The sequence below is a fragment of the Hyperoodon ampullatus genome (assembly GCF_949752795.1).
Source record: "Hyperoodon ampullatus genome assembly, chromosome: 10".
Taxonomy (NCBI): domain Eukaryota; kingdom Metazoa; phylum Chordata; class Mammalia; order Artiodactyla; family Ziphiidae; genus Hyperoodon; species Hyperoodon ampullatus.
In genome coordinates this window covers 14,540,327-14,684,505 of record NC_136923.1, presented here as the reverse complement: position 1 = coordinate 14,684,505, position 144,179 = coordinate 14,540,327, and positions in this window count along the sequence as shown.

Sequence of the window (144,179 nt, the reverse complement as noted above, 5' to 3'; positions counted from 1 at the left end):
GACATCTTAGTCATTTCCATAACAACAAATTACAGAAACAAGACAAGCGGTCAAACAAGTAAAATGGTTTGAATTTAGAAACTGTTCTGGATTACTATAAAGAATGACATGGAATTTTATTCTGCTTGTAGAGAGAAAAACTGTGGATCTTTTTGCTATTGATAATCTGTTGAAGGAAAAATCACTACAACTTCTAAATGTACTTTCACCATGCTTTTTTAAAAAAATGTTTCATTGTTCCTTATATCATGATACATTTTTAAATTCCTTTCCCACCTGTCCCTTCTTCCTGCCATTCCATCCCCTCGTGGTTCGTGCTAAATTTGTTAGTTGTGATGTGAATGTTAAAATATCCCGTCAATATCACTAAGAGAAAAAGGTGCCAAAACTTCATCCTAGCAGTCATCCCCATAAAAAACACACTAAACTGAAAAAAACAAAAACAAAAACAGTTTTATTGTGCAAAAGCTCTACTGAGATAACTGGCTATTTGCACTTTAAAAAAAAAATTCAATATAACCAATGCATTAGGGAAAGTAAACATTAGATTGAATTTATTGAAGAACAGTCAATTTATTCACAATGGCTGACCCTGCTTGAGTGTGTAAGCAGCCTCAACAATTTACCCATATTGGGAAGAGCCTGTGTTCTGGTGTGTAATAGACTACAATTCAAATTCCTGTCTGAAAATTACACACTGACTATACTGACTATAAGCAAGATACTTCACCTCTTTGAGCTTTAATTACTTCATTGATAAGACAGAAATAATATCTACTTCCAAAGGTCACAGTAGTATGGTATTAAACCAGAAATTTGAAAAGCCCTTATTTGTAGTATTTGTCCATTTTCGTGGTATCATACTTTCACCGTGGCCAATCAGGTGATCACTGCAATATCAGTGAATGTGGACTTGGGGAGACATGAGTGGAATCAGTTCTCAAGAGCCAGTATGAACCAGTTCCAACACATAAGCCTCTTAGAACTCATAAAACGAGATAGTAAATATTAAACAACTGGCACAGTAATAGGCACTCAATAAATAGTTCTTATTAAGATAATTTTTATGCAAATGAACAAGGATAAGTAGTCTATCTAGGCATCTCTGATCAAAAAATCAGAATGGAGGATCTTGACAATAACTTGAGATCTATATCATATCTACATATGAAATAGTACTGATGTTGGGTAACTTTGTCACCGGAAACCCAAAGCTAGATTCCTTCCTCCTTTGGACATAGCAGAGCAGATAGGTGGATCTCAGATTCTCTCAGCTGATGTTTCCAAAGTAATGGTCCTGGACTATCAAGACCTATTGAGTTGAATAATTGCAAGTCGTGGAGCCAGAGCCATCAGATTATTGAAGATATTATTCAGTGGTTGATAGCTCACTTAGTTATATCACAGTTAGTGTGGCAGGCAATTCTTGCATATAGAATCAGCATGGTGTCAAATTATATTGGCTAACCCAGGTTTACACACAGTTTATCATAAACCAGAGCCTTATTATGGGAACAAATTAATGTCCAAACAGCTGTATATAGCTAGAGTGTTTTTTCTCCCCTTTACAGTGTACTTGATTAATCATTTATTATATTATGCCAGCGGAGGTAAAGTAAAATTTATGTGTCCCACAAGTATTGTTTTCTGTAGCAAATAAAGCAGATTGAACTATGCATCAAAAAAAATCAAGGTTTATAACCTCTTGGAATATATGCAACTTTCTCTGCATGAAAAATGGAATGTTATAAATCATAGATAACCACATTGTGCAATAAAATATGCGACACTCACTTATATTGGATGGAATTCTGTCCTATTTATTTGCTTGATTGTATTTTGGCAACTGTAATCTTTGTAGCATAGCTGGTAAGGCCTTCCATGAAGGACTCAGCTCCAAAAGTATATCAAGGATTTATTTTAGTCACCTCTAATTCTCTTCTACTTGGGGCAGAGGATTCATAAATATGGACTGTCCATATTTTGAATTGCTTAGTGATTTAAGCTGAGAAAAGGAAAAGCCAGCTCATATGCCATTAAATTCCATAAAATCTATTAAATCAGACCAAGGAGGATAACATTCAGAAAAGAGTTGATGGTAGCACTGATTTTTTTGCTTTTGATTTCAATTGAGGAGAAAAATATGAATGCAAGAGCTAGTTTTGCTGAAAAAGTTCTCCGTGTTCCATAAACAAATGGAAGAAAACATTCATTGTAAGGAAAGAACATACTTTAATCTTTTAATCCTGTTCTTGATTTTAATAGGCCTGACCAGAGTGCTTAGATAATAGGTACTCATTAGCAGATATTTGGGAAATATATCCTACACAAAAAGCCCAAACCTCTGCTAAGTAGAGGCAGGGTAAGATGGTAGATAAGACATAATCCCAGGACTCATGGAGTTGTAAAACTGGGTAAGGAAATAGGGGAGTGTATCTGAAACAAGGCAGAAGATAAGCTTTGCAAGAGGCCTACAAGTAGCCCTATATAATCAGTAGATGTAACTGTCAGATTGTGCTTGTGGTATCTTGTTAGGCTTTTGAAAGAGTTGACTGTTGCTGGGCCACAAAAAATGACATAGAATTTTAACAAATGACAATAGAGTAGGAGATCATTAAAGTTCGAGATTTTAGCAAAAGAAAACTCCTAAATGGGAGACATGAAGGGAATTTTAAGTTTTAAGTGGCAATTTTAATGATTTTCTTCCTTTGGCCCTCTCTTATTTCAGCACTTTTATCTGTGACTTAACTCTCTATAGAGGGGGAGCTTGTCACATCTGCACATGATATACAACACAGCAGAATACCAAACACCTGATTAGTAGAGCAGGATCTGAAAAGGTCTTTGCAGATTACAATAATGGCCTCAATATTTGAAAATGAAATGCAACAGGGCAAGTGCAGGGTTCTGCACCTTGACTTAAAAATTCTTTTGCAGGGGTTCTGAACGAGAGTGTGGTTTGCTGAGACCCACGACTGTCTCTGGTGGCTCAGCTTCAGCATTTTTCTTAACTAGTTTCTGTGTCCACTACCTTCCTTGCAGCTGCTTCCAAATTAGAGGCCTGCTTTATTTTCCTTTAATAGCTGCCTCTGTCCTGTACTGCATTCCTTGGGGTTCTCACCATATCCCAGCCTTGTTTAAGTCATGGTCTTTCCTGTTGCTTCTTCAATGATACTGTACTGAAAGTGGTCACTATGGACCTTTGTGTTTTTTTAAAAAATATAACACATGTGCTTTATGAAGGAAATTGTTGCAGAATAAGAAGTTGCCCAATGAGGGTGAACTCCAGAGTAGATCAGACCCAAAGGCTGGTTCAAGGTCTTGAATGACAGGTTAATGAATCAATAAATGATTAACTAAAACTAGGAAACCAGCCACACATGGTATGAATGGTATAGCTAAAAAAGGAACTTGCCTAACGGTCCCCTACCCATCTTGGGCTTTCAGAACTCTTTCTTGACCCTAGCTCGCTAATGAGTAGGTCAAGAGATTCAGCTGCCATAAAGAGTGTAAGCAGGTTCATTGTTCACTTGAGTGAAACGCTGGAATACAGTGTCTGTAGGAAGTAATGAGGGCCTCCTTGCCCAATTACCATTATTCTCCCCATATGAAAAAGCTTTCTTCCTCCTTGCCTGGAGCCTGTACTTCTGATAGCGTTTCCAACAGTGTCAAACAGCAAGGCATAACTCCATTACTCCTGAAACTATTCTTATATATTTATCCCTGCTGATGTTTGTGATCTGGAAGAGGTAATGTGAATACAGATGAGGCTATATGACATGAACATAGATTTTCCTTGTTTTGTATTGTTTGACCAAATTAAATTCTATGTGAAATAGCAAAACTCCATTATAAAGTGCTGTACTTGACCACAGATTTGGTTTGGTGATCATGTAGGTCGGATCATGTTGCTCATAAATACATATAAAGTGCTAATTATCTCATGCCTTCCTAAATCCCTGGCTGGTTAGGATAATCTAGTGAGAAAAGATACACAAAAATTTTGTAAAGTATAAAGTTCTTCACCAGTATTAGGCTCAATAGAGCAAAAGTTTTCCTAGGTTTTGAAGGTTCAATGGCAAGTCTATTATTTGTTTTAATAAGATACATTCAGTGTGAAAATTCCAAATGAAGAGAAATATGAAATTTATGTCATCTGTATCTGTATGATTTCAGAGTTTGTCCATGTAAATAAAAGTTTATGACTTGCCCAGGTTCGCACAAGTGATTATGCAAAGAACTGGGTTCTGACTCTTCTTTCTACTAAAACATTTATCTTTTTGTCCTACCATAAAAATCTTACCAGATTAATAGTACAAAACACTATTTTCCATGCTTCATTTGTGTTCAAATTCCATTGTGCCAGGTACCAAAACACATTAATGAGGTCATCTAGAAAATGGCCATTGTTTAAGGCTGCAAAATTTCACAACTTATCTTAAATATTTGATAATGATGTAATCTTGCAATTAACATTTACCCTTCTGCCTGTAGTTAATAGTATTTCATTTTCCTTTTAAGTATTCTACAGAACTTTATAGACTTTTATAAAATTTCCTTTTTGTAGAGTGCAGTAGCCTTAAGGAAAAATATTACTCAGTGAAGTTAAGTTGTCTATATTTTACTTGATATTACCAAGACACCAACCTCACACTCAATCATATGATCTTGTCATTTTTAATATTATTCAGAGAAAAATTTGGTTGTTTATGTTTTTGCAAGTGTGTTTTTTAAAATAAAAATAGCAAAATTCCATTGTGAACTATATATCAATTGGTTATTTTCTTAATTTCTACTGACTCCTTGTACAATGCTTTTGTATCACTTCCAAACTTTTGTTCTTAAGATAAGAATGATTGCTTTCACTTTAAAGTTAAGTAAATCAGCAGGAAGGATGAAAACTTTTGTTTGTTAAACTATGAAATCTGTAATACTATCAAATAATCTAATTAGGCTGAAAAATCATCATGCATAAATATATGGTAATGATTTTATAATAGAGTGGCATTTCACAATGCTAATGAAAAATATATGTTGGGATGATGAAAATATGTAAATAGAAATAATGTGTTTATATATAATATATATATAAATAAATATAAAATAATGAAATTATATAAAATATTTATGTATAGAATATTATTCATGTGTACAATATCATATATCAATGTTATAATGTTATTTAGAGCTATAAATTTCCCTCTGAACAATGATTTTCTGCATCCCTCAATTTTAATGTTACATATTATGTGTAATTTACCTTAAACTATTTTCCAGTTTCTTTTGTGATTTATTCTGTGATCTACAGGATTCAGAATTAAGCTGTTTAATTTCCAAAAATTGGGGATTTCTAGTTATTTTTCATATTAATTTCTAATTTAATTCCACCAAGATTAGTATTGACAGGTAGCTAGTGACAGAATTTCTCAATTTCTGTCTTATTTATTCCATGTTCATTTTGCTGGTTAATTATTTTAAATTTTTCATTGGCTCTTATCATCTTTTTCTTTCAGCATTACAAGTATACCATTACATTGTCTTCTGCCTTCCACAATTTCTTTTGAAAAGTCAGCTGTTAGTCTTATTGTTGAAACTTTGAAGGTAGTGCTTCTTTTTTTCCTGTCAGCTTTTAACTTCTCCTTTTCATTGACTTTATTGTTATGTGTAGTTTTCTAATATTTATTGGGCTTCTCATTCAGTAGGTTTCTTGGATCTGTGGTCTGGGTTGGTATATGTCACCAGATTTGAAAAATTCTATATGTTACCCCTGTAAATATCTCTTCTGCTCTAGTCTCTCTCCTTTACATCTGGACTCCAAATATACATATTACACTTTTTTTTTTTGTCCTCTTCTGGTCTCTTTTGTTTCTTTCCCTTCTAATTTTTCTCCATATACTATAATTTGGAGAATTTCTACTGACATGTCTAAGGTCACTAATTTATTTTTCTCTTATTTCAAGTTCAATTAATGAGCTCTTACTTTCAGATATTAATTTTTCAACTTCTAGAATTATATTTTGATTATTTTTATAGATTACAGTTTTTAAATTCCTCATACTTTTATTTTGTCCATCTTTTCTATTCTTTTATTTCCCATATTCATCAAAATTATTGTCAATCTCTTGGCTCCTAACTCCAATCACAGTTTCATTTGTGAGTATATTTCCATGGCTTGTGTTATTTCTTGATTATGAGTCACATTTACCTCACTCTTTTTTTTTTTTTTGGCTGCATTGGGTCTTCGTTGCTGCATGTGGGCTTTTCTCTAGTTGTGGCGAGCAGGGATTACTCTTCGTTGCAGTGTGCGGGCTTCTCATTGCAGTGGCTTCTCTTGTTGCAGACCATGGGCTTTAGGTGCACGGGCTTCAGTAGTTGTGGCTCGCGGGCTCTAGAGTGCAGGCTCAGTAGTTGTGGCACATGGGCTTAGTTGCTCCGCGGCATGTGGGATCTTCCTGGACCAGGGCTCGAACCCGTGTCCCCTGCATTGGCAGGTGGATTCTCAACCACTGTACCACAAGGGAAGCCCTACCTCACTCTTTTTATGCCTAGAATTTTTTTAAATTTTATGCCATATGCTATGTATAAATGAATCACAGAAGCTTCAGATGTTACCTTCCACCAGCTAATATTCTCCCTTTCCTCCCTTAATCAGTTAAGAGAGGTGATGTGTCAATATATCTTAGTCAAAGATTGAGTTGGGTCAGAGCTGGGTTGCAATTAGTAAGTCTTAGTCCACCACTAGTTTGTCTCTGTTCCTCAGGTATGGAAGTGCTTTTGATTGAGAATCTGGCTTGTCTCTGTCCCTTAAACTCTAAAAGATAAGGATGCCTTTACAGATGGGAGCTCAACTCTTTATCTCTGCCCAAGTAGCCTCAGGATAGTTGAACACTCATTTGTGGAAAATATCTGCTGTCTATAGGAACCATGTCTCCTAAGTACCATGATACAGCAGTAGATTTTACTCTGCTTTGCTCTTTGTAGCCTCAGCCTACCAGAATTCAACAAATGTCTTGTTTGGGGCTCCTCTGGTTTTGAATTCATCAAGCCAGTCTCTTTGTTGGTTTCTCTTTTGCATGGTAGGTGCCGTCTTTATGGACTATAACTTATCCTTAGTCCAACTCAGAATCACTAAATGCCCACAAGTAAAAGTATCTGGTGATTCTCAATTTATACATTAATTTCTTCTCTCATTGAATGTTTTGGTAATCAGAATATTAAGGTATCCTCCAAGATTATCTACCCCTAGGATAATTGCTCTGCATAGTCCTGAATATGATGAAATTTACTATTAGGACTAGATTATGTTATATGGCATAATTAGATCCAGGTAGACCTAATCTAATCATAAGGGCCCTTTAAAATCACAGAGTTGTTTCTGGCTTGTTGCAGAAGAGGAAATCATAGGTAAGCACTCTATCTGACTTGAAGAGGACAGATATCCATGTTGTGAAGTGCCAATAGAGAGGGGTTCCCTGTGGGGCTGAAGGTGGTCCCTAGCCAAGAGCTACAGCAAAACTAGGACCTCATTTCTACAACCACCATAAAATAAAATAAATCCTCCCAACAAACAGTGAGGTTGGGAACGTATTCTGTGCCTCAGATAAGAACTACATCCCCAGGTGACAGGTTGACTTCCGTCTTGTAAGACCCCAAAGAGCCTTGTCGTGCTGGGCACAGATTTCTGAACTAAAGAACTATGAGCTAAAAATGGTGCTGTTTTAAACCACTAAATTTAAGATAGTAATTTGTTACACAGCTATAGTAAAGTAATAAGGAAATTTAATATATTTAGTCCTCCTTATTTATTCAGTTCCTTAATACCTTTAAGAATATATACTTTTTCAATTTAATCTGATTTTTTCTATTTATTACAGCAGTAAAATTGCCCTGCTTCTACTTAATACATTTTATTCAGTACATTTTATTCTCACTGCTTCTGTGTAAAGCATATAAATAAGAAGTTGAAGACAATCACTCCCTCATACACAACCCACCGAATATCCTATCTCTAAACTAAATTACAGAAAGTGGAGAACTGTACTAAATGCTTAGCATATATCTTAAAGTTTTTTTCATACTTTTATAAATGTAGATTTGTAGATAGATGAATGATGGAAAATTTCATTGTTAGAAAAGTTAATAGAAAGTGAAAAAATTGGAAAATGACCATATAGGCTTAAATCATAATTTAATAGCATAGATACAAACCAAATGATGAAATAATATCTTAAGTTGGCCATGCCAAAGTAATTGTATGTGCTATATGGGAATTTCAAGTCTTGAATAGAAATATTTGTTCATTCAATAAGTAAACATAAAACTATGGCATATAAATATTTTTGGAATAAATGTTTAAGAGAAACAAAATGAGGTTTCTAAGGTTCCCTGGAGATGATATAAATGGCTGTACTATCACAAAATTGAGCCATATTGATTTTTATCAGTAACACTACATTGTTGTAAAATAGATACCAAGTAGTAGTAAAAGTCATTGCCACAATATATTGCTCTGTCAAGAAAATTTTGACTGCTTACATGAAAATGACACAAAATCCTTAACAAATTGATTTCTTGAAGTTGTACTTCAATGAATAGGTCTCATGACTATATGAAAAAATAACCATTCCTATTATATTTTATTCACTGCCCACATGAAGTTTGGCAGAATTTGCTTTGTTGTTGACATATTTAAAATGACACACTTAACCTATGTGTTCAGTAATTTAAAATGGGAAAGGGGGCAGGTATTAGCATTTATTAAGGGAAATTCTTTTGTGTAATCAACTCTTAAACTTACTTAGCCCAGAAAAATAGTCCATCAGTCAGCAATATCTGTCACATTCTTACTATGTGACAAGCAGTTATTAGTGCTGGGATTCAGAAATTGAAAGACATTCACACAGTCCTTGGCCTTGAGAAGGTTTCAGTATGTGGTTGTTAATAGGCAACAAATTATCACAAACAGAATTTATAGCTAAAGGAAATGTAAAGGAGAAGTAGGTGTGTAATGAGAACCTATAACAAAGTAACATAACTGAGTCTGAGAGTTCAAGAAAGGGTTTCCTGAAGAAGTGAAGTATAATTGGGAATTTAAAGGAAAAGATGGTATCATCAAGGCAAAGCATGGTGGTAGGATCGTGCCATACAGAGGAAGCAGCATGCTCAAGTCTTGGTGGTCTTGATGATGAGAGTGAGGGTGACATCTTCAAAGAACGGTGAGAAAACCAGCACTGAGAGTAATTGGGGTCCAGGTTTTGCAGTCTTGTAACCCTGTTAAGTACCATATTGTGTGCTCCCCAAGTCCAGTGCTACTAAAAGTGTGATCTGAACAGTACTGGTCTCTGAAAAGTTAATAACCAATTCACAATGAAATAAATACAGTCATGAGGAGGAAGAGTTTAGAAACATTTATAGCAACTCAGCACATTAATTTTTTGCCCATTGAATTTAATGACAACTAATTGAAATTTGTATTTTTAATATCTTTCTTTTTATTTATATTATTTTTTTAATAATTAATTTCTTTGCTATGTATAAAATTATCAGTTCACAATGGATGAAAAAAGTTGTGTTTTTTTTTTTACGGCATATTTTTTATTGTGATTTAAATATACATAACAAAGTGTACCTTTTTTCTTTTAATGTTTCTTTAGTCTCTTTTATTTTTTTTAACATCTTTATTGGAGTATAATTGCTTTACAATGGTGTGTTAGTTTCTGCTGTATAACAAAGTGAATCAGCTATACGTATACATATATCCCCATATCCCCTCCCTCTTGTGTCTCCCTCCCATCCCTCTAGGTGGTCTCAAAGCACTGAGCTGATCTCCCTGTGCTATGCAGCTGCTTCCCACTAGCTATCTGTTTTACAGTTGGTAGTGTACCTATGTCCATGCCAAAGTTTTAATGGTCCTTTATGACAAGCCATTTGAGAAGTGTTGCCTTAAAATAATTCTAATTTTCAGTGATATTGATACTATAATTAACCTGATCAAATGAACTGTAAGTTGATAATGGCGAGTAGGAAAAGAAAATGCTAATATATAGGTGCTTTACAACTTATGAGACACTTTCCAGTTTATAAAATACAAATACATTTTTTAATACACACACAAACCTTGTAAGATTGGCAGGGTTCATATTTGATCTAAGGCCACACATCTAGTAAATGACAGACACTGCCATCTTGGTTTTGTTGATGACTAACCTTCAGGATTTATGTAGCTGTATAGTCTGCTCACAATCACATGGTTCTTATTCATTTTTATCCATCTAAGCTCTTCAAGAGCTGCTAACAAGCTGAAAAATTAAGTGAACGTATATCTTTTTGCTTTCAAGTTGTTCATTATCCAAGTACTAAAGATCTCAAATGTGTTGCAGGGGCCTCACACCAGCAAAGAAAGAGAGAGAGAACTAAACAATCAGCACCCAGATAACTGAAAATTGACAGTACAAATTTGTCTTCTACTCCCTCTGGAGCAAAAAAAAAATATGTCCTTGATCAGCAACAAGGAGATCTAACCATTAGCTTTTTAATACAGTACACCAATTATATTTTATGTCTCCAAGGATGTGAAATTGGGGGACTTTCATTCGTCATCTGTGCAGAAGATCCTGATGTAAATCCTTCACACATTGCCTGATTAAGAACTACAGAAATACATTTTGTTTAGGGAATCCTTACAACACTTGAACTTCATCCCACAGTCAATACTATATCCCCCTGGCATCTTGTTAAAAAGAATGAAAGAAAACAAGCCAATTTACTAACAGAGAAAAATGATTAGCCACGAGTATGAAAAATACATGTAGGATAGGATACTCTGGAGATTTCATTCCAATTCACCAGTGTTTAGGATGAAAACCAAGTAATCCAAACATAATTAATTTCTCCAGTTAGAAGTGCCTACTTTTGAAAGAAATACACCACACCTAGATTATAGTATACTTACTTAAAAAAATCACTCTATATAGAGTCTGATAGAGGTGGATCTACCAGATTCTACAACCTTGGGAAAATTGCTATTTTTCTCTAATCCTTCATTTTATGTTCATAAAATAGAACCATCTACCTCATGGTATAAATGAGAGCATGCTTATAAGACACTTTATCTTACTAACACCGTAAGAGTTATAGTAGTATTAGCACAGTTTCTGTGGTTATTATTATCTCTTACTTCAGTAATTTATCAATTCTAAGACACATTTTTTTTTTACCTTTTTTGTATTTCTGAAATCAGGATATATCTTACAGTCATAGTTTAATTGGCATCTTTTTCTTTTCTTAGTGCTACAAAAATGATGCATTATAACACAAGGTATTATAATTGTTATTATTGTTATTATTATTATTTGGAAACCACATTAATCCTTTTAGGTCATGAAAGTGTTAACTAGAACCTTTAATCAGTATATTACTAAATAGCACCTTAGTTGCTTAAAATTTCAAAGCAATCTGTTTTTGAATTTTATCACTCACGTTTCATGCACTAAATTTTACTACGTATTGAGAAGACTAAGGTCCATCTTCTTACCATGAATTAAGTAAAGTTTGAAAAGTATTTAATGAGTCTTATTGTTAGATGCTATGAGGAATACAAAATACAAAATGTAGGTACATGTGTACATATGACGTACAAGCTAAACTAGTTTTATAATCGCATTAGGCACTAAATCAAGATTTGTGAAAAATATCCAAAGGGAGAAAGTAAAATTACCTACATGGGTGAGTGACTTTGAAAAAGTTTAAACAGAGACTGTGTATGTTCATTAGAACCATGTAATTTTAAAGCTGGAAGGGATACTAGAAACCAGCCATTGCATGAAGGCAATGGGCAAGGCATCTGGTATATTCACTATCCTTCAAGAGGATGCCTCTGAGGCCAGGAGAACTAGGTGAGATTCAGTATGCCATCTGCCTTAGATTTGACAGACCCAGAGAGCAAGCCCCTATCTTCTGACTCTGGATCCAGAGCAGAGCACATATGCTCAAATTCTCTCTCTCTCTCTCTCTCTCTCTCTCACACACACACACACACACACACACACACAAATGCACACGCACCTCTACCTACACAAGACAGGAAGGAGATATACCCAAATGTTGCCGATGGTTGCCAGAGGACATTAATGCTGCGTGTGGGTATGCTAGATGCCATGCTGGAGGAATAGAGGCAAAGCTAGTCTCTGTGTAGCTGTGTCTAATTAAAATTAAAGGGGGCTCAATTACTACAAGGAAGAATAAAAAGAGAATGAAAAGGCAGAGGAATGTTAGGAATTAGCCACAGGGCCTCTGGGGTTCACGCTCAAAGACGAGAAAGAGAATGTCATTATGTCAAAGCATGTGAAAATTGCTGATTTTTGTATGTAAACAGTGGCTGAGTATTGATGAATTTGTATGGTGGATCCTAGTACATTATTGCAGAAAGAAAAGAGTCAAGAAAAAAAATGGATTCATTAGCGCCTGGTCGCTCATCTGACCTCATTTTTTTTTTTTTTTTGTATTTGTATGGGGCCCCTATAAACAGGGTAGTTAGAGAGAGAATCTTAAGGAGGTGTCTTCATGAATGACTGTGTGACTCACAGAGGCCAGGAGATCCCACATAGTCAGCTCCTGGTGACAACATAGACTACAGAGTAAGGGAGAGGAGTGGTCTTCCTAAATCCGCATGGAGCCAACATGAGGCAGGAACTCTTGGCACAGACACAGATATTCTCACGTTGGGCTGTATCAGTAGTGGCAGCAGCAAAGGGGTTTTGAACAGTAAGACTGGGAAGCTGAAACAACAGAGGAGTCAAAGCAAATGCTAGTCGTTCCAAAAATAATGGGGACTCTGCAACAGGTGGAGTGTCCTTGAAGATTATGAGGGAGCAGGGGACATTGCATTTGGATTATCAGTGTCATTGTCAACATATCCTCATCTACATATTGGAATATGCTCAAATTCTCTCTCTCTCTCTCACACACATACACACACACGCACACGCACACGCACCCCTATCTACACAAGACAGGAAGGAGATATACCCAAATGTTGCCAATGGTTATTTTTGAATTGTAGGATTATAGGATTCCATCCTCTTGCTTGTCAGTGTTTTCTATATTTTATATAGTGACTCTATGGTACTTTTAATCTTAAACTATACATATTAACATTTTAATAGAGTTGTACCCACCATTACGGGATTTTTTTAAATTCTATTTTTAAAATTAAAAAGGCTATAATGTAAAGACTATACTAACATCTGAATTTTTGTTCAGATTTGAATGCCACTATATCCTGAGAGCACTGAACACAGGGTATTATACCTGCCTAATACATTTACAATTTTATTGCTGATATACATTCTCTATGCTAATCTGCAGGAGGCATTATTACCACTGTATTTTGTAAATAATGCTCTTATTTGTAGCATTGTTGAGCTGAAATATAAGAACTTGAAAAATATTTTAGTTTTTAAGTTTTTCTTCTTTTAATGCTGCATTTGGTGCTTTATAAAGATCTCAACTGCGTTTTATTTTAGCATTCATTACACATAAATATGGAAAGTGCAAGAAATCTAATTAGATGTGCTATGTTATATTTACAGAGTGCTTGCAGCTATAGTATGCATGATATAACAACACGTTGGTCAGGTAAATCATGAAAGTTTATGCAGTCGTTCAACAAATATATACAGTGAGCACCTTCTAAGAGCAAGCAATAATGACCTTCATTGATAAAGAAGATTTATATTTAAATGGAATTCTAGCTGTCTAAAACAATGAGAAGCAGCATAGAATGCTAGTTAAGAGCACAGAACAGAAGAGTAAGTCTACCTAGCTTCCAAATATTAGCTACATCACTTACAGGCGATGTGTGAACATGAGCATAGTACTTAATCTCTATATGTCTCAGGTTGTGTATATGTAAAATGAGGATAATAATATTTACATGATTGGGTTGTAATGATCAAATGAGGTAAACTGTGTATCTTGCATATAGTAAAAGCTATGTTATTATCTTTTTTTTCCCCTGATGGACTTAAGTTTTTGTTGAATTTCTATACAGACCTCCCTATTATCCAGAAGAAATAATGATGAAGGGAGAAATGTAATTAGAGAGTCATGGCATTTCAGAGCTAGAAGAGAACTTATTAATTACGTACCTAAATCCCACCAAAGTACAACTGAGAACACAAGGGCACAGAGCTACAAAATCAAATAATTAGGAAGTTTCCAAGCATGATAAAATCCCAGTTTTATAACTCCCTGATCAATATATCAATAAATGCCAACTGTAAGTCCATTCATTCATTCTGCAAACATTTATTAAACAGCACTTCCTCTATGCCAAGCACTATGGTAAATGCACATGACACTGGGACAAATCATATAGGTTACTTACCTTCTAAATAGCTACAGTCTAGTAGGGGAGAACATGTAAAAGCAATTGAGTTTCATCTCTGCTCTGATAAAATATGTGTTGGTACCAGTGGTAGTAGAATGGAGATATTGAAAAATTCTATCTAGGAGTTCTAGAAATGCTTTATACAAAATGAAAACTTGATTATGAATGTTGAATAAGGATTCAGAAAGCAGGTCTATGTGTCTAACGCATCAGGTGTGGAGTTGAAAGGATTCACTAAAAGATAAATGTAAAAGATAGTGAGTGACTGGATCATAAAACACCTTGTATTCCATGATGTATAGTTTTGATTTTTTTTCTAGAATAATAATTAGGGAATAAATTAAGTGGAAAATAAATGAATATTTAAAGATATAGTTGAAGTAATGTCATATAAAGAGGAAAGAACTGTAGTTTAGATTAAAAAGACTCACTGTAGGGCTTCTTTGATGGTGCAGTGGTTAAGAATCCACCTGCCAATACGGGGGACGTGGGTTCGAGCCCTGGTCCCGTAAATCCCACATGCCGCGGAGCAACAAAGCCCATGCACCACAACTACTGAAGCCCGTGCACCTAGAGCCCATGCTCCGCAACAAGAGAAGCCACCTCAATGAGAAGCCCTTCACACAACGAAGAGCAGCCCCCACTCGCCGCAACTAGAGAAAACCCGCGCACAGCAACAAAAACCCAAAGCAGCCAAAAATAAATAAAATAAAATAAATAAATTTAAAAAAAATTTTAAGAAAAAGGACTCACTGTGTAGGAGGCAAAATGAATAGATAGAGATAAAAATTGTAAACAACCTTAATGAAATTATCTCATTTCAAGGATTTAAAAAGTACCGTAAAGGCATCAGGGCAGAAAACAAATGTAAGGTTACTAACAACAACAGCAAAAAGTATAGGTTATCATGATTCTACAGCTCTGCAACAGTAATACTACAAAACAAAGAGGCTAGGTGTTCAGGGTGAAGGCTGAAAGCTTGTATCAACAAAGGCTGTACTCAAACATATTATTATTATAGTCTGAAGGCAGAACAAGACAAAACAAAAAATCTTGGATATATAAAAATGCAGGAAATAAACTAGGAAGAGCTCCTGATAAAAATTACCCAGGGGCAAATTTCAAGTAATCCAAAAATGAATCAAAATAAAGAACACACAGAGAAGCAACTTAAATATAAAATTAACTGTAATGACTTGTATAATTATGGATATAAATTAGAACTCATCTTAATGAAAAAAGAAAAACACACTACATTTAAGTATAAGATAATCAGATAAATATATAAACTAAACCGTGAATATCACACCAAAAAACTGGTAGTTCAACAAAAGTAGAGTGAAGACTGAGAGGGAAGAGGGCATTCATCCTGACACTGATAGGGATATATAATAGTAATAATTAGTAAAATTTAAAACAGGCTTTATACTGTTAAAGGATAACACAACCATCACTGAGGAGCTAAAAAAAAAATTCTGAAGATGAGTTTATTGCTTATTACAGTATAGAATAATGTTGATAATCAGGCACAGTCTCTCCAGGCAGAGCAGACTACTAATCATACATGAGAATTTTAAAAATCATAGAGTTCAGAGACTGGTTGAATCTCAGAGGTGCACATGGGGTGACATCATCGGTAAAAGCATAGTTACTTGGATGAAACTGTTTTTGATTGCGTGGCACTTAGTGGCATATATATTAGAGTGAATGTGTTTCTGATTGACTGACTTTTGGAAGGAAGGGGCTGTCACAGATACATTGGCTTTTAATATATTATTGATCAATTGAACAGCTTTAAAATGATTATTATGCTACTTGGACCATGACTACCAAACAGTCCATCTTTTCCTTTTTTATTCTGTGTCTATCAAGTTATCAAAGGGAAAAAATTAGATTGAAAAATATAAACATTATCAAAAAAGTGTATAAAACAGAAAACATAAGTTAAAGTAACAGATCAAATATTTTTGTTACTTTCACTGGTAATGAAATGAATATTCTTATTGAAAGAAAATTTTTCTCATCAGTAGGGGAATGCCAGTTCTGAAAATGGCAGAAAAGGTTGTGTTACATTAATCCTGTGACCACTGTGTATAAATTCTGCACAAAATATTAAAATAAATACCTAAAGCTACCAATAAACAAACAGCCAGAAACTGTAGAGGACATAATTCTTGAGAGAAAAAATGCCATGTTTAAATAGCTTTTCCTTAAAAGCATTTGCTAGTGTTCTACCACAGCGTGAGATTACAGTTCGAACAGAAATGGGCTGAAGAGAAAAAAGTTAGAGCTTAGTGCTATCAGAGTAGCTGGGAATTGGAGGAAACTCCTGGAAAGGAAGAAGCCATAGAGGGGAAATTCTAAACTCTGCATGTAACTGCTTCAGATTCTTGGACAATATTTTAAAATATATATGCAGAGGGAGGATTCAAGAAGCCTAGAAGAAAGCAGTATGCAAGAGGCAGAGATTTCAGCAGTTGCCTGCATCTAGGAAGACAGAGTTTACAAATCAAGTTCCAACAAGTTTGTTGAATAGCTTTTTGAATGCTGTGGGCTTTCCCTTAACACCTCAGTAGAACCATATCTTACACGTTAGCTCAGGACTCAGAACTACATACCTTATGAGTAAAATTAAAACCAAAATTTACCCATTATAACTAAGCCTAAAACCAAGTCTCTCTAGGATCAAAGTGATCTACCAGTAATTTAACTGCCTGCAAGTATAAAACCCTATATTCTTTAGAGGCAGATAATATTCAGAGGCTCTACAGTATATCATTCATATTGCCAATGATATGCAGTGATAAAGAAATTACTACACATACAAAGCATAAGAAAAATGTGGCAAATAATTTGGATAAGAAAGCAGTCCATAGAAGATCAACACATGTCCCAGATGTATAATTTAGTAGCTATTACAAATAACTTTAAAAATCTGTAAGAGGACAGAGCTAATAAAATGATGAGAAACACCATTAGAGAAATGACAGTATCAAAAAGCCAAATGAATCTTCTAGAATTTGAAAAAAAATTTGGATTGACCTAACAAAAAGCTGGTCACATCAGAAGAAAATATCATTGAATCTGAAGAGAAGTTATTATAAATTAAATGCAGAAAATAAAGACTGAAAGAAAATAAAATTTCAGTGACATTTAGGACAGTATCAAACAATCTAATTGATGTGTAATTCGAATCACAGAAGGATAGAAAAAATGGGGCAGAAAAAAATATTTGAAGATACAATGGAGGAACATTTTTCAAATTCACTGAAAAATATAAATTTACAGATTTAGTAACTTCAGTAAACCAAGCAGTTGAAATACATATGAAAGCACATCAGAAGTAAAAATGCCAGAAAAAAAGAGAAAATGTTAAAGTCAGCCAGCATAAAAGAAACATATTTCTTTTGTTCATATTGGAACAGGGATAAGAATAATGGTTGACTTCATCAGAAACAAAAGAGTCCAGGAAATAGTACAATAACATCTTTAAAAAGTGCTGACAGAAACAATATCTGTCAACCTAAAATTCTGTATGCAGTAAAAATAACCTTCAAGAAAAGGTGAACTTAATATATTGTAAGATAAATGAAAGCTGGAAGAATTTTCACCAGCATAAAATAAATCTACAAAAAGAAATGCTAAATAAAATTTTTCAACCGGAAAACCTAATGATACCAGATGGAAATTTATAGCTGTAGGAAGGAATGAATAGCATCAGAAAGAAACATTATACAAATTAAAATGACTAGTTACGGGGCTTCCCTGGTGGTGCAGTGGTTGAGAGTCCGCCTGCCGATGCAGGGGACACGGGTTCGTGCCCCGGTCCGGGAAGATCCCACATGCCGCGGAGTGGTTGGGCCCGTGAGCCATGGCCGCTGAGCCTGCGCGTCCAGAGCCTGTGCTCCGCAACGGGAGAGGCCACAACAGTGAGAGGCCCGCGTACCACCAAAACAAACAAAAAAATGACTAGTTACTTCTTTTCTTATACTGAAAAAATATATATATTCTGGGATTTTGTAACACATAAAAGTAATATATATATATATATGATAACAATAGCACAGAGGAAGAAGGGAGAATAAATGAATAATAATCCAATTATATGGAAAGTAGTACAGTCTTAATTCATGGTAGTCTATGATAAATAAAGACGTATCCCCCAAAATAGAAAGAATAGTTGAAAAGTCATTTGAAGAATTAAAATATAATCATAAAAAACACTCAGTTCATCCAAAGAAGGCAAGAAATGAGGAACAAAGGGGACAAAGAGGAAAACTTACTATTTTTTATAATTGCATTTACTATAAATGGACAAAACATTTTTATCAAAGGCAGTGATTGTCAGACTAAGTAGAAATATCAGGAAACATCTCTAAGCTACTTACAAGATATGCAATTTAAATACATAGACACAAAAATGTTGGAAGTATATGAAAAAGTATATACCAAGAAAACATTAAGAAAGCTGGTGTGGTTTTAGTTGTAGCAGATGAAGGAAACTTCAGGACAAGGAATACTGTGAGATAAAGAGAACCTTTTCATAATGATAAAAAGCATCAGTTCAACACGAAGGCATAACAATTCTAAACGTGTGCAATTCAGAAGAAAAACTCTTAAATGTATTAGGCAAACTGATAGAACTAGGGGAGACATAAACAAATTTAAAATTAAATGTGGAAGTTTTCATACTTCTCTCTTCATTTTTTATAAAAGAAGTAGACAAAAAAGAAAATTTGAAAACCTAGAGAACATGTAAATAACATTCCTAACAAAATAATCTAAGAAATATTTATGTAAGTCATAGACAGGACATGATATTTGAAGGTCTTGAGTGTGAGACTTTACAAGGTGTGTGAGGAAGAAAAGGTACTCAAAAGTACAGGAAGTGGGATTGGAAAGGTACAGAAGAATGAATGAGATGGCATGTTCTAGGAACAGCCCCAAATGCTCAGATAACAAAATTAGACATGAATCTGGAAAAGTAGGTAAAGATCCCCATAGAATTTGGCATTAGAGAGCCATGAGCAATTTTTAAGGAAGAGTGGGTCATCATCAGACCTCTTTTAGGAAAGTGTGGAGTAATTACTGGAGGAAGGAGAGATGCAACCAAACAAGCAAATCTTCACAGTACACATTCTTCTTTTTAGCATCTTTATTGGAGTATAAATGTTTACAATGTTGTGTTAGTTGCTGCTGTATAACAAAGTTAATCAGCTATATATATACATATATCCCCATATCCCCTCCCTCTTGCGTCTCCCTCCCACCATCCCTATCCCACGCCTCTGGGTGGTCGCAAAGCACTGAGCTGATCTCCCTGTGTTATGTGGCTGCTTCCCACTAGCTAGCTGTTTTACATTTGGTAGTGTATATATGTCCATGCCGCTCTCTCACTTTGTCCCAGTTTACCCTACCCCCTCCCTGTGTCCTCAAGTGCATTCTCTACATCTGTGTCTTTATTCCTGTCCTGCCCACAGGTTCTTCAGAACCATTTTGTTTTTTTAGATTCCATATATATGTGTTACCATATGGTATTTGTTTTTCTCCTTCTGACTTACTTCACTTTGTGTGACAGACTCTATGTCCATCCACCTTACTACAAATAACTCAATTTCGTTTCTTTTTATGGCTGAGTAATATTTCATTGTATATATGTGCCACATCTTTATCCATTCATCTGTCGATGGACACTTAGGTTGCTTCCATGTCCTGGCTATTGTAAATAGTGCTGCAATGAACACTGTGGTACATGACTCTTTTTGAATTATGGTTTTCTCAGGGTATTTGCCCAGTAGTGGGATTGCTAGGTCATATGGTAGTTCTACACATTCTTTTAAACTGAATATGGAACATTTATCTAGATAGACCATAGGGCCACAAAATAAGTCTCTATAAATTTGAAAGAGTGAAAATTATACAGAATATTTTCTCTGATGATAACATAAATCAATTAAAAATCAATGACATATATACAGTTGACCCTTGAACAACATGGATTTGAACTGCACTGATCCACTTACATGCAGATTCTTTTCAATAAATACGTACTACAGTACTACATGATCTGAGTTTGGTTGAATCTACAGATGCAGAACTGAGGATATGGAAGGCCAACTATAAAGGAGGAGGGTTTGCACTCCTAACCCTTGCATTGTTCAAGAGTAAACTCTCTCTATATAAATATATATCTCAAAATTTTTTAAAATTAAGCAACACATTTTATGTGTTGATTAGGTCAAAGAAAATATTACAAGGAATTAGAAGAAGCTGCATTTTTTTCAAAAAAGGCATATGGATTAACCAGTAAGGTACTCAACATCACTGTCATCAAGGTAAGGCAAACTAAAACCACAATGAGATACTATTCCTTAGCCACTACAGTTGCAAAATTTTAAAAGATTGACCACAAATTTTGTAAAGGACGTAGAGCAGTGGTTTTCAAATTTTGTAGTCTCAGAATTACTTTACCCTCTTAAAAATTATTGAAAACCCCAAAGAGCTTTCCATAATGTGGATTTTCATATCATATTTACCACATTAGAAAATAAAACAAATTTTTAAAAACACATAATTTATTAATGAATTTAAAATTACGATAATTTACCCAGTAAATGTTAAAATAAACAACAAATTTTCTTGAAAAATTACTATGTTTTCCAAAATAAAAATAATATTTGGTGACAAGTATAGCATATTTTTATGGTTTTGTAAATCTTTTTAATGTTTGGCTTAATGGACGCTGCAGTCTTATATTTGTTGATTTGTTCATTCTATTGTGACAAGTTGTATTTGCCGAGGTAGCTGAAGAAAATCCAGCTTCAAACAGAAATGTAACTGTAAAAGGAAGGAGTATTTTTTAAAGAATTTTCAGCTAATGTGTATATTCTTTTATAATATACCAAACCTCAAAATGCGGTAGTGCCTTAAATGTTAGTTACAATATGGAATACAAAACCGTCTGGTAGCGGGCTGAATGATGGCCTCCCTAAAAATATTCCCATGTCCTAATCCCTGGAACCTCTGAATATTACTTTCTACGACAAAAGATGTGATTGAGTTAAGGATTTTGAGAGGAGGAGCCTATCCTGGATTATCTATGTGAGGCACTAACTCGATGGCTTAAAATAGCATCAAGTTATTCTCCCCTTAAGTCTTGAAATGGAACTCCGCCTTGCCAACACCTTGGGCTTAGATTTATGGCTTCTAAAAATCTGGGAGAATAACTTTATGCTATTTTAAGCCATCAAGTTTTGGGTAATTCTTTACAGCAGTTTTAGAAACTAAAACGTGTATCAGTAAGCTTTTTGCATTCTGTTACATTAAAATCAAATGATCTATCAAACTTTAGATAGATCTTTCACTCAAGCATGATTTTATAACATTGTACATTGTTTATTTGCAAAATATTGGTTTTACTAAGTTATTGAGATCTTCTAAATGTTGAAATATTTCATTATGCAGTATCACATTCATTTATATCACCACCAAATTTATCAACTACATCTTTAAATATTGGCAAGCCAGTGCATATAAGTTTTTTTACATTCTAATTTTTGCTTAAAAGCTCAACTTTCATCACTGGTAACACGTACAGTCAGTTGTTTTCCTTGGAGTGACAGACACAATTAGTTAATTTTTGAAAAATGTTTGACAAATATCCACTCTGAATAATCATAGACTGTCAGTCATTTTTTAAGTAAAAATGGTGTTCCATGAAAAAGACAGCCAGTTTCCCTCACAATTAAGGTGCTGTTTGTCAAGATAGCCATTATACTTCAGAATACAATAGTAGAGATTTATGTGTACTTCCTATTTGTTGCAAAGAATATTAAAATTAAGTGTATTTATATATATGGAATCTAAAAAAAAATGGCTTTGATGAACCTAGGGGCAGGACAGGAATAAAGATGCAGACATAGAGAGTGGACTTGAGGACACGGGGAGGGGGAAGGGTAAGCTGGGACAAAGTGAGAGAGTAGCATTGATATATATACACTACCAAATGTAAAATAGATAGCTAGTGGGAAGCAGCTGCAAGGCACAGGGAGATCAGCTCGGTGGTTTGTGACCACCTAGAGGGGTGGGATAGGGAGGGTGGGAGGGGGACGCAAGAGGGAGGGGATATGGGGATATATCTATACATTTAGCTGATTCACTTTGTTATACAGCAGAAACTAACACAACTCCAAAGCAACTATACTCCAATAAAGATGTTTAAAAAAAAACCCTGTGGGGCCTCCCTGGTGGCGCAGTGGTTGAGAGTCCGCCTGCCGATGCAGGGGATACGGGTTCGTGCCCCGGTCTGGGAGGATCCCATATGCCGCGGAGCGGCTGGGCCCGTGAGCCATGGCTGCTGAGCCTGCGCATCCGGAGCCTGTGCTCCGCAACGGGAGAGGCCACAACAGTGAGAGGCCCGCATACCACAAAAAAAAAAAAAAAAAAAAAAAAAAAAAAAAAAACCCTGTGTACTAAAGGGTGAAAATTTAGTAAAATTAGCGATTTTTACTGCTTCACCAAGGACATCCTTCTGTAGTACCGACATCTTTTCTTTCTTTCTTTGTCTTCCTTTCTTTCTTTCTTTCTTTCTTTCTTTCTTTCTTTCTTTCTTTCTTTCTTTCTTTCTTATCTCTTTCTCGTAACTCTAAGTGCATGGCAGTGAAGAAAACAATGTCTATCTGTACAGTTGGGTGCTACTGCTCTAATTACGCTATAATAAACATCAGATTTATTTTTACCTCCCCCCTTGCCCCCATTGCTTTTCTTCCAAAAGTGCAGGTATCAACATGGTAGAAACAACAAATACCATCTTAGTCTTATTAGGAAAATAGTTTGAATTTTTCAAACCTCCTGGAAAGGTCTCAGGAACTCCAGGTGTCTACACACTCTGTTTCAGCTACTGCTGTTGTAGAGCAACTTGTTCCATTGCAGGTGGGGTTAAAAATGATATAATCACTTTGGAAACTTATGTGGCAATTTCATACATAAGCTTTAAATATGTATACTCATATCAAAAGACTCATCTAAGAATTTTCATAGTAGCTTCTTATTCATAATAAGTGAATGGTGGCAGTAACCTAAATGACAATGGAAATAACCTAAATGACAGTGGAAACAACCTAAATAACACTGGAAATAACCTAAGTATTCTCCATCAAAAGGAGAATAGTATAGTATAAAAATTACAGTATATCTGTATAATGAAATGCTTCTCAGAAATGAGTAAAAGGAATTACTGATTCAAGCAACAAAATAGATGAATCTTGAAAACACCATTTGGAGTAAAATAAGCCAGACTACATATCAGTATGTTAGGTATGGTCACATTTATAGAAAGGTTGATGACAGGAAAAACTAATCTGTGATTGTAAAAATCAGAAGAGTGGTTCTTCTGGGAACAGAGTTTACTAGAGAAGGACGTGAAGGGGCTGTTTCTGCAGTAATGAAAATATTCTCTTTCTTGAATGATGTATTCGTTACACACCAAAGTTGCCAAATTATATATTTAAGAAGTGTGTTTCACTACATGTAAATTATACTTCAATGAAAGCACTTAACTTAATCTTGGATAGAGTCTAAAATAAGTAAGTAGACATAATATACATATACATAAATAAACTATATACTTTCACCAAGGTGAGGGGTGAAAAAAAGTACACCTGAAAAACTAAAAGGAAATAGACGGGCAAATATATATAATACAAATGCAATAAAAGTAAGGCAAAGATTCCAATAACAAGATGAAAGTGGAGTTAAAGGTGAGCTTTTAAGCAGATAAAGGTTAAAAGCATACAATCCATGGTGAGCGTCCAACTGTGATGAGACTTCAAAAAGTGATAACCTATTATCTAAATATATAAAATAAGTACTTAAACATAGGAGAAATAGAAACAGTCATAGAATTTTTTAATATAATCTATCAGCCTTTGACAGAGGAAATAATCCAAAAAAGAAAAGAATTACTATATTATATATGTAATTTTTATAGTTCACGTTTGTATGCTAAAAACACATGCCCCAGTGTACAGAAAGTAGAAGTAGTAGTAAACTTCTAAGCATTTAACCTAGAATTTAAATACTTAAAACATATGCTAAGAAATATATAGAGAAATAGCCAGAGACACAAATTTAATTGAAAAATTTTAACATAGTCTTTGATAGAGCAAGTAAACAAAAAGAAAGGCCTGAGTAATATATTAACAGGATGTGTTTTATGTATAACTGTATTTCAAATCCTAAATCCTATGTAAGTACTGCTTCTTCTTTTCAAGAGCCAATGGAACGTTTAAAATGATTGCTTATATATCAAGCCATAAAGAAAACACCAATAAATCCCTAAAAGTAGATATAAATCCAGCCACAATCACTGAAATGTACAACTATACAACTACAAACTAATAACAAAAGTTATATCTTAACTTGATTTATTTTAAGATATACACCTTCAAAGCAATTTTCAAAATAAAGAACATGCCCTTCCTCCAGTATATTGTAGTTACTGCAGAACACAAAATATGAATTTTGAAAATATACCTAAGAAACAAAAGGACTCAATTCAAGATAGGAAAATAGGCATTCATCCCTGGGATTAAAATTATATCCCTTATTTTCTTAGTTGACTCTTTGCTCAAAAGTTTATTCTACCATTAATTAAAACTTATTTTTTACAGATAAAAATAATGGGGAAACTTAGCTAAAATGATTAGACTATCTGATTCTGATGAATCTTCTACCCACTTTTGCCTGACTTTGAAGCCACAGGAAATAATTAATACTCAATTTTAAAAATTCTAAGAGAGGAAGTCAGTTTATTGCCAGGACCTAAAAGTTTGGTTTAGATCCAAATTCTAGTTCCAAAAGTTTGATAGGTCTAGGACAGGGGGTAAAATTATAATCATTTATGACCCAGCAATTCTATGATGTTCTGAGAGTAATAACAAGACTCTTGTGACTTTTGATAATGAACGTAAAATGGTAAGAACAGTACCTGATACAGAGCAGGAGCCCAGTAAGTATTTGGGGGAACTCCCTGAGTCCAGTGGTTAGGACTCCATGCTTTCACTTTCGAGGGCCCAGGTTCGATCCCTGGTTGGGGAACTAAGATCCCACAAGCTGCCCAGTGTGGCCCAAATAAATAAATAAATAAAAATAAAAATAAATACATAAATATTTGGGAACGAACAAAAAAGACTCTTCGGGCTTCCCTGGTGGCGCAGTGGTTGAGAGTCCGCCTGCCGATGCAGGGGATACGGGTTCGTGCCCCGGTCTGGGAAGATCCCACATGCCGCGGAGCGGCTGGGCCCGTGAGCCATGGCCGCTGAGCCTGCGCGTCCGGAGCCTGTGCTCTGCAACGGGAGTGGCCACAACAGTGAGAGGCCCGCGTACCGCAAAAAAAAAAAAAAAAAAAAAAAAAAAAAGACTCTTGTGCCTTCCTTTCCTACCTGTCCTTCTTAGTTAAAAAAAGAAATCTAGGGCTTCCCTGGTGGCGCAGTGGTTGAGAGTCCGCCTGTCGATGCAGAGGACAGGGGTTCGTGCCCCGGTCTGGGAATATCCCACATGCCGCGGAGCGGCTGGGCCCATGAGCCATGGCCGCTGAGCCTGTGCGTCTGGAGCCTGTGCTCCTCAACGGGAGAGGCCACAACAGTGAGAGGCCCACATACCGCAAAAAAAAAAAAAAAAAAAAAAAAGAAATCTATACCAACAGACATATAGGACTTGGTTATCTCTCTAATGTACAGACAATGATCTGGAGCATCTCCAAGCATTCAGTGACTAAACACCCAAAAAATAAATAAATAAATAAATAACTGTGCAAGAAGGGGAAAACTGTAAAGGCAAGTTGAATACTGGAAGTGGAATCTTGTGAGCACGTCCTGCAGGAAGAGTTAGAAAGTTCTCCCCATATAAAACATACCTCAGGTAGCCAGCATGAGGTAAAGATACAGACCTCAACTCAGTCTAACACAGAAGCATTAGAATGATTAGGAGCACTGCACTAAGACAAGTCTTCTATTAGCAAATGGCAGACTAGCTTGCCCTCTCATCCTTTTTGGATGAGTCAGCAGCTTCATAGGTGAGAATGAAAACAAAATACTGCAGTGTATGACAAGAAAAGAAGCATTATCTGAAAACTCACAGAAAGGAAAACCCCTGATATTGACTTACTAAGAAGTGTTAGATGAAGCTGGCATCTTCTTTTGGATGCAGGTAGAAAAAGACTCTAAAGTAGGAGCAAGATTTCCAGAAAATAGGTTGAGCTGAAATATAAAATGATAACAGAGAGGTTTTGGGAAAGGATCTATGCAGTAGTAGAATCCTGAATTTTAACAGTGTGGAAATAAAATCAGTGATTTGGAGAACCATCTTGAAAAGAGCCACTAGAAGGCAGAAAGTTAGGGCAAAAATATTTTACAATATATTCATTAAAAATGAAAGAGAAATATACAAAGTATGTGGGATGGATAATGACAATAAAAATATAAGAAAAATACTTGTTCCCATGGTGGAAAAGAAGAACGAAAACATTTGGAAAAGAGACATTAAAAAATGATATCATTAAAAAACCTCCATGTGCTGAGGAAAAGCCCTAATCACAGATTAAGATCAATCTATTTATGAAGAGAATCTCTCCTAAGTAAACAACAGAAAAAAATTGTATTTGGATTATTTTTGTTATGTTTTTGAATTTTAACTTTGAAAAAAATTTAAAACTTAAGAGTCACAAGAATAATTCAATTAATACCCATATATTCTTCAGAAATTGGTACCTTTCACTGCATTTGCTATATGCTTCTCTCTCTCTCTCTCAAAACAAGGTAATTAATTTTCTTACATAACCAAAGTGAAACAAATGATCACATTCAGAAAATTTGACATTAACAATACTAATAATAAAGTCCTTATTCAATTTCACTAATTGTCCTTAATAGGATTTTCACCCATTTATGAACTAATCTAGGATGATGCATGACATTCAGGTCTCATGGTTGTTTAGTCTTTAATCTGGAATAATTTATCATTCTTTTCTTTTTTTTTAATTTCATGACACTGACATTTGAAGAGTACAGGTCAGTTGTTTTATAGAATGTTCCTCAATTGGGTTTGTCTCATGTAAGACCATGTGAGTAATGCTGTGTCCTTTTCAGTGAATCACATGAAGAAGTGAATGTTATCAGTTTGTCCCATTACTAGTGATGTTTACTTTGATCTCTTGGTTAAAGGTAGAGTCTGCCAGATTCCTTCACTTTAAACTTACCATTGTTCATTCATAATTCATAAGTAACCTCGGCATAGATATATGAGACCGTGTGAATATCCTCTCTTATTTAAATTTCACCCACAGATATTAGCACCTACTATGGCTTGCCTACAATAATTATCCCTAAGATAGCTGCAGAATAATGGGTCTCAATTTTATCATCACTTCTTCTTTTATTGGTTGCCATTCTACTATTAGAACCATGTTACTACCCCCATGTACTTTATTTATCAGTAGTTTCACGGATCATTTTTACTTAAATGATTATAATCCATTACTCATTAATTGTAAGGTTCACATTGTCCCCAGTTAGGCCAGTGGGAGCCCATTCAAGCTAACTCTGTGTTGTTTGACTATTTATCTACTTATACTTTATAAATTTTATGCATGTTTTCATTTCAAAGTTGTGAGTTTTTTTTTAATGAGGAGAAATATTTAGTTTTGAGGAAATCTAACTTTATCTTTTTTCTTTTGTGGTTTTGATTCTTGTGTCCTAAGAAATCTTTGCTTACACCCAACTCACAAAGATTTTCTCCTGTATTTTTCTCTTAAAGCTCTATAGTTTTTCTATTTATATTTAATTCTATAATAGATCTCAAATTAATATTTGTGTTTAGTGTAGGGTAGGTATCTAGGTATATTGTTTTCTCTAGGGATATCCAGTTTTTCCAACACCATTTGTTGACTGTTTTATCTCCCATTGGATGGTTTTCATGTCTTTGTCTAAAAAAATAAAATAGACATATAAGTACATATCAAATTCTTAGCTCTCTATCCTATTAATTTAACACATTTATTGATCTTTGTGCCAGTAAAATAATTATTTGATCACCATATGTTAATCTTGAAATTATGTAGCATAATCTTCCAACTTCATCTTTCTCAAGTTTGCTCTGGATATTCTAGGTCCTTAACATTTCCATATGAACTTCAAAACCAGGTTTGCTGGAATTATGATAGGGAGTACATAAAACATAGAGATCAATTTGTGGTAAGATTGATATCAACAACATTTGATATTGTCTTCTGAAACAATACCATGGTTATACTTCTGCATTTTTTTTAGTCTTGTTAATTCCTTTCAGTAGATGACTAAACTGAGCACTATGCAATTTTTTCTTAAACTCATTCCCCTAAGGGAAGCAACTAAAATGTCAGTTCCTTCATCCTTAGCTGAGTTTCTGGCAGTGTGGTCCACACAGGCACGTTTCAGAGGTCAGCCTAGGATGTCAGTAGAGTTAAATCACAGACTTGGGGCTTCCCTTTCTGAATATCTCCTTTGCAGGAAGGACTACCGTTTGACTTTTGAGGGGAAGTGGTTCCTCAAACTCTAACCCCCCACTGCATCTTGCCAAAAACACTGAGTTTTCTTTTGGAGTTTTAATTGCCTGTGTGACACTGATTATGACTTACCCTCAGACTAAAAACCGTAGCCACCAGAAATTCACCTCGTGCTCTTTCCTCTTTCCAAGTGTCAGTTCCCCTCTAGAATATCATCACTTTTGCTCACTCCCCAGTGTCTTCTCATAGTTGTTTGTATTTTATCTGGAGTTCACACTTAGTGTCTGCAAGATCATTAGTCCTACACAAGCTTACTTGGCCTTGCTGCTTGAATTCATTTTTGAATTATGACCCTATAAACACACAGGGAGGAAATGTAAGAGGTTATCTAACTACAAATGAAAACAAAAACAAAACAAAACAAACAAACAAACAAAAAATGAAAACAAAGTCCAGTGTCCTCAGGCTTCTCTTCTACAAAACAGAAATGTCAGAAAAGAATGGACTTTCTAAAGAATTTTCAGAGAATAACACATAAACCTAAAAAATGCGCATCCAATCATGATGTCTTTCCTCGATGGCAGAAACATTGTGTTCTTGGATATGCATGGACTTTGAAATATTTCTACCACTCACACATTTAGGAAAAAATCACTAGCATCTTCCAATCAAAGTGTGGGACAAGGATCAGCAGCATCAGCAGCACTTGCAACGTTGTTAGAATGCAGAATCTCAGGCCCCATCTGATTCCTACCGAATCAGAATTTCACTTTTCAAAACCATCTCCAAATACTTCAGGCACACTTTAAATTTGATACGTGCCACTCTAGCCATATGAGATTTTAAATTCTAGGAGGTGAATATCATTTTTAAAATATTAACCATTTATTTGCACAATTTAGAAGTCAACTCAAAATCATCTGAAATGGAAAAACTATGTACCACGATACTCCTTGATACAATGTTTGTCATAATAATCAAGAAAAATGAATCAAGCATTAGCAGAAATGATGTGCAGTCATCAAAATTTTACTTATGAAGGTTGTGATGATACAGTAAAACATAGGTTTTGTTACATTGAACTGTAAAGCAGGAAACAGAAGAGTGTAGGCAATAACATCTCAACCCCGGAAACAGTAATCACAGAAAAAATATTGGTTGACAATCGGTAATGATACTTCCCCCTCGTTTCTTCATATATTTTTGTACTTTTCAAATATTAATGCATTTTGAAATAAGAGAATATATTTTGAATAAGTGAGGAAATATCATTGGAGAATTGCTGATGATAGATAGTGTGAAGATATTTTATTAAGCCATTTACTTCATGCAGATTGTATCATTCTGCCTTAGATGCTATTTTCTTCCTTTCTAGCCCAAGGACAGTACATAAGTGACTCAGTTTTACACAAAATAATCAGTGAGAGCTAGTGACTAAAAGCATTCTTTGCATTTCTTGATAGTTTTGTGATAAACAGTAAATTCTGCAACCATTCTGTGTGGCATTTCTCATGTTTAGGTAATAATAAAGTTTGATATGTACAGCATAAGCACATTATAAAAGTTAATGAGCCAGGGACCCATGAAACCCTTAGAGCTCAAAAATGGAAAAGAACTGTATGAACAAGTATCAAAACAGAAGTCCTAGTGTTGTACAAATTTTCCTGTTTAAAATTATTTCTAAAATCTCTCCAAAACAAGAATAAGTTTGTGCTGTCCCAAAGGGAGCACCAATAGCATGTTCCTTATCCCTGGGAGTTTAAAATCTTAAGTATATATTAAGGATTATACTTATAATGGTTTATGCCCAATTTTCTAATCCTATTTTCTAAATTTACCCATTGTTTCTCATTTTTATTATGTTCATAATTACAGTCCAAGGCTTTTTCCTCTGTCTTCTACTCTCTTCTCCTTCAAAATCATGGACATCAGTTACAGCCTACTTCATTGTCAATTAAAATTATTGCTTGCCGCTCTTCAAGTACAAAAGACCTAATTGTTATCAGTTTGCAGTTCCAATTACCTGGCCATATCTTTGCCTTAAGGTACCTCATATCACTGGCAGCTATGAAGTTAGCAGGAAGGAGGGATTCTACAGGATATTTCTTAATATATAATAAAGAAATACTGCTACTAGATAATACTATTGCAATAGTCCCAGATGTTCAACAGTTCAAGTCTTTACATGTTTTCACAGCACCACCAAAACCATGCAGCTTTTTATCCTGAGAAGCTTTCTGGTGTGTCCTATGGATTTTAACTGTAGAGCTGCCAAACCCATTTCAAAGGGAAGCCATATTGCTTAGTGTTTAAGAGAAACAGTTTTGGAATCAGACAAACCTGGGTTACATTTGGCACTTCCATATACTTACTAGCTGTAAGAAAACAAACTATCTATGCCTCAGGTTCTTAATTATTTCTGTTTTCAAGAAATGCCAAGTTCTTTCATGCCCAGGGAATTGCAGTCATTTTCTCCAGGAGCATTCCCCTCTCATTACACAGATCTCAGCTCAAGTGTTCTCTACTCAGATTTTTCCCAATAACTCTCTCAAATGTAACTTTTCTACTCCTCCAACTCCACCCTCATCATGCTCTATTCCACTGCCCTCTTTATTTTTTTTAGAGATGTCTGAATATCTTTAGTAAGAGTGATGAACCATCTCTATCTAAAAGTATATTTTCTAGTATTTATTTATTTATTTATTTATTTGGTTGCACTGGGTCTTAGCTGCGGCAAGCAAGCTCCTTAGTTGCAGCATGTGGGCTTCTCAGTTGTGGCATGTGAACTCTTAGATGCTGCATGCATGTGGGATCTAGTCCCCTGACCAGGGGTCAAACTCAGGCCCCCTGCATGGGGAGCACAGAGTCTTATCCACTGCACAACCAGGGAAATCCCTCGAAGTATATTATGAATTTATTTATCTTTTTTTTTTTCTGTCCCCACCACTCAATTCTCATATTAGTGCCATGAAAGCATGGAGTTTGTATGTCTTTACTTTCATATTCGTTGCCCATTCCATTGAATGTTAACAAGGATATATAGATGCTCAATAAACATTTTGACTGAAGAGATATAAAAAGGAAAGAGAATTGTATCTACTTTATAGTGCTGCTGTATTTTATCAGTTTTTAAAAAATGTCTTAGTAAAATACATGGTAAAAGTTAGGTAACTGCAGATATGTCAACACACACATCAGACACTTATGAGAATATTTATTTATTTTTTCTGATTAGTAGAAAACATACATGAGGTTTCTAGATACAGAACAATACAGGACCAGCTTACTATTGCAATTCCTGTTACTTATAAGGGTTATTATAACTCTTTTTCTACCAATTCTTGACTAAACAATCCAGATTCTTAACAATGCTTACAGGGTTTTTAACCACTTACTACAAAGCTAAGATGGAGAGAAACACGTTGTTGTCTTTTCTGGTTATAGACCAGCCTATCTCAAGAAGACGTAAGAAAACTTGGAGATATTCTCCCCGATTGAGTATTCTGTGTGTGTGTGTGTGTGTGTGTGTGTGTGTGTGTGTTTGTAAGCTACAGACACACTCTTCAAATGTTAAGCCTAATATTTAAAATAATTTAATCTTGTTCTTAATGATTTAGAAACTAGAGGTACTAAGCCTGCCCACCACACACATTCTCTAATCCTATTCTGTTCTCGAAAATATCTGCAGAGCAAGGACATTTCATAAATCACTGATTTAAATCTAATCATTCCATTTTGCAGAAGAACTGAAGTTCTGAAAAGGTTATGACTTGCCAAGGTCACACATAATTAGTGAATAGATAAGGATTATACCTAGAACACCTAAATCCCACACTAGGGCTCTTTCTATTATAATTAGATATGAGCCTTGTGTGTTTGTGTGTGTGTGTGTGTGTGTGTGTGTGTGTGTATGATTTGAGCATTCATTCATTAAACAATTATTTACTGAACATTCACTATGCACCAGGCACTCTGCTTGGCTTAGGGATAGAGTGGTAAACAGCCAACCATAATTCTTCCTCTCAAGGTGCTTTCAGTCTTTTGGGGAGTGAGTCATTAAAAATATAATTACATAAAATAATTTGATTAAATTCATGAGAAAGAAAGTATCAGGAGATTCAAGGTCAATGGCACTCTAAAGTTAATTGCTGAATCCACCTTCCTCTCACTACCATTAGACACCAAAAAAGTGATCATGACTTCCCATTGGGACCTCTAGGTAACCCCAATACAGGTGATATTTAGAATTCTATTGTTTGTAGTGCTACAGGGAGCACACGGTAGTTTAAAGCCCCCAAATTTGTTTTCGTTTTTATCTTTGTTTTGTGGGCAAAAGCCCATACAGGTCTCTGCAGGTCCATTGACTTCTTTTTTTTTTTTCTTTATTCCCTCAAATCTTTTTGTTCTTATTGTTTTGTCTTGTTTTGTTTTTGTTTTTTTAATTTTATATATTATTTTGTACAGCAGGTTCTTATTAGTTATCTATTTTATACATATTAGTGTATATATGTCAATCCTAATCTCTCAATTCATCCCACCACCACCATCAACACCCCTGCTTTCCCCCTTTGGTGTCCATAGGTTTGTTCTCTACATCTGCGTCTCTATTTCTGCCTTGCAAACTGGTTCATCTGTACCATTTTTCTAGAGTCCACATATATGAGTTAATATACGATATTTGTTTTTCTCTTTCTGACTTACTTCACTCTGTATGAGAATCTCTAGATCCATCCATGTCTACAAATGACCCAATTTCATTCCTTTTTTATGGCTCAGTAATATTCCATTGTATATACGTACCACATCTTTCTTTTTGCGGTACGCGGCCCTCTCACTGTTGTGGCCTCTCCTGTTGTGGAGCACAGGCTCTGGATGCACAGGCTCAGCAGCCATGGCTCACAGGCCCAGCCGCTCCGTGGCATGTGGGATCATCCCGGACCGGGGCATGAACCCGTGTCCCCTGCATTGGCAGGCGGACTCTCAACCACTGCACCACCAGGGAAGCCCCGTGTACCACATCTTCTTTATCCATTCGTCTGTCAGTGGGCATTTAGGTTGCTTCCATGAGCTGGCTATTGTAAACAGTGCTGCAAGGAACATTGGGGTGCATGTGTCTTTTTGAATTATGGTTTTCTCTGGGTATATGCCCAGTAGTGGGATAGCTAGGTCATATGGTAATTCTATTTTTGGTCTTTTAAGGAACCTCCATGCTGTTCTCCATAGTGGCTGTATCAATTTACATTCCCACCAACAGTGCAAGAGGGTTCCCTTTTCTCCACACCCTCTCCAACATTTGTTGTTTGTAGATTTTCTCATGATGCCCATTCTAACCGGCATGAGGTGATACCTCATTGTAGTTTTGATTTGCATTTCTCTAATAATTAGTGATGTTGAGCAGCTTTTCATGTGCCTCTTGGCCATCTGTATGCCGTCTTTGGAGAAATGTCTATTTAGATCTTCTGCCCATTTTTTGATTAGGTTGTTTGTTTTTTTTTAATATTGAGCTGCATGAGCTATTTATATATTTTGGAGATTAATCCTCTGTTCGTGATTCATTTGCAAATATTTTCTCCCATTCTGATGGTTGTCTTTTCGTCTTGTTTATAGTTTCATTTGCTGTGCAAAAGCTTGTAAGTTTCATTAGTTCCCATTTGTTTATTTTTGTTTTTATTTCCATTACTCTAGGAGGTGAGTCAAAAAAGTTCTTGATGTGATTTATGTCAAAGAGTGTTCTTCCTATGTTTTCCTCTAAGGGTTTTATAGTGTCCGGTCTTACATTTAGGTCTTTAATCCATTTTGAGCTTATTTTTGTGTACGGTGTTATGGAGTGTTCTAATTTCATTCTTTAACATGTAGCTGCCCAGTTTTCCCAGCACCACTTACTGAAGTGGTATATCCTTGTATAGATTTGCCTCCTTTGTCATAGATTAGTTGACCATAGGTGCGTGGGTTTATCTCTGGGCTTTCTATCCTGTTCCATTGATCTATATTTCTGTTTTTGTGCCAGTACCATATTGTCTTGATTACTGTAGCTTTGTAGTATAGTCTGAAGTCACAGAATCTGATTCCTCCAGCTCCATTTTTTTCCTCTCAAGATTGCTTTCGCTATTTGGGGTCTTCTGTGTCTCAATACAAATTTTAGGATGTTTTGTTCTAGTTCTGTAAAAAATGCCATTGGTAGTTTCATAGGGATTGCATTGAATCTGTAGATTGCTTTGGGTAGTATAGTCATTTTCACAATATTGATTCTTCCAATCCAAGAACATGGTGTATCTCTCCACCAACAAACAAAAGTCCAGGACCAGATGGCTCCACAAGTTCATTGACTTCCACCCATCCAGAAGGTGCCTCTGGCTACCAAGGCCAAAAAATCCTGCAGTTCTATTGCTGCAAAGAGGCTGTGGGGAAATTAGTTAAGTTTTCTAAGTCCTTTAACAACTTCCATACTGTTTCTAAGCACATGGGAACTCATTTACTGTTCCTGTTCAATTCTGGAGACCTGGGAAACTTTGTAAGGGGTGCAGGGCCCATTGTCCTGGAGACGTAGATAGAATCATTTCTCATCTACTATTCTAATGACACACTGGGAATGAAGGAAATTTAGAATATTTATGCTACCATAGGGTCTGCTTGGGGATTCCTTTGCAAATTCCAAGTCTATCTGATTTTCTTTCATCTCTTATTATCACTGCTCCCCCCAACCCCCACCAAGAAGAGGGCTAAGAGAAACTGAGCTTCAGTGGCCCTTCCCTGGGGACCCACCACTAAACAGTCTTCACTTCATATTTACTCTCATTCCAGCCCTTGGAATATACATAATCTATAGCGGGTGGTGGGAGGTATGGAGAAAACAGAAGGTTCTTATTGCTAATGTATAATTTCAAAAAATTTTCTTGTGCCTTCTCCTCCCTCTGGGTCTAGGCTAAATCTTTGATCCTGCTGTTCATAGAATCATTTTGGTCATCTGTTCTCTGGGTCATCCCTCCTGCCAGGCAATGAATGTGAAGCTCATTCGCTATTGTACCTAGATAGTGAAAAACGAGTAGGCTAAAAATTCTTAGGGTTATATACTGAAAACTTTTTTTTCAACACATAGTATTTGATAAACATAGAAAAAAAAGTGTGATTATGCCAAGAGTTTGTCCCACTATAAACAACTACACATGTTAGAAACAAAAAACAAAAACATTTTAATAGGAACAGCTTTAGTATCAAGAAATCTAGCTAATAATTCTTTAAATAACATCTAATAATTAAAAGAATATGGCGATAGTGGAGAGATGTAAAATAGAAAAGAAGGACAGAAAAATAGACCAGATGAATCTAATGGAGAGCCAAGAAAAATGTGCTGAACATATGGGAATTTAGGATAACACAAATCTGACATTTTTTAAAAAAGTTGTAAAGGAATAAATGATGGTGGGACAATTGGCTATTTGTTTGGAAAAAAAAAAACTGCATCTCTGTTACTCAATACACAAATATAGATTCTGGACAGATTAAAGGGCTAAATGTCGAAAAGCTAAGCTTCAAAACTTTCCAAACAGAATGTAAAAAATATTTACAATGGGCAAAAGATGAGAAATTTGACTACCTTAAAATTAAAGATACCATAAACAGAGTAAGTATAAACTACATACTAGAGGAAATATTTATAATGTAAGTATCCAAGAAATAATTTATATCAAGAATAAATAGTGAACAAAACAATTGAAAAAACAGATGACCCAATAGAAAAATAAGCAAAGGATAGTTTATGAAAAAGTAAAGCCAAATCACCCACCAACACATCAAAAAAGATAAATATCCTCAAAAATGTCGAAGGAAGCCAAACTAAAATTATTAAGAGATACCACTGGTAAACTTTCAGTGTCTGACCAGGACAGTAGTTAGTGAATATGCAAGAAAGAGGAAAACTCTTAAGCTTTTACAGTGAGAGTGGCAACTGATACAGCTAATTTAGAGAATAATTTAATAATACCTCGTGAATTTTAAAATGCACTGATACTACAACCCAGAAAGTGTGTGTTTAGGTCTTTACCCTGGAGCAAGCCTTTCATGAGTACTTGAGGCAATATGAACAAAGATTTTCATTTTGTCCTCCTTTGTAATAACAATTTACACAACCTGAAAGTCTGTCAACAAAAGATGAGTGAATAAAATACCATTTAATCATACTATTGAAAAATATACATAAATTAAAATCTACGAGCAAGAATTCCATGAGTTAAAATGGGGAGATCTCAAAAATATAATGAGAAGAGGGGAAATGAAGTTATAAAATAATGTGTTCAGTAAGGTGCCAGTTTTGTAAACTTAAAAAATACACAAAACAATAGCATATATTGATTATGGACATATATATATATGTACCCATATGAGGATGCTATACACCAAGCATCAGATTCTGAGGTTTCTGCCAATCCTTGTTTCCTATGAACAGGTCTGTTCTGAGACAGTCCAGAGAGAGCCTTGACAGAGGTGATGGCTGGGGGCAGCATAGAGAGAGATGGGTAAGAAGCCATGGGTCTGAAGTTCTAGTGAATCTATAATGCTTTATTTCTCTTTAAGAACAGAGAAATCTGATGCAAATATAGAAGAATATTAACACATGTCAAATCTGGACACTGGACAACTTGATATATTTTTATTTAAACAAAAGTTTAATAGTGCTTACTATATGCCAGGCATTTATTAGAACACTTAACTTATATTAACTCAGTCATTAATTTTTTGTGTATGTTTGAAATATCCCATATTTAAACATTTTAATAAATTTTTTAAGTCTAGAAGGACAAACTTAACATGATTTCCAAAAATGGGAAGAAATTTGAGTGTGGGAAGAAAAGATTATTTTTATTTTCTATTCCTCTATTCTTTTTTAATTGTTACGACTAGCTTACAATTCTTTGTAGTTTTTTTAAAAAAGACAAAAATTAATGTAATTACAATTATGATAAGTATTATTGAGTGTTTGAGCATTAAAATAGGGACAAAAAGCATATTTTGTAAGAAAACCAAAAAGAACAAGAGCATGGTCAGAAATTATTTGTCCAAAAGAAAGTATGGAATTGCAAGAGTAGTTCAAAAAAGCAGATGGATGATCACATGGTGTCATAAATGGTTGTGAAATATGGATAAGTCCATATTTCATAAAAGGTTGGCTTGTCATTTGAGTTGTATTCATCCAAAGAGAAAGAAGAGTCTTTAAGCCTTTAAAGTCTTTCTTGTTTGACAAGAAATAGAGACTAGAAATTTCTAGAGGGCAGGAAGGATAGAAGTAAGTTAATGGAGCAATCTTTGATATTTTGCCAAGCAGCTCGAAATAGGTCCAGTGGGACTGCAGCATGGGAATCCAGCTGTACTGGAAGCCTAGATTGTCTTGCCCTTTGGAATTCGTCCTAAATGATATGATCATCAAGGAAAAGAGTTGACAAAATCTTTATTCCCAGCTCTGTTGTGATGATACTTGGACTCCCACTGAGCCAATGTGAAGTGAAAACTCAGAGAAGGAAATCTGTTAGCGTCAAATAAGCGATAAAGCAGTCAGACTTACTGAGAATGTGTGAGCATGTCTAACACATTCCATCTTAATGAGGCGATCTTAGTTAATGCATTAATTACTCCTCTTAGGTTTTGTGTTGTAATGATAACAATATCCCCCATAGGAATGTTTCTCTTGGTCCACGTAGGGTGTTTCACCGATAAAATCAAAAGCAATCAAAGCAATCTTCTCAGACCATCAAGAGATACACACTATTTATGTGATTTCAATTCAAGTGATATTTTCAAAGGTCTTTTCTCAAACTTGTATTAGTCACTGAAGATGAATCGTAGGCTTAATTGTCAGTGCTATTGTGTACGGTATTGCTAATCTGCACAATATCCATCCTCCTTTCCTCCATGCTAACAAAACCCACTTTTATTCAGGTATTTGTCTCTTACCCACATAGCCCATGTGCTTCAGGGCAACTGATACCTGCTATAATCATACCCTCACTTGCCATCCTCCTCGGTTTCATGTGCAGGCTTATTTGGTCTGAGAGCATGCTAATTATTTGTAGACCCTTAGCCCAGAATCATTCTTGCAAATGACTTTTCTTAGACTATCATGCAGATGGGTATTGCCAGTGTGAGCCACCTGATGGGAAATAAGGAGTAAGAAGAGCAAAGCTGTTGTCTTTCTGCTTCTGGCAAAGAGAACCTGCAGGTGACAATGGGTTCTAGCAAAGGGAGTGGAGCAGAGGTCTCTTGGGTTGTTCTTACCCAGTGACAGGTTACACTGCTCTCCCCCCTTTTTGTTCTCCAGGTATAGAGGCAATAGTGGCTTCTTGCAGTCACTGATCTCTGGGTCACTTCCCTGACCCCACTGCTCACTCTGCCCTTGTAATAGCTTTGTTACCAGCAACCTGTATTTCTTTTTTCTCTTGGGCACTGATAGATCCTAAGAGTAATTCCACCCTACTGCCAGTGATAGGCTCAAGCATGAACATATATTGTGCAATTTGTGCCAGTGAGAGTACAGGAAACATTTGTTGTTTGGAGTAATTTTTCTTCTATTTTCTGGAATGGTTTCTTTCCAGTAGCTTGTGTTTCTCATGCTTTATCTAAACACAGTCATGTGCTCAAATCCTATAGTCATTTCACTGCCTTCCTGACGACTGAGTCCACACACAGAGGAAAGCGGTTTCCAGAGAACTCCAGAGAAAGAACACCTGAGCAAGGTCATCCTGATATGCGCCCTACTTCTAGACTCCCAGTTATGGGAAGCCATAAATATCCTTATTTTCCAAATCAGTATGAGATAGGGTGTCTCTTATTCTCTGCTAGCTAATACAGCCCTAATCTGCTAGACTGTTTGCGAATAAATTTCTGGATCTAGATGGCTCAATAGACTAACATGTTGAACTGCTCTACAAGTCTTATAGCAAAGACACAAGCATTGTCTGTCTGCTCCACCTCAGGGTATTTAGAGACTATGGATACATTTGGGGCTTCTTCAGGAGTTCACCTGAATTCTAAAAATTTTTCATATAGAAGAGACCTTGAGAAAATGTAACTGACTATGTATGAATGTTCAGGATAGCTGATGCCAGATAGTCTATCTTTTAGGTAAAGAAGACTGCTCTAGGATTTCGGATTAAGTGGCTCAGGAAATGTCTTAGACACTTAATAGTCAAAACCCTGAGGAATTTGGGACACATGCTTTTTTGTTGGTCTACTCTTTGTGAATTTTGAGAATTTAAAACCCAAGTTTTTCTGCTTCTAACCCTGAAACTTATCACATTAATAGCTACACTTTCTTCCCAGGCACGCTTCAAAGTCCAAGGTTACTATTCTACTCTATTCGTCTCTCTGAAACATCACCTTGATTCTATCAGTCATTAATGCTGTTGATTCACCTTCTGTATCTGCTTCCATTCAGTCACTTCCATTCCAGCCATCAGCTTTTTGATAGAAAACTTCATCTCACCCTCCAACTAACCCTTTTCCTAATTCATGTTGGGCTTGATAATCTACCAACATAGCTCAGGTCATATGTTCATTGCCTCCCCCACTGACTTTGAATCAAGTTCAAGTAAAAACCAATTTATAATCAAAAGGCAACTTGCCTTTCCAGTTTTCTCTCTCTCTTTTCCTGACCTCTCCTCCAGTTATAATCCTTACACCCTACATTTAACTGGGGGTATACTCATTTTTACTCAAATAACACAATTATATTCATATCTCTGTGCCAAGTCTAATGCTGTTCTGTTTTTCTGGAAATCTCACTTTACTACACCTAATGAAATCTTGCTCATGTATGCATTCAAAATAAATGTATTGAAAACTTTCTCTTTCTTGAACACAGTTCAAGGCATTGGGCAGTCAAAATGGTGCCTGTAAAGATGTAACTCCATGAGGAATATATAAAGGTATACAATTAAATAAAATAATATACTAAGTACTGTAACAGAATTGTATTAGAATTTCTATGGGAGCATGGATGAGATTGCAACTTGTCTTTCAAAATGAAATCTAAATACTACTCATCCTTTGAAGTATGTAGTCTAAACCTCAGTCAGAATCAATCACTCCTGCTTCTGCATTCTTATAGCATTTGCCCCACTATGCTATAGTTTTTAGGAGTAAATACCACCTCTAAGGATCAGTTTCTTCATCTGAGAATGAAGACTAGAATAGTATATACCTTATAAAGGTGTTGCGAGGATGAAATAAAACAATCCATCAAGTGTTGAAGAGGAAGTAGAGAAAAGAGAACGCTTATACACTGTTGGTGGGAATGTCAATTGGTGCAGTCACTATGGAAAATAGTAAGGAAGTTCCTGAAAAAATTAAGAATAGAACTATCATATGATCCAGGTATTCTACTTCTGGGCATTTATCCAAAGACTATGAAAATACTAATTTGAAAACATACATGCATCCCTATGTCCATTGCAGCATTTTTAAAAATAGCCAAGATATGAAAACAATCTAACTGTTCATCAGTGGATGAATGGATAAAGAAAATGTGAGGGCTTCCCTGGTGGCGCAGTGGTTGGGAGTCCGCCTGCCGATGCAGGGGACGCGGGTTCGTGCCCCGGTCCGGGAGGACCCCACATGCTGCGGAGCGGCTGGGCCCGTGAGCCATGGCTGCTGAGCCTGCGCATCCAGAGCCTGTGCTCCGCAACGGGAGAGGCCACAACAGTGAGAGGCCTGCGTACCGCAAAAAAAAAAAAAAAAAAGAAAATGTGATATATATATAGATATAGATATATACATAATGGAATACTATTGAGCCTTTAAAAAAAAAGGGCACCTTGCCATTTGTGACTACACGAATAGACCTTGAAGGTATTACACTAAGTGAAATAAGTCAGAAAAAGACAAATACCGTACGATTTCACTTATATGTAAAACCTAAAAAACACAACAAACAAACAAAACAAACTCATAGACACAGAGAACAGATTGGTGGTTACCAGAAGAGAAGGGGATCGGGTGTCAGGTGAAATGAGTAAGGGGGTCAATTGTATAGTGATAATGGTAACTAGACTTATTGTAGTGATCACTCTGTAATGCATACAAAAATCAGAGTATTATGTTGTACATGTGAAACTAACATAATCTTATATACCAATTTTACCTAGATTAAAAAAAAACACCAAAAATGTTTTAAATAGCATTCAGCAAATTATTAAGTAAATGTTCAATACATCTTTGACAGTATTATCTATCAGTCTATATCATTAATTTCTTAAAGTTACGGAGTATATCATAATCATTTTGTATTCCATCCTTATCCTAGAACCCACAGGGAATGGTTTGAATAAAAGAATAAATGAGTGAACAAATGAATGAATGAGTCATTTTGTAATGTACACAGAGCAAGCCTTCTAAAACTGATCCAGCTACACTGTTCTGTGCCCCAATTATTGACATTTTATTTTAGCATGAGAGTTCTTTTCCCATTAATCAACTCTTGCAGTAGAAAATGGCTCTGACTTTAGGGACTACTTACAGGGGAGAATGTTAGCAGACCTTTCAGTAGCTGCAGTTTCCTTGCTGCCCATTGATGGATCAAGAGCTAATTCCTAAACTACTTTCAAGCCAAACTGGTAAGTGCACAATATTTACTCAAGCGACACTAAGCCATTTGGCGTGATTTCAACAGAAAAAAAAAGGATGCTTTGAGGAAGAACTTGTGCTATAAATAGGGTTTGCTCATAATTGTATGGGCAATGCTTCTCTGTTCATCTCCTGACATAGAGGCTAGGAAACAGTTCTTTAGAACGAGCTCTGTTTAATATTTTGCTTATTCTTTTTGCTGTTCTCATTGCAGATCTGAATGACAGTATAATCAGGCAGAACTAAAGTATAATTCCAGCCAGGAAGGGACAGAGGCGATTACGCTCTATAGATAAAGCAAATTAATTTTAGTTCATCCAGGGGAAAAAATGTTCAGGCTACGAGACAATGGCCACTTTTTTTTCAAACAAGTGGAAGGTTTATCAGTGACAAATGCTTGCTTAGGTTTATTTTCTGAATCCATTTTCCTACATTCATAAAGGAGAAATGCTGAGAAATGGAATTCTCATATTCTGTTCATAATGGCCTTCCAAGATGATTCTATCTTCTAAAATCCATCCCTCTGGTTGGTGGAAAACATTTACCTCTCTTAGGCACCTGAGTGAGATAGCAGTTTCTCTTGCATGTTGTGGGAACAGAGAAATGGTTTTAAATTATAGCTTTTTAATTTCAAGTGGAATTTGTTTCAAAACTTGGTAAATGCCTTAATTCTTTTTGTTTATGGGTCACACCACTTTCATTCCACTGGTGCAGGTACCCAGTGAAAGGACACTTGTCCAAAATAGCCATTGCATTGAAACCCAAAGAATTGGCGCGAGGGCCTGGAAGTGGGAGGTGACATGCTCTGGCCTCAACTCTAAGAAATGGAGATGAGAACAAAGAGCCTGGGAGCAGGCTGTGGAAGGGGTGTTGGGAAGGATTACATTACACGTTTACTCCAGTCACATACTAAGAGCTCATAAATGTTTATGACAAGCCAACATAAACGATGGTTAACTGCTTAAGTCTCTCAGACTAGACCCTGCCTTAGTATAGTAATCAGTATATTACTTGAGAGCTGCCTAGCCATGGACATGATCTTTCTTTTAAATTTCATTTTATTTTTTTGTTGTTATTCTATTTGTGCATATTTCAGGGTGTATTTCTTTTTTAAATTAATTTTTATGGAGTATAGTTGATTTACAATGTTGTGTTAGTTTCTGCTGTACAGCAAAGTGAATCAGTTATACATATACATATATCCACTCTTTTTTTAGATTCTAATCCCATATAGGTCATTACAGAGTATTGAGTAGAGTTTCCTGTGCTATATGGTAGGTTCAGATAAGGACACTTTTTTTTTTTTCGGTACGCAGGCCTCTCACTCTTGTGGCCTCTCCCGTTGCGGAGCACAGGCTCTGGATGCGCAGGCTCAGCAGCCATGGCTCACAGGCCCAGCGCCGCTCCGCGGCATGTGGGATCCTCCCAGACCGGGGCACGAACCCGTGTCCCCTGCATCAGCAGGGGACTCTCAACCACTGCGCCACCAGGGAAGCCTGATAAGGACACTTCTAAAACTTAGACATAATAGTATTGTTGAACCTAAATGAAATGACAGTGTTTCATGAATAACTTCAAATACCTAGTCAGTGTTCAAATTTTTCCCATTGTCTAGTAATTTTCTAAAAATGTGTTTGAATCAGGATACAAATAATCTCCTATTTGTTGTGATTAGTTAATACAACTTTACCATGTCTTTTAACCTATAAATTACTTCTCCCTTTGCTTTCTTGCAAAAGATCTTGATCATTGTTCCTGAGCCAAAGCACACTCCCGGCACATAATAAGGATTAATAACTGTTAAGAGAATAAATGATAAAGGACTCAGAAAAAATATCCTCCACAGCCCTGGCTCGTGTTTGGAATATAATTCTTTCCAGAATGAATGCCTTTTTGTTTTTTCCTTTCACTCTCCTGCAACCTCTCATTCAGCTCTTTTCTAAAATTATTTTTTTTATTATTTTTCTGTGATGGAAATTGAAGATTATACAAAGAAATAGAAAGATATTCCATGTCTATGAATTGGAAGAATTAATATTGTTAAAATGCCCAAACTATCCAAAATAATCTACAGATTTAATGCAACCCCTATCAAAATACCCATGACATTTTTCACAGAACTAGAACAAATAATCCTAAAATTTATATGGAACCACAAAAGATCCCAAATAGCCAAAGTAATCTTGAGAACGAAGAACAGAACTGGAAATATCATGCTTCCTGGCTTCAGGCTATACTACAAAGCTACGTTAATCAAATCAGTAGGGTACTGGCACAGAAACAGATATATAGATCAATGGAATGGAATAGAGAGCTCATTCAACTCTCTTATTCAGTTTCACATGCTGAGGAGGCAAAAGAGTCCCCTTCATGTGTGCTCACCATAGAGAATGTGAATCCCTTCTCTATGCTCCTTTCAAGTCTCTCAACTTCTCATAACTTACTGAATAAACCACTCTGCTTTTTCCTCCCCAAATGAGGACACTGTAGCAACTTGAAGTAACCATTCTTTTGTTTATTTGTTTGTTTGTTTAAAAAACGACTTCACATTTTATTTTAAGGAATATTGTCATTTGTTGAGTTGAAGGCATGAAGTACAAGAGCTGCTCCGACACACTCTGAGCAGAAGCCCCTCCCGTGTGCACTTTTAACAACTCCCTCATCATTTTGTACGCAAGACATTTCACCCATCAGAGCTGAAGATGCTTAACAACACTGGTAACTTTAAAAATTCTGCAGAAAAGGCCTACGTAGGCAAAGTATAAGATTTTTACTAAATTGGTATGCACGCAAAAATGGTGTCCAGGAGGCAACCCGCCACTGTTGACTATAAATCACTACATGTAAGAAAGTTCCTCCAAAGGAGAATGAACTTACTAAGTTAGGAGCACGCTTAACACGTAACCAACCTTGAGTTAGAAAAGCCACGCTTTGGAAGGCACAGTTTGTTTCCAGGTCGACCGTGGAAATCTAGGTCTGTCTTCCGGGACCCATGTGGCAAGAAGGACAACCCAGGCTTGGCACCCCTGTGTCTCCCTGACACGTGCGTCCAGAGGGCAGAGAGTTGTCCTTGCTCACAGTCACCACACGCAGGTCCTGGAGGCTCCTCTGGTCCTCCTTTGTTCTCTGAGAGTGCAAGCGGCTCTGCTGTGTGAAGCAGCAGCCACCGGCCCTCGGTGGGCGCAGGAGCAGGTGGGGACCCGGCAGAGCTGCCACCCAGCAAGAGGCTGAGACAGGCCCTCAGCCTGGGCCTTAGGATGAGGGACGTGAACAAGAGCAGAACCAAATATACGGGGAGACATGGGCGAGGGAAACATTTCTAGAAGAGTGAGAGCAACTCTCCCTCCACAGCTTGGGGTAAAAAGAGGGGGTGGGGGCGGTGACCGGCTTTATCAATCCAACAAAAGACACAAAATAAGGTGTGCTATTTTGCCTCAAGTCAGTTAAATCACTAACCCCGTTATGAGAGAGGGCTGCAAACAGTGTTTGGCAGTGGCCTTTGCGTGTATTTATTTGAACACAGAAGCTCAGGTCTAGGTATGCTGACTAATCTCCGCGTGTCTACGCCTGAGGACGAGGAGCAGGAACAGTTATCATGACACCCGCGGAGAAAGGCGTCAGGGAGGAAAACCTGGGAACAATGCCGGGTGAACAGGCACCGCCAGGCTGCCCTGCGTCCTGGCGTCACGCTTTGGAGCAGCCTTTTTGCTGGAAGCCCTGTGAACTCGTTCGTGTGGGCTGGGTGGACGTTTAAAGTTTTTCCCTTTTCCAGTTACCTGGAGAACAACCATGATGGGCTCCTTATAAGCACATGTGGGTCTGATTACCTTCCACAGCGTCCGCACGCCCTGTGACATTCCCAGTGATGTGGGTCAGACTCGCAGGGCAGCTGGAACATGACAGAAAGTTGTGTCTGCCCACGGAGGCTGTCAGTGTTTTCAGGAAAGTCAGGCATTACGGGATGGAACTTTTATATTTGAATTGCTACATGAACACGGCTGCATTGCTGCAGCCCCTTAAAGACTTTCCTTTGCATTAAGGAACTCTGCTTATATTCTACTGAACCAAAGTGGTGAAGGTCACTGTGCCGGGTCCAGGTTTCAAGGTGAAAGGCACTGTGATTTTAAAGTTTCTGACCTAACCTGTCTTATTAAAATCAGTCCCTTTCACCTTCTTCAAAATATTTTAATTAATTTGCTTTTAAAAAGACTGGGACCTTGTGGCTTCATTTATTTTGTTGGAGGTACCACAAATAAGTTCCTTTACAGAAATCAATTTCAATTAGTACTTTTAAATTATAGTACTTTTTTTGTAAAATGAAAAGAGAGAACAAGCTAGGCCAGGTACAATGATAACGTCTGGGACTTTTTTAAAGCCAAATCCTTCTATGCACAGTCAGTGCCATTTGTGGAGTTCCAGTCCTAAAACTGGGGCCAGAGAACCGAATAATGGGTCAAAGCATGTCGCCAGCAGCGCAGAAGAGTGGGTGGGAATCCTGGATGGGCCAGGGGACCCCAAGAACCAAGTAAACACTGCTGGATGGGGGGCCTAGTCCAGGAGACATGTGGGTGGAGAGCTCGGTGGAGCACGTCTGTGTGATGCTCCTCTCCCGCACTCTGCAGGCCCCGGCTGGCCAGGGAGCCTCTAGCCAGGGCAGAGCATGTTCCTGACCCCGCGCAGGGGCAGCGAGGCTCACCCAGCTCCCTATGTGTTTCCAGGCGTCACAGTGAGCAGGGCTGGTCTGAACCCCCTCCTACTATTCTTAATTGATCTCCCTATCTCCAATTCCTAAAACCCTTTCCCTCACTCAGTACACTCACTGAACATCTATTATTGCTGATTAAATTCATAACTAGTGTCAGTCCTTATGGAAGATCTGAAGATTAAAGATAAAAGGCCATAGAAATAATTGACCAAGGTTAACATTTTTTCTCACATGTAGTTTCTAGTTTTCACCAAATAAGTGATGCCTATTTGAACCACCATGTACTTTCAGTTAAGAATGGCTGTGATTTCTTTTGGACCTATGTGCAGGCAACAGCTTTCTAGTGCTTTTTAATTAACTAACTCCAATTTTGCCTTTTGCACAAAGGATAGTACTATGGAATGTAAAGCAAAACATGTTCCCAGAGTGAGTATCAGCACCAGTGTCTCAGAGGAGAGGGCTGAGTACAACTGCAATTCTAAATTGGAGAACTGTGCAGGAGTAAAAATAAATTTGCAATCTGAGAAGAAAGGCTACGAGTCCATTTCTGATCAATAGTGAAGAGCTCTGCCAAAGCGTGGCTAAGGAGTCAAGTTACTGTTTTTAAACATATCCTATCTCTCCAGTTGTTGCTCTCAGTGAGAGGCTGGTGCTGGAGACACAGTGGTGCAAAATAGGACATATTTTAAAGTGACAAGGCAATCTTTCATGGACCTCCCTTACTTCAGCTGCAAACTCCCATCCCAACTGAAATCAGATCAATTTAAAAACTCCAAACAGTACTTTAACTTTCTCACCTGAGCCTCTGAGATAGGCACTTATATCCCAATTAATATTTAGATTTCTGAAAAACTAAGGGCTCAGGGCACAACCTTTATTTCTTGTCAGCAGGCCCAAAGAGTGAAAATAGAGATAGATTAACCTTCCAGATGAGAACAATGGGGTAATGGTGCAGACTCTAGCAAGTGCAGAGCTAAAAATTAGGTGCTTGAGCTCCTCAGAGCTGGCTGGCGTAAAATGAATTGGGATTCAGCCGAGGAAAATAAATACTAATGGACTTGAGCAAGAAGAATTAGTGTTTGGTGATAAGAGGGTTGAAAAAGGGATGACCTAAAAACCCCTTTGGATACTAACAGTTATGAACCATTTGTTGATCTTTCTTCTATTTTTCCTTGCAAATATCTATTTTGCCTCTCATCCCTGATTTTCAGAATTAAATTTTAGCCTATGATATGGAAATATTCATGGTCATATTGAATATATGAGTATTAACTCATCACCTTCCAATTCCTCAAACAACATTTATAATACAAAATGCAAAATTAATAGAATTAGATTCTTGTTGATCCAATCTAGTTGTAGAGGAGATAGCTTGGTTAATAAATTTACCTCATTTATACTACATTGGTATGAATAATTTTTCCAGAATTAGAATACAATTTTAAAATTACTCTGGAAATTAAGGCATGTGTTACTGGTCGCTTAAAAACCATTTTAAATCAATTCTATAGCATTTAGAGTAATGGTTGTAGCAGATGCTGTCAGGGCATCTCCCATGTCTTTTGACTCTACTGGAGGTATAGGCGAGGTCCCTACACCACGTAACATTTCCCATATCTCTGCCAAAAATCACCTGGTCCCCTCAGGGCAGGACAAAAAAAAGCCAGAGGCCTAATGTCCCCAGGAGTGACCACCAACCAGAGATAGATGGAAAGTTGTGGACAAACACCCCAGCGTCCATGCCTTTCAGTGGGACAGTTCTTTAGTGTGTTCTACACCATCTATCAGAATGTCCCTAGTGGGACTGGACTGAAATTGACCACAATATTAATGCACACTGAATGGTTTTCCCCACCTTCATGTCTCTCTTCCCCACTACCTCACTGTACTGTCTGGAATTACCTCCAAATAAACTGCCAGGATCCAAGTTCTTGTCTTGAGGTTTGGTTTGGGGAGAACTCAAACTTGGATAATGGTTATCCACTGTTTTGATCGAGTCCTATCAGAAATAGTAATTCACTAAGGTTAAAATAGTGCTTCTCTGATGTCATTCAGTCACATATAAACATCATGATTTTGTCCAGTCAGCATTAGCATCTGTACTATAATTTACTCAATAACCTTTCTAAGTGAGTTTAAAATTGATTCACTTTTTTATCTGGTCTTTACGATGGTAAAATCATGCGTGAAATCACATTGTAATTTGATATCAATACATTTTTTTCTAACAGGTAGTTAAAATTACATATTTTATTAAATATTTGCTCATGTGTCATCTAAAATAATGCTAATACCAAGCTTTGCAAAACACTTGGATACAGTGTAGATAAAAAATATGCATGGGGCTTCCCTGGTGGCGCAGTGGTTGAGAGTCCGCCTGCCGATGCAGGGGACACGGGTTCCTGCCCCGGTCTGGGAGGATCCCACATGCCGCGGAGCGGCTGGGCCCGTGAGCCATGGTCGCTGAGCCTGCGCGTCCGGAGCCTGTGCTCCGCAACGGGAGAGGCCACAGCAGTGAGAGGCCCGCGTACCGCAAAAAAAAAAAAAAAAAAATGCATGGTTTTTCTGTCACTGGTCCATGACACCGCAGTTGAGAATTGTTAAGGTAAAAATCAGCAGAATTTTTGACTAGACAGCTCCCTTGGGGTGTTTAAAAATTCCATATTTCTTGTTGGATGATTTTGTCCAGTTTGAAAGTGCCCATTTTGAGTTATGAGCACCTGCCCAGAAGGAACCCTATCTAGCATTCTTTCATATTAGCATCCAGTTCAGTGGCACCTAAAGAGAGAGGTAAATGAGGTGATAATAACAATAATTGGAACTCATTTTATGTCCATGGAATTTCCTTCAGAATGTATAAGATACAGAAAGCAGAGAACACTGATATTTTGGGTTCATTGTCAAAGGACAAAAAATTTATTCTGTTGCTGTCTAGCAAATGTTTTTTTCATTTATTTGGAAAAAGTGTTCTGTGTCTTAAAAGATATTGGTCCTCAGAACACAACTCCTGACCTAAAACTCATAAATCACTTTTCAAAAGAAAATTAGTAAGTATTTTTTTCTAAAGAAGCACTCCAAATTTCTTTTAAGTGGGAAAATTTGATTCTCAGGGATTTAATTGTCATTACTAATTTGTAAACCACATGTTGCTTGTTACTAACAAATACAATCTATCTTATTCATGAAAGAGTCTGTGGCTCTATTCCTGGAGAGGTGTGTGTGTGTGTGTGTGTGTGTGTGTTAGAGACAGAGAGAGATCTAATAGAATCAGCAGCAGCATCCACGGAAGTCACTGTGTGTGCAGACCTACAGAGACATGTGCAGACAGGATATAAAATTGTATAGATTATGAACATCTCTGGTTGATGAAATGGAATTGAAATACATTTTCCCTCTCATATTGGAAGAGGCTTAACATTAAAAACTAATCTTTTTTGAGATAAAGTTCATTAACACAATGATTATTCATTTGGCTTTTATAATGATATTGCTGCTTAATCATCAGAACATTGCTTCCTGTGCTCTGTGGGAGCCAGCAGGAAACATTTGAAGAGCAAGTCTTGCTGCTAATGTGACGGGAGAGGGAATTGTATTCTCACTGCTCTTCATTTCAGAAGTACAGCACGTTTCTGCTCAGAAGTCTAAAACCTCTTGTCCGACAGCATGAGCTTTAAACCCCACATTAAACATAGTATAAAGTTATATAACCCTGAAGGCTAAATCTTTGCCTCAGGTATGCTGTTTCTCTTTGGATTATACATAAAGTCTCTCCAGGGGGGATATTTTTTATTATAAATCAAGATTTGAGGTGGTTTAATCTTGGTAGTAGCAATACTATGGTAATGAATTTGATTCTTCATTTGACTATTTAGCTCAGTAAACAAACACATGAACAAGATAGAACCAAATTATAAATCTTTGAAACTATATCCTCCCTGATGCAAGTTCAGCCCATGGTGCACCACTAAATCTAAAGACTGGGATCTCTGCAGTGGAATCAAGATGAAAATATAATAATAGAATGTCATAAAAAAGAAAACGGTGATTTTTTTTAAATTCAACAAAGATTCCTGTGAATGTAGGAATTGATGAACTCCTTGTAGGGAGCTAAATTATCAACAAAATGTAAAATGCATAATTATCCACTACTATGTATGGCACAGTACAGCAATAGTACTCAGGGCTGTAAATTGCAAGCAGTAGAAACCAACTTTGGATGATTTAAGCAGACAGTGAATGTATTGGAAGGATAGTGGCTAATTCACAAATTGTCCAGTCAGTCAGCTTCAAAACCTGGGCATGAACAAGGAATATTGGTAATGGTTAGGGCCAACACCAACATTATACCATGAAACCATTTAAATGGGGACAGCTTGCACTAGGTGCCCAGCTAGAACGACCCTAGAAATGTGACATGACTGCTAACAAGACAGCCGCTAGCCACCAAAATGGGTTCTCTACTGCCTCTGCTTCTTCAATTCAAAAGCTGGAGAGTCCAATTCTCAAGTAGGTGCATCTGCCCAACTGGACTCTGTAATATGCTCAGGTTTTTCCAGTGAAGGGACCAAGTCATCTCTGGCTTTGCCAAGACTCTCAAGATGGTGAATTTCTCCAAAATATAAAATTATTACAAATCTCAGTCAGCCAAAATGTGGCATGCCCATTATCCACCATCAGATAGGGTCTGATACAAATACAGATTCATAACATGGAGATGCTTAGAACATATATTTACATGACTGAGGACTATAGCTAATTTAATCGGATTATTCAAACTCTGGTTTACAACTTCGCAAGCAGCATAACTTTTTGGTCAAGAACCTAGCTATATGTTCTTGACAGAAGCTGAACAATGTTCTTTAACCATGTAACTCTTTTGAACTCCTTCAGTTGGCCCACAACCTTGAGGTAAACAGAGCTGTAGAAAGAAAGAAAAGAAAAAGGAGATTATTAAATGTCCTTTAATAATCTCGTATGCTACCTCATATGTAGGTAGCATACCAGATTGTGAAAGGACCTTTCCAAGGCCTTAAGTGTGCCTTTACAATGTTAATTCACATTTCTAAAGAGAGGGACATTTTAGAAAGTGAGCATTTAAAAAGGAGTAAGTTTGGGGCTTCCCTGGTGGTGCAGTGGTTGAGAGTCTGCCTGCCGATGCAGGGGACACGGGTTCGTGCCCCGGTCTGGGAAGATCTCACATGCCGCGGAGCGGCTGGGCCCGTGAGCCATGGCCGCTGAGCCTGCGCGTCCGGAGCCTGTGCTCCGCAACAGGAGAGGCCACAACAGTGAGAGGCCCGCGTACCGCAAAAAAAAAACAACAAAGGAGTAAGTGTCTGTGAGTGCACTGATCCCCATTTAATCACATCCAAGGCACTTCTAAACCTCAGTCACTGATCTAAATGATTTTGGAATTCATAAAGAAACCTGACACCAGTGATATGCACTTTCATTACAGTTTTCCATTTCATTATTTTGCAAAACCCTGGTGAATATATCTGACTCCCACAGAGATCAGATCTGAAAAACTCACACAGAGATGAGAGTGCATAGGCTGAAAATCAGAGACAGGTCACTGGTAGAAAGTGAGAATCTATGTTTTGACATTTGTCAAATGTTAACAAAAACAATCCGCATTAATCTCACATCTATGGATAGTAAAAGTTAACAGCAGGAGCCAATGGAGCATGGATAATCCAAAGCATGAGCTAATGTAAAATTAATTTGCATTTGATTAGTGGAGACATTATGTAATTTTTGCAGCATCTAATTGCTCTTATGTTTTCTTCTGCTTATGTTATAATTGGGTTCAACTCCCCAAGTACATCCTAGTTGGGTGATGCACAATTAAACCTTTTCCATGAATAATGATTAGAAACACTTTCATAAGCAGCAGAAATCTTATCCAGGCACAAATATGTCAGAGTATATACCATGTGAAATCATAGAAAGTCTCTTGACTAAGAATCTTTTGAGCAAGGACATATGCAAAATAAACAGCCAGCAGTATTGGAAAAAAGTATGTGCATTAGAAGATTTGGGAACATAGTGTTTGGTGATAAGGAATCACTAAATTTAAAAGGAATTTTGATGAGAATTTTAGCTGGGAAACAAGATGTTACTTGGTTGGGACACAGCCACCAAGCCAGTCTGAGGCAAACGTCTCAAGCAGAAATTGCAGCCCTGGCCCTGGGGCCAGACTGTGAAAGAGGCTGCTGTGCAGAGCATTTACTTCAACACCGCATTTACAGAGGATGCTCAATAACTTTGGAAGATGATGAGGTTCCATATTGATTTTTCAGTCATATCCAGACCCCAGATAATAAGAAATGGAGCAGTGCCACTGCCTGACCTTAAAGGACAAATTTGAACTGACTGCTGCAGGATTTACATGTTACATTTGTTTTCCCCTTTTACCTGGAATCTCCCTTTGAAATGTTACCCATAGTAAATTTTCTGCCCATGATTTCAGATTGGCTACACTTCAATGTAACTTAGATAGGCACTTTGAAATAAGGAACACATATCTACATTCTGTCTCTGACTCGCATGGAAAACTTGTACCACCCCAGGTCAAGTCACTTAATCTTCCTTGGTCTCAATTACTTCATTTGCTTGATGAATGGTGGGTGGGAGAAAATGTCATCTGTAATTCCCTTCAGCCATATGAATTGGAGCAGAAGCATTCTGTCACCTCACATAATATGAGTCCCTCATTACATTAGAGTATGATATTTTGGACTTGAACTATTAGAAGAGTTTTAGAGCAGACCAAAGAAAGGGGTTTATTTTTTTTCTCCCAGTTCTACTGAGATTATAATCAACATACAGCACTAAGTTTAAGGTGTACTGCATAATGATTTGATTTACATACATCATGAGATGATTATCACAATAAGTTTAGTGAACATTCCTCATCTCATATAAATACAAAATGAAGTAAATAGAAACATTTTTTTCCTTGTGGTGAGAACTCTTGGGATTCACTCTCTTAACATCCTTCACATGTAACACACAGCAGTGTTAACCATACTCACCATGCCACACACTACATCCCTAGCACTCTTCCATCAGACAACTGGAAATTTGTAACTTTTGACCACTTTCATCCAATTCCCTCCCCACACCACCTGCCTCTGGTAACTACAAATCTGATCTCTTTTTCTGTGAGTTTATTTGTTTGTTTGTTTTTGATGTATAATTGACCTACAACACTATATTTCCTATTACACAATATAGTGATTTGTTATTTCCATACATTTCAAAAGGATCACTGTGATAAAGTCTACTTATGATATGTCACCATACAAATATATTACATAGTTATTGACTATATTGCCCACACTATACATTTCATACCAGTGACTCATTTATTTAACAACTGGAAGTTTGTACCTCTTAATCTCCCTCACCTATTTGTTTCCTTCTGCCACCCTCCTTCCCTCTGGCAACCACCTGCTTATTTTCTGTATCTATAACTGTATTTCTATTTTGTTATGTTTATTCATTTGTTTTGTTTTTTAGATTCCACATATAAGTGAAATCATACAGTGTTTGTCTCTGTCTGACTTATTTCACTTAGCGTAATACCCTCTAGGTCCATCCATGTTGTCACAAAAGGCAAGATTTCATTCTTTTTATGGCTTAGTAATATTCCATTGTGTGTATATATATATATATATATATATTTATTTATTTATTTATCCATCTATTGATGGGCACTTGGGTTCTTTCCATATCTTGGCTGTTATAAGTAATGAAACAATGAACATAGGAGAGCATATATCTTTTTTTTGTTTTGTTTTGTTTGTTTTGTTTTTTTGCGGTGCGCGGGCCTCCCACTGTTGTGGCCCCTCCCGCTGCGGAGCACAGGCTCCGGACGCGCAGGCCCAGCGGCCGTGGCTCACGGGCCCAGCCGCTCCGCGGCATATGGGATCCTCCCGGACCGGGGCACGAACCCGTATCCCCTGCATCGGCAGGCGGACTCTCAACCACTGCGCCACCAGGGAGGCCCCATATATCTTTTTGAATTAGTGGTGTGTTCTTCAGATAAATACCCAGGAGTGGAATTGCTGCATCATATGGTAGTTCTGTTTTTAATATTTTGAGGAAGCTCCATACTGTTTTCCATAGGGGTTGCACCAATTTACATTCCCACCAATAAGAAGTATTCATAAGTATGTAACTAAAGGTAGGGCTTCTAAGGCAAATGACAGAATCACCGCCCCAAAATATTACATGAATATCTCTACCCTGAAAAGCTGGTAACTAATCTAGATAAACTTCTGAGATACAAACAAGATCTTGATATCTCAGTGTTTCTTTTATTTCTTGAAAGGGAGATGTTTATCTGCTCTGAATTTTGCACTTAAAAGTATTTGGGGCTAATATCTGTCAATGCAAAAAAGTATATATATATAAGAGCTGTGAGTTAAGTTTATTCAGTGTCTTACTGATGACTATAGCCAGAGAGACAGCCTCTCAGATAGCTCTGACAAACTGTTCTGAAGAGATGGCGGGAAGATCGGTATTATATATGATTTTGGCAAAGGGATATGTGCAATCAAGCACACATCTTAATAGAAGGTTGCTGCTAATCATGAGGAACAGATAATCTTAGTTAATGGTTTTAGTGCTTTTCTAAGTATGGGATACAAGGATCCAGGTTCATAAAAAAATTTCTCCTGAAGTATTTCTAACTATCTAAGAGCCTGTTTTGCCAGTATTCTCAGAACACGGAGTGCCTCATCCCAATCTTTGCCTTGAATTCCTTTCAGGCTGTATTGTAGGTCAGCACTGTAGTGGTTTATAGAACTGGATGGTGGGCAACATTCTTTGTTTTATATATCCTTCCATTGCTATTATGAAGCATCAGAAACTAAGTTTTTTTTTCCTTTTAAATTGTATATATGGAATAATTCAATAAAAACTATTGACATTAAAGAAAGTTTAATAATAGATATGGACAACCTCATGTATTTAAGTGGACTACTCAATGTATTATCATAGCCATTTGAACTGTGCATATCTAAAGCCATCATCCTGTCCCTCGCCCCTTTTGTATAATCATGGTGAAGGAGAAATGCAATACGGCAAATCTTGTGTCTTGGGAAAGCTGGTGTTTCTGGTAATAACCCAAAAGTTAAAGTTGCTTCATTCTCAGCTAATAGATAAAAGTCTCCTGAAGAAGCTGAAGACTGTCATTATGTATACTCTCTAAGATTAACTAGGAAAACTCAACTTTCATTGTTTGTATAAACCAAAAAATAGTAACATATATAAACTGTGAGAGATTTGGAAAGTGTGCTTAAATATCAGATGTATTAGACCATTGTTGCATAGAAAATTTATTCCTCACAGCAGCATTCAATATGAGAGGTTAAAATCTCAGGTGTCAGATTACAAATATGCTATGTGCAACACACTATGATAGGAAGGATATTGTGTTGGTATCAGAGAAATAGACAAGTTTGGAGAAGCTTAGAGTCTAGTAGAAAAGAATAGTAGAAATTTAAGTCAAGATTTGAGGAGATCTTTTCCGTCTAACCCTGACATGATCCTGCCTCCTTTGGATTCCTAATACATGAAGCTGTCACATAGGTTTATGTTGTTGTTTTACTTTCTCTAAATTATTAAGTCATTTGTAGTGGGAACATCAGTCTCTTCAGGCCTCTTCCTCAGTCATCTGAATAAAGAGGCCTTCCCTGATCACCCCGTGTAAATTAGCAAGACTCATTACTTGACTAGCCCTGCTTTTTCTCCAAGGCTTTTATCATCATCAATCGAACTATGAATTTGCTTGCCGATTTTTTTTTCTGTCTCCTTACTCTAGAATATAAATCCTACCAGTCCATGGTCTTTTCTGTTTTGTTTTTTTTTTCACTATCCTCAATGACTAGAATATGGACTGATACCCAGAATTGCATTATAAGCATTTGCTGAAGTAATAAATGTACACATATCACAACTTAAACAAAAACACACCATGTAAACGTTGTGGGTTATGTTTTATTCAGGGATCTTTCTAAGGACTGTAGCCCAGGAAACAGCCTGTCAGTAGCTCTGAAGAGGTTGGGGAGCAGCCAGTATATATACGATTTTTTTGGGGGGTTGGGGGGACTGCTTGGAAATACATGTAGTCAAGCATACATCTTGGTAAAAGATTACTGCTAATCACAAAAAAAACCCAGATATCTCACGTTAATGATTTTAATGTTTTTCCATATATGGGAAGATGCAAGAATCTGGGGTCACTGAAATTCTTCCTTAGATTTACATCTTAACTATCTAGGGGCCTTCTGCAAAACACCTACTTCTTCATGCTGTTTTTCTCCATCCTGAATTTCCCTCAGGGTGCAATGCTAGTGGGCAATTACAGTGGATCATGACTTAACCCTTTGTATAACAGGATAATGAGCAACATTCTTCATTTTTTTTTGTTTACATATGGAGTAATGAATGAATTAATGAATATACTTGTATTTTGGGGCATGGATGAAATGCACTAAAATATTCAAAGTAGTACTCTAATATAGCATTCCAAGTTTGCTTTACTTTCTTTTCAATTAAATTTCTTTTCAATTGCTTTTCTATTGTAATTTTACAAGTACATTTTATTTCTATAAGCAAACAGTTTAAAGTATTTCCATTAAAAAATAAAAATCACTGCCCTTCCTTGAAATAGAATGACATAGATGACCCACAGAGAGATTCACACATGTCCTATTTCTAATCATTTTCAGAGAAAATAATTCCAACTTTATCACCAAAGTAACCTGTTCCAGTATTCAGCATTTCTTGTTATAAAAAATTTGCTTTTAGCTCATGTACATTTTCTATGTTTTATTTTCCATATAGTCTGTCTTTTTGATCTTTGGTAATAGAGATAGTTTCATCACAAGAAAAGATTCCAACCATTTACTCCAAAAAAAAAATTGACAGAATATGAGATATATAAACATTAAAACCATGGAACAGGGCTTCCCTGGTGGTGCAGTGGTTGAGAGTCCGCCTGCCAATGCAGGGGACGCGGGTTCGTGCCCCAGTCTGGGAGGATCCCACATGCCGTGGAGCGGCTGGGCCCGTGAGCCATGGCCGCTGAGCCTGCGCATCCAGAGCCTGTGCTTCGCAACGGGAGAGGCCACAACAGTGAGAGGCCCGCTTACCACACACACACACAAAAAAACATGGAACAGCCCATATGTGTCCAAAGTATCATACATATGACACGTAAAATAATTTTTTTTAAGTTCTGTGAATTAAGGAGCAAGAAGTTGTTGGATTTTCTCAAAAGTCTAAGTACTAATCCACATTTCAGCAGGTAAGACTTCATACAAGTTATTTAACAATACAGATGTGTGTGTGTTTATAAAATTTAAAAGATAATGGCTGTATCTTTGCCTCTACCTTCAAGGAAGATAATGGTGATTATTTATAATACTATTTTATTTCAAGCAGAACAAAGATATTACTTATACAATTATCATGTTTTCACCACTCGTTTTTCTGAAGTAATGACAGCTTAGAGTTAGTTGAATTGTACATATATTCAAATCAAAACAAAATATTGCTCAAAGAAATTACATCATTTTTTCCTTCCTTAATAGAATAATTTCATTTTAATTGGTATATTCCTTATGGAATGCTAAACCGCTATGATAGGAAGGACTAAGTTAGATAGATAGATCGATAGATAGATAGATATTAGATAGATCTCCAGTTGATTTTAATATCTTGTGAAAAGAAATGTCCTAGTAGCCAAGATCAGGACATACATCTGTATGTATATATCCATATGTATATATAAATATCCATATTGTTACCAAATTCAGTTTGGCTGCTCGCCCCTCAAAAGCCAATAATCAAGAAGCAAGTGTCAGTAGAAAGGAAAGATGCTTTAATCCGAAAAGCTAGCAATCTGGGCAGAAGGTGGACTCATGTCCTGAGACCACCTTTAAGGATTCTGCTCAGCCATGACAGTTTTTAAAAGAAAAGAGGGGGAAGAATCTCAGTGAATCATCAAGGCAAGAGGTTGGGTTCTGCATCATTCTCCATTGCGTGCAGACCAATTCTTTCTTCAGATGTTATCTTGCCCACATGATCTGCCTTCAGGATTGCTAAGGGGACAGTTGGGAGTAGAGAGCTAGTCATTCCTTAACTACTTAATCCTTCATTCTTACTTATTTTAATCTAGGAAAAGAATCAACAGGTTAGGCAAGTTGGGGTGCTCATTCAGGAGAGCATAAGTCATGAGTTAGGTTAAACTGCCTAGTGATCTCATTCCTTTAATTAGGTTCTTTTAAGGTTACAGGGTAACAGAAATGGGCAAACAAAAAAAGGACAAAAGAGCTGCTATCAATATGTGTATATTCATATATATACAGTTATATATCCATATAGATATATAAAATCCATTTTAGATTTCCAAGAAAAAAACAACTTTTGACTAATAAAAGCATTGTTGTATTATCTTAAGTATCTTAATCAAATGGAGAAAAATATTTTAAGCTCAGTCACTGGAATAGATAGTGAATTAATGCTGGAAAGAAGATATGGGGAAATTATACAATTATATGTAAATAGTTGATACGGCTAAACTCTAAAATAAAAGATTTCATGCTGTGCTATGCCTAGCAACCTAATAACTGAAATTCTACAGCAGAGATTCAAATGCAAATTATCCATGATGCTTTTTGCTTTTGTATTAAAAAGTGAGAACTGCATGAGTCCAACTTTTAAATTAGCAAAATTTTTCTCATCAAACATTCAGATAAAATAGCAAAAATTATTCCACTAACTTGAAAATTATTTACATATGAAGAAATTATTCCAAAAATCTATTCCTACCAATGAGTGTTTTAATTTTTTTCTTTATCTTTTCTTTTGCTGATAGGCTTTAAAAATAGGAATTGATTGGATGACAAGAGACTATTTCCTGCTAAATGGTTAGAATTAAGATTTGCAAGTAATTTTTTAAAACATTGACTTTACATAGTTTTCACTGACCAAAATGACTTTTACCATAGTCCTCTTCCCAACTATAATATTTTATGCCTCTATCACTAAGACTTACCCTTGTGAATGTGGATTTTTTCATTAGTAATAACAAAATGCACATAAGAATATAGAATCATTATTTCAACTATTCATTGTGTTGTAGTCAGAAATGGGTTTGCCTCCTCACTCACTTCCTGTTAATTAGCTCTGTTACCCTTGGCAATTTGTTCTCTTTCTCTAAAATTGGATTTGTATCCTGTGAATGGGGACAGCCAATAAGATCTCCTTTAACTGTTGCTGTGAGAATTAAATAAAATAGCATATGTAATCTAGCATAGTGCTTACACATAGCAGTCATGCAAAAATTTTTAATCATTTTCTCTTCCAAGTCTTCTCCTCCAGCCATACTTGTGAGTGGTGTGGATCTTGGCCAAATTACTCAAAATTTTATGAGTCTCAATTTTATTGGTAAAATGAGGATCATTTTATATGCCTTTCTATGTGATATAGGGGGTCAAATGAGAAAACTTACATACATATACACTTGTCTGTGTGTGTGTATACAAATGAAAATGCTCTGAATAGTATAACAACAAATCATGCAACTATTTGGGATGTTGAATGAGATGCTTTTTAAGGTCATTTAAAATTTTAGATTATTTAATTCTATAAAAAGTATATTGTTATAAATCTTGCTATTCTTAGAAATTTATTTTTAAATAGATTAACTATCTTCTGTAACTTTAAATTTATTTTGGGATATTATTAGTTTGTGCATTGTAAATGACTCCACCTTATGACATCTTTGGAGCACTTAGGTATCTTGTCAACTATATTAGAACTTCATGACCATGGGGTTAATATTGATATCTTGAGAGTTTTCTTTCTTTGGTTCCTCCCACACTCTCAGTTAATATGAGTAATTCCAGTCAGATGACCTGAAAAGGTATGTACCATGTAGATGCATCAGCATAAGTTTGTTTAAACTTCTAGAAATGCAGTGCACTTTGGTAAATACATGGCTGTGTATGTGTTCCTATAAATGTATGAACATATTGTATAAATGTGTATGTTCCTATGTGTTAATTATTTCATTGATTTCTTCAGCCCACATTCATTGTGCTATTGTCTTCTAGACCCAGAAGTTACGGGTTCAAGTCCTAGTTCTGTTACCTGTTGTATAGCTTTAGGCAAACGCCTAGCCTCTCTGTTCCTCAGTTTTCTCATCTGCAAAGTGGGAACAATAATAGTACCTGTTTTAGTCCATTCTAGCCACTATAACATAATACCATAGACTGGTTGGCTTATGAAGAACAAAAGTTTATTGCTCACAGTTTTGGATTCTGAGAAGTTCAAGATCAAGGCACCAGCATATTCCAGGTATGGTGAGGTCATGCTTAATCATAGACAGCTATCTTCTCACTGTAATCACACATGGCAGAAGGGACAATCTAGCTCTCTGGGGTCTCTTTCATAAGGCACTAATCCCAAAGAAGAGGGTTCTACCCTCATGAGCTAATCACCACCCAAAGATCCCACCTCCCAAAGCCATCACCTTGAGGGTTAGGATTTCAACATATGAATTTGATAGGAACACAAATATTCAGTCTGTAGCAGTACCTAACTCACAGGGTTGTTGTGAGGAATACATATATTAATACACATGAGGCAGTGAGGGCAATGTGTGCCTGGCTTATGGGTCTAGGCAGTATTAAGTATTATAATTATCATGCACCTAATTTTTTCCAGGATCTCTCCTCATACGGTGAGCAAAACAGATAAACTCTCTGCTCTTACGGAGCCTACAGTCTAGTAGTCTAGTGGTCAGAGTGGAGGGATAAATCAAAAATAAACATGAACAAATAGTTTCAGATGTTAATAAGTATGATGAGAAAGAAAGGAAACAGTTCTACAGCTGCATTGAAGGCCGACTCTAGCTACCATGACCAGTGACGGCTCCTCTGAGGGGAGGACCCTTGAGTTGAATTTGCATGATAAGAAGGAGCCAGTCATGAAACAACCTGGTGGAAAAGCAACCCAGGGAAAGGGAAAGCATATTGAGAAGTCCAAAAGCATGCACAAGTCTCAGAGTTAAGGAATCAGAAAGGCTGAACCATGTAATCAATGGATAAACTAATAAGAGAAGAATGAGTCTTGCTGAGACATAGAAGCCACGGTTAAAAATTTTAAATATATTCTGAGTGGAATCACTTGTGTATTTGCATGGGACTATCTGTAAATGCTTTTCCTTGTAATGGGAAAACTTCTATTAAGTAGTATCCAACACAGATCTGTTGTGTATCTGCATGTGACAATGACCTTGTTATAATGAGATTCCTGTGCAGTGTTGTTGCTGTTGTTGTTTCTAGACTGTGGGATGTCTTTTAAGTGAGCCATCTGGGGAATCTGACAGTGGTGCTTTGCATGCAAAGCTGAATCTCCTGCAGCACATTTTCCCAGCATCCTAAGACACTATAGTGTGAATGTGATTTAAACCATTTTTTCATACTTATAGATCGACGGTTGTCATTTTCAGCTCCTTGGGGTTCAGGCCATTTGACAAGATGACAATAGCATTAAACTTATCACTATTATTGGTATTAATAGCTCTAATAATATCTGCCTGATGACTTCAATGCTGAATTACCACAGGGCTAGTGAGGAGTAATGGGCTGAAATGATCATAAAGCCCTTTTCAAATATCTCAGATAATGCTAAATTATTACAAATGGAAGAGTACATGTTGCACATTCCTATGAAACACTTGGTGTCATCCAGATGAGAAGAGGAGCAACACTAGCTTTGAAAGAGGTCCAGGGGCTCAGACTCTCCCTGAAGTTTATTTTCAAAATCAGTGTTACTAGCTCCTGTTTTGAAAATGAAATGGAAATCATTTCTCCAAGGATGAGAGAGCGAGAAGATGTGGCCATTCCAAACCTGAACAATGCCTTATTAGGTTTCTCTGGCTGCTCTTACTACCTTTAACAATTCTTCTCACCTGCCAAATAGCATGGCTCAGGTGTCATCACCAAATGCTTTCAAATAGGCCAAATGCTTGCTAACAGCTCAGCAGCCAGCTAGCTACTAAAGGTAAAGCAAAATAGTGCCTAGTTTAAAGACAGTAACAAAAAGCTCTTGGCCTGCTAGATATAGGAAGGATACAAATAAGCTGCCAGAAACTAAGGCGATAGAAATATGAAGATTTGGTTTTAGCAAAACCAATTCCTGGCTGTGGGAACACTTTAAAGCTGCCTGTCAGATGGAACTATTAATACCTACCTCATGCATTCAGTTCTGATGCAAATCAGTATGCCATGTATGTAAACCTGTATAAGGAAAAACCCGTTGTTGCTCTTTACTCTCACACTCAAAACACTTCCGACACCACGTGTGTGGACTTTCCCACACCAAGCAACTCTGACACTAACTGCCTGGAGTTAGTGCAGATCCCACAGGTTGTGGGCTCAGTCCCACAAAACTGCCCCCACTTCAGGGGCCAAGCATAAATAGTGAGTCCCCAGGCTGCCCACACTTTTGACTGACTTGGCTACAGATCAGAAATTCCCATGACCCCTCCTCAGGTTCAGTCATTTGCTGGAACAGCTCACAGATCTCAGGGAAACATGGACCTGCATTTACCAGTTTATTATGTAATAAAGGATACTGTCAGGGAAGGGGAAATTTCCTCCTCCACCTCTCTTGAGTTCTTGTGGCTAGACTAATAGTAAAACTGAAACTACAAAGCTTAACAGGAGAAAAAGAAAATTTAATTTGTGCACGTGGAGGTCTCATAGAAATAGGACCTAAAAATTGGCCAAAGAAGGAAGATTTTTATACTTTTTAGACAAACAATAAATTTGTAAGGAATTGAGAGGACAAAGAAACTTAGGCTTTTGGGTGTTTAATTAGTGAAGAATCTAAACAGAATTTGGTCTTGGGGTAAAGTACAAGACCAAGTCAGCTGAAGTACCAAGGATTGTTCATACAGGCTTCTTGGCCCCAGATTCCCTGTCTCTGGCAATAAGGATGTCCTTCTACCTACAGGTGCAGGGAGTGCACCTCTCACATGAGTTTATTTTCTGCTCTTAGGGAGACAGAAAGGAGGGTAAGAGTGTTCATATTGTATTGGCCATTTTTAAGTAACTTTAAGTCAAAATAATGAATGTGCCTTGAGGCACATTTTGGGGCAGCCTCCCCTGGGCCCCAACAATATGATAAAGGATACAGATGAACAGCCAGATGAAGATATATGTAAGGCGAGGTCTGCAAGGATCCCAAGTGCAGGAGCTTCTGTCCCCATGGAGCTGGGGTGCACCACCCTCCTGGTAAAAGGATGTGTTCATCAAACTGGAAACACTCCAAACCCCATACTTTAGGGATTTTTATGGAAACTTCATCATGTAGGCATGCTCGTCATGAACTCATCTTCCAGCACCTCTCCCCTGGGAGGGAGGTGCTGCTGAAAGTTCCAAGCTTCTAATCATGACTTGGTCTTTCTGGTGACCAGCCCACATCTAGGAGCCCACCAGGAGTCACCTCATTAGAACAAAAGACACCTCTCACTAAGGAAATTACAAAGGTTGTAGCTTAACGCATATATGTGGAATCTACAAAGGTGGTAGGAACTTGTGTCATGAATCAGGGTCAAAGACCAAATATTAGCAGGAAATTGGGACAGATATATATATACATATTTAATATATATATTATATATAATATATATATATTGAGAGAGAGAGATAATTTCATAAAGCTCTTCTTAATTAATAAATTGCCAAGTGTTTTAAAATGTGAGCTGTTTATGTGGAGTATAGCATTTAAGGGTATGGTTTCAGGAGTCTTGCAGTCCCTGGTCCCAGTGTCACCACTCCTGTGGATTAGCTCTGAGACATTGGACAGGTCCTACAACTCTTCTCAGTGTCAGTTTTCTTGCCTGTAAATGAGAAAAAAAATTGGCTATAGTGTTGTAAGAATTCAGAGGAACATATAGCACTTACCATATACCTATCTGGCCTATAGTATGCAATGGAAAAAAATCTGACAATTTCTGTTGCTGTTTTTGTTGTTTTAATGAATAGTCTTAACAGAAAAGCAAATCATGGCATCCTGATGGCTGCCTTACACTGTTCACAAAAAGCAGTATTAATAATATGCATCAACTGTCAGTGCAGGGGAGCTCAAATTTGAGTATGCATTAAAAATGCAAAAATTCCCAGAAACCATGATTCATTTGTCTGGAGGAACCTAAGAATTTTCACTTTTAACACATACTACAGGTGATTCTGGTGTTTAAGAAATAATGTTTTGGAGTTAATGCCAAACTTCACTTCCTGCATCCTTCCTAAGGCTTTCAAAGCAGACTCCTTACCATCAAAATGTATTTTAGAAAAAGGGCTTGGCAGTGAGGTTTGAGTGTGAATGGCATCCTCACTATTAACTCCAGTAACTTCATCTAGAGCCTGTTTCTGCAGTCTGTACACATTTTTAGCTTGTGGCTATCATGACTGAAGTACAAAACCGACCAACTTAAGAGCTTCTTGAATTTCTCTGAAGACAAGGCCCCCTGTTCATTAGAAGGTAAAAAGTGATGGCTCTTTGACTAAAGGGGACAGGGAGAGAGGCCAAGAGGGACATATATTTGTGTGGAGTTTGGTTTAAAGAAAAAGAGAAAGAGACCAGAAATAATGAGTTTCAGCCTCATGTGTTCCTCACCCATACAGCTTAGAGCCATGCTCTGTTTTTTGGTAAAAAGAATGCCTGTGACAGGAAAGAACTGCATATAGTAATCTACTTGGCATGAACACAGTAAGGTTTTACCATGGTTTACACAGTCAAGGTTACAATTTTACCTTGCATACACCATAACAAGGGGTAGTAGTGGACCCTCAATTTCTTTCAGTTTTTCTCTTTCCCACACCATAATGGATTAAAGATGAGCATTGTGTACATGTTTACATAGGATTAAAATCTCTTAGTGGCACCTAGTGTTCAGATAAAGTTTTTTTCTTTTACTTTTTTTTTTCCCACACCTAACATTCGTCACTTAATAATCTTTTCTGGTACATTATTTTCGAGTTTCCATCAGTGACTTATGTGTTCATGAACCTCCACTGAGCACACTCACTAACCAGGAGTCAGCATGGGACTACACCCATGGAATAAAGATTGGCACTGAGCCTCAGCCATTCTGAGGCTGTTCACTGCTGCCACGGCACTGCTCTATCTGCTGTGAGGAATTCCCAAGTCTGTGGCTTTGCCTCCTGAAATTAAGGCGGCAGGCTAGCACAGAGCTGGGTTCACTGTTGGACAGAACTGGGTTAGCGTCCTAAATCTGCCTCTTGCTGGCTAGATGACCAAGAGCAAAACATGGATTTCTCCAAGTCTCAGGTTACTCACCATACAATGTAATAATAGTACCTGATTCATAGGGTTATGGTAAGGAATATTTGCAAGCGAAGCAACTGACAAAGGATTAATCTCCAAAATAGGAGACAGGGCTTCCCAGGTGGCGCAGTAATTGAGAGTCTGCCTGCCGATGCAGGGGACACGGGTTCATGCCCTGGTCCAGGAAGATCCCACATGCCGCGGAGCGGCTGAGCCCGTGAACAATGGCCGCTGAGCCTGCGCGTCCGGAGCCTGTGCTCCTCAACGGGAGAGGTCACAACAGGGAGAGGCCCGCATACAGCAAAAAACAAACAAACAAACAAAAAATCTGCAAACAATAAATGCTGGAGAGGGTGTGGAGAAAAGGGTACCTTCTTGCACTATTGGTGGGAATGTAAATTGATACAGCCACTATGGAGAACAGTATGGAGGTTCCTTAAAAAACTAAAAATAGAACTACCATATGACCCAGCAATCCCACTACTGGGCATATACCCTGAGCAATCCCACTACTGGGCATATACCCAGCAATCCCACTACTGGGCATATACCTTGAAATAAAACCATATTTCAAGAAGAGTTCACAATGTTCATAGCAGCACTATTTACAATAGCCAAGGACATGGAAGCAACCTAAATGTCCATCAACAGATGAATGGATAAAGAAGATGTGGCACATGTATACAATGGAATATTACTCAGCCATAAAAAGAAATGAAATTGAGTTATTTGTAGTGAGGTGGATGGACCTAGAGTTTATCCTACAGACTGAAGTAAGTCAGAAAGAGAAAAACAAATACCATATGCTAACACATATATATGGAATTTAAAAAAAAAGGTTCTGAAGAACCTGTGAGCAGGACAGGAATAATGATGCAGATGTAGAGAATGGACTTGAGGACACAGGGAGGGGGAAGGGTAAGCTGGGATGAAGTGAGAGAGTGGCATGGACATATATACACTACCAAATGTAAAATAGCTAGTGGGAAGCAGCTGCATAGCACAGGGAGATCAGCTCCGTGCTTTGTGACCACCTAGAGGGGTGGGATAGGGAAGGTGGGAGGGAGGAGAAAGGGAACATATGTATATGTATAGCTGATTCACTTTGTTATACAGCAGAATCTAACACACCATTTTAAAGCAATTATACTCTAATAAAGATGTTAAAATAAAAAATGCTATTATTCAATACTTCCTGTTAGGCAGACAAGCAAAAAACCTAAGAGGCAATACTTTTATGACTGCTAATCTGGCCCACCACAGACATTTCCTAGTAAAGATTAGAAGTCAGTAATCCCCTCTTTCTCTTGTAGGCCCTGTAAGATTTATGTGGGATGACTAATGTGAAAACAATGCATATTATTGTCCCAGGAGTTCCCCAAATTCTTAAATCACATATGGTGGGGAAGTGTAAATTGCAAATCAAATTCATTATGATCTGGTGTATCATCTGATTTGAATCTGCTAATTTTATGAAAATCAATTTGTTGCAATAATTTTCAATAATGCCTTTAAAGGACAGAGGGAAGAGAGAATATCAGGCAGGGATTGCCTTTAGAGGTATAACTGGGCAGCTGTAATTAACTACACTCCACACAAAGGGTCCTTTCATTACATAATTATTATGTACATTATTATTACATAAATATTATTATTATATTATATTATTATAATTATTATTCCTCCTGCTTTTTAAGTGAGACAGTACAAATGTTGGAAAGCAAGGTGGTAAGCATGAAAGTTAGACTTGGAAAATGAGTTTGGGATTTACGATGTTTGGGGAGTAGGTAGTTAGGTAGAGAATTTTTTAAGAAAACAAACACGAACCTTATACTCTCCTTGTCAACTAATTGGCCCAAATTAAAAGAAAATCTGCTTAAGTTGTGTGTCTGCTTAACAAAACACCTTGTTTTCCCTCTTTCTTATTTTTTAAATGAGACAAGTATCTCACATTTAATGTGAACCAGACAGCTCCCAGGCGCAATTGTCTCCTGAGAGAAGAGAAATGAGATTCTTCAAGAAAATAAAAATGTTTCATGCCTCCCTTTCATCTTGTGAAAGGTTACTTTTAAAAGTTAACTCCTGAAGAGGAACAGATGTGTCCAGAAATTAAGTATTCAAAGCCAGGCCAGGGGAAATTCTATGTGCCCGGTATAGAAATGGAAGAGGTGGCTTTAGTTCCTTCAGCAATCTCCAAGAATTATTTTTAAGGGGGAAATGGGGGAGGGAGGGATAGGGCTCTTCTGCGTGGTTTTGTTTTCAGTCACGGTGACCCTGACAGACTGTTAGGTGTATTAGGACAAAACATCTGCTTCCTCTTGTTGATATTCCCATCATGACACACTCTGATGAATGTATAGAACAAATGTGGCTTCTTTCTTTCTTTTTTTTTTTTCTTGAGCAAATGAGGTTTATTGCAAATATATCTTCATTTTATTTGGGTGATGTTTCCTCATTTTTAGCCAATATTCTCCTGGAAATCAGACCACAATTTTCACTGGAAAATTGGATCATTTTCAGATGAGATACTTTGAGAGCTAATTTAAAAGTGCACATGTGTGACAAAATAATCAGAAGAATACCTGAATCAAGAATCTGAATGATTATGCATGATGGTTTTCTGTCTTGACAAAAACATCCGTGTTTAATCTACTTCATCATGCATGACATGTCATAGAAAAAGGGAAGCAATAATTCACCCAATGACATATTTAAGGATCTTCTTTCACCTATCCCTTTATACATAAACATTCCCAAATGTCCCCGGTTCTCCATTTCCTGGGTTCTTTCCTCCATTTTGCATCTCTTGTTCCACACTTGAGCTCATACCTATTCACTGGCTTTTATCTCCACACTGGTCATTTCTGTATTACGGTGACCTTTCACCTGAGTCCAAACATTCCCAATGGATGCCCCCCCTGAGGAAAATGAATTTTCTCCTGTATTCACCAAGTTTACATTCACCAAGAATGTAAACCTCCAGGTCAGGTTGGATTTTCTTTGCAAGTCCTGTCAATTCCTACAAAATTTTCCAAAACTTCCTTCAGCTTTCTTAGATTAGTCCCACTGATATCGTACTAGTTATAACCCTAATCATCTCAAAGATACTTACTGTTGTATCTCCTCTATCTTAATTCTGCTTACTACCTGTGTGATGTAGGGGAAGTAATTCAAACACTCTGTGCCACAGTTTTCTCATGGGTAAAAACGGACTCCATAGTAGCCCTCTATAACAGTTAGGCATGTAAACAGCTCTAAGAAACAGCTTAAACAAACATGGTGGTTTTTGTTCCCACATCTCATCTCTCAGCTGGTAAACTCCTCACATTTGCTGCCTCAGGTTTGTTTGTTTGTTTTTCCTAAAAGACGAATGTGGTCATTTTCCTCAACTGCCAAATGAATCCTAATTTTATACTAAAGTAAGACTCTACTTCTTAACTTTCCCAAGAGTGTAAACTAGTGCATCTTTCCAAACATTCTACAATTTAGCTTCAACAAACAATGAACACTTGCTAAGCATTCTCCATCCCTTGTTTGTACAATATACTATGCATTTCATGCCTATCTTTTCTCTGTTAACATCTATCTGTGCATAATGTACCCTTCAACCTCCAGCTCAAAAGAGAACACCTCTCTAAGAACTTTTACTATCCCTGAGCATAGTTGATCACTCACTTTTCTGAATTCCCATAATGCATCAATTGTATCTTTATTTCAATCTTCCTAATATTAAAACTGAACAGATCTGAATCTTATATAAAAGTAAAACATATGGTATGAACATACTATAACACATACTATCTCCTGCTTGGCTCAGAGATTCTTCAGGGAAGAAATACTGTCTAATTCATCTAGCTGCTATCCATAAGATTTCATACATATAGGCATTCAGTAAATACTTGTTGAATCATCAGTGCTTTAGATTTTACCAAGGTAATATGTATCATTAAATATGGCATTATAATCATACGATCTTGTGTGAAATTCTGAAATGAAGATACTTTCAAGTTATTTTGTTTCTTAAACTTAGATAAACCCAGTCAACTGACTGAATAGAAAATATGGGCTCTGTGTGTGTGTGTGTGTGTGTTGTGTGTTTACGCATGCAGTGTTGTTTTTCACCTGAATCTTTGTTCCTGTTATTAGTCAATAAAAGATTTCCATACAAATGCACTCTAGCAGAGGACTTTGTTTAACCCACAGGCAGCCAGTTTGGTTTGCTTGAAGACTGCACAGTGTTTTCATGATTATCATTATTATATTAGTAACAACTAATTTTACTGAATGTTTTAAACATGCTAGCCATGCACTATGTTCTTTTCATGTATTATGTCATTAAAATATGAACCATAGTCCAACAACCAAGTAAATAAAGGCTATCTAAATCCGTACCCCAGTCTTTCTGAAAGAAATGCCAAAGGGAAAACATATTTACAAGAGAAAGCAAAATTTCTTAAATATCTTATTTCCCCACAATATCACTCTTAGTATCTCACATAATCTCTAGAGATGCTCTCCAAACACTTTTCTCACCCAGTGCAAGCTCTAAAATCCATCTCTTCAAGTCAGCCCAGATAAGCCCCCTCATCAATCCTATCTCTGCTTTCTACCTATGTGAACTTGGGCAAGTTATTTAAATTGAATGTCACACAATTTTCTCAGCTGTGTAGTGAGGATGGCTACCAGTAGTATTTAACAATGAACTCAGCTGCAAGAAAAGGTAATCCATTGCTTATACAAGTCTGCTTATCTTTTTATCATACAAGAAGTATGATAATAGATGGTGGTTGGCCTTGGTTTGGGAACTCAATAATGTCAAGGTCTATGCTTTGTAATTTTCTGGGCCATTCTCTCATCTTCACAAGATGGTTATTGCATCTTCAGCCATCATGTCTGTATTTAAGGCAATGGAAGGAAAGAAGAAGGAAGGAGTTACACTGGTATCTAATGTAAAAGCTCTCCCCAAAGTCCCCAGCTGATGTTCGTTTACACCTCATTGTCCAGAACTGCTGCAAGGGAAGCTTGTACAGTGAGTAATTTTCACTGGAATATTGCACCCCAAACAGAACTGAAGCACTCTTAATGAGAAAGAAGGGGGGAATAGAATATTGGGTATAACTAATATTGCCTCATACCCTACCTTTAGGCTTGTCTTGAAAGTAAATGAACTGATACCTGTACAGTATTTACAAGTGTGCCAGGTAAATGGTAGTTGCTCAAAAAGTGTCAGCTCCTTTTAATAATATCCACTTTCTTCCTCCTCCTTTCTCTTACCCTCAATTTTCTGCCACAAGTTACCTTCTACTGTTGCAAATGTGATCTCACCCCTGGTCTGTTTCCCTTTTTCAGCCCTTGTTCCTTCCCGGTGTGCACAGTTAAGGCCTAGTGTAGACAGGATATGATACAGAGAATCCTGCAAATAATCTTTTACCAGGAAGAGCAAAGGAGTTTTTGAAAACTCCTGTTATTTTTTTGTTGTTGTTCCTGTCACACACTCAAAGAAAAAAAAAGTGGCCTAGGAACCATCCATTTAAAATGCTCATTTATTTAATACTTTTAGCTAGCAGATCAGAGTTAAAATTTGTTCTTCCCCAGTGAAGGTAAAGATGTGCATAATAAGACATATTAAGGTCATCAGTGGTGCTTCTAAACTTTGAAAATAAAAGCTTTTGAAGTCTATAATTAATAAACACTATGTTAATTACTTGAATGAATTTACTTCTTTACTTGAGTGAATCTTTGATGTGGAGGAGCAGGGGAATGAATTCTCCTTGACTACTTTTTATTGTAAATTCCAGTTGAGCAAAACGGTTGTCTGTCACTACAATGATCAGCTTAGTATTCAAATCTCCCTCTCTTAATAAAATCAGACTACCTGGTGTCATCAACAAAAAAACACATCTCCTGTACACTTCCATGGCCATGCTCCTTGATCACTGAGCACTAATGCCACTTGATACTCACCTGTGGAAACAATGTCATGCCAGGCCTTAGCACCAACCCTGTGCTTACAGGGAATTAAAGAACCTCCAGCTAAATACATGAATGACTCTCAATCAATTGTAATATGCTGGTAACTCAGCATGTTCATATGCAGATAATTGGGTTTTGGTCTCATTCCTGAGTCTAAACCCTGCCCCATAACAGATCTCTAAAAACTAGGTCATTTTTTATATTTCTCTGATTCATGAGTCATAGTTTTGCTAACTTGCTTAGAAAAAAAACCACATTTGTTTGGGTTTTGGCTTTTTTGGTTTGTTTGCTTTTATTTTTGTTTTCTGAGAACTATGTCCAGTCCTTGTATCTACCAGTTTAACCATAGGATTAAAATTCTTCCATTCAACACCACCCCTGCAGCGTGCTGGGGAACATCTCAGAGCCAAGATCTAGCTTATAGATTTTGTCTGGCTTTGACAGAGGAGGAGATTCAAACTCATCACATCACTATAAGCAAATTTTAAAACTGTAAATATCGATAGAATGACTATTTGCAGGTATTGGACAGCAAGAAATGCAAGATTATAAATTCTTGTTAAGAAAAATGAACTAGTTTATCTGACTAGAACTCTTATATCCTTATGCCACAATTATTGTCACTATATCATGGTAACTTGCTGGGAAACATGTTTTATCTCTTTTTGGCTTCTTGGTGTAGCAGATGTGCCTACCTTAATTATCTGTACTCTGTGTGCTGTGTCCTTCATTATTTATTAAACAACTTCCTGTAACCTCTACCTGGGTTTATCCCCAAGCCTAAGCTACCTTGAGCAGTCCTTCTTCCCCGCTTGGCTGGCAATAAGAATCCTTAAGGGGTATATAACAAATATATAGATTACCCCTAGCAATGCATATTCAGTAGGTCTCAAGTGCAGCCAGTATTTTTTTTCTATTAAATGCTCCAGGTGATTCTTATCTTTAGCCAAATTTGGAAGCAGTGCCCTAGGTGGTATGATTAATTACTGGTATGATTAATTGCCATATCCTGACTTGTCCCACTTCTTCACCTCCTTTCTGACTAGGTCTACCAGGCATCCTACTTATTTTCAAGGCTGAAAGTTTAAAAAAGAGGTCAGAGAAAACATTTAAGATAATTTCAGTTAAGGGAAAGTTAAGGGAAATTGTTCTGTTGAAGAATTGATGTGGTTTTTCACCTTCAATGGAGAAAGAGCCATGATATGAAGAATTAAGCCCCTTTGATGTGTTTAGTGTTAAAAAAGAAAATTGATACACAGCCACTTTGTTGGCTAAGCATATTATCAGGTATTTAAGGCTGTTTTCTCAGATTTAGAGACAACTGTGTTACCACTATTATAGCTACATGTATGTAATGGTGTTATGTGTTAGCAGAGGGTCTTCTAACATCTGTGCTGATGTTCTCAAGACTTTGCAAGTGTCTGATTTTTTGCCACTCCATTTTCATGTAGAAATGAAGGTGGAAAAGGAAAAATGTATGTAAAAAGGAACCATATTGGTAATATTTTGTTAAGGACACACTTTATTTATTCATTTGACAAACACATATTGAACATGTTATGTGAAAGGCACTGTATGAGGCTGTGGTTTCACAATAGTAAATAAGAAAAAAACATAGGAGCCGGAGGAAGATGGCGGAAGAGTAAGACGCGGAGATCACCTTCCTCCCCACAGATACATCAGAAATTCATCTACACGTGGAACAACTCCAACAGAACACCTACTGAACGCTGACAGAAGACCTCAGACCCCCCAAAAGGCAAGAAACTCCCCACATACCTGGGTAGGTCAAAAGAAAAAAAAAAGAATAAACAGAGACAATAGGATATGGACGGGACCTGCACCAGTGGGAGGGAGCCGTGAAGGAGGGAAGGTTTCTACACACTACAAGCCCCTTCGAGGGCGGAGACTGCAGGTGGCGGAGGGGGAAAGCTTCGGAGTAGCGGAGGAGAGCACAGCAACAGGGGTGTGGAGGGCAAAGCAGAGAGATTTTGGCACAGAGGATCGGTGCCCTCAGGCACACACCAGCCCGAGAGACTTGTCTGCTCGGCCGCCAGGGCGGGCGGGGCTGGGAGCTGAGGCTCGGGTATCGGCTTTCAGTCGGAGCGCAGGGAGAGGTCTGGGGCTGGCGGCAGGAAGAGACCCTGAAGGGGTTAGTGCTAGCCCGGAGGGAGTCCGGGGAAAGGGTCTGGAGCTACCGGAGAGGCAAGAAACTTTTTTCCCTTTTGTTGCCTGGTGCGCGAGGAGAGGGCATTCCCCTCCCTCCCCTCTGCCTGAGTGAGCCAGAGCCCCCGAATCAGCGGCTCCTTTAAACCCGTCCTGTCTGAGCGAAGAACGGACGCCCTCCGGCGACCTACGCGCAGAGGCGGGGCCAGGTCCAAGGCTGAGACCCGGGAGCTGTGAGAGCAGAGACAGGGAAATCTCTCTGTGCAGCCTCCGAGGCAGCGGATTAAAGCTCCACAGTCCATTTGATGTGCCCTGCGTCTGTGGAGTGCATGAATGGACAGCGAATCATCCCAAATTGAGGAAGTGGACCTTGAGGACAAGATTTAAGACTTCCCCCCCTTTTTTTTTTCCTCTTTTTACAACGAATTATCTCAAATTAAGGAGGTGGACTTAGCAAGATTTCAGACTTTTCGCCCTTTTCCTCTTTTTACAACGAATTATCCCAAATCGAGGAGGTGGACTTGGAGAGCAAGATTTTTGATTTTTCCCCCTGCTCTCTTTTTGTGAATGTGTATGTGTAATCTTCTGTGTAAGATTCTCTCTGTATAGCTTTGCTTCCACCATATGTCCCAGGGTTCTTTCGGTCCGTGTTTTTTTTCAATAATTACTTTTTAATTTTAATAACGCTACTATATTTCATACTTTATTCTATTTTACTTTACCTGCTCTTTCTTTTTTTCCTCCCTTCCCTTCCTCCCTCCCTCCCTCCGCTCCTCCTTTCCTTCTTTCTTTTTCTTTCCTCCATCCCTCCCTCCCTCCCACCCTTCTTCTTTCCACTTTCTTTTTCTTTCCTTCCTCCCTCCCTCCCTCCCTCCTTTCTTTCTTTCTTTCTTTCCTTCCTCCCTCCCTCCCTCTCTTCTTCCATTCACTCTTCCTTTTGCTTTCATTCCTCCCTCCCTCCCTCCTTTCTTTCCTTTCTTTCCATCCTTCCTCCCTCCCTCCTTTCTTTCTTTCTTCCTTCCTTCCTTACTTCCCTTCTTCCTTTCTTTCAATCTCTCTTTCTTTCTTCTACTAATTATTTCTTTCTACTTTTTCTCACTGTTATTCTGAGCCGGGTGGATGAAAGGCTCTTGGTGCTGCAGCCAGGAGTTAGTGCTGTGCCTCTGAAGTGGGAGAGCCAACTTCAGGACACGGGTCCACAAGAGACCTCCCAGCTCCACATAATATCAAGCAGCGAAAATCTCCCAGGGATCTCCATCTCAACACCAGCACCCAGCTTCAGTCAACGACCAGCAAGCTACAGTGCTGGTCACCCTATGCCAAGCAACTAGCAAGGCAGGAACACAACCCCACCCATTAGCAGAGAGGATACCTAAAAACATAATAAGGCCACAGGCACCCCAAAACACACCACCAGACGTGGACCTGTCCACCAGAAAGACAAGATCGAGCTTCAACCACCAGAACACAGGCATTAGTCCCCCCCACCAGGAAGCCTACACAACCTACTGTAACAACCTTAGCCACGGGGGACAGACACCAAAAACAACGGGAACTACGAATCTGCAGCCTGCAAAAAGGAGACCCCAAACACAGTAACATAAGCAAAATGAGAAAGCAGAAAAACACACAGCAGGTGAAGGAGCAAGATAAAAACCTACCAGACCTAACAAATGAAGAGGTAATAGGCAGTCTACCTGAAAAAGAATTCAGAATAATGATAGTAAAGCTGATCCAAGATTCTATTTCCCAGATCCAAAATCTTGGAAATAGAATAGACAATATGCAAGAAACAGTTAACAAGGACCTAGAAGAACTAAAGATGAATCAAGCATCGATTAAAAACACAATAAATGAAATGAAAAATACTCTAGATGGGATCAATAGCAGAATAACTGAGGCAGAAGAACGAATAAGTGAGGTGGAAGATAAAATAGTGGAAATAACTGATGCAGAGAAAAATAAAGAAAAAAGAATGAAAAGAACAGAGGACAGTCTCAGAGACCTCTGGGACAACATTAAACGCACCAACATTCGAATTATAGGGGTTCCAGAAGAAGAAGAGAAAAAGAAAGGGACTGAGAAAATATTTGAAGAGATTATAGTTGAAAACTTCCCTAATATGGGAAAGGAAATAGTTAATCAAGTCCAGGAGGCACAGAGAGTCCCATACAGAATAAATCCAAGAAGAAATACGCCAAGACACATATTAATCAAACTGTCAAAAATTAAACACAAAGAAATCATATTAAAAGCAGCAAGGGAAAAACAACAAATAACACACAAGGGAATCCCCATCAGGTTAACAGCTGATCTCTCAGCAGAAACTCTACAAGCCAGAAGGGAGTGGCAGGACATAATTAAAGTGATGAAGGAGAGAAACCTGCAACCAAGATTACTCTACCCAGCAAGGATCTCATTCAGATTTGATGGAGAAATTAAAACCTTTACAGACAAGCAAAAGCTCAGAGAGTTCAGCACCACCAAACCAGCTTTACAACAAATGCTAAAGGAACTTCTCTAGGCAAGAAACACAACAGAAGGACTATACCTACAATAACGAACCCAAAGCCATTAAGGAAATGGGAATAGGAACATACATATCAGTAATTACCTTAAATGTAAATTGACTAAATGCTCCCACCAAAAGACACAGAGTGGCTGAATGGATACAAAAACAAGACCCATATATATGCTGTCTACAAGAGACCCACTTCAGACCTAGAGACACATACAGATTGAAAGTAAGGGGATGGAAAAAGATATTCCATGCAAATGGAAATCAAAAGAAAGCTGGAGTAGCAATTCTTATATCAGACAAAATAGACTTTAAAATAAAGACTATTAGAAGATACAAAGAAGGACACTACATAACGATAAAGGGATCGATCCAAGAAGAAGAGATAACAATTGTAAATATTTATGCACCCAACATAGGAGCACCTCAATACATAAGGCAAATACTAACAGCCATAAAAGGGGAAATCGACAGTAACACAATCATAGTAGGGGACTTTAACACCCCACTTTCACCAATGGACAGATCATCCAAAATGAAAATAAATAAGGAAACACAAGCTTTAAATGATACATTAAACAAGATGGACTTAATTGATATTTATAGGACATTCCACCCAAAAACAACAGAATACACATTTTTCTCAAGTGCTCATGGAACATTCTCCAGGATAGATCATATCTTGGGTCACAAATCAAGCCTTGGTAAATTTAAGAAAATTGAAATTGTATCAAGTATCTTTTCCGACCACAATGCTATGAGACTAGACATCAATTACAGGAAAAGATCTGTAAAAAATACAAACACATGGAGGCTAAACAATACACTACTCAATAATGAAGTGATCACTGAAGAAATCAAAGAGGAAATTAAGAAATACTTAGAAACAAATGACAATGGAGACACGACGACCCAAAACCTATGGGACGCAGCAAAAGCAGTTCTAAGGGGGAAGTTTATAGCAATACAATCCCACCTTAAGAAACAGGAAACATTTCGAGTAAACAACCTGACCCTGCACCTAAAGCAATTAGAGAAAGAAGAACAAAAAACCCCCAAAGTTAGCAGAAGGAAAGAAATCATAAAGATCAGATCAGAAATAAATGAAAAAGAAATGAAGGAAACGATAGCAAAGATCAACCAAACTAAAAGCTGGTTCTTTGAGAAGATAAACAAAATTGACAAACCATTAGCCAGACTCATCAAGAAAAGAAGGGAGAAGACTCAAATCAACAGAATTAGAAATGAAAAAGGAGAAGTAACAACTGACACTGCAGAAATACAAAAGATCATGAGAGATTACTATAAGCAACTCTATGCCAATAAAATGGACAACCTGGAAGAAATGGACAAATTCTTAGAAATGCACAACCTACCAAGACTGACTCAGGAAGAAATAGAAAATATGAATAGACCAATCACAAGCACTGAAATTGAAACTGTGATTAAAAATCTTCCATCAAACAAAAGCCCAGGACCAGATGGCTTCACAGGCGAATTCTATCAAACATTTAGAGAAGAGCTAACACCCATCCTTCTCAAACTCTTCCAAACAATATCAGAGGAAGGAACACTCCCAAACTCATTCTACGAGGCCACCATCACCTTGATACCAAAACCAGGCAAGGATGTCACAAAGAAAGAAAACTACAGGCCAATATCACTGATGAACATAGATGCAAAAATCCTCAACAAAATACTAGCAAACAGAATCCAACAGCACATTAAAAGGATCATACACCATGATCAAGTGGGGTTTATTCCAGGAATGCAAGGATTCTTCAATATACGCAAATCAATCAATGTGATACACCATATTAACAAGTTGAAGGAGAAAAACCATATGATCATCTCAATAGATGCAGAGAAAGCTTTCGACAAAATTCAACACCCATTTATGATAAAAACCCTGCAGAAAGTAGGCATAGAGGGAACTTTCCTCAACATAATAAAGGCCATATATGACAAACCCACAGCCAACATTGTCCTCAATGGTGAAAAATTGAAACCATTTCCACTAAGATCAGGAACAAGACAAGGCTGCCCACTCTCACCACTCTTATTCAACCTAGTTTTGGAAGTTTTAGCCACAGCAATCAGAGAAGAAAAGGAAATAAAAGGAATCCAAATTGGAAAAGAAGAAGTAAAGCTGTCACTGTTTGCAGATGACATGATACTATACATAGAGAATCCTAAAGATGCTACCGAAAAACTACTAGAGCTAATCAATGAATTTGGTAAAGTAGCAGGATACAAAATTAATGCACAGAAATCTCTGGCATTCCTGTACACTAATGATGAAAAATCTGAAAATGAAATCAAGAAAACACTCCCATTTACCATTGCAACAAAAAGAATAAAATATCTAGGAATAAACCTACCTAAGGAGACAAAAGACCTGTATGCAGAAAATTATAAGACACTGATGAAAGAAATTAAAGATGATATAAATAGATGGAGAGATATACCATGCTCCTGGATTGGAAGAATCAATATTGTGAAAATGACTCTACTACCCAAAGCAATCTACAGATTCAATGCAATCCCTATCAAACTACCACTGGCATTTTTCACAGAAGTAGAACAAAAAATTTCAAAATTTGTTTGGAAAAACAAAAGACCCCGAATAGCCAAAGCAATCTTGAGAACGAAAAACGGAGCTGGAGGAATCAGGCTGCCTGACTTCAGACTATACTACAAAGCTACAGTAATTAAGACAGTGTGGTACTGGCATAAAAACAGAAAGATAGATCAGTGGATCAGGATAGAAAGCCCAGAGATAAACCCACGCACATATGGCCAACTTATCTTTGATAAAGGAGGCAGGAATGTACAGTGGAGCAAGGACAGCCTCTTCAATAAGTGGTGCTGGGAAAACTGGACAGGGACATGTAAAAGTATGAGATTAGATCATTCCCTAACACCATACACAAAAATAAGCTCAAAATGGATTAAAGACCTAAATGTAAGGCCAGAAACTATCAAACTCTTAGAGGAAAACATAGGTAGAACACTCTATGACATAAATCACAGCAAGATCCTTTTGAACCCACCTCCTAGAGAAATGGAAATAAAAACAAAGATAAACAAATGGGACCTAATGAAACTTCAAAGCTTTTGCACAGCAAAGGAAACCATAAACAAGACCAAAAGACAACCCTCAGAATGGGAGAAAATATTTGCAAATGAAGCAACTGACAAAGGATTAATCTCCAAAATTTATAAACAGCTCATGCAGCTCAATAGCAAAAAAACAAACAACCCAATCCAAAAATGGGCAGAAGACTTAAATAGGCATTTCTCCAAAGAAGATATACAGACTGCCAACAAACACATGAAAGAATGCTCAACATCATTAATCATTAGAGAAATGCAAATCAAAACTACAATGAGATATCATCTCACACCAGTCAGAATGGCCATCATCAAGAAATCTAGAAACAATAAATGCTGGAGAGGGTGTGGAGAAAAGGGAACACTCTTGCACTGCTGGTGGGAATGTGAATTGGTACAGCCACTATGGAGAACAGTATGGAGGTTCCTTAAAAAACTAAAAATAGAACTACCATATGACCCAGCAATCCCACTACTAGGCATATACCCTGAGAAAACCATAATTCAAAAAGAGACATGTACCAAAATGTTCATTGCAGCTCTATTCACAATAGCCCGGAGCTGGAAACAACCTAAGTGTCCATCATCGGATGAATGGATAAAGAAGATGTGGCACATATATACAATGGAATATTACTCAGCCATAAAAAGAAACGAAACTGAGCTATTTGTAATGAGGTGGATAGACCTAGAGTCTGTCATACAGAGTGAAGTAAGTCAGAAAGAGAAAGACAAATACCGTATGCTAACACATATATATGGAATTAAAAAAAAAAAAATGTCATGAAGAACCTAGGGGTAAAACGGGAATAAAGACACAGACCTACTTGAGAATGGACTTGAGGATATGGGGAAGGGGAAGGGTAAGCTGTGACAAAGGGAAAGAGAGGCATGGACATATATACACTACCAAACGTAAGGTAGATAGATAGTGGGAAGCAGCCGCAGAGCACAGGGAGATCAGCTCGGTGCTTTGTGACCGCCTGGAGGGGTGGGATGGGGAGGGTGGGAGGGAGGGAGATGCATGAGGGAGGGGATGTGGGAACAGATGTATATGTATGACTGATTCACTTTGTTATAAAGCAGAAACTAATAAAAAAAAATTGCTTTAAGAAAAAAAAAAAAGAAAAAGAAAAAAACATAATCATCTCCTTACTAGAATCTCTACTAGAATTTATGCTCTCATATGGAAGAGAGCCTTTTTAAGGTTTACTTAATTTTTTTATATCAATGTGGTAAACAATATTAAGGAGAATTTCAAGACACAATGATGTGATATTTAATGGAGGGAAATGAGGTAGTTTAGAAGTGAATTAAGGTTCCTAACTGAGAGTTGGAACATATATTTTACCTTTTCAGAGCAGCTAGCTCTTTTCTTCCTTCTGTTTTGAAACAAGTGTCCAATGGCAGTTGACTTCTTTGCAGATAGACAATAGAAATAGACATGAAAACTTTAAAAAGAGAGAATGAGTGGATCTAAGTAGGCGTAGGTGTGACTTTTTTTTTTTTTTTTTTTATTGCCTCTGTTCTAGATACATGACTCTGGAGAGCATCAGAAATAGCACAGTTGATCAGACAGTACCGTTTCCATTTTCTACGTGGACCCAGGGAGGTGAGTTGTATTTTCTTACATCTCCAACTAGACACAGTGCCTCTATAAAAGCATATGTCTATAAATAATATTCAGGAAGAAATAAAGGGTTGTTAGTATTTTCTCATGTGCAATGGCTGCTGGTATCATTTTATCAGGCAGTTTTAGACTAGGTCATACATCATAACCAAGATATATGATCGTTTTTTATAACTATTAAGATTTATTTTTTTAACTACCGCCTCCATCAGAAGAAACCTCATTCCAAAGACAATTCTTTTGGGGAAAGAAGAGCTATATACCCTAACTGCTAAATTTAATTTCCAAAGTCAAAACTCTAACATGACTTAGAATGTGGGCATGAACGTGGAAACTTGTGATAGCTCTCCTGACAAGTTCAATTCTAACTTACACAGCTACTACCTATCAAAGGAGGAGGATGGTGACTTGAAAACTCATTTTCTATTCTCTAAGGGGATAGAGTGATTCCAAGTGCATACATGACTGGGCTGTTATGTTAATACATTAATTTAGTTAGTTAATTTAGTTATTCACCAATTAAAGGCTGCTGTGTTTCAGACATTGTGTTAGGAAATGCGAATACAATTGAGAATAAGACAAGGTTAGGTCTCTGCCATGATAAATGTACATTTCAGTGAGTGAGATGGATAATAATATACTAAACAGAAAATTAATGTATTATAAGAATTTGGGTGCATGTTATAGAAGAAAAAAGGCAATCCAGCATAGACACCATTGAGAAGTTTGTAGGGGCCACATAGAAAGAAAGGGAAGGGAAGGAAAGTTCTCTTCTAAGTGGTGATATTTAAGTAAATATTCAAAAAGTGAGAAAGGGAGCCAGCCATGTAAATAACAGGAGGAAAGTGTCACATTGCCAACATCATGAGATGGAAGAGAGTGCCATTTAAGGAGGTTTGAGCCTCATTGAGGAGATCAGTATGTTTGGAATTTAGGCTGGGAGTGGAAGAAGATAAAAAGTCAAGTGAGGAAGTAGCCAGGAGTCAGATCTCAGCACCTCTTGATTTTATATAATGTATTGAAAATATACTGTATAAAATCTTCTTAGCTGTTGGGGATATGTAGAAGAGAAAGTGAGAAAAGATTGTAGAAGTGTGGCTTATAAATAGCTAAGAAACATGATGCTAGGTGTTATCAGTTGGGCTTTAAGCAAAGAAGTAACATCATCGTGATGTCATGGGATGGAGTTACTAAAAAGATTAGACCTTGGGCAATTATTGGAAACTGATTAAGAGAACTACGTAAGGTTGTTGCCTTTGTAGTTGGTGTTGAGCTGGCAATGAGGGAGAGGAAGGACCAACTGGGACCGCTCCCATTTGTCCCTCACTGCCTTCACCTTTGATGATGTGAGTAGTCTGTCAGGTGCGAGCACATCTGGCCCAGAGCTCAGAAAAACCAAAGGATAAGAGGTTTAGGAGCTGGTTAGCTGTGAGTCTGGGTGCTGCCTTACACCATCAATGTGAGCTGGTAAATCAGCCACAGTATCCATGGGTTGCTCCAGTGGCCTGTACCCTACGCTGACCTGCACAGTGTAAAACTGGCTGCTGCTCCATTTCCACTTCCTAGATCTCCCATAAATTTCTCTTGTTCCAATCTGGAAATCACACAAGGAAGGGAATTTTGAGAAAGTAGCTGCCGTTTAACTAAATTGGAACAGAACAAAGCCATTGCACTAAGTGTAGCAAAAAAAAAAAAAAAAAAAAAAAAAAAGCTTATATGGAAAGCACTTGTAGTGATATGGCTAAATCTTTTGGTGGTAGTTTTGTATGAGTTTGTGTGTTTGGAGGAGCTTGTTTTGATTTAAAAAAAAGATCTGATTCTCACATACTCTTTGTTCTCTCCTCAAATTTTATTGGAAGACAAATTCTCATATTCATGTAAACTTTTATTTTGATAATATATGGTACTGTTAATAATCTAAAACTTGACTTATAAAATCCTCACTTTGAGCTACATACAGCTCCAAGATATTGAAGCTAAAACTTTAAACGTGATATTCAAGAACACATGAAACAAGGTCTCAAAATTATCATAGTTGGAGCAATCTGTAGACCCAGTGGTTTTCAAATAATGTCTGTCCTCATAGATGAGCGGGCTCTTTTATGTACAACATAAAAATAAGAGGAGAGAAAAGCCTAATAATAGCTCTGATTGAGGCAAGGGTAGGAGATTGAGGGGCACCTGCCCTTTCCCCTTTTGTAGGCCATGAAAGGACTCTTACAGAATAAACAGAATGGGAATACGAGATCTCTCAAGGCTGCCTCTGTCTCATTCTCTCTCCATTTGAAGCAAGACTCAGCACCTCTATTGTAGCCACAAGATACAGGCAACTACACAGCACGTAAATGGGAAATGGAAGTTTCATTGATGATTCTGAGTGGAGAGAGGGAAAATTGTTAGTCCTGCACACCAACAGCAATGTTGCATTAAAATACGCTTTAAGCAAGGAGGGGCAAAAGAGGGGTAGGGGATTATGAGGTACAAACTACTATGTATAAAATAAATAAGCTACAAGGATATATTGTATGACACAGGGAATACAGCCAATACTTTCTAATAACTGTAAATGGAGAATAATCTATAAAAGTATTGAATCACTATGTTATACATCTGAAAGTAGTATAACCAGCTATACTTCAGTTTAAAAAATACTCTTTAAACATTTTTCCTCCAGTTTCTCTGCCATATACCCCTTTCATCACTTCTAACATACCTCCTATCAAAATGCCTTTTATTGCCTTGAATAACAACTATGCTTATTAAGAACTTAGTGAAATAAATACTTAGAGTTAGTTTAAGCTATCCTTCTAAATAATAATATCAATCGTTTACTGAGTGCTTAGTATATTCCAGGTACTGTGCTAATTGCTTTACATGAATTATCCCTTTTTATTCTCAAAACAACTCCATTAAGTTATAGGCAGGGAAGCTGAGGCAAAGAAAGGTTAAATAATTTGTCCAAGGTTATTCAGGTAATAAGTGGTAGAGGCAGGATGCAAATCCCATGCTGACTTCAGGCTGACTTCTTCCTAAGAAAGATAATTACCAAGAGATGTATTGTTATCAACCAGAGTTTTTGAAAACCTTATGCCCCACCAACCCAAAAAGATAATTGAAGTATACTCCAAACAAAACCAGTCACCTCCTGGGTGTTAGGGAGGAAGGGAATCATAATGTTTCTTGAAGAAATACAGTTATTTCCTATGATGTTACAGCCGCTTGGAAACCACTAATATTCTGATCTTCATTTTTAAAAGTCAAAGCTTTTCTTCACCAACCATTTTTTAAACTTATTAACTGTATTTTTCAAAGATGTTTGCAACATCTCCTATCTCACAGCTGCTATTACAATGTGACTTTCACATTCCTTCCATAAAGAGATGGGGTTCATGTTTTACCATCCAGAATCTAGGTAGGCTTGTGTGACTGTGATTAAAGTAATATTATGCATCTTTCATGGCCAACTTTGATTTGGCTCTCGGGATGCTCGCTCTTGGAACTCAGCTGCTATTCTGTGAAGAAACCCAGATTGATCCACCTAGAGAGGCCATATGGAGAAGCCATACCTAGGTGTTCTGGTTAATAGCTGTGCTGACAGTCCAATCAACAGCCAATGTCAACAACCAGACATATGACTAAACATGCCTCTGGAAGATTCCTGTCCTGAGTGTTCAAGTCATCCCTAGGCTTTGAGACTACCCAGCTGAGATTTCTGGTACGGAGACAAGTAATACAGGCTATGTTTTGTCTAAACTCCTGACCCACGTCTGTGAGCAGGATGCCATGGTGTTTTATGCCACAAAGTGGTGTTGGGGTGGCTTGGTACACAGCAGTAGTCACTGGAACCTACAATGAGAAAAGAGGTTCAAGGAAGAAGTAAGGCTCTCCTAAGCCCTAGAACACATACTCAGTATGCTCTCAAAAACGTTCAGTGAATTTAACTGCAGCATAGCAACAAAGCCAGTACATCTCAATAGCACCCTGTCTGCTGTACTACAGTACTTTCTCCAACTAGACTTAAAAGTAATAAAAAATAAAAAGGGAGATTTTGCTATACCAGTTATTAAAATCCATGGTAACCAGGACTTTTAAAAATATATAATACATGCTGCTAAAGTTCTTGAAAATAGTTTTCTCTCATGAATAATTTAAATAGTCTTCCATTTAATTTCTACTTTCAAAGTATTTCTTGACTTTTTGTTCCGACTCTACATGCCTTCTGCATTGATTTCTTACTCTATATTCTATGTATTCCATCTCTCCCAGTCAGGAAGTTTTATCCAGCTTTTCTTTCTGGCTTATGTAAGAAATAAGTGTAGTGAATATACTTTTTCAAACCTGGCATGCTTCTGGGTAACAGATTCTGCTCTAGCTCCCTATCCCCACTGAGAATCACTGCTTCGTGGCACTGCTTCAGAAATCATTTTTATACTTGTAAAAAGATAAATACTAACTTACTCCCCATCCAAATTGTGATGATATTCTAATTAGTTGAGTCCAAATTAGCCATCTATTATTCTCTCCCAGATTCCCTGCCATCCTCTACTATTTCTGAACAAACATCAATTGTGCCAATGTCTTGAGTAGTGTCGATCTAAACTGAAATGGTTCCAGCTTCCTTAATATCATCACCAACTGTCTTATTAATTAATTAATGATGCTGTGAATAATAAAGTACTAGTGTTGTTAAACCAGGCAAAAAGTACTAGGCAGGCAACAGCAGCAACCACTCTGGCTTACCAGAGCATCTCTCCCCTAGCTAGAAGGAGAAGGTTGACGTTCTCACCAGGCATTAGAAGACCGGAAGCAGGAACATAAAGTAATAATTCACCACAATTGGGGGCAACATCCTGATTAAATTCTTCGGAGGTGAGATGCTCCTCAGGTTACTAGAGTGGACTTTCTTCAAGTGAAGGCTAAGGTTTCTGCCTACTGGTGATCTAATGAGGGATATGCGGGTTCTTCTTGTGTTTGTTTAGGGCACCTTCCCGAATTTGGGAATAAATATAATTCACTGGACAAGCCACACAATAAATAGGTTTTACCATATGCTCTGTCAGCTTTATGATGCTGAAAGTAAAGGTAGAACAAGAAGAGTGAGTATTGGGGATAAAATAGAGTGAGTAATAAGAGAACAACAAAGCCATCCCTGTTGAAAAGAGCTTTTACTCAAGAGTATTGAATGGAAGACTTATTTTTTTTCCTCCTCTAGTCCAGGTGAACACAGTCTGAGGAGACAGTCATTGCTTGAAATGATTGATGTTATTTCTCTGAGTTTGTCACCATTACCACAAGTATGATCAGGATTACTTTGTTTGCTCAGCTGTTCCTGGCCCTGCTCCTCTTGCCTCAAACCAAGCAAAATGAGAGGTGCACGGAGCATAGGATCCATCAACTGCCTGATGGAGCCCCGCATTCAGGCCTCCCCCTCCTCTCCTCATCAATCTCCATTGTCCTGGCAAGAAGGTATCCATCTGCGACAGTATATGCCACCCTCAAGCTGTACAATACAGCAGTGTTTTCTGAGGATGCTGGCTTACTGTGATTAAAGATCTCTTTGTTCATTCAAGGAAAGGGGTGAGGGAGGCTAGGGGATGCAGCTGGCATTTTTTAGTATCTGTTCTGCAAAAGGCACAATGCTTTTTCTTTACATATATGATTGCTCTATTTAAATCTTGCAATAAATCTGTGATGTAGGTATCCTTTTTTTCCATTTTACAGATAAAGAAACTGAGGCTCAGAGATGATAAATAATTTGTCAAAGGCTAATTAGGTCCTAGTAACTGAACTCTAAGCTCCAAGAACACAGGCATCTTGCCTTTTTCTGCTCACCGTTGTGTACCCAGTGTCTAGACTGATACCTGGCACACGGTAGGCACTAATATATGTTGAGTGATTAATGAATGAATAAATAAATGAAAAAATGAAGTGGCAAGACAAGCATTTGTACCCAGGGCTCTGATCCCAAATCCCATGATAGATTCATGTGACTGCGAATAAAGCAAAAGCAACAACACCACAAACTACATAATTAACGTACATTGGGGTGGGGGGGAAGAAATAGAATTCATTATGAGACGACCCCATTTAATGAATTTTTTGAGATTTACATCTTTTTAATGTGCAGAATAAGTATATGATTCATCAGTCTTGTTTTTTTTTTTCTCTTGCGTTGTTTTTCTATATGTGGTACTGTGACTTGATGTTAGACATCTGGGCAGAAGAGTTGAGCTAATGTTGTAAGTAAAATACTTAAATTAAAACTTCAGATATCTCCTCAACTTATAATTAAATGTACCATATGGTCCTATTTTACTGAAAGTCAGAGCCTAATTTAATGTTTTCCGTTTCAGCAACAAATTTTATTGGCTCATTCTCAATCATTTTTATGTCAAGAAAACAATTACAACCAAGGCAATATTTTGAGATTATTAGACAGAAACAATCTCTTACCTCGGGATAAGAATATTGTTTTTGGTGTGGATTTATCATTATTTAAGTTCATAAAAAAACACTTGCTTAGCTTACCAAGTGTTATGTCACTTTAAGAAAGGTTCACACTTTTCTCCAGTTTTCATCATCCTACTTTCTATTTAATTTGAATACAATCTGAAACAAAATGCTGATCTTTGCAGAATTTAACAAATATGGTTGAGCATTACTTGGGGTGTCTTAAAAATGTCCAGTAAGTAAGTTACAAACAAAAGGGCAACTCTTATCACCTGAAAAATTTTGTATGCTCTTGTCAACTTTCCTAAATGAGGAAAGTGGGATGTACAGAGTATTAATTAATATTTAAAGATAATAGCATTTGAAAGAGGCAATTCCAGTTTTCTGTCCACCTTGTTCTAGATCTGCAGATATGTTCAGCAACTATAGTCGACTTAAGCCATCTGTCAAAAAAAAGAAAAAGTCATAGTTTTTATGACTATGTAATAAAAGTCATAGTAATCTTCCCCACCAAATATATTTTATGTACAACTGTTCCTCCAGACATCAGTCACCAACTAAGTAGATATTGTGTCAATGTGCCTTATTGCCTAAACTTCATGGTTATTCATTTTTAAATGTCTGTTAGGCTTTCTCTGTTCCAAGGATAGCTTTTCTATCAAAGTAAGTGACACAGTCTCTTCCCTTCAGAAACAAATAATCGAAGGCAAACACTTCCAAGGGTCTAATAACCCCAAAAGATATCATGTAAATGAGGGACAAAATAACTGTATTGTCAGATACAATAAGAAGACATTGTGCACAGAGGAGGATTCATTCAAAGGAGATGCTTGAACTTCAGAGTGAAAACCAGGATTTAGAGTGGGTAAATAATTTATCTTATACGCACATTGTAGAATCCTATGCATATGTGTGGAAAAATGAATAAAGTGGATCCAACTCCAGGTACTGACATGGGAGTCACAAAGGCAGTAAGTTGAAAAAGCAAGTTATATTCACCCAGCAAATATTTAAGGAGCACTTGCTATGTACCAAGCACTCCTCTGACTTCTGGATATATCAAGAGTGAATAAAGTCCATGCTTTCACAGAACTTACATTCTACTAGAATCCAATTTATGTAAAAAAAATAAAAAGGTTGTGTATGTACCTATGAGTAAATTTATTCATATAACTGAGTAAGGACCCTGGAGGACACAGATTATACAACTAAGTGGTGGTCTCTGGACAGCAAAGTAGGAGTGAGGAGGTGGTGATGGGAACTTTGACATTGTTTGTATATTGATGTATTGTTTGAATATTTTAAAGGAATAATATATTCTTGTCTCACTTGTACTTAAAAATAAAACAATAAGGAGAAAAGTAAAGCAAAAAAAGAAGCAGAGAGGGGGCATTTTGTGCATAGGGAACAATTTGATTTGAAGATGGAAATGAGGGCTAGCAGCTTGTCAGAGTTTTCAAGGGATATGTCCTGAAACTCCATAATCCCCAAATTGCGACCACAGTTAAGTTTATCCTGATTCATGGATCCATAGAGAGACACGTGCCATCCACATTGTGTAACATCATACCCCTAGCTTGCTGCCATTTCAGTTTTCATTGTTTTACATCTCACTTGATGGACCTTTAAAAAAAAAAAAGAAAGAAAAGAAAGACTATCATCTTAAAAGAGTGACAACACAGGCAGTGAGAGAAGCAGCCAACATTGCTGCACTGAGAGGATGTTTTTCAGGCTATTGACCAGGTTTGCTGCTGGATAAATGACTGGCTTGGAACACATGCCTTGTAAGAAGTAACAGGAATGATTCAGATTTATACTATGTATCAGTGATCATTCAAGAATAGTTGAAATGATGCATGTTAAATTTGCCAAGTCACATGTCAACTCTGTTAAAAAAAAAAAAAAAAAGACAGATTGTGTCTGGAAGGCCTGACAATAGGGTGGAAGCATGCAGGCACAATCAATAGGTAGCCCAGTGCAAAAGCAAGTTAAAAAATTTAAAAAACATGTCAATCACCCGGATGATATTGCTAGACCACACCATCTGTGGAAACACCTTCATGTCAGTGTTGGAAAGGAAAACCTGTGGATTTCTGGCTTTATGATGTTCCATTTTGACTTTTTGTTCTGGCATTATGGAAGTGAAGCATAAGATATAAGATTAGATGGCAGTGATAAGCTTTCTATGTTCCTGATTAATACAGAATTCTTTCCAGCAGGCCAGTGGTCAATATGTGGAACTTGCCACAGTATGAGGGGTGGAATAGTCTCTCCACAGTAAGGAAGGTCTATCTCAGGGCTCATTCCTAAGTGATTTGAATGTGGGAGCATGGAGCAGCCCTGGTAGGAAGTGGTCTAATTCATGAGGCCAGCCCAGGACACCGAGCACTGTGATGTACTCAGTGAGTAAAGTTCCAGTTCACGTTTACTCTGTGTGTGGGGAGAACCTAATATAAATATCCAAATACAACATGTTGCTAGTTGTCTTGTGTCAACATATAGGTATTTGAACTGTTTCCTAAAACTCAAAGTTACCATTTAGCCATCTTGCACATTTTCCTTTACAGGAGTCAAGGGTTTATGTTTATTTCCTCACTTAAACCATCATAATAGATGCGTTATAAATTTTTGATAATTTTTGAGGAGATGCTTTTGAACTGTGGGATAAGTTTAAGAACATTTTTTAAATTGATTTTACAATAGTACCTCACATATAGTATGTGGACAATTGGAAAACTGAAAGGAAAGCATTTGAAAGGCACTTGGGGATGTTGGAAAATGAGGGGGAAAATGGCAGTTTAAATACTCAGTGTATTCTCAAAACTGATTGGTACTTCATGAAATGTTCACCAAATTTTAAAACATTATTTATTTCCTCATTTGGTCCTCTCAGTTCTCTGCCCTGTTCCCAGAGTATAAGGCATTTCTTTACCAGTAATGTGTTATTTGAATATGCAATATTTTTTTTATTCACATTATCAGCTCCAGCAATTCAATTCCTCACCAGCCACACGTAAATGGCTGAGATAAGAGAATTGGAAGATCTATTACGTGCTTTTTTAGTGTGTAAAGTACAGATGTATAAGTCCATAATCAAAATAGACTGGAAAGTCACAGCAGTGCACCATTGTGAAAGCCTCGAATATTCCATTAAACTACTTCTTGTGGCTAAATTGGCCTATTTGCCTTCTCTTTCCAGATCAGATTTCAGACCATTTATATACAAAAACACTTCACACAGCACACTTTCTTCTAGACACAGAAAATGTTACTCACCTTATACATTTTCTTGCCTCCATGGTAATTTTTGAAATGGTTTGAATCTTTTTTTGTTGTCATTGTCCTAGTAGAGAAAAAATTTTATAGCATGTGAAAATAACAAGTTGATGTAATTATGAAAAGGTCTTTAAAATTTGATGGTGCAAGACCTCAAGAAAAAAAAAGTCTCCTTAATATGATAAATATATAATATGTATAAATATATAAACTAGCAAGATCATACTACTGGTGAGAAAATGACCATAAATCTTACTGAATATTTCTAAGATGTGACAGAATATTAATAGGATATTTTATTTAATTTGTTTAAAAATCAGAATATTGAGCAATAGAGTTTCCTTTTCGACTGCTAAAATGTTTCAGTGGCTTGAAGATGTTACTGCTCTTATGTAAAGTAGAATTTTAAAGCACTTTATCTTTGCATTTATACAAGATAATATGCTCACTAATGAGCAAAGTGATGCAGAAAATGAAACCCACTACATTTTCTTAATTTGACTGGGTTACTGAGAGCAGTAATAAATATTTGTTGCAAGTGATAAAACAGATTATCTTTGTTAAAATTTTCACATGGACTAAAGTGAATTAACCTAAATATCTGCGTGTTGAATCAAGCTGAGAGATCAAACAATTTTCTCAAAACCTGGGGCCTTTGCTAAAATGAGAATATTCACTTTGGGCATTTACTGATTAAAATTGCCAGAGTATCTTTCACAACTGTTATTTCGGTTAGTCCATAAAAGTAGATATAAGTATACAAAGCAGAACAAGCATGTCAGGAGTCTTGACAAGTGACATGGGTTGAGCTATTTTCTTTTTCCATAAGGTCTTCTGATTTAATCACTGGAAAATAATTTTGTCTGTCAAGGGAATTTTGTGCATAATTATATTTAAGTATCAAATAGTTTCCTTTTTAGAGACACACAAAGATTAATATTTTATTTTCATACTTATTTGCGGTACGCGGGCCTCCCACTGTTGCAGCCTCTCCCGCTGTGGAGCACAGGCTCCGGACGCGCAGGTTCAGTGGCCATGGCTCACGGGCCCAGCCGCTCCGCGGCATGTGGGATTTTCCCAGACAGGGACACGAACCTGCATCCCCTGCATCGACAGGCAGACTCTCAACCACTGCGCCACCAGGGAAGCCCTTTAATGCCATTTTGTTAAAATTTATTTTATTTATTTATTTATTTATTTATTTATTTATTTATTTATGGCTGCATTGGGTGTTGGTTGCTGCGTGCAGGCTTTCTCTAGTTGCGGTGATCAGGGGCTACTCTTCTTTGAGGTGCGCGGGCTTCTCATTGTGGTGGCTTCTCTTGTTGCAGAGCATGGGCTGTAGGCACGCAGGCTTCAGTAGCTGTGGCACATGGACTCAGTAGTTGTGGCTCGTGGTCTCTAGAGCTCAGGCTCAGTAGTTGTGGCACATAGGCTTAGTTGCTCCGCAGCATGTGGGATCTTCCCAGACCAGGGCTCGAACCGGTGTCGCTTTCATTGGCAGGTGGATTCTTTTTTTTTTTTTTTTTTTTTTGATTTAATAAGCTTTTCCCAAATGTTGGGCAGGTGGATTCTTAACCACTGAGCCATCAGGGAAGCCCCAATGCCATTTTTTCAATTAAACAGGCGTGTATCATAAGCACTTATTGTGTGTAACAGACACGCCATGATCATATGAGAAGAAGGAAGGAATAGCTATAAAGGTGGATAAGATCTAGCACCGGTCCCAACATAAAGAATGTTTTAAGAAGAGGACAGTTCTGGGCTTCCCTGGTGGCGCAGTGGTTGAGAGTCCGCCTGCCGATGCAGGGGACACGGGTTCGTGCCCCGGTCCGGGAAGATCCCACATGCCGCGGAGCGGCTGGGCCCGTGAGCCATGGCCGCTGAGCCTGCGCGTCCGGAGCCTGTGCTCCGCAACGGGAGAGGCCACAACAGCCCGTGTACCACAAAAAAAAAAAAAAAAAAAAAAAAGAATAGGACAGTTCTAAGAAGAACCACCAGTGGTTGCAAACTCAATTCTTATTATGAAACTATTTCAAAATGTAAATTCAATTTCCTTTGAGCTGTATGTATACTTAACAATTTGTGAAGAACCCTGCTAGTTCTGTAGCTTGTTAGCTAACTTTCTTGAAATGAAGGCTTTGTGAAAGCACATTTGCACTCTCTCTTTAGTCTCTGAAGTGCTTCCCATGATATATGTAGTGAAAGTATTAATACAGAAGAAGGGATGCTTGCAATACATATTTATTGAGCACCTACTGTGTTCTGGGAACATGGTGTTCAGTTTTCAATGAAGTCATTTGCAACCTGGAATCTCTCTACCACTAATTAACTGTTTGAAATTAAAAATAAATCAGCACACACAGGATATCCTGTTGTCACTAGTTTCATTCTCTTCAAATTAATGAATATTTGAATATAGCTAGATATCACTGAAATAATAAATTCCAGTTCTTACGCTATTGCAGATTACATCATTTGATCAAGCAATCTTTGGGGGAGATGTGAATAAGATTAAGCTGGGGAATGCATCTGTTTGCAGTAGGAAGCTCAAGATTATTTGAATACATTATTGACATTGTTTCCGATCAAATAGTTGTGATGATTACATTGGACAGTTGGAACTGTTCCAAAGCTGTTATCTTATTAACTTCACTGTGTCCAAATCTAGTTACTCTCCAATATTTTCTTTAATACACTATATATATATAATGTATCTTTTCCTGTTTTTCAGCAGCTATGTTTTGTATAAGTGTGAACATGATCTAGGGATCAATTTTATTAATCGAGCCCCTTTCCCATTTTAACTACTTAATTAAATCATCATGAAGTGTACTGCTTTCCTCTAAGAATAAGATCCCTTTCCTTAGCCTTTCTCCTCAACATACTAGATCTCTGCAACAGTCACTTTCATGGTGTTCCCTAAACGGTATATTTTCCAAATCTGTTTTCTTTTCCTTAAGGAATTCCGTAATGACCAATCCAGTACTTCCTCTAGGTCAGGTCAAATTGATAACAATGTCCTGAATTTGATTTATTATCTATTTTGCTAGAAACACAGCCAAGAATTCTCCTTTCTTTGTTCCTGCCACCTCAAGCTGCCTTGCAAACTTTGGAAATTTCCCCACTATTTGGTTTTATGTTACTTTCTTTTCTTTTTTTTTTTTTTTTTTTTGTCATATGCTGACTTCCCAGTTAAATATCTTGCTCTAAGCCTGTTTACACTGTGTTATAAATATGTTTGTTGCTTCTTGGTCCAATAACCGAGTGACACATATTTGTGGCTCCCCTGAAGCCACCATTTCTCATTAAGAAAAAAGAATAACCTAAGCAAACTTAGATGACAGTATAAAAACAAAGGCTTAGTTTCACTTCAGAAATGACAGTTTGTTCTTTTTTTTAGACTCTTTACTTCTTAAGCTTTCTTTTCATAAACTGAATCACTGACTTCGTTTAAAAACAAGTTAACAGCAACAACAGCAACAAAAATCAGTCATTTCAGGAAGAAAACTGAAACTAACCAGTAATTACAACATCTATAAATATAGTACAATATTTTTGTCCTATATTTATCAACAATAATTTTTATCTATATGGTCAAGAGCAATGGTAGAAATATTCTATGTCTGCCCTGGTCAATGTGGTAACCACTGCCCGTATGTGGCTACTGAGCAATTGAAATGTGGCTTGTGTACATGAGGAACCAAATTCTAATTATATGTGATTTTAATTAATTTAAACTGCCACATGTGGCTAGTGACTACTATGTTGGACAACACAGGTCTAGAATATGAACCTAATGGGTAATTTGAAACCATTATTCAAATTATAATTTTGAGTGCTATTTTTGTTTGTCTTTTGAATAGAAAGTCTTGTAATCATTCTTTAATATAATCACAATAGTCCCTTTACCCTAAACATTCCTATGTGTCTTAAAAGGGCAAATGCTTAAACATTTATAATAATAAAGCTTCAGTCTATCACTAAATTCTCACAACACTCTAAGGTAAGAACTCCTTTAAGCCTATTTTACAGATAAGGAGACTAAAACCTCGTAAAGTATTTTTCCTAAAGTCACACAGCTTTAATGTAGTAGGATCTACTTGGGATCCTTATGTTTCCGACTCCAAGTTGTAAGATCTTAACAACTCTAATGTGAATTTTTACTGCCTGCTATTTTCCAGACTTTGCTTTGCAGACAATCAACAGAATTGAAAATAGAAATTTTAATTTCCCCTGACACTAAGATGAGGTAATATGTAAATACTACTGCTCTTTTACAGCAAGCCCATCCAAAGGTCTAAATCTAAACAAATACACAAATTCAAATTCTCCACACATACAGCTAGACACAAAGTCTAAAAAAATAAGTATTTTTTTAGAACTTCATTCCTTAAAAAACCTTCTTGGTAGAAAACACTTAAACCTGCTCAGTTTTGAAAGATTTTTAAACATCTTTTCAGTGCATTCATGAGCTGGCAAGAAAGTAAGGAAAATCTCCCACTGCTCAAAAACACAAAAGTGCAAATCAGCGGAGACTGGCAAGCATGGGGGAGGGGTGGCGGGTGCAGCTTTGCTAGTCACATATGATAATCCCTTGAGGTCCAGAGCTTTGCTACTCAAAATGTGGTGTACAGAACAGCAGCATCAACACCCATTGGCAGGGTGTTAGAAATTAAAAATCTCAACCTTACTGGAGACCTACAGAATCAGAATCTGCATTTTTCACAAGAACTCCTGGGAATTTGATAGGCTCTTCTGTTTGGAATGTATACTTTTGGAATGACTGCTTTTAAAATGCCTCAAAATGGTTACTGGAGATATAGCCTAGAGTCCATGCAAGGTGCAAGGTAGGGTCAGGTATTCAAACTGAAAACTGGAAACCCCAAAAAATCAAATGCACTGATGAAGGGTGAACCAGGAAATGCTCACCAATTAAAGAGAACTGTTAGAAAAATATGTTCATCTTAGTTTTGGGTAAGGTCTTAGAGAATGGGGAAACTTTCCTGAAATTTTCAACCAAAAATCAAGACCCAATGTGTCTTAGTGCCAGGATAAATATCACGCTTTGAATTCTGAAAAGTCCTAAGCAGAGAATTCAGACGAAAGTTGTTATAGGTTGTTGGTGCCTATAGGAAACTGGCATAATGGGGAAATGCACTTTATATATTTTTATTGAAATATAATGGACTTACAACATTATATTACTTTCAGGTGTATAACATAGTGATTCAATATTTGTATTTGTTACAAAATGTTCACCATGATAAATCTAGTTACCACCTGTCACCATACAGTTATTACAATATTATTGACTATATTCCCTATGTTATAAATTACATTCCCATGAATCATTTATTTAATAACTGGAAGCTTGTTCCTCTTTATCTCCCCCACCTATCTTTCTCCTTCCCCAACCTTCCTCCCCTCTGGCAGCCATCAATTTGTTCTCTGTATCTATGAATCTGTTTATGTTTCATTATATTTGTTCCCGTGATTTTGTTTTTAGATTCCACATACAAGTGAAATCATACTGTATGTGTCTTTCTCTGTTTGACTTATTTCACTTAGCAAAATACCTTCCAGATCCATCTATGTTATTGCAAATGGCAATATTTCATTCATTTTACGGCTGAGTAATATTCCACTGTATTCACGTACCACATATTCTTTATCCACTTCTATTAATGGGCACATAGATTGCTACCATATCTTGGCTATTGTACATAATGCTGCAATGAACATAGGGTGCATATATCTTTTTGAATTAGTGTTTTTCTTTTCTTTGGAAAAAAATACCCAGGAGTAGAATTGTTGGATCATATGGTAATTCTATTTTTAATTTTTTGAGGACACTCCTTACTCTTTTTCCATTGTGGTTGTAACAATTAACATTCCCATGAAAAGTGCAGAAAGGTACCCTTTTCTCCACATCCTTGCCACTATTTGTTATTTGTTGTTTTTTGATAACAGCCATTCTGACAGGTATGAGGTGATACCTCATTGTGGTTTTGATTTGCATTTCCCTAATAATTAGTGCTGTTGAGCACCTTCTCATGTGTCTTTTGGCCATCTGTATGTCTTCTTTGGAAAAATATGTATTCGGGTCCTCTGTCCATTTTCTAATCAGATTGTCTGTTTTTTTTTATGATGAGTTGTGTGAGTTCTTTGTATATTTTGGATATTAATCCCTTATCAGATATATCATTTGCAGTATCTCCTCCCATTCTGTCTTTTTGTTATGTTAATAGTTTCCTTCACTGTACAAAAGTTTTTTAGTTTGAGGTAGTCTCAGTGTTTATTTTTGCTTTTGTTTCCCTTGCCTGAGGAGAAATACACACCAAAAAAATATCGCTAAGACCACACACTAAAGAGTGCACTGCCTATGTCTTCTTTCTGTTTTCTTCTAGGAGTTTTATGGTTTTAGGTCTTACATTTATCTTTAATTTATTTTGAGTTTATTTATGTATATGATGTGAAAAGGTAGTTCAGTTTGATTATTTGCATGTAGCTGTCCAGTTCTCCCAACACCATTTATTGAAGAGGCTATCTTCCCCCATTGTAAATTCTCACCTCCTTTGTCATATACTAATTTATTATATAAACATAATCATAAACATAGCTTTTTGGGGGCTCTCTATTCTGTTTTTTGCCAGCACCACACTGTTTTGATAACTGTAGTTTTGTAGTATAGTTTGAAATTAGGGAGTCTATTATCTCCTGCTTTGATTTTGGCTGTTCATCATCTTTTGTGGTGCCATACAAATTTTAGAATTATTTCCTCTAGTTCTGTGGAAAATGTCATTGTTATTTTGATAGGAATTACATTGAATCTGTAGATTGCCTTGGGAAGTATGATCATTTTAACAATATTAATTCTTCCAATCAGTGAGCACAGTATATCTTTCCATTTGTTTGTGTCATCTTCAATTTCCTTCATCAATATCTTATAGCTTTCAGAGTAAAAGTCTTCGACCTCCTTGGTTAGATTTATCCCTAGGCATTTTACTCTTTTTTGATACAATTGTAAATGGGATTTTTTTCCCTTAATTTCTTTTTCTGAGAGTTTGTTGTTAGTGTATACAAACCCAACAGATTTCTGTATATTAATTTTGTATCCTGCCACTTTACTGAATTCATGCAAAGTTCTAATCATTTTTGTTGGTGTATTTAGGATTTTCTATATACAGTATCATGTCATCTGCAAACAGTGACAGTTTTACTTTTCCAATTTAGATTCCTTTTGTTTCTTTTTCTTGTTTGATTGCTGTGGCTAGGACCGTCAATACTATGTTGAATAAAAGTGGTGAGAGTGGGCATCCTTGTCTAGTTCCTGATATTAGAGGAAAGGCTTTCTGCTTATCAGCATTGAGTATGATGTTGGCTGTAGGTTTGTCTTATATGGCTTTCATTATGTTGAGGTATGCTCACTCCATACTCACTTTGTTGAGTTTTTTTATTATAAATGAATATTGAATTTTGTCAAATGCTTCTCCTTCATCTATTGGGATAATCATATGGGTCTTATTGTTCATTTTGTTAATGTGGTATATCACGTTGATTGATTTACAGCTATTGAACAATCCTTGCATTCCTGGGATAAATCCCAATTGATCATGATCTTTGTAATGTATTTGTTGAATTTGGTTTGCTGATATTTGTTGAGGATGTCTATGTTTATGTTAATCAAGGATATTGGCCTATAATTTTCCTTTTTTCGTCATTTTATTGTTTGTTTTGATATCAAGGTGGTGCTCATAGAATGAGTTCAGAAGCTCTCCTTCCTCTTCAATTTCCTAAAATAGTTTAAGAAGGATAGGTGTTAAATCTTCTTTAAATGTTTGCTAGAACACACCTATGAAGACATTTGGTCATGGACTTTTGTTACTGGGAGATTTTTTAATCACTGTTTTAATTTCATTCCTGGTAATCAGTCAGCTCATATTTTCTGTTTCTTCCTGATTCAAACTTGGGAGACTGTACTTTCTAAGAATTTTTCCTTTTTTCTAGGTTGTCCATTTTATTGGTGTGTGATTGTTCATAGTAATATCTTATGACCCTTAATATGTTTTTGGTGTCAGTTGTAACTTTTCCTCTTTCATTTCTGACTTTATTTGGGCCCTCTCTCTTTTTCTCTTGGTGAGTCTGACTAATGATCTATTTATTTTGTTTATATTTTCAAAGAATCAGCTCTTAGTTTCAGTGATCTTTTCTATTGTTTTTTAGTCTCTATTTCATTATTTTTCCACTCTGATATTTATTATTCCCTTGCTTCTACTAAATTTGGGCTTTATTTGTTCCTTTTTTTCTGGTTTCTTAGATGTGAGTTTACATTGTTTAATTGAGATTTTTCTTGTTTCCTGAGGTAGGTTGTAACTCTATAAACTTCCCTCTTAGAACAGCTGTTGTTACAACCCACAGATTTTTGAACATTGTGTTTCCATTTTCATTGGTCTCCAGGTATTTTTTATTTTCTCTTTGATGTTTTCCATGACCCATTGTTTGTTTAGTAGCATACTGTTTAGCCTCCAAGTATGTGTTTTTTGCAAGTTTTTGTTCTTGTTTTGTTTATGTGTAGTCTCATAGCTCAACGTGGTTGGAAAAGAGGCTTGCTATGAATTCAGTCTTCTTAAATTTACTGTGACTTGTTTAGTGGCCTAGGATGTGATCTATCCTGGAGAATGTTCCATGTGCACTTAAAAAAAATGTGTATTCTGCTGCTTTTAAATGGGATGTTCTACATGTATCTATTGAGTCTATCTGGTCTAATATGTAGTTTAAGGCCATTGTTTCCTTATTGATTTTCTGTCTGGATGGTCTAACCATTGATGTAGGTGAGATGTTAAAGTCCCCTACTACTGTATTACTGTCAATTTCTACCTTTATGTCTGTTAATATTTGCTTTATGTATTAAGGTGCACCTATGTTGGGTGCATACATATTTACAATTGATATATCTTCTTGTTGGATTGGTCCCTTTATCATTATGTCATGTCCTTCTTTTTCTCTTGTTACAGTCTTTGTTTTAAAGTCTATTTTGCCTGATATAAGTATTGCTACTCTGGCTTTCTCTTTATTTCCATTTTCATGGAATTCTTTTTTCCATCCCCTCACTTTCAGTATGTGTGTGCATTTAAATCTGAAGTGAGTCTATTGGAGGCAGCATATATATATATATATATATACATATATATATATATATATATGTATATCTTCTTTTCTTTTTTAGAAAATTTATTTATTATTTATTTTATTTATTTTGTCTGTGCCAGGTCTTAGTTGTGGCATGCAGGATCTCTTTAGTTGTGGCATGCAGGCTTCTTAGTTGCTGCATGCGGACTTCTTAGTTGCAGCATGTGAATTCTTAGATGGGGCATGCATGTGGGATTTAGTTTCCCAACCAGGGATCGAACCCAGGCCCCCTGCATTGGGAGCACAGAGTCTTACCCACTGGGCCACCAGGGAAGTTCCAAGTCTTATTTTCGTATTCATTCAGCCACTCTATATCTTTAGATTGGAGCATTTTACTCCATTTACTTTTTGTCCAATAAATTTATTTATTTATTTATTTATTTATGGCTGCGTTATGTCTTTGTTGCAGTGTGTGGGCTTCTCATTGCAGTGGCTTCTCTTGTTGTGGAGCATGGGCTCTAGGTGCATGGTCTTCAGTAGTTGTAGCACACGGGCCCAGTAGTTGTGGCTCGTGGACTATAGAGCACAGGCTCAGTAGTTGTGGCACACGAGCTTAGTTGCTCAGCGGCATGTGGGATCTTCCCAGACCAGGGATCAAATCTGTGTCCCCTGCATTGGCAGACTGTTTCTTAACCACTGTGCCACAGGGAAGTCCCCTTACTCCATTTACTTTTAAAGTAATTATTGACAGTTATATACTTATGGCCATTTTGTTCATTCTTTTCTGGTTATTTTTTTAGGTCCTTTTGTTTCTTTCTTCTTCTTTTGCTATCTTACATTGTCATTTGATGACTATCTTTAGTCTTGTATTTGGATTTCTTTCTCTTTTTTGTGTGTGTATCTATTGTAGTATTTGTTTTGTAGTTACCATGATATAGATAGATAGATAGATAGATAGATAGATAGATATGATATAGTTATAGATATAGATGATATAGGTATAGATATAGATGACCATTTTAAGGTTATGATCTGTTTAGTTCATATGCATTCTAACAATCTTCCATTTTTACCACCACCTCCTATGTTTAAAGTTTCTGACATCATATTTTACATCTGTTTTGTGTATCCCTTATCTACTTATTGTGGATATAGGTGATTTTACTATTTTGTCTTTTAACCTTCCTCCTAACTTTATAAGTGGTGTTGTCACAAAGGTCTCTTAAACTAGCCTTATTTTTTTTAATTATTTTTTCTTTTTTCTGTTGAGCTTTCTTTCCACTACTCTTTCAGATCATGGATCTATTCATCTGTCTCATCAAAACTACTGTTTTTTCTTTCTAATATATTTTTTATTTCATTTATTGTATTCTTCAGCTTTGGTTCTTTATATTTTCTCTTTGCTAAAATTTTCACTTTGTTCATCCATTCTTCTCCTTAGTTCATTGAGCATGTTTTTAATCATCACCTTCAACTCTTTCTCAGGTAGATTGCTTATCTCCACTTCACTTAGTTCTTCTCCTGGAGTTTTGTCTTGTTCCATTAGTTGGAACATATGCCTCTGACTCCACATTTTGCCTAATTCTCTGTGTTTATTTCTATGTATTAGGTAGGTCAGTTACATTTCCCTGTGTTAAAAAAGCAGCCTTTCATCCTATGGGACCCAGTAGCACACTCCCCTATGGTCACCAGAGCTATATGCTCTTGGAGTGCCCCTTCTGTGCCTTACATGAGCCCTTCTGATGTGGCGGAGTCAACTATTATGGGCAAAGTTGTAGGCAGGGCTGGTCCCTGGCCCAGTTGGCCCTGCCTGGTTTGGTGGCTGCAGATCCAGTGATGGACATGGCCCAGCGGGCCCAGGGCTGGTGCCAGCCCGCTGCTGGCTGGGGACTGGTCCCAGCACAGCTGGCCATTCAGCCTGGGGGGTTCTAGAACTGGTGCTGGCTGGCTGTTGGGTGGGTAAGTCACTGACACTAATAGGCTAGAGAGAGGACTCCAAAATGGTGCTTGCCAGCACCATGTCCTCATGGTAGAGTGAGTTCCCAAAAATGATTGCTGCCAGTGTTTATATGCCCAGGGGTAATCCCAGTTTTCTCCTGCTGCTCCCAGAGGCTCTCTAAGATTAGCAAATGGGTCTGACCCAGGATACTTTCAAACTGTTAATACTTCCTCTGCACTGGGACTAGTGGCATGTGAGATTTTGCATGCATCCTTTGAGAGGGGAGTCTCTGTTTCCTACACCTCTCCAGCTCTCCTGTACACAAGCCTCATTGGCCTTCAGAGCCAGATAATATATATATATGCTGTCTCCAATAGACTCACTTCAGATTTAAATGCACACACATACTGAAAGTAAGGGGATGGAAAAAAGAATTCCATGAAAATGGAAACAATCTAGGTCTTGTCTTCCTTTTGCAGACCCCCAGCCTGGGGAGCCCAAAATGGGGCTTGAACCCCTCCTTCCTTGGGGGGAATATCTGCAGTTGTTATTATCCTCCTGTTTGTTTGTTGATCACCTGCCTGGGGGTGTGGGTCTTGATTATACCATGTCTCTGCCCCGCCTACCAATTTTTTTGTGGTTCCTTCTTTATATCTTTAGTTGTGGAAAATCTCTCTTGCAAGTCTGCAGATCATTCTCATAGATAGGTGCTCTGTAAATAGTCATAATTTTGGTGTGCCCATGGTCGGAAGTGAGTTCAGGGTCTTCCTACTCTGGCATCTTGGCCACACCTCTGAAGCAATGCACTTTAAATCCAACCATCAAACATTTCCCAAACATAAAGTTCCACTAAATATGAACTCAAAATTTTTTAAAAAATTAAAAGTTAGATTTACCAACCACCCCAGCAAGAATCAACAGAAAGAGTACAACAGAATTATACCTACTCACACTGCAGACGTTGAATTATTAAGTACATGATATGAGAAACATATTTAAGATGTTCTGAAAAAGAAAAATGTAATTAAAATTAAAATGCTAATTATATTGGCAATACGATAGCAAAATATACCCAGGCTACTAATATTTTTTAAATTCCCAGAAAATTTTAGTAGAAAATTATGAAAAGTTTTCTTTAAAGACTTTAAAAAGAACCAATAAAAATTGTGACATAACATCTTCATTGATCATAATATTCAATATGCCTAAATTAAACTATATATCAAGGCAATACCAGTTAAAATCACAATAAATTTTTCATGAAACAGTTGGTAAATTTATATAAAAGGGTACAGGGACAAAAATAGCCCAGGTAATTTTGAAGAAAACATACAAGTTGGAGAGACTTGCTAATCAAATCAAGATATTATAAAGTTGTAGTATGTGGTATTCTTGCAGGGAAAAACAAATTCACCAACTGAGAAAGATTCCAAAGTTAAACCAATGCTATATTTGGAAACTTGAGAAAAAGACAGGATGGTGTTGCAGATTAAAAGGAAAAATGGGGCTTCCCTGGTGGCGCAGAGGTTGAGAGTCCGCCTGCCGATGCAGGGGATGCGGGTTCGTGCCCCGGTCTGGGAGGATCCCACGTGCCGCGGAGCGGCTGGGCCCGTGAGCTATGGCCGCTGGGCCTGCGCGTCCGGAGCCTGTGCTCCGCAACGGGAGAGGCCACAACAGTGAGAGGGCCCACATACCACAAAAAAAAAAAAAAAAAAAAAAAAAAAAAAAAAAAAGGAAAAATGGTACTGAAGGGGAAAAAATGGTACGTGTGGGGGAAAGATACTAGATTGCTACCTCGAATGTACATAAACTCAGTTTCAGATAATTTACACGTCTTAGACATAAAAGGCCAAGTACAAAATGCTCAGAGAAAAATGAAGAAAATATTTATGACTTTGGGCTAGGGAAATACTTATTGAATGGTACAAAAAGCAGTAAATATTAAAGATAAATTTGAAAACATTTACTTCACTAAAACTAAGAACTCTGTTCATCCCCAAAATACCATAATCTCAAAAACTGGGAGAACAACACATCTAAGCAACAAAGGGTTGGTATCTAGGATATGTAAAGAACTACAACTCAGTGACAAAAATACAACCCAATAGAAAAACAGGCAAATGCTACTATCAGAAGTTGAAGACACAGAGGGGGATAAACATGAGTAAGGGGTGAACATATGAAAGCATGCCTAATCTCATTTATAATCATGAAAATTCAAATCAATCCCACAGTGAGTTATCGTGTATACTCACTGTTGGTAGAGATGAAGAACTTTGCCAATAGAAAAGTTATTAATCAATAGCAATTATTTCTGGAGGGAGGGTAAGTTAGTACAACTACATTGTAGAAAAATTTGGTTTTAAATTGTAATGTTGAATATTCACACTTCTGTCAGCAATTTCACTCATAGCTATATGTACACCCAAGAGAAACTTGTGCTCCTATGTACCTGTTCATATCATTAGGTATTTCATTAGAGATTTTAATGGGAATTGTGAGAAGGGTTTATTGAATGACTAGGTAAAAAAAAAACATCAAAGGTTTTATCTAGTTTTGCCAAAATTTTGTGGTACATTTCAGTAAATTGTTGTGTTTTGGGAAATATTCTAATCTTTTGCAGAGATAAGGGGCATACTTATTCACTCTCCACCATAAGACACTGTATCTTGCTACCGGATAAACATCAACCTGAACTTTCTGGAGCCATCAATCTATTGCCTTTGCAATTCAACTTTTTTTTTTTTTTTTAAGGGATCAGTGCTCTCCTTTATAGATTAAAAGATTCAATGGCAACATTTGAAAGTGTCACAAAATTAGTTACTTTCACTAAAGTCTCTGACACTGTTTTTTCCCAAATATTACAGCACGCGTGGTACATGTTTGTTCTAGAGTAATTTTTTAAAGTTCAGGTGCACAAAAAGGAAAACCAAAGAAAAATTTCCCCTAATTCTACAATTTTGATAAGCATATTTTTCTACACAAGCATGTCAATGCACATGTTTCTACATAGCATTGATAACAAAACTGGAATTGAATTAAAACAGGAAGAGCCGAGGCACAATGGTTAGGAGAAGGGGCCTACAGAAAACCTTCTCCCACACCAAGCTGGATAAGCATTTGCACTGCTCTTTGCACTGTAACTAACTTAAGTGTAAAATTATTTGTATCTAAAGTGTATACATATCAGAAATTATAAAAGATGCAGGAGAATAATGTGGACTACTTTTAAGATAGTGGTTACTCTGAGGTTTTTGGAAAAGAGAGTGATAGAACTCTACATGTAGGGTACATACACACACGTGTACTCATGAAGGAAGGAAGGAAGGAAAGAAGGGAGGGAGGGAGGAGTGAGGGAGGGAAAAGGGAAGGGAGAGAGTTAACAGTAGGGGGAAAAAACAGAAATGAAAAGGTATCTACTACAAGAAAATAAAAGTTCAGATGGAGGTGAGGGATATTTTGTAGTGACCTGACTCTTAGAAACCACAATAACTTCCAATTTTAGTTATGTGTCTTGGCTTCCTACTAATTAAAACTGATGAACCTTCAGTATGTTTTTGTGATCAATGTAATACAAAGATTAATGAAATAATCCCATCTAGAAGACTGAATGGCTTAAATATTTATCCATCCCCTGTAAAATTCCCCTAATTTCATTCCCTTTTCCCTAAATAATTCAACAATATTGGCTTATTTTTTAGTATAAAGAGTTTACTGCCTTTGTCAACTCAGTAATGTATTCCACTCTTAAAGACATGATGAAATACCCAAATTAAACAACCTTGAGAAAGCTCTTCCACTGTCATATGAACATATGAGCATCTTTCAATATTAGTAGGATTCAAAATCATTGAAAACATTTTGCATGTTTCTAAAAAAATACCATGTAATTTTGTTATTTAGGTTCGCTCCTGTAAATTTATAATTAATATATCTTTCTCCTTTTTTTTTTTTTTCTTTTTTTTGTGCAGTATGCGGGCCTCTCACTGTTGTGGCCTCTCCCGTTGCGGAGCACAGGCTCCGGACGCGCAGGCCCAGCGGCCATGGCTCACAGGCCCAGCCGCTCTGCGGCATGTGGGATCTTCCCGGACCGGGGCACGAACCCGTGTCCCCTGCATCGGCAGGCGGACTCTCAACCACTGCGCCACCAGGGAAGCCCCCTCCTTATTTTTAATTGTAAAGACAAATAGTTTAAGTTTAGTAATTGGATATCGCTTGGCTTTTGTACATTGATTCATAATATTTACCTACCAGGATTCTTCCTTCCTTTTTTACTTTCCAGATATTTCATATGATTCAAGGTCTACTTCAAGCCCCCACTTCTCAGACTGAAATGATGTTTCTGTGGTCTGAACTGTTATTAATATGCACAATATCTGTTATATTTGGTCTTATACATAATATACTGCATAGAGACATCCTTTCTACTGTCATCTTTTCTGGTGGATTTTAGTTTTAACGTCATCTTTTCTGGTGAGTTTTAGTGTCCATATCTCATCTCCCTCAATAGATATGATTTTTAAATGCACAGTCCTCTTAATGTGCTCTGAACTGAAACAAAATGTATAAGTTCTTCGCTCAGTTCTTACAGGTAAATGATGTATAATTCCACACTTTTGCATAATAGAACTAAGGGGTTCTTACCATTAACCTAATCAATGTACCGTTAAATGTAACTAAGATTTGGTATTCTTAAACTCAAATTGACATACTGCTAGAGCTTACTGAAGACTCTAATTCAGTATTCTGCTAAGAACTTTGGCTGCCACATGACATTTGGCAACCCTCTAAATGAGAAAAGTTGGAATTCCAGCAATTCTGTAGTATGCTTGTTACCATTACACTACCAATGTTGTCTTGCGTTAGTTGATGTTTTCATTTTCTATTTTTCACTTTTCATTATATATCAAGTTATAAGTACATCAGTATCAATTTAGTTATGATATTTTAGATTAATGAGTCATGTTCCATATTAGCATTAACGGGAGTTTAGCAGGTTATTCCCCAATAACTATACTTTAAGACATATAATACATTGCAATTCAAAATAGAACCTATAAAACCCAGTTTCTGGACAGTTGTACATATAATGTCATCCCCCTTCCCAAATTATATTGAATGGAGACACTTCATTCTATATTCTGCAAATTTGATCTATTTTAATATCTTCCAATATACTATCCAGGTAAGAATAACAAAAAATACTGGTCTATAATTATCTTTATAGGCTTAATTTATATTCAAAAATGTATAAGTGCACATTTTTCTCTCATTGAGATATAAAAGAAGATTCCTATACGTTGCTAGCAACAAATTTACAATTTATTTTTTTCTTCTCCAGTTCTTGGCTACCCATGAGCATAGTTTTCACTGAAAAACTCCCAAGATCTTTTGCTCTATCTGAAGTGGAGGTGACCAAAGATCTTTTAGAGCCCTGTATTTTAAATTACAAGAAAGGATTATACTACAGGACAAGGACTAAGTTCAAGGTGTTTTTTTTTTCATATGTCTAAAACTATACCATGACATATTAGGTGCTCCATAAATTCTTACTGTAGATTCAATTTGATCCCAAGTACAGGAACAATACCTGTCCATATATTGTCATTATTTCTAAATTAACTCTGTATTTGAAGGACTTAGAATCAAACATAATTGTTCACAGTTATCCAGCACACTTGCTGTACAGTAAAATTGTAAACTTGGATGGACTTGTTTAGATAGGTCAGATGTGGCAGATGAAAAAGTGGTTTAATTTTCTCTACAGAAATAAGAAATAATAATTGTTTAGATCATCCTCATTTTCTTTGTGCAGATTATTGACATATATTCTAAATGTATACTATATGTATATTCCAAGGGATTTAAGGTGGAATCTTCTACAAAAAAAGAAAAAAATCTTTATATTCAAAACATGATCAGGTCCCTTGTTTTATACATATCAAAGTCACAGATCTACTTAAGAGTTGTAGTAAAAGAAAGTGAGTCCTATGTTTATTCACTCACAAAAATGGGCATCAGAAACATTTTAAATATTGCAGGTTAGTCCCAATCTTCATTTTAAAATGAAATAAAGAGTAAAGATGCATCATCCCATGGAAAAGGGTATGTTTGTCCTGGTGTGTTTTAGCAATTAATGTTAATTGGATTCATTAAACCACTGCAGTGCTTCTCATACTCTGGCATGCTTAAGAACCACCTGGCCAGCTTGTTAATACAGATTCCTGTCCCCAATCCCAGAAATTCAAAAGGGGTTGGGTGTAGCCCAGAATTTGCACTTATAACAAGCTCCAAAGTGATGCTGATGCTGCTGGTAAAAGGACCACAACAAAGTAACATGTGAAGTCCACTGACCTGCAAGATGTCATAAATTATAGATGCTATGGAAGAAAACCAGCTTTGGTCATGAGATTAGGTGATGATTAATTAATAGCGATTGATGTTATCAAAGGCATTATTTTTGTGTAACTCAAAAGCAAGTAATAGGGCTTCCCTGGTGGCTCAGTGGTTGAGAGTCCGCCTGCCAATGCAGGGGACACGGGTTCGTGCCCCGGTCCGGGAAGATCCCACATGCTGCGGAACGGCTGGTCCTGTGAGCCATCGCCGCTGAGCCTGCACGTCCGGAGCCTGTGCTCTGCAATGGGAGAGGCCACAACAGTGAGAAGCCCGCGTACCGCAAAAAAAAAAAAAGCAAAAAAAAAAAAGCAAGTGGTGACCATTTATAGGTACGTGAAATGGTAAGGACAGAAATATAATAGTACGGTTCTCATTTCAGAATTCAATGTTATTAAAATTATTTTTTTCTACCAACATGCTCTCAACATATGTTATTAAATATTTATTAACTGCAATAGCTAGTTAGAGGTGGAACGTGTGTATATTTTCCACAAAGGAATAAACTATAAAGAAGTAGAGAGCCAGATAATTTTGGATAGGTTTTAGAGACAGTTTGGTAAATGTGCTACTTTTTAGAATTTAACAATGCAATTTCTCAAGAAAAAAGAAAAAAATAAAAATATCTGAGTATTAAACAGCTGTCCCTGTCATCTATTTCACATTTTTTTCCTGGGAAATGGCACCAATAGCTGTTTCCCCAGTATTACATTAGGGCTTTAAGATTTGTACAATAGATAGAAAGAAAGAGCGCCACCTACTGAATAAGCCAAATGCTTCCTCCAGCATAGTGGTCACATCTTGGCTGCCCTGACTTAACCTTAATACCTTAGGAAAAAATTGGTGCAAATTGGTCCATCAGACATTAAGATCAAAAAGCTCTGAAGTAACAGCCATTTTGGTTTTGACTTCTAAACCAAAGAACTTCAAGTTGTTAATTTGTTTAAATCACTGTGGAGTAGTTATGTGTTATAATTATACAAGAATATTGGGATGTCTCACCTGTTGTTGAATTCAAGGCCAGATGAGATATGAAAATTATGACCATATTCTCCTGAATCTGCAGAAAAAGGGGAAGAGAAAACACCCTAACCAAAATAAATTCTGTTTATTTTTTTTATTAGAAATTGTAAAATCACCTCATCTCCCTAGCCAGGTGAGAGTTTGTAGTATTCTATTTAAATTTAAAGCCAATTCAATCTCTCAAATTCTCCAAATCTATTCTTAGTTCCATTAATTAATGGGATTTAGTAAACAAAACAAAAAAGGTTTTTCACCTAAAAATCTGATGAAATATATGTCAAAGGTAGTATAGAATAGCTTTCAAGAGCACAGATTCTGGAAACAATCCATGGATTCAAATCTAAGAGCTGCTATTTACTAGCTATGTGGTCTCACACACTTATTTGTACCCTAGTTTGCTAATCTGTAAAATGCGGATCATAATCTCATGGTTATTAGGAGGAAAACCAGATAATAAAATAAGTGCAAGTACCTTGAGTAAGTACTCAATAATAATAAGTTGCCACTAACATTCATTGGAAATCTCTTAAAAGTTATGTAACACTGCGGAAATTCCTAAGGGAGTAGAGCTAACTAGCAGAGTAACTGAAAGTCAAACTCAGGTATAATTAAATTTTGAAAATAGAATAAAATTTTTAAAAGCTTTTCTCCACATGATATACAAAGTTACTAACACTAAATTCAATAGTATTTTCATAAAAGCTTTGCTGATATGTTGTTAGTCAGATTGGAGAAGCTATTAATCATTTAATATGTTTACTTCTAGGGTCAAAAATTAATAGGAGTTAATAAGAAACTTCACTATTTGCTCCCCCAAACATTTCTTGCACAGGATGCTCTTTCCTTTCAAACAGTGAAATCAAACTGAATGACCTAAATATTTATTTTCTGAGAAAATGTTCATGATTGCTTGGTTTGTGAAAGTTGTGTTATTTTTAATTAAACCATGCTATATAATGTTCCACTCTGTTAAATTGATCAAAGCTTAGCTGAAATTCATTAGATAAAATTATAGGAATTGCTTTATTATTTTATAAACAATCATATTCAGAAACAGAGAGAGAATTTTGAAATGGAAGTTTTGTGCTTTAATGTAAGTAATTGCAGGCTGCCACCAATCCAGGTGCTTTCCAAAAAACAAGATCAAGAGATAGCTATGACAGCAATTAAGATATTTATTAGGTTTCACCCTATTTGTCATAACTGATTATGCAGACTTACATGAGTCACCTTGCTTTCTGATTGGTTTATTCTTTGTTATCTGAAACTAACATACTTTAGCATAGACTCTGTGTGCGTGTGTGTGTGTGTGTGTGTGTGTGTGTGTGTGTTTCTGTATCTAGAAACAGTTACCCAAATGAGAAATTTAGTCTTCAGACGGTTAGCTTACATTTAGAAGGCCCCGTCCAATCAAAAGTCACACACCAGAGGTAGCTACAATAACCAGTATATTATGTCCAATCATCATGTAATCAGCATTCAAGGTGTTAAAGTTGGCCTTTCACTTGTTAAATTGGTAGAGTTCAACAAAAGTGGACTGTCTGGAAATCATGTAGAGATTCTCCCATCCTTGCATGAACATGGTATAAGAACCTAGAAGGATCAGTATTCTGAACAATGTCTTAAGCTTTATGCATGAATGCTGCTTAGGAAAGTTTTGTTACCCTAATCTCACCAGATGATTAAATTACCCTGCCATTAGAAGATTGTTATGAACATGATGTCATGTCAGTCCTAAATGGACAGAGACTTCACTGACCTTACAGGAAAAGTGGGATGGGTAATTTTGTGTCTGTTTGCTATAAACATTTGAACATGTTCACTCTGACACTTCCTTTCTGACCTGGGAGGAAGGTTAAAAGGATGAGACCTTCTTAGCTCTCTCCCCCGTCTCTGACAGTTGGAAAATATAGATTTTTACCAATCGTAATCTAGTATTTATGAATTGCCATACTTGATTACGTTAATTAATAACAGTTAATTGTACAGTCCAATGTGCAAGTATCTCAGATTTAGGTTCTTGTAGGGTTTTCAATAATCTGAATTTTTTTCATAATTAAATGCTGACATTAAACCAAACTGTCAGTGTAATAGACAGTTTAGTACTTAAAGCTATAAGTCAAATTTGACATTTTAATTTGGGGAGAAGGTAGATTTGTTTTTATCACGTGTTCTTTGAATTGGGTTAACTTAGTTCACCGACAATATCTTTGAGTTTTAATCTATTCCTGATTTTAATTCAGATTTTAAGCATTTTACTTTCTAGCAGATGAAATGCTTCAACGTTAGCTTTGTTCCTCCATAAGAACATCATCTGTCCAGAATGTTTCACTGATGGTTCTTTCAGCCATTTTATAGAGTTATTTGGTGGTTAATTTCCTTTTGAGGACAGAGTGAGAGTGAGAGAGAGAAGAAGAAGAGGAAGAGGAAGGAGGAGGGGGCGAGAGAGGGGGAGGGGGACAAAGACAACAAGGAGGGAGGGGGAAGAGGACAGAGAAACAGAAAAAAGAGACTGAGAGAGATATCGATAAACATGTCTAGGTTGAGGTGATTATGAAGCATAGGGACGGTTTTGGAGTGGATACTCAAGAGAAAAAGAAACTGGAATACAGGAAACTATAGTCCCTCCCCAACTCCCGCATCCTTGGGCCCATATAGACTGTTACAGGTTACAGGTACTGGTCCTGTTCTTTTTTGCACCTATATAATAATGATTATTTTATATGTCTTAGAATTTGCATAGTACTTTTTCTGCATGATCCTTCTTGTTTTTCATAGTCATGCAGTGAGGACTGTCAAAAGGTTATTACTGTTTCTAATTTCTGTAAGAGGAAACTAGGTTACTGTGTGACTTGCCTACCTGACCACATTGCCTCTTATATTAGTTTCTGCAGGCATCTTGATCTATCATGTGTGAACTGGTTTTGAAACATTTTCAGGATCTTTATGCTTTTGTTTCTGCTAAGCCAGCCATAATTCCATCTTTATATCTTCATTAAAGACATAAATGATCAGGCCTTATTTCAGTTCAGGATTCTATTCTGTTTCTGAAAGGACTTCCCAAAGATTTTCTGGTTTAATAACATTACTTCTGAGTAATTTTGTCTACATTGTAGCATTAACTATTTTGCAATGGCCACAAAGATTCCAGTAAGTCAAATCATCTGTATACACAAACATATTTATTCTTTTACCTATAACTTGTCCCAGCAACTGTCATTTGATGAGTGCCTGGTTGTTCACCTGCAGGAAAATGAACACTACTTAGATAAAATACACCACACATTGGATGTTTTACCTGTCAGATTAAACTTTGTTAGGTACAGTATCATTTGTTTTTAATTAAGGTATTCTGTATGCCTACTGGTGTACAGCTTTTTTGCTAAGGTCATGAGGAATAACCTAATGAAGTGTCTAAAACACTATTAGTTGTGCTAATTCCATTCATAGCACATAGAAGTCTTCATATAATTTATCAAAGTGTTGTTTTTCTTCTTTTAAGAAATTGTTATATCTAGTATTTCATTCCTAGAGGTTCTGGTGGTTATGAAATCTCTTAAAAGACTGATTGCACAGAATATGTGTCCCTGAACTCCACTGTTGCATTGAAACTTTTTGTTGTTGTTGCTTCAGAATCATCATAAGAACCTGAGTAATTTCTCAGTGTATCCTTTTCCCAAATTTTCTGACTGCCTTCCATCAGAAATAGGAATGTTTTATTTAAAACTTTTAAAAGACAGTAAATATTCAGTCTTTTGGTAATTTGAAGCATTCTGTTATATATAGCAAATTACTTCATCTTTCAGAGTCCAAGTGTCCTTATTTCCTCCTCATAGTTGAATCTGAATCTCATTCATCTTTTTTTTTTTTTTTTTTTTTTTTTTTTCCAGTATGTGGGCCTCTCACTGTTGTGGCCTCTCCCGTTGCGGAGCACAGGCTCCGGACGCGCAGGCTCAGCGGCCATGGCTCACGGGCCCAGCAGCTCCGTGGCATGTGGGATCTTCCCAGACCAGGGCACGAACCGTGTCCCCTGCATCGGCAGGCGGACTCTCAACCACTGCGCCACCAGGGAAGCCCTCATTCATCTTTATAATTGGATTTTTTCTCTCTTTTTCCTTGGGCAAACTCTTGTGCCAAAAAAAAAAAAAAAAAAAACTGGGAATACACTTGCTAATCAAGGCCATATGAGGGCAGCCTTCTATGTCCCTATATAGGCATTTTGTCCCAAATTGAGGATTGCAGACAGAGACAAAGCCCAACCTAATGGATGTGGACTGCCTGGGTTGGAATTCCTGCTCCACCCTTCACCATTTGAGTGACCTTGGGCCAGTTATTTTAAGCTCTCTGTGCTTCTATTTTCTCATCTATAACAAAGGTATAATAATAGTAGTTACTTCATAGAAATGTTTCTAGAATAACATTGCTTTAAAAAAATCGGTCACATGAAGTTCTTAGGATAGATATCTGGCATATAGTAAGTGTTTAATTAATGTTAGCTAATATTACTACCATTATCGCTTTTCCACTGCTGAATTCTCTATATGTAACAGACTTTATTTTCTAAACACTCATGATATGGCCTATTTTGACACCATTGGGAGTGCTGCCATCTTCTCAAATAGAAAGCAATTGAGAACAATTCAGAATAAATTAGACCTCTGAGGATATGTCAGCACCTTCACTGGAGACTCGTTTTCAAAGTGTGCAAGATTACTTCCAATGCCTGCTACTTCTAGGGCACTGCTGCCATGGAAGGAGGCATTCTTTGAAAATCTATTTGTTTTCACATTTCTTATTTTCTTTTAATCTGTCTATTCATATATTAAGGAGAATTTTATTCAAACACATTAAATTCACCACCAGTTTATTGGGGCAAGCGCATGACAAGGTGGGAAGTACTTCAGATGCTGGAATAGCCTGAGTCCTTCGACCTGGTTTTTGACAAGGCAGCATCGCGTAATGATGAATTGAGAGCAAGGCTTGGGAATCCTGCTCCCGGGTTCAAACTTTGGCTTTGCTTCTTTCTAACTGGGCCACCTCAGTTTCCTCACCTGAAAAATAGAGATAATAATAGCAGTTTTCTGTCTTCAGTATTGTTGTGAGGTTATGATGCAGGACAATCACTTAACACAGAGCCAGGAACACAGCAAGTTGTCAATATTTTGTGGCTATGATTATGTTAAGGATGATATATACTGTGCTGAATCTCGCCAGTGACTAACGATTCACAATTAGTGGAATATGCCAACCAGGCCACTGTATTTTACAGATGAGAGCACGTTTAGACAGTCTATCATCAAATTCATTTACAGATTAAAAAGAAAAAAGAAGTCCTAAAAATTGAGATAAGTGGCCCAAGGATGAGGGTAACGCTAGTTTGACCACAAGTAAAGTTTTTTCACCTCTTTCACTTCACTGTTATCTGTATGTGTGCTGCAACCTTATCTGATTATGTCAGGCTGCCTTAGACTGCCATGAAGAGCCTCAATTACCAGTGAACAATAAATGTTAGGAAAAAAAGAACAACAACAACTTGAGGACAGAATGAGAGAGATAATTCAACTTCCAATGTAGTTGTTTCTGCAGTTTTAAAAATTGAGGAACTATTCCCAAATTTTTCTGTACATTATTTTCTATGGCAATTTTCCAGGAATTGCACAAATCAAAATGTCATACATGGATAGTTAGTGCAAGGTTCCAAGATACAGTTACTAGACTTCAATGAAATGGAAATGTGGTTTATCTAAACTTCCTTTCCTTTTTAAAAACACAGGATAAAAGAACTTTCTAGATCTGTGCTGTCCGTTATGGTAGCCACTAGCCACATGTGCCTATTTACATTTAACTTTAATTCAATTAAATGCTTTAAAATTAAAAAGTAGTTTCCCTGGTTGTACTAGGCACATTACACATGTGGCTAGTGGCTACCATACTGGATAGCTCAGATGAAAATTTCTGCCATCACAGAAAGGTCTGTTGGATGGTGCTGCTCTACAGCAACTGAGAAGTACTTATAATTATAGTTGGTAGAGTAAGCTGTACAATGGTTGGAAATATCATAGTGAAGTGTTTTCACAAAATGCAAAAATGGGCTTGCACAGATGTTAAACAAAATAACAGCCCAAACTCTTTAATTTAGTCAGATGCAAGCATTCACTCTGCAATGAAGAGTCTATAATTTGTGATATGAGAAAGATCCAGAAGAAAAAAGGATCAGGCAGACTCTAAGGGGGGAAAAAAGGCAAGTATTAAGCTAATTCTGATGAAGGCTCACCTGATTTTCCAATTTATTTATAAGCATCTTTGAAGTGTTTTCAACTTTCAGAGTCACAACAGGGTTTTTCCAATCAATATTTATGTTACTTACATTACACTTGGAAAACAGGTAACACTTTGAAATGCTGATATATGTGGAAGAAGATCATGTTGGCTCTTGACTGCGTCTATCCGTGTAAAATGTCCATGTTGATGATACTCTACCATTCACCATGATGAATTTTAAACAGAGCATACATTTTTATCTGCTTAGATTTTATTTTGGCAGTAAAATATCTAATGATTATTCAATTTGGTCTGAAGTATAAAATATCATTAGGAGTTCAGCATAAGTGCTTTGAAATCCAATTTTAACTCTGCCTGTTGCCCTTTACTGTAGATTGAACTAATTAGTTAACAGGAGTTTCCAGCCTTGAAGTCAGGAAGAATTGGCACTTTGCCCACACACTTATGACCTTTCACAATAACAGTAATCTTTATATTGGAATTGTACTTTAGAGTTTGCAAAATGCTTTCAGGCAAAGTGTTTCACATAGAGTAGCCCAGAAACAGACAGGAGAGTTTTAGCATTCTTAACTTAGAGCTGTGGAAACCAATATGTACAGAATTAAGTCATCTGGCCAAAAGACACAGATATGAGCAGAATGCAAGCTTGTTTCTGCTATGCTATGCTGCCTTTCTAAGCACCTTTTGATCAACCTCAGTTGCTACCACCATAGTTTGGCCCAGACTTGGAAGGAGAATAAAGAGGAATGGAAAAAGAAGAAAGAGAGGAAATGAGCAAACATGAAAGTCAAGAGATAACAATTTATGCCCTTAAAAATAGTTGGTATAGGGACTTCCCTGGTGGTCCAGTGGGTAAGACTCCACACTCCCAATGCAGGGGGCCCTGGTTGGATCCCTGGTCAGGGAACTAGATCCTGCATGCAGCAACTAAGAAGCCTGCATGCCGCAACAAAGATCCCACACACTGCAACTAAGACCTGGCACAGCCAAAATAAATAAATAAATATTTAAAAAAATAATTGGTATAAAGACTCATGATTATGAAATGTGATATGGTACCCAGGATGGGATTCTGAAGCAGAGAAAGTGCAATAGGTTAAAAACTAAGGAAATCCGAATAAAGTATGAAGTTTAGTTAATAATAATACATTAATATTGGTTCTTCAGTCATAACAAATGAACCATAATGGGAAAATTGGGTGCAGGTTATAATGGAATTTGCTATATTACTTTTGTAATTTTTATGTCAATCTAAACTCTTCTAAAATAAAAAGTTTACTTAAAAAAGTATTGTAATTGGTAGTAGGGCATATCCAAGACTCCTCAAGGATCACAGTGCTCTGTGGAGGTCATGTTGCACTTGGCTCACATCTTTGATGAAGGGAACTAGTTTTCATCTCGATTTATGATGTTTGTCCAACTATGACCTGTGGGCCAAATCCAGCCCATGTCCTCTTTTTGTAACTAAAGTTTTATTGTAACACAGTCATGCTCATAATTTGACATATTCTCTCTGGCTGCTTTTGCACTACCGCTGGCAGAGATGCATAACAATGAAAGAAACCACGTGGAGCATAAAACCTAAAAGATTTGCGTTCCAGCTCTTTACAGAATAGGTTTGCCAAATGCTGGTACAGAACATCAAATTCTCTGTTTTTCATCAACATCTGTTTATTAATGGGCCAGGCATTCTTCTATGTGGTAGGAACACAGTGGCGATCAAGACAGAGCCGCTTTTCTGGAACTCACCTTCCAGAATAATAAGATAATAAATAAACAAACAAGAAAAGAGCATCAACAATAAAGTGTGCAAGATTACTTCCAATAGCTCTAAATCTCACAAAGACAATAAAATGAATATAGTTGCTTTAGAGAGTGATGTTTGGGGTGAAGCTGTTAATTTACAGTGGGTACTCATGTAAACCCTGAGATGGATTCTGAATAATAAGAAGGAACCAGCTATGGAAAGATAGGGGAGCAGCAGCATTCCAAGTGGAAGGACTAGAAGTGCAAAAATGATCAGTCAGAAACAAGCTTAAAGTTTAGAGCAAGAAAATTTTAAGATTTTTCTAAACCTCACCTACTTCCAAATTTAAATCGAACAAAATTAAATTAAATCCACATCCCATATTTCTTCTTTTCTATAAATTTTTGAAAGGATTTTTTTTCAAGAGAATAACCAAGATTTTCGTATTCCATGGGGACTTTGCTAATGAAATCAATGATTATTTTATGAACATTCCCCATGGGAAAAGAGCAGCACTAAGTCTTATTTATTACAACATTATTTGGCATGTTACAATTTTCCATTAAGCTTTAATTTTTTTTCCCCTTTTTATTCATCCCAAAGAAAAGAAGCTTCAAAGGTTTGACTACTATAATACCAACTTGAAATATGATCTATTCCCTTTCTCTGTTTGACCCGACAAGGAAGGAGCTAGAATGTTTCACAAAGGATGATTCATAGGACAGCAATTTTGAATGATGTTATTTGGTAAACATCTAATTAACTGATAAGATCAGGTATTTCTTGATACCTGGAAACATTAAACTATCTTGGTTAAAAAAGTTCACTTCCTATTAGACCTCTTAGCATCCTTAGTACAATAAGTTGTGAATCTACAAGCTGAAGATTTAGGGGCATAGAAAATACCTACTTGTCAAGGACTCTGGAGAACTCTATTTGAAAAATGATGCTTTTGAAATAATCATTTGCTTCTTTGGAGAATCCAGTGAAATCTGATATTCTTTTTACTTCGGAGATATACGTATGTATATATATATATAAATTGGTCTGACATACCAAAAATGTATTAGCTGAAAATAAATCTGTCCCTTTAGCATGAAAAATAAAATCACCAGGAGGGCCTTTTTTTCCAGTTTTATTGAGATATAATTGACATATAGCATTGTGCAAGGTTTAGGTGTGTGACATGTTGATTTGATACACATATATATTGCAAAGTGATTACCACCATAGCGTTAACGCCTCTATCACATCACATATTTTCCATTTCTGTTTTGTGGTGAGAATATTTAAGTTTCTCTCAGAAACTTTCAAGCATATAATCCAGTATTATTAACTATAATCACCATGCTGTATATTTGATCCCCAGAACTTACTCATTTTATAACTGGAAGTTGGCACCCTCTCTGCCCAATATCTCACCTTTCCTCCACCCCCCTCCCCCAGCCCTTGGTAATCAATATTCTACTCTCTGTTTCTATAGGTTCTGCTTTCTTAGATTTTAAATGTAAGTGATATCATGCAGTATTTGTCTTTCTGTGTCTGACTTATTTTAATTAGCATAATACACTCAAGGTCCATCCATGTTCTTGCAGATGGCAGGATTTCCTTCTTTCTCATGGTTGAATAATATTCCATTGTGTATGTGTACATCTTACATCTTCTTTATCCATTCATCCATTGATAGATACTTAGGTGGCTTCCATATTTTGGCCATTGTAAGTAATGCTGCAATGTACATGAAAGTGAAGACATCTCTTTGAGATCCTGTTTTCATTTCTGTTGGATATATATCCAGAAGTGGGATTGCTGAGTAATATGGTTGTTCTATTTTTACTTTTTTAAGGAACGTCCATAATGTGACTGCACCAATTTACACTCCCACCAATAGGGCACAAGGGTTTCATTTTCTCCATATCCTCACCAACGTTTGTTGTTTTGTCTTTTTTTTTTTTTTTTTTTTTTTTGTGTGGTACGCGGGCCTCTCACTGTTGTGGCCCCTCCCGTTGCGGAGCACAGGCTCCGGACGCGCAGGCTCAGCGGCCATGGCTCACGGGCCCAGCCGCTCTGCGGCATGTGGGATCTTCCCGGACCGGGGCACGAACCCATGTCCTCTGCATCGGCAGGCAGACTCTCAACCACTGCGCCACCTGGGAAGCCCCGTTGTTTTGTCTTTTTGATGATAGTCATTCTAACAGATGTGAAATGATACCTCATTGTGATTTTGATTTGCATTTCTCTGATGATTAGTGATACTGAGAACCTTTTCGTGTACCTGTACCTGTTGGTCATTTGTATGCCTTCCTTGGAAAAATGTCTGTTTAGTTCTTTGGCCCATTTTTTAATGGCACAGTTTCTTGTTGTTGTTATTTTTCCTGGAGGCTTTTTTTTTTTTTTTTTTTTTTGCATTACGCGGGCCTCTCTCTGTTGCTGCCTCTGCCGTTGCGGAGCACAGGCTCCGGACGCGCAGGCTCAGCGGCCATGCCTCACGGGCCCAGCCGCTCCGCGGCATGTGGGGTCTTCCCGGACCAGGGCACGAACCCACGTCCCCTGCATCGGCAGGCGGCCTCTCAACCACTGCGCCACCAGGGAAACCCCCTGGAGGCTTTTTAAAACACTGACTGCTGAACCCAACTCCCAGAGTTTCTGATTCAGTAGGTGTGAGTGGGGCTTGAGAATTTGTATTTCTAACAAATTCCCTTGTGATGCTGTTGCCGGTCTCGGGATCACACGTTCAGAACCACTGACCTAGATAGCATTTCAGTTTCTAGGGTTGTATTAATATGCACAATTTCAGGGACCTGGAATCATTAGGAGTTGTGATGTATTAGCAATTTCAGCATCTCCATTAGTGCAAGTCTCATTTTTCACACGTACAATGTGTTACTTGCTTTAAATCAACCATATAAGACAGAGTGTGAAAGATAGAAAAAAAATGGGATGGTCTTTAACACTAAGTGGTTGGCACTCTCAATTTAGATACACAGTCTTGCTCATATGTTCTTTTTAGACATCTTCAGTTATGGTCCTCTAAGTCTTTCCATCTTACTAAGTTGAAGGTGATATCAAGTCCCCTTCAGGCACTGTCATCTCTGGAATATACACTGTGCTGTCAAAGTATAGAGTTTGGAGAGGCAAGTAACTGTTTTTTCCTCCACTCCAACCTCAGCCAACAGAAGCATTTTACATTCAGCCTCCCATTTTCATATGTTCTATTATCTCTGCTGAGTACCATCTGCTCCTATCCCAATCATACACACACACGCACATATATACGTTCCTGATGTTAATGAACAACTCATGCTCATTTGAGAATATGATTTTAAAAATATAGAAAAGTATAAGCAAGACAAAGTTATACCAAAAACTCCACAAATTAAAATAATCTGTAATCCCAACATCCAGAGAAAACCACTAGTAATAATTTGGTATATTTCCTTTTAAGTTTTTTTTTTTTACCTAAAATATATGTTAAGCTGAAGTGTTTTTATGTTTACTGACCTTTTCTATTTCTTCTAGAAATTGACTCTTATTGTCGACCTACTTTTTTTTGGTTAGGGTGTTACTGTATTTGTTTGTCTTTTTATTGAAGTATGGTTGACTTAAAACATTATATTAGTTTTAGGTGTACAACATAGTGATTCAAAAATTTTATAGATTATACTCCATTTAAAGTTATCATAAAATATTGTCTATATTTCCTGTGCTGTACAATATATCCTTGTAGCTTATTTATTTTATACATAGTAATTTATACCTCTTAATCTCCTTGTATTTTTTAAAATTTACAGATATTTAATCAATCAAGGATATTCAACTTTTAATTTTCATATTATTTAAACTTTCTCCCAATATCCTTATAGACTGCCAATACTTGGCAGTGTTGACCCACAGAAATAGCGATACCATATGGTTCAACCAATTTCTGGCTTTTAATTTTGTTGTGTTTGTGATGTTCAGAAATTTTAACTTCTCACATGGTTAAAAGTTTTCCTTTGGAAGAGCCGGAGGAAGATGGCGGAAGAGTAAGACGCGGAGATCACCTTCCTCCCCACAGATACATCAGAAATTCATCTACACGTGGAACAACTCCAACAGAACACCTACTGAACGCTGACAGAAGACCTCAGACCCCCCAAAAGGCAAGAAACTCCCCACATACCTGGGTAGGTCAAAAGAAAAAAAGAATAAACAGAGACAATAGGATATGGACGGGACCTGCACCAGTGGGAGGGAGCCGTGAAGGAGGGAAGGTTTCTACACACTACAAGCCCCTTCGAGGGCGGAGACTGCAGGTGGCGGAGGGGGAAAGCTTCGGAGTAGCGGAGGAGAGCACAGCAACAGGGGTGTGGAGGGCAAAGCAGAGAGATTTTGGCACAGAGGATCGGTGCCCTCAGGCACACACCAGCCCGAGAGACTTGTCTGCTCGGCCGCCAGAGCGGGCGGGGCTGGGAGCTGAGGCTCGGGTATCGGCTTTCAGTCGGAGCGCAGGGAGAGGTCTGGGGCTGGCGGCAGGAAGAGACCCTGAAGGGGTTAGTGCTAGCCCGGAGGGAGTCCGGGGAAAGGGTCTGGAGCTACCGGAGAGGCAAGAGACTTTTTTCCCTTTTGTTGCCTGGTGCGCGAGGAGAGGGCATTCCCCTCCCTCCCCTCTGCCTGAGTGAGCCAGAGCCCCCGAATCAGCGGCTCCTTTAAACCCGTCCTGTCTGAGCGAAGAACGGACGCCCTCCGGCGACCTACGCGCAGAGGCGGGGCCAGGTCCAAGGCTGAGACCCGGGAGCTGTGAGAGCAGAGACAGGGAAATCTCTCTGTGCAGCCTCCGAGGCAGCGGATTAAAGCTCCACGGTCCATTTGATGTGCCCTGCGTCTGTGGAGTGCATGAATGGACAGCGAATCATCCCAAATTGAGGAAGTGGACCTTGAGGACAAGATTTAAGACTTTCCCCCCCTTTTTTTCCCTCTTTTTACAACGAATTATCTCAAATTAAGGAGGTGGACTTAGCAAGATTTCAGACTTTTCGCCCTTTTCCTCTTTTTACAACGAATTATCCCAAATCGAGGAGGTGGACTTGGAGAGCAAGATTTTTGATTTTTCCCCCTGCTCTCTTTTTGTGAATGTGTATGTGTAATCTTCTGTGTAAGATTCTCTCTGTATAGCTTTGCTTCCACCATATGTCCCAGGGTTCTTTCGGTCCGTGTTTTTTTTCAATAATTACTTTTTAATTTTAATAACGCTACTATATTTCATACTTTATTCTATTTTACTTTACCTGCTCTTTCTTTTTTTCCTCCCTTCCCTTCCTCCCTCCCTCCCTCCGCTCCTCCTTTCCTTCTTTCTTTTTCTTTCCTCCATCCCTCCCTCCCTCCCACCCTTCTTCTTTCCACTTTCTTTTTCTTTCCTTCCTCCCTCCCTCCCTCCCTCCTTTCTTTCTTTCTTTCTTTCCTTCCTCCCTCCCTCCCTCTCTTCTTCCATTCACTCTTCCTTTTGCTTTCATTCCTCCCTCCCTCCCTCCTTTCTTTCCTTTCTTTCCATCCTTCCTCCCTCCCTCCTTTCTTTCTTTCTTCCTTCCTTCCTTACTTCCCTTCTTCCTTTCTTTCAATCTCTCTTTCTTTCTTCTACTAATTATTTCTTTCTACTTTTTCTCACTGTTATTCTGAGCCGGGTGGATGAAAGGCTCTTGGTGCTGCAGCCAGGAGTTAGTGCTGTGCCTCTGAAGTGGGAGAGCCAACTTCAGGACACGGGTCCACAAGAGACCTCCCAGCTCCACATAATATCAAGCAGCAAAAATCTCCCAGGGATCTCCATCTCAACACCAGCACCCAGCTTCAGTCAACGACCAGCAAGCTACAGTGCTGGTCACCCTATGCCAAGCAACTAGCAAGGCAGGAACACAACCCCACCCATTAGCAGAGAGGATACCTAAAAACATAATAAGGCCACAGGCACCCCAAAACACACCACCAGACGTGGACCTGTCCACCAGAAAGACAAGATCGAGCTTCAACCACCAGAACACAGGCATTAGTCCCCCCCACCAGGAAGCCTACACAACCTACTGTAACAACCTTAGCCACGGGGGACAGACACCAAAAACAACGGGAACTACGAATCTGCAGCCTGCAAAAAGGAGACCCCAAACACAGTAACATAAGCAAAATGAGAAAGCAGAAAAACACACAGCAGGTGAAGGAGCAAGATAAAAACCTACCAGACCTAACAAATGAAGAGGTAATAGGCAGTCTACCTGAAAAAGAATTCAGAATAATGATAGTAAAGCTGATCCAAGATTCTATTTCCCAGATCCAAAATCTTGGAAATAGAATAGACAATATGCAAGAAACAGTTAACAAGGACCTAGAAGAACTAAAGATGAATCAAGCATCGATTAAAAACACAATAAATGAAATGAAAAATACTCTAGATGGGATCAATAGCAGAATAACTGAGGCAGAAGAACGGATAAGTGAGGTGGAAGATAAAATAGTGGAAATAACTGATGCAGAGAAAAATAAAGAAAAAAGAATGAAAAGAACAGAGGACAGTCTCAGAGACCTCTGGGACAACATTAAACGCACCAACATTCGAATTATAGGGGTTCCAGAAGAAGAAGAGAAAAAGAAAGGGACTGAGAAAATATTTGAAGAGATTATAGTTGAAAACTTCCCTAATATGGGAAAGGAAATAGTTAATCAAGTCCAGGAGGCACAGAGAGTCCCATACAGAATAAATCCAAGAAGAAATACGCCAAGACACATATTAATCAAACTGTCAAAAATTAAACACAAAGAAATCCTATTAAAAGCAGCAAGGGAAAAACAACAAATAACACACAAGGGAATCCCCATCAGGTTAACAGCTGATCTCTCAGCAGAAACTCTACAAGCCAGAAGGGAGTGGCAGGACATAATTAAAGTGATGAAGGAGAGAAACCTGCAACCAAGATTACTCTACCCAGCAAGGATCTCATTCAGATTTGATGGAGAAATTAAAACCTTTACAGACAAGCAAAAGCTGAGAGAGTTCAGCACCACCAAACCAGCTTTACAACAAATGCTAAAGGAACTTCTCTAGGCAAGAAACACAACAGGACTATACCTACAATAACGAACCCAAAGCCATTAAGGAAATGGGAATAGGAACATACATATCAATAATTACCTTAAATGTAAATGGACTAAATGCTCCCACCAAAAGACACAGAGTGGCTGAATGGATACAAAAACAAGACCCATATATATGCTGTCTACAAGAGACCCACTTCAGACCTAGAGACACATACAGATTGAAAGTAAGGGGATGGAAAAAGATATTCCATGCAAATGGAAATCAAAAGAAAGCTGGAGTAGCAATTCTTATATCAGACAAAATAGACTTTAAAATAAAGACTATTAGAAGAGACAAAGAAGGACACTACATAACGATAAAGGGATCGATCCAAGAAGAAGAGATAACAATTGTAAATATTTATGCACCCAACATAGGAGCACCTCAATACATAAGGCAAATACTAACAGCCATAAAAGGGGAAATCGACAGTAACACAATCATAGTAGGGGACTTTAACACCCCACTTTCACCAATGGACAGATCATCCAAAATGAAAATAAATAAGGAAACACAAGCTTTAAATGATACATTAAACAAGATGGACTTAATTGATATTTATAGGACATTCCACCCAAAAACAACAGAATACACATTTTTCTCAAGTGCTCATGGAACATTCTCCAGGATAGATCATATCTTGGGTCACAAATCAAGCCTTGGTAAATTTAAGAAAATTGAAATTGTATCAAGTATCTTTTCCGACCACAATGCTATGAGACTAGACATCAATTACAGGAAAAGATCTGTAAAAAATACAAACACATGGAGGCTAAACAATACACTACTCAATAATGAAGTGATCACTGAAGAAATCAAAGAGGAAATTAAGAAATACTTAGAAACAAATGACAATGGAGACACGACGACCCAAAACCTATGGGACGCAGCAAAAGCAGTTCTAAGGGGGAAGTTTATAGCAATACAATCCCACCTTAAGAAACAGGAAACATTTCGAGTAAACAACCTGACCCTGCACCTAAAGCAATTAGAGAAAGAAGAACAAAAAACCCCCAAAGTTAGCAGAAGGAAAGAAATCATAAAGATCAGATCAGAAATAAATGAAAAAGAAATGAAGGAAACGATAGCAAAGATCAACCAAACTAAAAGCTGGTTCTTTGAGAAGATAAACAAAATTGACAAACCATTAGCCAGACTCATCAAGAAAAGAAGGGAGAAGACTCAAATCAACAGAATTAGAAATGAAAAAGGAGAAGTAACAACTGACACTGCAGAAATACAAAAGATCATGAGAGATTACTATAAGCAACTCTATGCCAATAAAATGGACAACCTGGAAGAAATGGACAAATTCTTAGAAATGCACAACCTACCAAGACTGACTCAGGAAGAAATAGAAAATATGAATAGACCAATCACAAGCACTGAAATTGAAACTGTGATTAAAAATCTTCCATCAAACAAAAGCCCAGGACCAGATGGCTTCACAGGCGAATTCTATCAAACATTTAGAGAAGAGCTAACACCCATCCTTCTCAAACTCTTCCAAACAATATCAGAGGAAGGAACACTCCCAAACTCATTCTACGAGGCCACCATCACCTTGATACCAAAACCAGGCAAGGATGTCACAAAGAAAGAAAACTACAGGCCAATATCACTGATGAACATAGATGCAAAAATCCTCAACAAAATACTAGCAAACAGAATCCAACAGCACATTAAAAGGATCATACACCATGATCAAGTGGGGTTTATTCCAGGAATGCAAGGATTCTTCAATATACGCAAATCAATCAATGTGATACACCATATTAACAAGTTGAAGGAGAAAAACCATATGATCATCTCAATAGATGCAGAGAAAGCTTTCGACAAAATTCAACACCCATTTATGATAAAAACCCTGCAGAAAGTAGGCATAGAGGGAACTTTCCTCAACATAATAAAGGCCATATATGACAAACCCACAGCCAACATTGTCCTCAATGGTGAAAAATTGAAACCATTTCCACTAAGATCAGGAACAAGACAAGGCTGCCCACTCTCACCACTCTTATTCAACCTAGTTTTGGAAGTTTTAGCCACAGCAATCAGAGAAGAAAAGGAAATAAAAGGAATCCAAATTGGAAAAGAAGAAGTAAAGCTGTCACTGTTTGCAGATGACATGATACTATACATAGAGAATCCTAAAGATGCTACCGAAAAACTACTAGAGCTAATCAATGAATTTGGTAAAGTAGCAGGATACAAAATTAATGCACAGAAATCTCTGGCATTCCTGTACACTAATGATGAAAAATCTGAAAATGAAATCAAGAAAACACTCCCATTTACCATTGCAACAAAAAGAATAAAATATCTAGGAATAAACCTACCTAAGGAGACAAAAGACCTGTATGCAGAAAATTATAAGACACTGATGAAAGAAATTAAAGATGATATAAATAGATGGAGAGATATACCATGCTCCTGGATTGGAAGAATCAATATTGTGAAAATGACTCTACTACCCAAAGCAATCTACAGATTCAATGCAATCCCTATCAAACTACCACTGGCATTTTTCACAGAAGTAGAACAAAAAATTTCAAAATTTGTTTGGAAAAACAAAAGACCCCGAATAGCCAAAGCAATCTTGAGAACGAAAAACGGAGCTGGAGGAATCAGGCTGCCTGACTTCAGACTATACTACAAAGCTACAGTAATTAAGACAGTGTGGTACTGGCATAAAAACAGAAAGATAGATCAGTGGATCAGGATAGAAAGCCCAGAGATAAACCCACGCACATATGGCCAACTTATCTTTGATAAAGGAGGCAGGAATGTACAGTGGAGCAAGGACAGCCTCTTCAATAAGTGGTGCTGGGAAAACTGGACAGGGACATGTAAAAGTATGAGATTAGATCATTCCCTAACACCATACACAAAAATAAGCTCAAAATGGATTAAAGACCTAAATGTAAGGCCAGAAACTATCAAACTCTTAGAGGAAAACATAGGTAGAACACTCTATGACATAAATCACAGCAAGATCCTTTTGAACCCACCTCCTAGAGAAATGGAAATAAAAACAAAGATAAACAAATGGGACCTAATGAAACTTCAAAGCTTTTGCACAGCAAAGGAAACCATAAACAAGACCAAAAGACAACCCTCAGAATGGGAGAAAATATTTGCAAATGAAGCAACTGACAAAGGATTAATCTCCAAAATTTATAAACAGCTCATGCAGCTCAATAGCAAAAAAACAAACAACCCAATCCAAAAATGGGCAGAAGACTTAAATAGGCATTTCTCCAAAGAAGATATACAGACTGCCAACAAACACATGAAAGAATGCTCAACATCATTAATCATTAGAGAAATGCAAATCAAAACTACAATGAGATATCATCTCACACCAGTCAGAATGGCCATCATCAAGAAATCTAGAAACAATAAATGCTGGAGAGGGTGTGGAGAAAAGGGAACACTCTTGCACTGCTGGTGGGAATGTGAATTGGTACAGCCACTATGGAGAACAGTATGGAGGTTCCTTAAAAAACTAAAAATAGAACTACCATATGACCCAGCAATCCCACTACTAGGCATATACCCTGAGAAAACCATAATTCAAAAAGAGACATGTACCAAAATGTTCATTGCAGCTCTATTCACAATAGCCCGGAGCTGGAAACAACCTAAGTGTCCATCATCGGATGAATGGATAAAGAAGATGTGGCACATATATACAATGGAATATTACTCAGCCATAAAAAGAAACGAAACTGAGCTATTTGTAATGAGGTGGATAGACCTAGAGTCTGTCATACAGAGTGAAGTAAGTCAGAAAGAGAAAGACAAATACCGTATGCTAACACATATATATGGAATCTAAAAAAAAAAAAAAAAATGTCATGAAGAACCTAGGGGTAAAACGGGAATAAAGACACAGACCTACTTGAGAATGGACTTGAGGATATGGGGAAGGGGAAGGGTAAGCTGTGACAAAGGGAAAGAGAGGCATGGACATATATACACTACCAAACGTAAGGTAGATAGATAGTGGGAAGCAGCCGCAGAGCACAGGGAGATCAGCTCGGTGCTTTGTGACCGCCTGGAGGGGTGGGATGGGGAGGGTGGGAGGGAGGGAGATGCATGAGGGAGGGGATGTGGGAACAGATGTATACGTATGACTGATTCACTTTGTTATAAAGCAGAAACTAATAAAAAAAAAAAAAAAAAACTAAAAAAAAAAAAAAAAATGTTTTCCTTTGTGTTTTTTTCCCAGTGTTTTAATAATTAGTCCTAATCATCCAAGGTCATTTAAATATTCACTTTCATTTTCTTTGGTCTTTTTTTATATCAGTTTTATATCTAACCAAATATACTCATCCAGTGAACACTAATGACATTTTTATCAAAGATGCATTTTTCCATCATATCACTTATTGAATACTCTATATCTTTCCAATCAGGTTGTTAGGCTTCTTTTAGGATATCATATTATGAATTAAAGTTCTTATAGGGTTTATTAAGATATTATTCATGCAATCATTTATTTCAAGGGTATTTGTGCTGTCACATTTCTGTTTTCATATTTTGTGCCTAGATTGATGCCATTTTAATCATGAAAGGTTTATCATACTGTAAGTCATCAATTCTAATTTGCATACTTAATCATATGCAAACATTTCTGAAATTAGGATGATTCTTACAGGATAACATATAAAATTATTTTTTTCTTTTTAGTGGTACATAAAAATGGTGTTTATTACAATCAATGATTTTTATATTCATTGTAAGACATACTATTTTAATACATGGTAGGACAAGTTTTCTCTCATTACTCCTTACCAAATTGTATCTGTGCTCATTTATAGTTTTATTGGTTTTTCTTTGCTATAGATACTCCAGATGTTTATATTATTGTGAAAAGACCTTTTTAATCTTTTATAAGGCTTTTGCTTTCTACTTTATCTGAAATTGTTTCCCATTACCTTACTGTTTACCGGGTAAATTATTATCATTCCTTGTTTTTTCAATATTTTAGTGTAATTTCATCATTTTTTGTGTGTGGCTCATATAGTTATATATTAGATTGACAGCCAAATCCACTTATCTTAATTTTCTTATAGAAGAGTTAAACATTTAATACTTATATTCATAAGTAAAACTTATTTTATGCTTTCTGGAATTTGCCTCAGTTTTCTATCTTTTTCTACAGGAAATTTTTTTTTTTTTCTCACCCTCTTCAGGGATTTGAAAGTGATTCTTCCAGTTTTAAATTTCTTAGATGGTTGCTTGTTGTTTTCATGATAACCTTCATTAATCAGTTTTTCTCTATAGTGTCATGAAATTATTAAAGTTTATTAATTTATTATCTGTTCACAAAAAATAAAGAAATGTAACAAGCTTGTAGTTATCTGCCTTTTTAAAACATACTTCTGTTCACTTGAGAAAATTTGGTTTTAGTCCCCAATTATTGTTATTAAGTTATTATTATATTAAACATTTCCTTTTATCAACTGTTTTTGACTTTACAATACTTGAAATAATTTAAATGTTTTCAAAATTTATTAAATTTCTTATAATTTTCCTTATTCCTGAGTTTTAAACTTTATTCTCAGTCAGCTGGAGTATTTACTAAAACATATTTTAAATAAAGATACCTATAATATATACAGAGAGAAATACAGAGAGAGCTACATATAAATATATATAGAAAATGTATTTTTATGGGCAGATAAAATATACATTTTTAAGCACTTCCTTATTTGAGAATGTTCTTATGTTGACTTAATATATGGAGGACTTTTTGGTTTACATTTTTAGGTCTCAAATTTACAACATCAAAATTCTGAGGCCTTTATGCAATAATTTTTGCCTTTATGAAATATGTGTGCCTTTATGCAATAAATATGGCCTTTATGCAGTAACTGTTGAAGTGGAGAAGTCTGAGACTAATTCAAGTTTTTATTTATTTATTTATTTTTATGGGCACCTGTTTTGTTTTCTGGATTCTCCTAAGAATATTTATCTTGATTATTCTCATTAGAATTTTCAGTTTGCTGTGGGTTCTTTTCATTTCCCTTTCTTGGAATATTATGGAGCATTTTTATCAGAAGACTCATAGTTTTATCAGTTATGGAAATTTTCATCTTTTTTGTGTGTGTCCTTTAATGATTACTTCCATTTCAGTTGTTCTGGTTTCTTCTTTGAGACGATCCAAAATACTTATTTTAGATTCCCATTCTCTAACTTCCATATACTTCACTTTTTCTTTAGCAGTTTTTTTTTAATCCCTTGGTGTTTCTCCTTTGTTTGCAGGAAAGAATCTCAATTGTGTGCTTCACATGAATGATTTCATTTGCTGCAATAGTAATTCTTATCTTTACTGCCTCTGATGCAAATTTTAATTATGCCTTTGTAGTTTAATTTGCTCTACCTTATTTTGATCAACTCCTTAACTTCTCAGCCATTGGTCTATGTGTCTCATCTTGTTTTTGTTTTATTTCCGGTCCATCCCCCTTTTGTTTCATAAAACTCTCCATACTTACTGTTCATGTATTCACAGATACTATTTTTTTCTTGCATATTGGGTTTAATTCAAGCTGAAGTATTTTAACTTTCTTCTGGTTTTTTTGATAAATAATTTTTTTAAGTGAGGCTTCATAACAATATTCTATTTTCCCCCTCCCTGTATTGCAATTAGACTTTAATAGGACACATGTTGTTTTGTTTTCCTTCTTGTATGAATGGAGATTTATCCTATTTACAGTATATACCAATTAACAGGATGCCCTTGGCCCCAGCTACTGTCCATTTGGTTATAAATCTAATCATCTTCTCAGGTATACACATGAAAAGTAAATTGATGTGCACAGTTCTTGGCCCATTTCCCAGGGTCTTTTCTGCTGAAATTAAGAGAGGTAGCACACCCTGGAGTTCTTACCCTGGAGTTATTTACACCCTGGAGTTCTTACCCTCTAAATTAAAGCTGTACATGAAAGTCCCCTGCATGTATTTCTCCCACAATTTTTCCACTCTCTGTATCAAACCATACTGCTTTGTTAGGATGCTGTTCATCCCTGTTTAAAAGCTCTTATACTCCCATTTCCTACTCCATTGCGTTCTTGCTATAGGAAAGGAGACACAAACGTTATCGAGATCACCTATAAAAGCAACAAGTATATAGAAAAAGGGAAAGTGGCTGTCCAAGGTCCTAGAAATTTGATATAGAGGGCAGACTGTATAACAAAAGAGAGAAAGCAAAGGAGAAAAGAAATAAAGGAAGAGACTTAAGGACAATAAAGTATCTTCCTATCTTTTTCAGTAATGGCTATTCTCTTTCATGAAGCCACCTTTTTTTTTTTTCTCAATCTAATTCCAATGGTTTTATAGTTAGTGGAAATTCCTTCCATTTTCTAGCAATAGGTTATCTGTCAGTCTTAATATTTTGTGATGTTGTAAGTTTTCCTGTATCTTAATAAGTATTTTAGAGAGAAGTTGGAAGAGACTGCCTCAGGGACAACTAGCCAGATGCCATTTTAAATGGAAGCCTGTGGTTTAGTTATAAACACAAAGAAGACAATTGCCCACACCAGAAGATAACACTACTCTTGATTTTTTTTCCATTCTGGATTGATGTCAGCCATAACAGTGCTGTTTGGTTTCAGGATCAAATATTGAACAAAAGGAGTTATTCTAACTCCCTGATTAATTCCTAAATATGAGGTTTTGCACTGATTTAAGTTGATTTTATATGTCACATAGCCTGGCATAATAGTGGCTCAAACCTGAGATTTTTGTGTACCTAATTATGATGGTAAAAGTTCATATTACTGCTATCAGATTTTGGATGTTTTCCTCATCACTTCATGATGGCAAAACACTTGATTTCATTCCAACTTTAAATTTAAAGATTCACACAAGGCAGTGGTTCTAAAACTACATTCTGCATAGTTTTCACAGAAACCCCTCATAAAAAAATTTCACATTTCCAGAATGCCTCTGAATCTAGACTGAAAAGGACCACAGAGTCTTCGTTTGTAATGCACTTTCAAATGATATGAGCGATTGGTCCACTCATACTTTGAGGAATGTTAGCGAAAATCAGGGAAGTAGTTAAGGTAGGATGTTTCTCTTATTTGCCTTGATATACTGCAGCCTCAGAAATGCCTACCTATACATTTCCTATATTGAAGACTCTCTGCCCATAGACTAGATATTTATGAAAACAATATGATTATCACTTCAAGAATTTGTGAAAGCATATGCTCATCAATCTCCGGGTTGGCTAGAGAATTCATCACAATTTACTCTTACAGAAAAAAAATATCTTTCCATAATGTTCCTCAAATGAGTTTTATTAACTGCCTATAAAGATATCAATAAACTGATTAACAGAGAAAGCATACTGTAGTAGAAAGCTTAGTGAACTTGAGTCAGAATAAATTAAGATCCATCTATGTGACCTCTAACCCGTTCTAAATGTCAATTTCTTAATCTATCAAATAAGGCTAATCCTACCTGCTTTACTCACTCAACAGGTTTTAGAAAGGTTTAATAACAGTATGTGAAAATGTAAAATACTTTGTGATCTGTAACCACTGAACACATAAAAAATATTATATTAAATGAAAAATATTTTATCACCACACCTACATAGCATCAACAGAAGTTTTAGCAATTCTGTTATTCATTGAAAACTAAATAATCCACATGGTTTTATTGATGATTATACCAAGAACAAAACTTAGGTACTTAACACATAATAAAGAAATGTCTTGTTTGCTTTTCTACTCTCAGTTAAATATGTTGGCATTTAATACTCCAAAAGTATATTATGAGTTTTCTCTAAAACTATTAAAACTGTGTACTAGGGCTTCCCTGGTTGCACAGTGGTTAAGAATCCCCCTGCCAGTGCAGGGGGACACGGGTTCAAGCCCTGGTCCAGGAAGATCCCACATGCTGCAGAGCAACTAAGCCCGTGCGCCACAACTACTGAGCCTGCGCTCTAGAGCCCATGAGCCACAACTTACGGAAAGCCTGCGTGCCTAGAGCCCATGCTCCACAACAAGAGAAGCCACTGCAATGAGAATCCCGCACACCACAACTAAGAGTAGCCCCCACTTGCCACAACTACAGAAAGCCCACACGCAGCAACAAAGACCCCATGCAGCCAAAAATTAAAAAAATAATTAAATAAAAATTTAAAAATCTGTGTGCTATTCCTTCCTAGACAGTGTAGACTCATTAGTCTAATAGAATGCTGTAGGTAACAGTTTTCCCTTGGTAAAATTTCCCATTAATATCCATCAACCATACTTCACTCTTTCAATACTACTTTAATGACTTGTAAACTTTTACTCAGGTACTTCCTAATTAGGTGTATTTGTAATAGCTGTAGCTTTTATTATCAAATTATTCTTGATTCAGACTCTAGGCTGACGGTTGTTTCTTAATTGCTCAGATTTTTAAAAATTTAATTAGCTTTAGATGGCAGAACAGATGGTCTCTGAATCTGCTGGTGCTATAGCTATGTGATAATATATTTTGGTTCTGTCTAACGCGGTGACTTCAGCTCCTCCAAGGAACTGGAATTTGTATATTTGTATAAAGCAGCGACACTGATGCCCTGCCCTCCATGTTAAAGGGCCTAGAAAAATTCTGATACCTGGCCAAAGAAGCTACATAAAAAAATTAATGTAAAACCACTTATCAGACACTTCCACAAATACCATGTCTGCACAACTTTCATCATAAAAGAGACAATCTCAATTTAAAAGGAACTTAAAATCTTTTTAAAAACAAGTTAACAACCCCCAATGAGGGACTAATGCAACCAACTGGATAAAATAACTTAAATAACAGAATTATTTGGAAAAAAATAACAAAATGAAGTTTAAAATTAAAAATTATAGAAGGACTAGAAATCACAGCAAAGTAGTTTAGCATGGAAAAGTAACAGATGCACTTGAAAATGAATGGAACATTACTTACAGGTATTAACTTGAAAACAAAAAAATTAAACAGCAGATTATAAATTATAGAAGAAAGAGTTTTAAACTACAAGATAGGTCAGAAGATCTATACATATCAAAGAGAGAATATGAAATTGAAAATAGGAAAAAGCCAAGGAGAACAGAATAAGTAGAGATCCCAACTAGGAAATAAAGGGAGAATTAAGAAGAAAATACTTGGTGATAATTGCTGTGAATTTTCTAGAATATTCATAGAATGAACACTTAATTTAGTGAAGAACACCAAAGCCAGATTAAAACAAATGAAAACAAATAGCAGAACTACAATATGAGTAAACTTGAAGAACACTACAGACAAAAGATGATTCCTTGGTTTTTGGCTTGTCCAAAGTAATGGATGGTGAGGCAACCCACTGAGACAGAGAGCAGTGGGTGCACAGGAGATGAGGGCTGGTAAGGTCAGTCTTCAATGTATTCATTTTTATGTGCCTTAACACCGGTCATCTGGTGAATGCTAGTAGGCAACTGAATATACAAGTACGGATCTGAAGAGAGAGGTCTGGGCTACAGATATTTAGTTCTCACATGAGTACATGTCAAATGAAGTTGTTTCTGTGGGTCTAGCTGCCTAGGAAAAGAACTGAAATAAAGTCCAGGACTTTCTGGAACTATATATAATGACTGATAGAAGTAGATACACATGCAAAAGAAACATGGAAAGATTGCCAGAAAAGAGGAAGAAATAAAAAGGGAAATATTCCTACAAAAGCCAAAGCAAAATACTAAGAGAAGATATTATTATTTATTCTCCTAAATTTGCAATGTGTAATGCCACCTGTATGTATAATAGCATTATATTAGTCTGACATTCTTCTCCTAGCATTAAATGTTAAGAGGAACACACATTCTTAAATATGTTATCATATGTGGGCATCAGGGATCCTTCAGAGATGATGCATATTGCTTATATTCACTTTATTTCTCTAGAAGTTTTAGTAATTATAATCCTCTGCAAACTTTTCTTTAACTGACCAGATAGTAAATATTTTAGGTGTTAGGATCCATTGATCTCTGTTGAACTACTCAACTCTGCTGTTATAGCATTAAAACAGCCGTAGACAATACATATATGTTAAGAATAGCTATATTTCAATAAAACTATTTACAAAAACAGCATTGATCCAGAGATGCTAAATATATAAGAGCATCAGGATTTGCTGTAGGACAGATCCTGAGTTGTTTTTAATCTTTTTACTATATGTAAGTAACACATACATAGCATTTATTTTTATTCTCTGTATTTCTGTTAGGTCAAAAAATGCTTTGATTTTAACCAGAATAAACTAGACAAAATATTATTGGATGCAAATAGTGTGATAGGAAAACATATATTTAATTAGAGAATAATTGCAAACTATATAAAAGGTAATGAGAGAATATAAATAGTAATGTTTGATTAAGGACTATGCCTTATATATGCCAGAAGGGAAATAACATAGATAATCAATCTGATACAAGAAGAGAAGCTATAAAATAATTCATGATCTGTGTAATAAAATTGAAGTGTCATTTTTGGGGGGGAAGTATCAAGACATTCACATGAATACTTGTGAACAATTCAGTGGTGGAAGAATAATAATAACAAAAGAGATATTCCCCCAAAATAAAAATGTATGTGCGTATGCATAGAGGTACACACACACAGAGACACACACACACACACACACACACACACAACTATAGAAATCTCTGTAGCACAATACACTTAAAACTTAAAAAAAAATTATGGTTATGTAATTATTTTAAAATATACTTTCAAATATATATGTAAAATAAGGCTAAATATGTTAATATATACTGTTTTGTCTCCCTGCTACAACTAGAGTAATTTCAGATTTTTTTTTTAAAAAACTGATTTCCAGAAAGAAGGAGTAGACATACATTTCCCTATTCCTTTCACTATGTGCAATCAATATCCTGCTAATTCTATGTGAAACAAGTAAAAGGAGACTCTTAAGGGTGCAGGGAGAGGGCAGACTGGCTGTGTACCTTAGGATCCAAGGGATAACATGATAATGAGGTTTCTGGGTTTTCTCTTTGTCTCATATAGCTCAGACTTCTTTGGGCTGAAGAAGCTAGTAGCTGAAAGAACAAGTGCAGACAAGCAAACAAAACAAAACCTCTTCAGAAGTCAAAGGACCAGGGAAGGGGCAGCCTAACAAGACAGAGAAATTTTAGATAATGCCCACTCTACTTCTGCAGCTTCATGTACACACACACCAGCAAAGTTGGAGTGGGTCTTCTATGTTCACCGCACTGTAACACAGCACCCCGACACCCCTTCCACCACCGCCACCAGGAGAAGGCCGAGTAGGAAGCCTGGAATTTCACCCCCATCAGGCGGTAAGGAGGTCCACTGCTCCTACAACACTGCAATATCAGTAGAGGCCACGTGGGAAGTCTAGACTTGCACCTCTACCCAGAAATAATGAGATGCCCCACTCACTGGCTTGAGTGGTATCAGAAGACGCCTACTGCACAGTGTCAAGAGACCATCTCAGTGTGGTTTCAGTGAGATGGCACTCTTCCACCTCCAAGCCAGGGAGTTACCAGTGGACACCTAGAGGGGAACCTGTACCCCTGCCCCCACCCAACAGTAAAGATACTGCCACTCCATCAGGTGTCAACCAGAGAGCAAGGGGGACCTAGACTTTTACTTCTCTTAGTTAAAATTAGGAAGTGCCACCCCTTCTCCTGCCACTATAGTATCAGAGGAAACTAGCTAAAACAGAAGGTTTAAATAAGATCCCATCTCATAATCTAAGGAAAATACGTGAAGGTTTCAGATGAAAATAATCCAACACATCAAGAACCAAAAAGATTTCAAACTGAATGAAGAAAGGCAACCAATAAATGCCAATACGTAGATGACAGAGGTGTTAAAATTACCTGACAAAAATTCAAAGAATCCGTAATAAAATGTAAACGTTTTATTTTTGTAAAAAAATATTTTTTAATTTTTAGATGTCCCACTGAGTAATTAGAATTCTCACTTTAAACAAATGAAAGTCTCAACAAAGAAATAGAAAACCTCAGCAAAGAAATAAAAGGTATAAAGAACCAAATGGAAATGTTTGAACTGTAAAGTAAAACAACTGAAATAAAAACTCAGTAGATAGATTCAACAGCAGGATGGAAAGAATACAGAAAATAATGAGTGAACTGAAAGATAGAACAAAAGATATTAGGCAAAACAGAGAGAATATGAACAAACAAAAATAACTAAATAAATATTGCAAAATTTGAAGAACGGCATAGTCAAATATTAAGTTTTGGTATTGGTGTTCCAAATCTCTAAGTTAGATATTTGATCTCTTTTGTTCATTGCTTAACCTTCAGATCCTAGAACAACGCCTGGCACTTTAGGTGCTTGGTAAATAAGTGTTAAGAGTATGAATAGAAAATCAGTAATCCTTAATTTTTTTTACATCCCATAGTACATCATCAAAATATTTCAAAATAATTATTTCTTATCCACAAAAGCATGAAGGTATAAGATTCTTTCTTATTTATGTCACATGGTCACCAAATTATGGCATCTTCAGAAATTCAGTGAAAAGTATGTTTCCCCCAATCTCTTTCATTGGTCTGCTGAAAAAAAGCCTCCAGGGTCTGTTGTTTATTAATATGAATTCTCAGTAAAGCTGTTAAGTAAAGGCAGCCTGTAGATTAGACTTGAGCTCCATGAAAAATGCAAAAGTCAACCACCAATAATTAGCAGCCTCACATAAGCTTTGTAGCATCTGCTTTAAGTCTCGTCTAATTGTATCTAATCCCACATCAGTAGGCTTCCCAAGCCTTTAACTAATGAAAGATTTTATCATAAATCCATCAAAATGGACTGTGAGTTATTTTTTTCTTCCTCATCCCTTCAAGGCATTTTAATCCTTTCCCTTTTTAAGAAATGACATTTTGCTTTGTCTTTCTTTGATATTTGTCAAAATGATGACCATTAACTAAACTAGACAATAGCAGGAGCTAAGAACGAAACTAAGTACTCAGTAAATATACCAAGTGATATATCGATTTATTGCAGTCTTAACTATGCTGCACCTAACTACTGCTTTTCTGTTCCAGGTTTTCCAGAAATTATAAAACCTTTAAAATGACAGAGTCTATGGAAGAAATGATTTCATTTAAGCGTGACTTACTGGGAAAATCCAGTAACGTTATTATGCTCCTATTTTAATATTTTTAAAATGTTAATAACTGTAATTATATTTTATATTTTTAATAAATACATAGTGAATTCTAGCATAGGGTAAATGGACATACTGTGGTCTGAAATAGGGGAAATTTAATTTAGGAAGATCGAATAATTTAGGAAACTGGTTATAATCCAATTTCTAGATAGCAATCTTTAATCTTATAATTATTTTTCTTTTAGTTATTGTTTAAAGATTTGTCGCTATTGTGGGATACTGAGCCCGTAACAGTAACAACCCAAGTGTTATAGGGAATTCTTCAGTATTCCATAGTGAACTTTGAAGGTATGGAAAGAAAACAAAAAAATAATAAGCACAAATTACCACATTACTTACTTTGTTATGCCAATAAACTAGGGTATCAAGAACTAAGCTTTCAAAGGTGCTATAATAATATGTCTAAATATCCAAAATTTTTAAATTTTATTATATAACAGATGGATTCCATTATTTTTTAAAATTGCAGATAAATTTGTTTTGTTTCTCCCAGTGGAGAGTTTTGAGTATTTAATTAAAGGCCTCATTGCCCCATCATTAAATTCAAAGAAGCATATCTAATGTGAACACTTAAATGTAGTGTCACTCATTAGTCTTTAATGAAGAGAAACTTATTCTTTCTCTAAAGAACAGGTGTAAAAATAGTATCTGTCACCTACAAAATTATATATTCCCAAGATTATTAATGTGCATTTAATGACTTTGAAATATTTCTTTGCAATAGTTATTATTCATGTTTCTTTCTTTTTGGCTTCACTTGTAAAAGAGGTTAATTGAAGTCAGAAAGACTGGAATTCTCATGCACCCCAGGACACCAAGCAGAAGCAGAAGCTGAATTTTCCCAAATACCTGTACTAGATGTGTCATAAAGCTGTTTGGCTTTTTATACCACGCATTCTCTCATTGGTCCTGTACCTTGATAGCAGTTTTCATAATGCCTTAGTCATAAAATCTGTCATTAGACAGTTAAAATTCACCTGCAGCTCTTTTTCCTAGGATCTAGTCAACAAGAAAATTGATTTTAATGTCTGTGCCATTACCTGACTCTGCAAGATGGAAAGCAGAATAAAGTAAGGTGGATTGCAGTTAAGATTCACTAGTGTCAAATCACTATCCTTATCACCATTATCATTATCATCACCATCATCACAGTCACCACAAACTCGGCCATTCCTGAAAAGTGTATTTAGATTTATTATATACCGAATTCCTACGTTCTCCATATTTGACCACTGGGCCATGTTAGCACTCTGAATCTCTTTACTTTTCTTTTAAAAGAAAAAGTGCTAATTGGTTCTGATGATACTCAGCAAAACATCTAGACAAATTGTTTTTCAAAAGGCAATCAATTATCCATGCCATCCAATATCCTTATGTCTGGCTATGGTAAACTCTGTGTCTCTATTTGTTATTGAACTTTTTAGAATTTATCTAGGATATTTAGTGTCATGTAAGTACAGCTTTGTTATGTTTTCAAGTATATTACCACCTTGTTAAAACACAATTCATCACAAGGCAAAATTCAATATTCAGTGCCTCCTTAAAGTGTATCCAACATGTTTTAATTACGGAAGCAACCAAAAGATTTCATTGTAGACACATTTGCATACATACTGTTTCCATGGCATAAGTCCAAGAATGACAAAACAGCATTATTTTATTTATTTATGCATTCAACAAATATTTATTTAGTCTCTTTTGTGGTAGATGTAGTGCTATGTTCTTAGAGGTACAGTAGTATAGACTCTTTCTTGCATTTGTGTATATAAATACATAGACTTCACAAGTAGAATTATGTGTTTTTTCCTGTAGTGGGAAAGTGTTCTTTATGTGCTTCATACTTCATACATTTTTCTCACAATGAGAATCTGAACTAATACAATAACATAAGCAAGTGTGTTACTTCTGGAATACTACTAACATTCAACAAAGGGTTAGATCCTGAGTCTTTCATGACTTTCATAATCCACCTACTCCACCACACTGCACAGGACTATACATAAGGGGGTGTCCCAAAACATTATCCTTTGTTTGGTTGAAAGAAGAAGTAAGACAAAGTCCCTTTGTTTTTAAAGTAATTTGGGTGTTTATTTTTTAAAGCCATTTTGATACATAGAATTTTCATTTAAAATGTAAAACATGTTTATAACTACTTTAATTTAATTTATTAGAGATTTTTGAAATGTATACTCTGTGCAAGGCTAATCATCCTGAAGCCTTCCCAACATCCCTAGACACAACCCATACACATCAGGTGGCCTGATATCTGCAAAATATACACTCATCTTTCAAGACTCTGCTAAAAATCTACTTTCCCTACTCAACTTCTCCTGATACTTTCCTCCTGCACAATTGACTGCCCACTATTTTTTTATATTTATTTCTTTATTGAGGTGTAGTTGATTTACAACATTATATGTTTCAGTTGTACAACACAGTGGCTCACAATTTTTAAAGATTATACTCCATTTATAGTTATTATAAAATATTGGCTATATTCCCTGTGTTGTACAATATATCCTTGTAGCTTATTTACTTTATACATAGTAGCTAATACCTCTTAATCCCTTACCCGAATCTTGCCCCTCACCACTGAAAACCACTAGTTTGTTCTCTGTATCTGTGAGTCTATTTATTTTTTATTATATTTACTAGTTTGTTTTATTTTTTAGATTCCACATAAAAGTGATAACACACAGTATCTGTCTTTCTCTGTCTGACTTATTTCACTAAGCATAAACCCTCCAAGTCCATCCATGTTGCTGCAAATTGCCCATTATTTCATTTCCCCACTGTATCTTCTTTTCATTTTAAATGAAAACAGTGGTATCATTTAATTACATTTATTTGTTTATAAGTATAGCCTATATAAAAGCCATGTAGCCTCATTGTGCTGCCTCAAATATAGTTGCATTCAAAACATAATCTTACACATAAAAGATAATTAAAAATAAGTCAATTTTATACTCCATCTCCTGGGGATAATGTCAAAAGGAAAGTTATATGTCTAAAACAAATAGGATTTTTTTTTAATCTGTTGCTCTACTCTTTTGCAGTATTGTGTCTTATATACAGGATTGACAATGTCAAAGATTGTTTTGGTCAAAAGTCAAATAAGTGAGACATTCTAGGTTGCTAGAGTTGATGAGAATGTAGTTGAAATGACTGATCATAGGGTTGCAAAATAGTAAGGTGGTTGATAAAAAAAATACAATGAGTTTGCAGCCATAAAAAAGAATGAAATGATGCCATGTGCAGCAACATGGTTGGAACTAGAGATTATCGTACAAGTGAAGTAAGTCATAAAGAGAAAGATAAATACCATAAGATATCACTAATATGTGGAATCTAAAATATGACACAAATGAACTTATCTATGAAACAGAAACCAATTCACAGACATAGAGAACAGATTTGTGGTTGCCAAGGGGAGGTGGGGAGGGATGGAATGGGAGTTTGGGGTTAGCAGATGCAAACTATTGTATATAGAATAGATAAACAAAAAGGTCCTACTGTATAGCACAGGGAACTATATTCAATGTCCTGTGATAAACCATACTGGAAAGTAATATTTTTAAAAGAATGTATATATATGTACAACTGAATCACTTTGCTATACAGCAGAAATTAACACAACATTGTAAATCAACTGTACTTCAATTTTTTTAAAAATCAAAAAAAATGCAATGAGTTTGTATGGTTTGGAAATCAGAATCTGTACTCTCACTTATTAGTAAATATTCTTTGTTGGCAAATGATATAAATTTAATTCAAACTGCTTTGGCCATATCACTGTTAAGTGTAGGGACATTCTTCAGGCAGAGCTGAATCCAGATGCTCCAACAAATTTAAGAAGAATTATGTGCTGACTTTATTCTCAGCAAGGCTTTTTTCCTATGGTAGCTCCTACAATTTGAGTTCTACATTCAACCAGCTTAACACTTCTGTAGAGTGTTAACCTCTTTGCAAAAAGTTCCAGCAAGAGTTAAAGGAATAAATCTTATTCCCAAACTTGAGACATCAAATTAGGACTATGTCTAGCTAAAATTGGGTTTTATGAATATCCTAGGAGGTAGGGATTTGATCAGCCCCATGTGAACTGCAGGACTGAGAGTAAGGTGGAAACCAAGGAGCTGTCCCTAAAAATAGGAGATATGGAGGCTGATCAAGCAAAATAACAAATGAGCACTATACCTCACATAAAATAAAGTATACTGTAGATGGATGTTCTTGTTTTACAAAGGTTTTCATGCTAAAATACAAAATGGAGCCCATAAGATAAAAGGACACATCATCAACCATTTACAGAAACTTTTCACATTTCAAATCTTCAGAAATCCACTTTCCCTTCAGTTACATTTTCATATCAACAGTGTGAATTATATCTTTTGAAATCTTAGTTGCCCTGCTCTATTGACTAAAAAAGAGCAAATTTCTCTATTGACTAAAAAAGAGCAAATAACTCGCATGAAATAGGTTTTCTGTCCATCTTTCTATACTATATATCTCTACATGCATATAGATCATAAATATGGTGCACTTGAAATCTTCTCAGTGTGCCTATTAAGGACAGTGAATATACATGGCACCGCTTCAGAGAGCTCAGTGAATTTACCGAACCT